Consider the following 144,179-nt stretch of genomic DNA (forward strand, 5'->3'; position numbering starts at 1 on the left):
TTTGCTTTTTTTGGAAACATACATAATCTCTCTTCGATATGGCAGTCCCCACCATAGCTGCCAAGTTTTCCCTTTTCTCGCGAGGAAGCCTATTCAGCATAAGGGAAAATCCCTTAAAAAAGGGGATAACTTGGCAGCTATGGTCCCCACTGTTCCTTTAAACACTGGTTTCCTTGATAATGTTTCAAACTTCTCAGATATGCTTTGAACTATTGCCGAATAACTCAATCAAATTTAACGCTGAACTGTTACTTTGTGAAGTGCACACCCTGTGGAGATAACTTCCAGCGGGTCATCTCAGATGTCATAATAGACGTGCATGAATGCCGCCTTTATTGAACAAGAGAGATAACTCATCCTTTAAAGCATGATGTACAATCTAGCAGGCACATGGCCCCAACTGCAGCTAGAATTCTAAACGCTACTGAGGGTCACACAAGGGACTAGTGCAAAGCGATCCCCTCCTTTGGATGGTTGATCTCCATACTGTATCCTTTAGTGCTTTTGAAAGTCTCATTAGATTCAGAGGCAGTTTTCCACACAGCTGTTAACAACACCAATGAAAGCCCAAACTTTCATTGTATTCATGGAACTGGTTTCATGTCCCTTTGGATCCTGGCTTATATCTGCGATCCTTTCTTTATTGTTCAATAATCCAAGTCCAGATTTTAATAATGGGCGAACCAGCACGTCTTTACTTACGTCAGACACATCAAATAGGAGTTCAGATGAATGCAGGTGGGATGAATTTAAGGAGACGTGCATTTAAACTAGTAATAAAAGACTTCCAAAATATTCTGGCCCAGTGTATCCCTATCAAATGCAAGAGGGCTTTGGAAAAAAATGCACAAAATATACTCTGGATTTATTACTCTGACATCTTGGGCTATGGGCCTCTTCATTCCATGTCTTCAGTGGCTGCCTCTATAAATCTTATTTTGAAAAGGAAAGAGGTCAGCAATTAGCCTCTGCAGAACAGAAGCTGCCCAACGAAAGAGTTTGGGGTGGCCCTATATATCAGAGTGACTTTTCCTTACTGATCAACTAAGAATCAATTATGGGTTGCAAAGGGAGGGGGGGAAACAGCTGACCTTTTGAAGTGTCGGTGTCACTGAATTGTTTGATGTGAAGAACGAGGTTTGAGCAAGAAGCCTCAGAACTTGATTTGTAACTCTGTGCATGCACACAGAAAGTAAAGGAAAATACATAAAGGTGTGAGAGAAATAACAATATGTAACTTTACCTAATTTTGGGGGCAGGGGTGGGGGAGTCCGCAAATATGAAAGGAAAGGGGGAAGTACAATGGCAAAAATATGTGTATGTACCAAGCCTCAAACAGTTTGCTGAGTTGTAACTGCCTGAAATATGTGGAGGAAAACTTTGGTGTTTCTTTCTTTTTACTAGAACTCTTAAGTCCATTAACTGGAGCCAAGTGCAAAATATGAGCTGGTGTGGTTAATTTTTGATGCAAGATACTGATAGAGAGGCTGGAGCCAATTACAGTACTCATTGTAGCGGAGAAGGCGCCTTACATGGATAACCTGCAAATACCACTCCGAAACAACGTCTGTCTTAGAACCAGCCAAGGATTCCAATATAGCATGATTTAGAGCAGAGGAAGAGATAATACTTTCAGGTTGCTGTTATGGGCATATAACGAACTATTTCTCTATCAGCTTCCAATTAACCAGCAGATTTATCTGTAGATCCTAAGCTAATGGAAGCCAACCGAAAATATTTGAAAAGAATATTCTGAAAGTCTGTGTGCTTTCCATTCTTAGCCACAAGATGGCTGTATAAAGCAACATTTTTCTCCTTGTATATTTTATTTGTATATTTACAAGCTTGCAGAGATGTTATAGCAGATCCCCCCTTTTTTAATGGAACAAAACAAAACAAAACAACAAAATGGTTTTTTTTACAGATGGGAGATCAAAAGTTACGAACCTTCCCTGTGCGAAAGGGTTGCTGAACTGGTGTCCTTCCAATGTTGGACTTCCAACTCTCATCAGCGCAAACCAGCCAAGCCAAATAGTCTCAAGGGTGATGGGAGATGCAGTCCAACAGCACCTGGAAGGCCCACTGGTTCTCCATCCTACCTTAGGATCAAGTACAAGAGGCCACTGACTGCTAGGTCTCTCCTTCTACCCATGTCTGCAAATATAAGGTGTTCCCTGCAGCCCCAGTGCAGTAATGCCAATGGTTGCTGATGCCGTGTAATGGACCTAGAAATGAGATCTTTTCTTACTCCAGCTCCATATCCAGGCTCCTGATCCTACTATGCTCCAAAGTAAAAAAAGGTAAAGGACCCCTGCACAGTTATGTCCAGTCAAAGGACTTAACTCTGGGGTTGTGGTGCTCATCTCGCTTTTAGGCTAAGGGAGCCGGCGTTTGTCCACAGACAGGTTTCTGGGTCATGTGGCCAGCATGACTAAACCGCTTCTCATGCAATGGAACACCGTGATGGAAACCAGAGCACACGGAAAGACCGTTTACCTTCCCGTGGCAGCGGTACCTATTTATCTACTAGCACTGGTGTGCTTTCGAACTGCTAGGTTGGCAGGAGCTGGGACAGAGCAACGGGAGCTCATTCTGTCACGGGGATTCGAACAGCTAACCGTATGATCGGCAAGCCCAAGAGTCTCAGTGGTTTAGACCACAGCGCCACCCGCTCCCATTATGCTCCATAGCCCTTAAACAATGGCGCATGTTTGGTAGACAAATCCTGTTTAGCCTTACTTAAACCAAGAAATTCTCTACCCTACCGGCTGCTTTCCAGGAAATCTTAGGCCACAGTAAGTCAGGCTTCAAGGCAGTAATTCTATTTACACTTACCTGGCAATAAGTCCCATTGAACTCAGTGGGATTTACTTTTGAGTAGACTATTCCATGAGTAGGCATATGGTCTCACTGTGTCAGTGATCTGCTAATGGTGGCGCAACATTGACATTGTGCAGACAGTGTTCTATGGTCTTATAAACTCAGGGGTGAAGTGGGTAGACTTCTGCCTCTACTAGAGCCCATTGATCTATCAACCAGACCCAGGTGCAAAAGACGCAGGTCTCAGCTACATTAGTCAAAATACAGCATTATAAATGTGTTGTAACAGTGTGGCACCAGATGGTGCTGTAGAGCTGAAATATCAACTCAATTATATTCAATTGTGAGCTTTACAATGGTTTTTTGCAGAGCATTTTCATAGCATTTTTTAAATAGCTCTGTAGATCTAGCCACAGTGTTAGAATTAGAGAACAAGGTGCTTATGAACACATATCTGAGCCAAGGAATTTATTTTCAGTAGCAAAACTGAACTGAGCACACAAAAGTCCATTCTTGGTTATAATAAATAAAAATAAATTTTATTTATACCCTGCCCTTCCTGATTTGAAAACCGGGCTCAGGGTGGCTAACAGCAAATATGAAAACATTAATTAAAAGCGACTTTAAAAACAGCATAAAATACAACATAAGTATAGCATCCATGTCAATAAAATTAAAAAAATTCAGGGTCATTTTTTTTGGGGGGAAACTCAGTTTAGTAAACATCAAGTGATCGTCAGGGCTAACTAGCCAAGTTTGGTCCTGCTAGGGCCAGCAAGGAGACCAGGGAAGAGTTTAAATGCGGGGTCCCAAAAGGGTTTATTCATAGAAAAAGGAAAGGGAAAGGGGAATGGAGGATCAGGCTAATACAAAAGGAAGGCCAGGTGGAATAGCTCTATCTTTCAGGCCCTGCGGAAGGGGATCAAGTTCTGCAGGGCCCTGGTCTTGTGGGATAGAGCATTCCACCAGGTCGGAGCCATCACTGAAAAAGCCCTCCTGGCCCTGGTGGAGGATAATCTGGCTTCTTTAGGGCCCAGGACCCTTAAGTTATTATTATTCATGGACTTTAGGGTCCTCTGCGGGACATACCAGGAGAGACGGTCCCGTAAGTACAAGGGTCCTAGGCCACATAGGGCTTTAAAGGTTAGTGTTCTTCATTTCAGTAGCTTGATTTAAGTTGGTGAAAACCCTCTTTGTTGTTTGCTATTGCGAGTCTGAAAACCTTGCTGATCTACGGTACTAGAAAACACTGGGAGATCTGGCAGGAGATCCAAACCTCTATTTTGCGAACCCCTGCTGTAGCTGCCACAGGTGCTTCATAATATTCTGCTATAATACTGCTAGCCTTCTGGAATTTGTCTTTATGATGCATATCAGTCAGAATTTCTGGGGTAATAACTTACTATATTTGCGACTTGACTATGATCTCCCAGAAGCTCTTTATAGGGTGGTGGTTTTTTACATTATTCTATTCAGATTTATTGGCCAACAGAGGTCTTCTTAAGCAGACAGAAAACTGCACTTCATTGTAAAAGAGCAGCACTCATTGCTCTCTTTGGGGTATTGTAAAAGCCTACAGCAGCTGGGACTTTGTATTCCTACCACATCTACGACTGCCAAACGACACCACAGTTTGCTCACAATTAATGTTCAGACCGAGACTTTTCAAAACATAGCAGTTATTTACCAAAAAATTATGTCAAAGGAATGTAACACAGATTGCTATCCAATTCTGCTGCTAAACAATTTGCTGTTTTTGCTGCTATTTCATATTTAGCTATGATCCTTGCCAGGTTATATATTGCCCAGAGATTCCATTTTGGTTTTATGTTTTCTGGTTTGAACCATTTGGTTACATTTGACTAAAGTCATCTTGAGGGGTCTTAACAGGCACTTAGCTTCTCCTGAGCTAGAATTTTGTGCTTAAAATTCCCAGGCTTCACACCTAGAATTGAGTGCTCTGATTTGCATAATGTGTGCATGCAAATTTAAATTTTCAAATAATTAAATGTGCCTGCTTTTAAGAAAAATAAAACGTAAGGGAGGAACTTCCCCTACCCTTGAAGGAAGGCAGGAGGCGAGTGTTTGAAATATGCAGTTTTTTGAGGATCTGCCAAAAGGCAAGTTTCAAATTGCCCCCGTCATTCTTTCAGTTTACCTAAAGCAAAAGAGATATCTATAAAAAGCATTCCCTTTTTCTCTTTTGAAAGCTTTACCCCATTTCTGTGGGATATATCGGCCTCAAATAACCAGCATACTTAGATCTAGTTAATGCATGAAGGGGTTAAGATCATAGATTACTTGCCCTCTGCTCTGGATCTGGGCATCCTGGCAAGTACAAACAGAGGCACCAGCTTGCGAGTGCAATTTGGGGGGGATGACAATGTAGCACGTGTGATGTCATGTGTGTGATGTCAGGACATTGGGAGGAGCTGGGGGCACAGCCGAACACGGTGGTGGCGCAGCTTAAATGGCTGGTGGCTCTTGCTCTACCTCCCCCTGGCAACACCAGTGGCGCCACCACTGGCGGGAGACTGCTTCAACACTCCTTCCCCTCTGTGGCAGGAGGAAGAGTTGAAGGAGCTGGTCACCGGAGCTGTAGCTCCACACTTGGCCTCCATACTTTATTACGTAAAAAAGCCAGTGCAATTCTGGGCTGCATCAATAGGAGTATAGCATCTAGATCAAGGGAAGTAATAGTACCACTGTATTCTGCTCTGGTCAGACTTCACCTGGAATACTGTGTCCAGTTCTGGGCACACAGTTCAAGAAGGATACTGACAAGCTGGAACGTGTCCAGAGGAGGGCAACCAAAATGGTCAAAGACCTGGAAACAATGCCTTATGAGGAATGGCTTAGGGAACTGGGTATGTTTAGCCTGGAGAAGAGAAGGTTAAGGGGTGATATGATAGCCATGTTCAAATATATTAAAGGATGTCATATAGAGGAGGGAGAAAGGTTGTTTTCTGCTGCTCCAGAGAAGCGGACACGGAGCAATGGATTCAAACTACAAGAAAGAAGATTCCACCTAAACATTAGGAAGAACTTCCTGACAGTAAGAGCTGTTTGGTAGTGGAATATGCTGCCAAGGAGTGTGGTGGAGTCTCCGATGTGGGGATTACACGAGGAAAGTGTGCTGTCATGTGTGGGAATGACTGAGATCTGGTGCTGGCAAGCCACACCGATCTTTGAGAGTGTGGGCATTAGCACGGCAAACCGGCTAATGTCAGAATGGGAGACACGTGAAGAAGGACAGGTCAGAGGCTCAGGTCAGCAGGGCAACAGGTCACAACAGAGCTAGAAGGATCAAGGAGGATCTGGATGGAACTGGATGAATCAGGACAAACCAGATGGGTCAAGCCAAGGAGGGTAACACAATGGGAACTAGGAGGGGGTGTTTACAGAGGGACATGTGCTTGGAGCATGGACAGAGGGCATGGCAAAACAACACGTGGGCTATGGAGGATGTCTTAGGGAGTGACCGGGTGTGACGTTACAGGAAACATCACCTTGTATGGGACTGCACTGCTGTAATTGGCTAGAAGTTACACTGTCATTGTAATGATTAACTGTCATCCTGAGCTTTCAATAAAAGGAAGCCCTCGAGCTCTGCTCTTGGTCGCCTTCCCATTGAGTTCAACCTGCCTCGAGTAGTGTGTCTTTGCCCCAGACAACACTCCTTCTTTGGAGGTCTTTAAGCAGAGGCTTGACAGCCATCTGTCAGGAATGCTTTGATGGTGTTTCCTGCTTGGCAGGGGGTTGGAATGGATGGCCCTCGTGGTCTCTTCCAACTCTATGATTCTATGTAGAAGTCATTATCTCTGCTTTACATGAATGTGAGGGCGGGGAAATCCAAAGATTATGTTTGTAGGAAATTTGGCAGTGATGTTCTAGGTATGAACGAGGGCCAGATGATATCTGGTTTTCAGCATTGTGATATATCCCCAGCTAAACATTGTGATATACCGATTTATCATGACGTCTGAAAGAAGGATGGAGCTACGGTATGTAGAGGCACTGGCTGGCTTCCTGGTCCCCCCCCCCCACATGGTGATTTTTGCCGGTGCCTGCTCTTGTGATTCGCTGTGCCCTGCAGGAGGCAGGGAATTGCTGAGCTGGCAGAGTTAACAGGAGCTGCAGGAATCGAGAGCAGCATTCACTAGCTTCAGTTTTCCCCACATTGTGACTTTTGCATAGCACACACCCACACCCCATGAGTCATAATATATTGCCGGGTCAAAAACTATGAAACTGATAACACGATATGAACCTCAAACCGGTTTGGGATGACCCAGCCCTAGTATGAACTAGCTCAAATGTTAGATTTAGAAAATGATTCACATGATAATTGCAATTATCACATTAAAATCAGGTAATGGGGGTGTTATGCCATATCAGGATATATGAGTAGCTATCAACAAGAAGAATTTTTGTTGTTGTTAAGCCGTTTAGTCTTGTCCGACTCTTCATGACCCCATGGACCAGAGCACGGCAGGCATTCCTGTCTTCCACTGCCTCCCACAGTTTGGTCAGACTCATGTTGGTAGCTTTGAGAACACTGTCCGAGAAGAATAGCTTATTACCCTGTCCATGAATTGTTAGCAGGGTGTCAGCATTTACAAGTTTGCTGCTCAGTATGCAAAAGTTAGAGTTTTGTTATTTTTAGGTAGGGCGTGAGATTTGTTTCGCAATGTGTATTAGGCATTGATATGCCCAACACCAATGACTTAATCTCAACACAAATATCAATTCAAAAGGTCTGTTTAAAGTAGCACACATGGTCTTGCAAAACTGTATCCCAAGGGGGCTTTTGAAATGACATACACAATATATGGAACTTATTAGGCAATGGAATTTGTGCTTCTGAGGATTTCTGCGCTCTCATCATGAACTCTGCAGTGGCAGCCCACCAAACCCCATTAAAGCCAGGAGGACTGCGGGGGTCTAGGTATAAAACATTTGAGGATCTGGGTTTTGGGGATGCTCTGGCAAAAGAAGACCAGAACGACAAGGCTAGAAGATCAATGGCAAGTCCGTGGGGACTTGTGTGCATTTGACATGGATGGGCTCTTCACATTATTTATTCCACTCAAAATGTTGAAGGGACGGGTATAAAATATGAATATATGCATGACAAAGAGTGCTTCCTTCCTGCTAATTGAAAAACATGCAACCCAATATTCTGTAGTGAAGTAACTGTGATCTACTGTAAGTAGCTGCTGGGAACAGAGGTTCCCGGACCTTAAATTGTCAACATGTAGTAGTACAACACATGCAGGCATTACAGTGGTACCTCTACTTACGAATTTAATGCGTTCTGAACGCACATTTGTAAGTCGAAAAAAATTGTAAGTCGAATCCCATAGGAATGCATTGGGAGAAAAAAATTGTAAGTAGAAGCAACCCTATCTAAAAATTCGTAAGTAGAAAAAATCCTATCTAAACCGCATCCAAGATGGCGGACGGAGCTCCATTCGTAAGTAGAAACATTCGTAAGTAGAGTTATTCGTAAGTAGAGGTACCACTGTATTTGGGGGTTTGATCCAAAGGGTCAGTAGCAACAAGTGGAAAGCACAATTGTACGTGCCGTGGGGAGAGGCATGATTACCCCTACTTCTCCCCTGTAGGGACATCACCCTGCACCACATCCGTCCCTGAGGGTCAACTTCCAACTTTTTTGGAAGTTACTTTTCTGGGCTGGAATTTTCAGTCAATGAAAGAAAGCACGGACGAGGCGTCTAGTTAAAACCAAAACCAAATAACCCCCCCTTCTCATCAAATTACAAGCCATCAGAGCCAGAATCAGTCACCTGCAGCATACATTTAATGCACTATCATACAACTTTAAATCATCACAACTTCCCTCAAAATAATCCAGGGAACTGCCGTTTGTTACTGGTGCTGAGAGAGTAGTTAGGAAACCCTCTATTCTAGACCCCCCCTCCAAGTGTCCCTATTTTCCAGGGACATCCCTGATTTAGAGAAGCCATCCTGGTTTCTGATTTGATCCCGGAATGTCCCGCTTTTCCTTAGGATGCCCCTATTTTCACTGGAGAAATGTTGGAGGGTATGGAATTATCCGACCCCCAAGCTGTCTGAAGGCAATCATGTATAGGAAAGGTTTTTAAAAAATGTTTAATGTTTTATTATGTTTTTATACATGTATACATGTTGGAAGCTGCCCGGAGTGGCTGGGGCAACCCAGTCAGATGTGTGGGGTATAAACAGTAAAATTATCATTATGGAATGGGACGTCCCTATTTTCACTGGACAAATGTTGGAGGGTATGCTATTCCCCTCACAGAGCTACATTTCTCAGTGGTTTAACAGGCAATCCCTCTTCCCAGAGAACTCTGGGAATTGTAGCTTTCTGGGGGTGGACAAGGGGCCTCCTAACAGCACTTAGCCCCCTTAAGAAACTACAATTCCCAGAATTCTTTGGGGGGGGGAGCCATGATTTTTTAAAGCGGTACAATCCTACTTTAAATGTATAGCACATACAGTAGATTAGAATAGAACAATGAAAAGCAATGGGACTTAAGCTGAAATGTTAGAAACATAGCTTTCTGAAGGTTTACACATCAGTTGTTGGAAGCTGTACAGCTTCCAGAACAACAGACACAACTCATTTCAGCAAAAATGCCAGCTCAGCTTGAATCAATTTCCTGTCCTTTGCCATGGGCTGCTTTAACATATAATCCTATCCCCCCCCCTCTGGTTACTATTTCCTGCCAGTGGCATAAATCAACCAAGAATACTGAGCCCAGTTAGGCTTTATTTTTTTACAGTCTTTTCCTTTTCCAGATAATTCAGTATGCCGATCACTGTTGCACCTGGATGAAGAGTTGGGTTTAAAGGGCAATAAAGTCAAAGCAGTATCCTATAAGATATTTCATTTTTTTTATCTTGCCCCTCTTCATAGCTAGATATCTATATAAAAATCAAAGCAGCTAACAGATACGAAAATCGAATATACATAAAATCCAACAATGAAACACATCCCAACAAAAGAACAACATGCAACAGCAGCAAGAACTCAGATGCAAAACCAGGAGAATTGGTTTTTTAAAAAAGGAATGAATGTAATATGTGATGAGGGGAACACAGAGCACAGCCTCATCTGGAGGCTGCAGAGACTCGGCAGGTTCATACCGTCAAGAAAAGGTGGTTCTTCAGATTTTCTGGACTGTCCTAATTAGGGCTTTAAAGGTGGAAACTGGGATCTATCTTATAAGCAGCCAGACAGGGCTTTTTCTTTCCTTAAAGGTAAAGGGACCCCTGACCATTAGGTCCAGTCGCGGACGACTCTGGGGTTGCAGCGCTCATCTCACTTCACTGGCCGAGGGAGCCGGCGTACAGCTTCCGGGTCATGTGGCCAGCATGACAAAGCCACTTCTGGTGAAACCAGAGCAGTGCACGGAAATGCCGTTTACCTTCCCACCAGAGCAGTACCTATTTATCTACTTGCATTTTGACGTGCTTTCGAACTGCTAGGTTGGCAGGAGCTGGGAGCTCACCCTGTCATGGGGATTCAAACTGCTGACCTTCTGATCGGCAAGCCCTAATATCTGTGGTTTAACCCACAGCGCCAACCGCACCCCTTAATCAGCAATAAATAAAAAGAAATAGGATACATACCCAGGGTGATAAGTTAGCTAGAGTGAGAGACTAGGGCTGGGTACATATCAAACATTTTAACCCCCCCCCCTCACACAAAGAATAATAAGAACTGTAGTTTACCCCCTATAGAGCTACATTTCTCAGTTCCCAAGATTAGATTTTTTTTTGGGGGGGATGTGTTTTAATGTATGGTGTGCACGCAGCTTAGAACTGGGGAAACCCAGGTAATTTTGGACTCTGGACTTAATGGTCTTATGACTCCCCCTACAGAGATATTGTGTAGATGGCTTTGGCCCTGTATATCTAAAGGAGCATCTTCACCCCCCCCCCCAAATCGTTCAGCCTGGACACTGAGGTCCAATTCCAAGGAACTTCTGGCAGTTCCCTCATTGTGAGAAGTGAGGTTACAGGGAACCATGTAGGGCCTTCTCAGTTGTGGTGCCCGCCCTGTGGAATGCCCTCCCATCAGATGTTGAAGAGATGACCCTTTATACGACCTTCTGTAGACATCTGAAGGCAGCAGCCCTGTATTGGGAAGCTTTGTTGTGGGTTTTTTAAATATTCTGTTGGAAGCCGTCCAGAGTGGCTGAGAGAACCCAATCATATGGGCAGGGTACAAGTAAATAACAAGGTAAGGTAAAAAAGGTAAAGGACCCCTGGATGGTTAAGTCCGGTCAAATTCGACTATGGGGTGTGGCACTCATCTCACTTTCAGGCTGAGGGAGCCAGTGTTTGTCCACAGACAGCTTTCCAGGTCATGTGGCCAGCAGGACTAAACCACTTCTGAGGCAATGGAACACCGTGATGGAAATCAGATTTGCACGGAAATGCCGTTTACCTTTCTGCTGCAGTGATACCTATTTATCTACAGTACTTGCACTGGTGTGTTTTTGAACTGCTAGGTTGGCAGAAGCTGTGACGGAGCAATGGGAGCTCACCACCGTTGAGTGGATTCCAACCGCCGACCTTCCGATCAGCAAGCTCAAAATGTGGTGAATGGATGCATTCGGGGACCCTTCAGCTCATTCTGCTGAGCAGGCTTTGTCCTCCTTCCCTAAAGTCCTACTCTGATGGTACCACCAGACCCACGTTCAAATCCCTGCTCTGTTTTTACTGAGTGGCCAGTTGCCACCAACAACCTAGCCTCCCTCACAGGGTTGTTTGGTGGATAAAATGAGAAGGGAAAGAACCACAAATACTTCTCTGGGATACCTGAAGGGAGGGCAAGAGAAATAAATAAGCAATAACTAGTTCATTCAGTAGTAAGTTAATCAATCAAGTTTTCCAAACATTTTGTCAGCTCTGAATTAACCCATCAGCAGCAATCCCAGGGCTGTTTTTCAGCCAGAACTCACCAGAACTCAGTTCCGGCACTTATCAGGTGGGCACCATTGCCATTACAGTATAAGAGAACAGGGGAGATATTCATGGTGAGTTCTGGTGCCTCTTTTTCGAGAAAAATAGCACTGAGAAGTCCACTCAGACGTAAGTCCCATTGAGCTAACTAAGGGTTTCTCTCAAGCAAGTGGGTGCAGGATTTCAGCCCACAACAGCATAGCCACTTCATGGAAGATCATAATCAATAATAAAATCTGAATGGAAATGTTAATCAAAACACATTTTAATTGACGATTCAGTTCCAATCCTGCCTTTTAAAAATAGCATTGAGAATTTTCATTTTGTCATAATCCAGAATTGGAGAGTTAGATGGCAGCCCCAAAGAGAAATAAAAATTGGCCAGAGCAGCTAAGCAACAGCCTCAAACAAATAAAACTCGAGAGCGACAGACATGAATATTTTTTACAGATAATTTTTATTTTCTGAGTTCACTGAATTAATAGTCCCCAGATGGAATAGCATTTATAGCCAAACATCTTCCTACCAATCATGATTTGACAGACCACCGTTGTTTCGGGGAGACAGTAACTACAACAGCATATTCTACAACTTGTTTTACAGCAGTGGGACAGGAGTTCCAAAATGGTAGTAAGGTGAATAACATAGATGTATTGCGACTCTGTTGAGTGGAAACATTATTTACTTACCTTTGCCAATTTAAAACGTCTAGCGTGAATTCTGCCTGGACTCAAGAGCTTGTGGGTTGGCCAACATGCTGCGAAAACCAGGCATTTGGACCTCAGATGGTCGTGGTGATAGAGAATGTAGCAGGGTGGCCTCCAGTGACGTTTGTCTCAGGTTGGATTTTATATCAACTCTGTGATTTGTGTGTTCACTCAGACCACTACAAGTACCAAAAGTTCAATTGTTATACACACGCTGAAGGACTCAAGTAATAGTTTCTGCAGATGCTGGGTCGTGAAGCTCAACAGCAGCAGCTGAGCCCCAGAAGGTGAACTGTTTCTCACCTTTCCAACGCCAGGTCATACCCTCTAGGTGTCCCAATTTTCCAGGGACAGTCCCGGAATTATGAAAGTCACCCCAACTTCTGATTTGATCTGAGAATGTCCCTATCTCCCCCACCAGTGCCACCGCACTTGGAGAGGAGGAAGAGGAGCCAGCACTTGCCCCGAGTTATGGTGGCAAGGGAGTATCTTATTACCTCTCCATGGTCACTGGTGCCGGCCTCTTCCCTCGGGCAGCTTGTAGAAGCTTCTGGAGAGCGGGTGAGGTTGCTGCCGCTGAGGCCCAGCCACACGGGATGTGCCAGCTCTGAGGGGCAGGCAGAGGGCAGAGCTGCCCTGAGCTGGAAGAAAGGGGGAGTGGGGCGGAGCACAAGGAGTCTAGATCAGGGGTCAGCAAGGTTTATCTTGCCTGGGCTGGATCAGTCCCATGGAGATCCCTCCGTGGGTGGGATTGTGTGTGTGTGTGAGCGCGCTCGCCCGTGATTTTAGGTGTCTGCGCATGCGCAGACGCGATCCCTGCACTGCGATGGTTTAGTGCGCGAGAGTGGGCGGCTCAGTTCGGGTGCGGCTTGTGGGCTGGTCAAACGACCTCCGTGGGCCGCTTCCCACCCATGGGCCTTAGGTTGGTGACCCCTGGTCTAGATTAAAATAAAAATAAATGATGTGGGTGTCCGTATCTAAACCTGCCCAAAAGCAGTTTGAAGAAACACCTTTGTTGGCAAGATCCACCCAAATGAAAGCATTTTTAAGTCCTGCTAATTTCAACGGAAGAGGTTTAAGCACATGCTTAATTTTGGCTGGGGTTATGCCCATGGTATTTTCTTTTGAATCTGGTTTTATTCAAAATCCGCAGGCCAGATTTTTATACTTGGTGTGTGTGTGTGTGTGTGTGTGTGTGTGTGTGTGTGTGTGTGTGTGTAAGAACAGTTGTGGGGACTGGGAAGATGACTAATAACTAGATAACCAGGTGCATGCATTAATTAACTTGCATATCTCTTTGGAAAACAGACAAGAATAGCATCTAGGATTAAAGATTTCCGGTAAGTATTCTTTTGAGCCATTAGATGTCACTATTCAATGCAAAATGCTTCAGCTTCAGAAATCATGTCTGTTCTCCACTGTACCAAACAGGGCGTAGGGGAACTTCCAGACTGTCACCAATTTTGCAGGTGGGCTTCAGTCTCACTATACTTTCATCAGTTTTTCTAAAACTATCACAGGAATCCAGTTAAGTTTGCAGATGGATGGGCAGTTCTGTTGTTTTACGGCTCTTTGAAATGTTAAAGGTAAAGGTAAAGGGGCCCCTGACCATCAGGTCCAGTCGTGTCCGATTCTGGGGTTGCAGCGCTCATTTCGCTCTATAGGCCGGCATTTGTCCGCAGACAGCTTCCGGGTCATGTGGCCAGCATGACAAAGCTGCTTCTGGCGAACCAGAGCAGCGCACGGAAACACCGTTTACCTTCCCGCCGGAGCAGTCCCTATTTAACTACTTGCACTTTGATGTGCTTTCGAACTGCTAGGTGGGCAGGAGCTGGGACCAAGCAACGGGAGCTCACCCCGTTGCAGGGATTCCAACCGCCAACCTTCTGATCAGCAAGCCCTAGACTCTGTGGTTTAACCCACAGCACCACCTGGGTCCCCTTGAAATGTTACTATAGCTAAACTGTTTTGTGTTGAGTTCCTTAGAAAAGAGAGTGGAGCAGTATAAATTGGGGGTGGGGGAAAATCAATAAATATATGTTTTGATGGAAAAGGATGTAAAATGAAAGGCACCGCAAGCACATTGTGGGTTTTTTATTAAAAAAAATACTGGGGAAAATAAAATGTAAAGGATTGGCAGAGACACGTGGAAAAAACACACACTTCAGGTCTCAAAAGAGGTGAGAAGCAAGATTAATAAGAAATTTTATAAGAATTTAAAAAACCACCCCAAGTTCCACTGCAAAAGTTACGTGAGGGTGGTGAGTGCACCTTTTTTGGGGGGGGGGGTTACATTCTAGAGAGGTGGCCAGAGTTGGTGGTGGGTGAAGCCATTCCCTGTCTTTTTCTCTCTTGCTAACCTGGGCCCTGCTCATGGGCCTAGCCAGGATTTTAGGGGGGACAGGCATTATGCTGGGGGGGGGGGCAGAACCTAGTTATCTGCAACACAATTGGTCAGTTAAGTATTTTTATCTACTTACTTGATGGGGGGGTCAGCTGCCCCCCCGCCTATTCCCATGGCCCTGGTACATCCAAGCAACCACTAACTTCAGCAAACATAAGAGCAACCACAATAAACCAGAAACAGATGATGATAAAGAAAAGTTCAACTTTGTGCAAGTCGCTTGGGAGTTTTACTGAATCGCAGTGATGGTACCTGAGACACTGGCCTCTAAGAACGCAGTGCTAAGGTTAAAGAAAACATCATCCCTAAGAAGATGCTAAAAAGAAGAATGGGGCATCTTAGCAAATGTGGAATCAAAACGTTACTGGTTATTTGGAAGAATATGATGGAATGTGCCAAAGTGACTTAAGTAAAGAACTACCAGACAGCAGGAGCCCTAGTTATGCTTTCTCCTAAAGCTACATCTTACATGGCTTTACTTTCGTAAATAATGAAATTGATAGAAAAGAGGAAAAATCTGGTCCAGTCCCTGATCAATTTAAAAAGATGTGCAGAGACCCTTTCACACCCTCCTATCTTAACACTTTCCCCACATGTACCTGCTGTTCATCTCACACAATCACTCCGGGTAACAATGAGTTTTATTCAAAAATGCCACGAAATTTCAATTTTTTTTTACAAACTAGGTAGGCTGGAGGACAGTGGAAAGACACCAATCCTTCCACTAGGGTAGGAAATGGCAACCTAGGATTCTCATGCTATTACTATGACTGTTTTGCACACAAATGCTCTATGCATCATAATTGCATTGGCAAAACAGTCATAGTAATGGCATGAGAATCCCAGGCCTACCATTTCCTACCCTAGCAAAAGAGTTGGTGTCTTTCCACTGCCTTGAAGAAAGATTGTTGTTGTTGTTGACTCTTCGTGACTCCCATGGACCATAGCACACCAGGCACTCCTGTCTTCCACTGCCTCCTGCAGTTTGGTCAAACTCATGTTCGTAGCTTCGAGAACACTGTCCAACCATCTCGTTATGTAGCTCTATCTTTCTTCAACGAGATGGTTGAAGATAGAGCAACATAAAAGAATATGTAATATGTAATATGGTACTTAAAATATCACATGCATTATCTTAATCCATATGATATTTTAAGCACCATATTACATTTTCTTTTATGTTGCTCTATCTTTCTTCAAGGCTCATTTTTAAAAATATTAGTCTCTGAATTAAGCATTGCGAATCACCCCACGGAATGATTCATTTTGGCTGCTAAAGTTCAAGTCTGAGACCAGCTTAGAGCACCAAATTAACCTTTCTCCCACCCACACTCATTAGTGACTAATGAAAATGGTGATAGTGGCTTCAGGTTTGAAGAATAAGACTTGCTTCTATTTTAAATTCAAATATTGTAAAGTCACTAAATGACCTGCAAAACCAGACCTGCTACTTCATGCCTAATGCACCTACAGTAATTCGTTGATCATTTCTGCATCCCCTGCAGGCGACTGGATCTGGATCAAGAGGTCAGCGTGCACAAAACAGGTTACAGAAGTAAATCTTCCCCTTACGTTTAGCAATATCCAAGTCCTGTGTGCTGGAAGCATACAAAGTTCCCCATACAGTATTTCTCAATCATCGTAACCCTGCAGAAGTTCACAAAAATGATGGGTCATCGTGACAATCTAACAGCTGCATATTTGTAATGTAATGGTTTCTAGCCCGGGGTTGCATACCAGTCTTCTCAGGGCCAGAAGTGAAAGATTACCACACCACATACAACCCAAGTTATTTTTTTTCCACTCATCTTCCTTGTCTGTTATAACAACCCCTCTAGAAAGTTCTCCTGCACAAGGCGCCAAGCCGAGGGGGTGCAAAATAACAACAAACTTATATTTATGTGGGTACCTACTTAAGAAGATCCATTAAAAAAGCAACTGCACCACAATAAATTGGGAAAACTAAGAGTTTGGGGGTTTTCTTTTGCCAAATTTTGTCTTTACTCAAGGGTGTCTTGCACAGGTTTTTTTGGCAGGAGCACAGTGGCCAAACAGTTGATGCTGAGGTAACTGACAGGTCAGTCACAAACCTCCATTAGGGATATTGTATGAAGGATAGTACATTTTCAAGATGATGCTGTCTCTATGGGAAGAGAAGCAAAACAGAGTGCTAATTTGAGATGGGGCTCAGGGTGTAGGGCTGCCATATGTCCAGGATTTAAAAGGAAAATCAATCGAAAAACCATTTTTTTGGTGTTTTCGTAAAAAACCTAAAACCACAACTTTGGGGTTTTCATAAAAAAGCTCAACAACATTTGGGGGGGTCCTGGTTTTTACTTCTTGAAATATGGCAACCCTAACAAATGCTTTGCACTTCCATAGTCTCCTTTTGGTGGCAAGATACCTACCTAAATGTTGGGGGTTTAAGTCAACATTGCTGGTCCCTGAATCCCCTCCCCCCCAAATAAGCAATGTATACTGAAGGAAATCAGCCCTGAGTGCTCACTGGAAGGACAGATCGTGAAGCTGAGGCTCCAATACTTTGGCCACCTCATGAGAAGAGAAGACTCCCTGGAAAAGACCCTGATGTTGGGAAAGATTGAGGGCACTAGGAGAAGGGGACGACAGAGGACGAAATGGTTGGACAGTGTTCTCGAAGCTACGCACATGAGTTTGACCAAACTGCGGGAGGCAGTGCAAGACAGGAGTGCCTGGCGTGCTATGGTCCATGGGGTCACGAAGAGTCGGACACGACTAAACGACTAAACAACAACAACAACAACATACTGTGTATTATCTCTGACCAGATTTTAAAAACTTTGGAATTTTGAAAGAACAGCTTGAAAATGGGCACTTAAACCGATTTCTCATTTTGAAGGTATCGTCTTAAAATATATAAATGGCTATGTAAAATGAAGTTTTGACTGTTTCAACTACATGACTATTAAAAACTGCACACCTTTGTCTATGGCAACAGAGGAAGTAGCCACATTCCAACTGCATGGGACACCTACTGTGTTTCATACATTGGCCACAACATAGTCCCTTCTGAAATTCTTTATTTGCTTTGTCTTGCTCTCATAAAATAAGTTCAAAGTACCCACACTGACAGCACATTGAGCTATTACAGAGTTTGGCCCTCCCTTGGAATTCTCTGTTAGGGGAGACTAATACTTTTCAGTAATATGCCTATTTAACTAAGTGCAGATGTAGCTGATAGTGTTGGATTGTTGAAAGGTTTGCAACTTACTTGCTATAATATGAACTGAACATTTGTTGTTCAATCATAGGACACTGAATGACAAAATACCTGATGGAACTAAGTATAAAACATGCAAATTGTAAAGCGAGTCTACATGGTTTGTGTAGCTAAACCAAAGCTTCAAGCGCAAACTCTCCTACATTATAAGTTAATACAGTGGTACCTTGGTTGTGGAACTTAATCCGTTTCAGGAGTCTGTTTGACTCCCGGAACCGTTCGAAAACCAAGGTGTGGCTTCCAATTGGCTGCAGGAGCTTCCTGCACTCAATCGGAAGCCGCGTTGGACATTCGGCTTCCGAAAAATGTTTGCAAACCAGAACACTCACTTTTGGGTTTGCGGTGTTTGGGAGCCGATTAGTTCGGGAGCAAAGCTGTTCAACAATCAAGATACCACTGTACTGGATATCAGAACCATAGTTGCTGCTTGGGTAAAGTAGAAACCAAATTTGGAGGGGGGGGGGTATTTGGATATTCATCTTAGACATCAGAGGAAAACAGTATGAAGAAGAAAGTTTAGGGAAGCTTTTAATCTTTAAGAAATTAGTGTATTTTAATATTTCTGTTGGAAGCCGCCCAGAGTGGCTGGGAAAACCCAGCCAGATGGGCGAGGTATAAATAATAAATTATTATTATTATATTATTAAAGAAGTCTTCATGAGCAAGACCCAAAGCTCAGTGGCAGAAGACGTTCTCTGCTGGCAAAAGGTCCCAGGCTCAATCCCCAAGTTTTCCAGGCAGGGCTGGAAAAGAGCCATTGCCAGTCAGTATGTACAATGCTGAGATAAGTGGATCAACGGTCTGATTTGGTGCAAGGAAGTTTCCCATGTTAACTCCTGTAATATTAGACTCCAGAAAACAGTGAAGGCAAAAATAAATAGTGGCAACCCAAACACATTTCTCTATGCCTTTGCCAAGTTTAAGGCTAAGCAAAAATTCAGTTACACAGGAATTCCTCCCATCAGGAGAAATTGGGAAGCAACTTGCAACTATACACAGAGAGACCATTCCCTCATCTACCTACCTTGCATCTTCATTTGTTGAAACCAGTGTGGCAACCACTGTTGACAGCCAACCACAGATGGCACTTCCTTTAGTGCCATTGAATTAAAAAGCTTTTGTACTTCCTGGGCTGTTTAAAATCCCATGTGTAAGAAAGAAGAGGACATGCCCTATTTGTGTTTGGGCTAGTTGAAAAGATAATTTTAAAAAATTGGCAGGAACTGTTTTGTGTTATCGTATTTTATCCCCATGACGTGTGGGGCAAAGATGACAATAATTTTTTTAAAAGTATATATATATATTTCTAAGCTGTCACTTGCATAGTGAAGATCTGTAAACTGCAGTAAATGTCGACTTTGCAGTGTTGCTAAATGTGAATTTCAAGTTTCCTTCATGCAGTGCTGATACTGACCCTACAGAAAAAGTTAGCATGGTGAAGCCAACTAGGATTGAGAAGGCCCTCGGTTTAAATCCCACACAGCTATGAAGCTCAGTGGACGACTGTGAGCCCAGCTGCTCTTTCTCTCAGGATTGCTGTGCAGATAAAATGGGGTGAGGAAAAACTTGTATGCTGGATATAAATAGTGTTTGGAAAATAGCTTTAAAATATATATGTATTTCCCTGAAATTTATGAATGGGCTCACTTGGTTAATCAGAAAAGGAACGTTCTGCAGGGACTTTTAGCTCCTTCCACCACATTAGCACTACTTCTCTGCTTCTGGCATCTTGTGGAAGTTAAATCTTTTGCCCTGGGGCATGACATTGGGTCTGACGGCTTTCAAGTCGGTTCCAACCTTACCAGTAAATTCTATTAGTTCTTACTGGGATTTCACAGGTTTTTTTTTATTACTATTACAAAAGTAAAATCAACACCATGATACAAAAACATTCTGTAGCAAAGTAAAATATAAATAAATCTCTTTCTTTTCTCATGAAGATGCGCAGCAGGCCTACATCCCACATTGACAGGCTCCTGAGCATTACCTGGTGATGGTGATAAGAAACAAGGCACAGTTAAACCTTGACTGGGACCCAAAGGACTATTTCAGGGGTGCTGAAGGGCATAAACATGCCAAAGGACGACTTGACTTCCCACTTCTCGGAACAGGAGATTCTCCCCTCTTCCTTATATTACACAACCCCTTCATTTTCAAATGTGGTTTTGTCATATGGTACAGGGGACTGTTCTTTGACAGACTCAAGTACAACGCTGCCTTAGGCATAAATTGAGGTTTGTTTTTTTATCCACAGAATTTGCAGCCAGGGCTAATGAGCTACTTGTGCATTGACAAGGGCATGATAGAATCCACCCATGGCCAGCAGCTGGCTGTGAGTTCCCTGTTCCACTACTTTGCCATTCTGGATGACTGCTATGATGTCAGAATTCTGGATCGTGGACAACCGATGAGCAATGACGATGCAGGTCCGGCCCTTTCTAGCTTCATCCAAGGCCTTCTGGACAATCTGCAGGCATGGGCAAAGAAAAGAAAATATTTAGAATGATAGCCTAGATCAGGCATCCCCAAACTTCGGCCATCCAGATGTTTTGGACTACAGTTCCCATCTTCTTCGACCACTGGTCCTGTTAGCTAGGGATCATGGGAGTTGTAGGCCAAAACATCTGGAGGGCTGCAGTTTGGGGATGCCTGACCTAGATTCATCGCTACCCTGCTGCAGTGCAGGAAGCAAGGCTGTAAGTTTACTAACCTTTTCACTTTCTGTGTCAAGAGCTGATGTGGCTTCATCCAGAAGAAGAACGGCTGGTTTTCGGACAAGGGCACGGGCAATGGCTATCCTTTGTTTCTGTCCTCCTGAAAGCTGTGCTCCTTTGTCACCTACTCGAGTATTATATTTCTGTAGGTTGTTGGGTTTTTTTTTTTAAAAAAGAAAAGATCACAGACATTGTGAGTTTTGTGAAGAGGAAGTTAGAACTTTCCGCATCCTACTGAAACTAATAGGCTGTGCATCTGTATCCTGTGCAGATGTTTCAACAGAAGCAAGACCCACTTGCTTGCAACAGGACTTACTCAAGGATAAGAGTGCATGAGAATGCAGCCTTAAATATGCATTTAAAAATTAATCCCTGACCATGCTTACTTTATAAGTCAACATGGATAAGGCTGTTGAATGATTGTGTAAAAGTGTCATTATTGTTTCACTGTACCTTTAAGAGTCAGGAAAGATTTAATGACTGGGGCTCTGCAGCTGTGGAGCAGCTCTACAGGTGTTGCTGTGAAGCTGATGATGCAGGGTATATCAGGGGTGTTGTGTGTTGCCTCTGTGTTGGGCGTTTTCCCAGTGTGCTCTTGGTGGGTGGTTTGGTTGTGTGGGTATTTTGTATAAGCCTGATTTAATTTTTGTTAAATTTACTTTCTCCATTAAACCAAGCATTTGTTTAAGTCTTGGTCTCTATGTGTAAGTTCCTCAACCAGTTTCTGCTGATTTTGCTTTTAACCCCAACATCTTGGTTATGGGCCCAGTGGTTGAGCGTGGAACTGCACATGTTAGTTTTTGGAGAAAGGTTTAGAAAGGTTTTTTCCTTCTTTTTGCTGCAACGGTTTTGTGGGCTGGTGGTTGAAAAGTTCCAGCATGGCAGACCGTGTTGCTGAGGCTGAGAAGGCTTTAACATTCCCGCAACTAACGGCCGAGAACTACAGTCTATGGTCCTTTCGCATGGAAGCACTTCTGACTTCCTGTGATGTGTGGAAGTACGTGACCGAGGACCCTCCTGCTCCTATGACCGATGCCTGGTCGAAAGGTGATGCTAAAGCAAGGGCATTAATTAACTTGTCTGCTAGTGATCAGCAAGTTGTGTATATAAGAAATAAGAAGACTGCCAAAGAAATGTGGGACAGTCTTGCGGCAGTGCACGTTAGAAAGGAGTCAGTGTCTGCCATAGCTAGCCAGATATCTGCTGTACCTCCAGCACAATTAACTGTGGAAGGGGTAACAGCAAGATTAATGGGCGAGCTGGACAGAAGGGAGGCTTGTGGGATTAGCACTCCTATTTCTAAAAATAATGAGGAACGCCGTATGCAAGTCTGTGGTGATTCATCTGCTTTCAAAACTTCCAAGCATTGCTGGTTTTGTAAAAAGCAGGGGCACCTGGCGAGGGACTGCAGATTTAAAAAGCAAAATGCTTCAGGGTCCGTTCCAGTTTGTAAATCACAGACAGCAACCCAGCAGTCGGCAGCACATCGTAAAGATGGACGTGAGCCGCGAGCGTTCCATGCTCGTGAATTAGGTCGTAAAGTAATTAAAGATGACACGTGGAAATCGTTTGTAGTAGATTCCGGGGCGTCAATTCATCTTTGTAACGACCGAAGTCTGTTTGTTTCTTTCGAAGAGGAAATTGGCACCATTCATCTGGCCAACTCCGACGTTCTACAGTCGCTTGGCAGAGGTACTGTGAAACTTGACTCCTTAAACATCACAATAGCAAATTGCACTTACTGCCCATCAGTGGACAATTTATTATCAGTAAGTTGCTTTGCACGCCAAGGAGTAACTGTGTGCTTCACAAAATCACTATGTGAGTTCTACAAAGGGGGAAAACGTGTATTGTATGCCAGAGAGTCTGAAGGTTTATATAGACTATATTTTAAAAAGCATTCACAGCCACCTGTGAACTGTAGAGTAACCCAGCCAAGTCAAGGGTTGAGAAAAAGTCAGGGGCTGAGAAATGTAAAGCCTCACTCCGGATGTATTCATGAGGCGCATAGACTTTTGGGACATTTAAATTTCACAGATGTGATAAAGACAAAGAAGATTGTTGATGGACTAAACTTAAAGCCATGTAAATACTATATGCAATGTGTATCTTGTTGTAAGAATAAGATAAAAGTTGCAAGAAAGGGTAAATGCTCAGGCAGGAAAGTAACAGAGCCATTTGAACGTGTGCATTGTGATTTAGTAGGGCCACTCCCTCCTTCTTTAGGAAATTCAAAATATTGGCTTACTCTTATTGATCAGTACAGCAGATATTGTTTTGTTTACACCATTGCTGAAAAGTCACAAGCACTTGAGAAGTACAAGATTTTTTGCAACTGGGTAAAAACCCACTTTAACAAACCTATAAAGCATTTGTTTTCTGACAGGGGGGGAGAGTTTGTTTCTGAGGAATTTTCACATTTCCTGGAAGCGCAGGGGACTGTTCACGAGTTGTCCTGCCCTAGAAGTCCTTGGCAGAATGGGATTGTAGAAGTAGTGCAACGTGATTTGCAGGCAGGTGTTAAAACTTACTTGCATGATGCTAATTTGGGGAAAGAATATTGGGCGGAATCTCTTCATGCCTATCTTTTTGTTAAAAACAGATCCTATCATTCTAGTTTAAATGTTACACCCTATGAAATGTTGTTTAAAAAACGCCCTAATTTAAAATACCTACGAATTTGGGGTTCAGACGTTATTATTCACTACCCTGCTAGACACAAGTTGGATGAGCGTAGTGTTCAAGGAAAGTTTATGGGCTACCAGCAGGGGGCGTACAGAGTTTATGTACCAGCAACTGGTAAATTTCATATTACCAGAAGCATGATTGAAACTGTAAATTGGAATAGAGTTGCTATTTTTCAAGATAGTGATGGTTTAGATAATGCTGATGAGGAGGAAGTAGAAGTAGAAGAGGAAGACGCTGGAGCAGGGGATACTAGTGAATCTGAAGACGAAAAGCCTGTTGTGTCTGGTGATTTGTTTGAAAATTTAAAGACACAGACACCTAAAGAAAGGTTAAGTTCTTCTGAGTTTTCTGAAAGTAAGAAAAGCCCACAAGAGTCTCATCAGTCTGATGATAGCAATTTACAGTCTGAAGCTAGAAGTCCAAATAGCTCTACTGATTCTGAAGGGCCTAGCTCTTCTTCAGGACTAAGACGTTCAGACAGAAAGAGACAGGAACCAAGACGGTTTTCAAAAGAGCAGTTATACACTGTGTATGCCAATAAAGTAGTTTTTGAGCCAAAATGCTACAACGATGTTCAAAAATTACCTTTGCATGAAGCTGTAAATTGGTACAAAGCTATGGATGCTGAAATAGCTTCTTTAAAAGAGCATAACACTTGGTCTCTTGTACCACAAACCCCAGACATGAGAGTTATTGATTCAAAATGGGTTTATAAAGTGAAAATGAATGATAAAAACGAAGTTGTAAGGTACAAGGCTAGGTTAGTAGCCAGAGGTTTCCAGCAAATCCCAGGTGAAGACTATGATTTGTGTTACTCACCGAGCGTAAAATATGAATCTGTTAAGCTTTTGTTAAAAGATGCATCCCAGCGTGGACATTCTGTCTATCATGTAGATATAAAAACTGCCTATTTGTTTGCAGATTTAGAAGAACAAATTTTTATGCGTGTCCCTGATGGTGTAATCGCCACTAAAGGAGTAGTGTGCAAACTAAATAAATCTCTTTATGGTTTGCATCAGAGTGGTAAAAACTGGCATCAGACTTTAGTGAAGGAATTGCTGAATTTTGGCTTTACACAAGGCAAGGCAGATAACTGTGTATTTACAAAAGAAAATGGAAATTCTGTGACCAAATTATGTGTGTTTGTAGATGATATATTAATTTCTACAAAAACTAAACATGAATATACACAGATAGTGTCACTGTTACAAGAAAAATTTGATGTGGTAGAATTAGGCAAAGCTAAAAACTATATATCCATGCAAATTGAAGAAGGCAAAAATGGTTCTTATCTGATTCATCAAAATGCAAAAATAGATGATCTTGTTGAAATGTTATGTTTAAAGAATGCAAATGGGAAAGAAACGCCTATGGTATGTGGTTTCACTTTTACAGATGGCAATAACACGTTCTCTGACAAAACTTTGTATCGCTCTGCCATAGGCAAGCTCAATTTTATTCAAAGAGTTTCAAGGCCAGATGTAACTTATGCTTTTCATTTTCTGGCAAAATTTGTAGAAAAACCCACTACCCAATGCTTCAAAGCTCTTAAGAGAGTGGTGATGTACCTCAAACACACAAAACATTATAGGTTGGAATTTACACCATCTATTGACAAAGGTTTTGAAATATATTGTGATGCATCTCATGCTGTAGAGCAAAATAATTACAAAGGTACATCTGGTATGGTTTATTTTTATAATGGGTGTCCTTTTGAATGGAAAGCACAGAATCAAAGGATTAATTGTCTTTCTTCTACTGAAAGTGAGTTATATGCCTGTACTCAGGCCATCCGTGATATAGAGTGGTATTTACAAATATTTGAAGACTTAAAGATGCCAGTATCACTCCCAGTAAAAGTTTATCTCGATTCCCAGAGTGGACTTGCTATCCTGTGCTCAGAAACCAACACACAGCGCACTAGAGTGTTGAGATTACGTTTACAATTTGTAAAGAATTTGATTGCTGACAAAACAATTGTTTTTGAATATGTCCCCGGTGACAGACAAGTTGCAGACATCTTTACTAAAGCACTTCCAAAAGTTGCGCATGAAAGACATGTACAAAGTTTGTCTCTGTTTCACAATAATGAACTGCAGGGGATATGTTGAATGATTGTGTAAAAGTGTCATTATTGTTTCACTGTACCTTTAAGAGTCAGGAAAGATTTAATGACTGGGGCTCTGCAGCTGTGGAGCAGCTCTACAGGTGTTGCTGTGAAGCTGATGATGCAGGGTATATCAGGGGTGTTGTGTGTTGCCTCTGTGTTGGGCGTTTTCCCAGTGTGCTCTTGGTGGGTGGTTTGGTTGTGTGGGTATTTTGTATAAGCCTGATTTAATTTTTGTTAAATTTACTTTCTCCATTAAACCAAGCATTTGTTTAAGTCTTGGTCTCTATGTGTAAGTTCCTCAACCAGTTTCTGCTGATTTTGCTTTTAACCCCAACAAAGGCAACATGTAGCCCTTGGCCTAATTTCATCTATGTGGCAGGGAGAGAGAAAGACCAGAGTGCGGGGAGACGTGACAGAGAAAGAAAAGGATACACCACCCAATTTTGGCTGCATCCCTGCCCACCATTAGCACATGGCTCCCTCAGAGGGACCCTAGACAGGAAGGATGCCCCATCCCTCCTGCAAAGGATTCAGCTGTAGGTTTCTATGCAACTGGGATTCGTGCAAAATAGGATAGTTATTCATCTGGAGAAAGAGAATGCTGGAAAATGTAAGGACATCTTCATTTACCTCGGGGAGATTTTCTATGAAGTTGTGGATATTAGCTGCTTTAGCTGCTTCTTCAACTTCTTCCTGACTGACAACTCGGCTGTTGTCCCCATACTGGATGTTCTCTGTGATACTGCAATCAAAGAGAATAGGCTCCTGTTGCACAAGACCAAGTCTGGATCTTAGCCACTGAATATGTAGAGATTTGGTGTCCACGCCATCTGCAAGCTGTAGGTAGGAATGGAAGTACAGAATGTTTGAAATGAGCTTCTGCAGAGTTGAAAGACACCACAACAGGCAGCTGAATCTGCATAAAATTTAATGGACACACCAAGTCTATGGTCTATATTTATTGTTGGGGAAAATATATAGACATGTGCATATATAAATATGTATTTTTAGGAGAAAGTAAATACAAAAATAAGTACTATTTAAAAGCAATTTTTGTGGGTTTAAAAGAAATGGCAAACGACAGGATCGAATGGACTTATGATTTTGAACACATACAAAACTGACACAGAATGGAAATAGCTGGTTCTGTCCATCCCTACTCACCACTTGTCCTGATCCTGGGTCATAGAATCTCTCCAGAAGCTGGATGGAGGTGCTTTTGCCACAACCACTGCTCCCCACTAATGCCAGAGTTTGCCCCTTGTTAACCTTTAAACAGAGTCCTTGCAAAACTTGAACTTCCACTCTAGTTGGATATTCAAAATGGATGTCTCTGAATTCAATGTTGCCATCAAATTTCACCTACATTGCAGGGTGGGGGTGGAAAATGAACACAGATCTATGTTATGGGTTATGTATAAAGAAAGCCATATCTCAAATAAAAGAGATTCTTTCTGAAGCCACTTTTAAGCAACCAGAAACTGAGCTGATGCCAGGAGATAAAACAGCATTATAATTCTTTTATTTTATTCCAGTAGACACATAGCCCTATTAATAAAATAACCACAACAACTCTATTTCTAAAATCACTATCTGTATAGTCTTACCAATTTTTCACCTTCTTCACTATAGCTATCAATCACTGGCTTCCGATCCAAAAGTTGAAAAATTCTTTGTGCAGAAACCCTTGATTTGCCAAAATCTGGTGCAAGAGAACTGGACTGAGCAACGTTCATAGCAGCAAAAATCACAGAAGCGAAGACTCTGTAAAACACAAAACAAAGAAGCATAGAAAAGCAAATGTTTTGCATTGAAAAGCAGAAGCCATGGATTCAACTGCAAACTACTGTTTATCTTGCAGAACTTAGATTTATACAGTGAACTCCTGTTAACAGGCCTGTGATATTACTATGTACAGTGCATCTCTAACACACTTATCCTGTCACTAAAATAGTGTATCTGTACATATTGTGTACATACTATATATACATAAGAGCAAGCCTAAAAGAGCACCCATTGTCTGCAATTCAATTCATGATAAAAAAAATTTAGGACTATCCAAGCCTACTTAAGTTAAGAAAATATACTTGAGACTGCAAACGTATACACACTTTGGACTGCTTTTGAGTAGACACACATAGAATTGCAATGTGAATCTATACAAGTATAACTAAGCAAAAGACTATTGTACCAATGCTCAAGTTAAATCAGAGGTGTTTTATTCAACGAGTATACAGTGGAACCTCGGTTTATGAATTTTCGGTTTATGAACACCGCGGACACATCTGGAACGGATTAATTCATTTTCCATTACTTTCAATGGGAAAGTTCGCTTCAGTGTATGAACGCTTCAGTTTATGAACAGACTTCCGGAACCAATTACACCCATGCTTCGGGTTAAGTACACTTCAGGTTGAGTACTCAGTGGACCCATCTGGAATGGATTAATCCACTTTCCATTACTTTCAATGGGAAAGTTCGCTTCAGTTTATGAACGCTTCAGTTTATGAACAGACATCCGGAACCAATTGTGTTCATAAACCGAGGTACCACTGTATATAGATTTTCACAGTAGTATTTAAATTCAGTTGGAGTTTGGAGTTCATTGCCTAGCTCTTCCAAAATACAGAAAACACACTCACATAAAAAGTTGCTCGAAGTCCATTAAACAACGGGCAATAAGCCATGCTCCGAATCTGAAGACAGCAGCATTTATAAAAAAGTTGAAACACTGGGCTATTCCATATGTAACTCCATGAATGGGAGCCTTCTTCAGAGAGTCCCTGTTAAATGAGAAAGCCAATTAAAGAGTCACAATCCGCCATGAAATAAAAGGAACAGTAGAGCTTCTACTCCCAAAATATTTTTAAAAAGCAAGTCAGAGTCATTGACTAAGATGCTAGGAAGCTTTTAAAACCAAAAAGAAAGAAAGAAAAGAAACCACACTGAAGAAATGAATACTTAACAAATGGGGGTAGTGGAATCATACTACCTATTTTCTCAACACCCAGCCCATCTTGGGACATGATTCATCTATATATGTTGCGCATAACAAGCAAATAGCACAAATCCAATAGTTTGTCATTGTTATCTGGCAAGATAGGCCAAGAAAGGGTCTTCACCACTTACATACTGTGCCCAATCTGTGCAGGTGGGCTGAGTATGGCAGCAGAACAAGATGAACCCAGGCTGCACACTGAAATACATGGTATCAAAACCAAGACTTTTACTCCACTAATACTAAACCAGCTTGGATCAAGTGAACTCTCCTCAGTGTCTCTAGTGTCATCAGTAAAACTGTTCGCAAAATTAGCTGTAAATGAACTAGAAATTCTTCCCTTTCCATTACAATAAAAAAAGAGGATCATGGGAGACATATCATCACATCGCTATGGGAACCTGATCCCCCCCCCCATAGTCAGTAAAATTACCCCTTCTAAGCAGATTCTCAGAACTGCTGGGAACACAAATAAGACTGTTTGAATGGTGGTTTCTGCATGCACCAAAGTTTTGGCATGCCCCTATTATTAGCTGAAAAGACCGTCTAGCAGTTGTATGCTAAAATTCAACATATTCAAAGTTCTCCAGGAGCCATTGGACTTTACACATCACTCAACTGCACATTTTGGTACCAGCTATTTAAAGCCATTGCAAGCCCCATATATTTGGACCTTAAAGGGGTGATATCTATCTATCTATCTATCTATCTATCTATCTATCTATCTATCTATCATCTATCTAAATTGTGTATGGGGCAATGGTACAAGGTTGATTCAATCACACTTCCAGAAATTTAACATAATTATGCACGAGAATATTTTTAATTTGTGAAATAATGTAATTAAGAAATAAAACTCAAGAACTCACCTGTATGGACCATCTACGCTTGAAATATATCTCTCAAAAAATTTGTCTTCTCTTGTTAATGAAACCACAGTTCTTATATTTTCCACAGCTTCTGTTGAAATCTGATTTGGGAAACAAAGCAATTACAAGGCTTTAGAAAACCCTGATTTCACTAAAGGTTAGGTGTTCTTCATTAGATGTTTAATCTCATAGCCATACACAATATTGAACTAGGTGCAATTAAGGGTCCAGGCATTGAAACAATGTCAGAAGTCATGCACTTGCACCCTGATGCAGCAGCCTCCAACACAAGGAGTCTGCAACATTCCTGGTGGGGCCTTCAACTTCATAGAAACCTCACTTCATGGTACAGCTGTGTTTTCAGCAATTTCATCAGTTAGTATTTTGAAACGGGGAGGATTGCAGCGTGGCACGGTGACTGGATTGTTGGACTATGATCAGAAGATAAACATCCTTGTGAAAGCTCAGGGGGTGATTCTCAGCCTCAGAGTTACTGCCTGGGGGAAAGATTTCTTGGAGTGGGTAAGAGACCGTATGTGCCACCCTCTGCTCCTTAGATAAAGTGTGGGATAAAAATGTAACAACGGCAAAAAAAATTCAGTGCTCGTCCTTTTACAGTTTTTTTAAAATGTATTTTTATATTTTAAAATTTATTGGTTTATCAAAGTATGAGCAGTGTGTCCCCCCCCCCAGTAACATTTTTATAGATCGGTTTCATTTGTTGAGACATTAGTGTTACACTAGGAAGAAAAGGGGGAAAGAGGTGGAGGGGGGAAAGGCGAGGGGGGGTGGGATCAGGGGGCGATGTTTCTATTTTGCTTAATATATGTGTGGGGTTTTGTGTCAGTGTCGCTTGTGCAGGTTCTCTGCTATTCGCTTGTGTTCCTTTGGTGGTGAGAGAGGTTGGGGTTGGCCTAGGGTGTGGTTGTTTGTTTGTAATTGGCTGTGGTGAGCTTTGTTTTCATGTGTGAGTGGGGTAGGTGGGTGTTTTGGATCAGGTTAGCCATATTGATTCATATGCTGTTGGTGGATTCTTGTCATTGTCTTGTTGGGCTGCGATATGTGATAAAGGGGAGCCATACAGGGGTGAAGGCGTCTTCTTCTATTTGTCCCCGTGTCAGTTTCAGTTTATTGGTTAATTTTTCTAGTAGGGCTGTTTCCCATACTATTTGGTACCATTGGTCCATGCTTACTCCCGACAGGTCTCCACTGTTTGGTTATGATGTTTCTTGCTGTTGAACGTAGGTGGGTTATGAGTTCTTTTTGATGTAAATGGACATTATTTTCTTGGAAGATGTTTAGTAGGGCCAATTCTGGGGTGATTTCTAATACTTGCTTAGTTATTTTACATATTTCTTGTATGGCTGTTGTCCAAAATAGTTGGATTTTGGGGCATTCCCACCACATGTGGAGGTATGTGCCTGTGGCGGTGCACCCTCTCCAGCATTTAGGTGAAGTTCCTGGGCCTATTAGCACTAGTTTTCTTGGTGTTAGGTACCACCTGTAGGTGAGTTTCAGGGTGAGTTCTTTCCTTTTCGTTGATATGGATTTTAAAGGGGGGTTTAGACCATATTCTGATCCACTGGGAGGGATTAATCTCATAGCCTATGTCATCCTCCCATTGTTTTTTTAATTGCGTCTAGGGGGTTCATGGGATTCTGGAGTAGTATTTTGTATATTGCGGATACCACCCCTTTGCCATGGTCCTTTTACAGTGCTGAAAACTTGATGATATAGAAATATTTTGAATAAACCAATCAACAAACCAACGAAGGGCTTCTGAGATAGGCATCAGTGGACATGAATAAAAATTAAGAGCCGTGTTGGAAATTTCCCCTTCTATCACTGCCACAGATCTAATCAGAAGCAAGTGTTTTAACTACGGTATATAGAACTCACTCTTCCAGCTTCCTCGAGGGCTTTTTGATCCTTCGACGCATGGCCGGTCACTGATTTCAGTCGTATAATATGGGCAACCATAACGAAAGGAATGCAGGCCAGGATGAGCAATGTTAATTGCCAGCCATGCACAAAAGCAATAATAATAGCTGTCAAGAGTGTAAAGATCGTTGAGGTTAATAAGGCCAGCCGACTTCCAGTAGCCTAGAAATAACAAAAACAAAAGACAACACGTTTGAAGTTAATCTCATTAAAGAATTAATTGCAAACACACATGCAAGTTAATTATGTTCATTAGTGGGTCTAACTCTGAATATGACTAGCCATTGTCTTCCTAAAATAGCAAGTGAGGCACAATTATACTTGGTAGTTTAACTAAGAAGGCACAATGGAAATATTTAATCTCTCTTTAGCTTCAACCAATATAGCAGCCCTGCTCTTGCCAAGTCATGTTCCTAAAAGTTTTGAAAAGCCATTCAGTGGTCCTCACAAAATTCCTCTTTGTTAGTTAGAATGATTCATCAGGATTTTCGCAAAGGCAGCTTGGAATGAAAGTAAGAGTCTCCATGCCAACATGATGTCAGCATGAGATGCTACAAATCTAGTAGGCTAGCTGGCATAATTACACCTGCAACCCTATGTCATAGTGCTAAAATAAACCATCCAGAGACATCTCTGTCAAACAACATTTAAGCGACTGCAGGAGATCCTCTCTAGACTGACCTCTCTCACTCTTAACCAATCAAATGCATTACTGTATATTCAACAAGCTACATTTATAGAAGTCAAGCTTATAGCAAGCTGAATCATCGATAGCAGCCACAAATTAAAGACAATGAGTTGTGTCCTACTCAATTGCATTCAGAGCAGACTCTCTGAAATTTATGAACCCAAGTTAGTCATATCCATTAATTTCTGGTGGTTTACTCTGAGTATGACCAGTACTTGATACAACCCCACTGTAAGTGTGGTAACATTAAATGCCATGCAGTTTCAAAAGTAGATTTATTATGCTCTTTCCACAAAAGCTTCTTTTTGAAATCACTGCAATTTAAATATCAATTCTTTTTTATTAAAAAACAACAACACAACACCCCTAAATAAATGGAAAACATACTCCTTTGACTTGAGAAGCATCTGTTGCAAGTCGGGTTAGCAAAACTCCGATGCCGTTGTTATGGTCATCAAACCATCCAATTTCCTGAAAACAAAAGAGATGGCTCAAATAATTTTTGCCTTTGCAAATGGATATTGTCATGGCTCAAAGCAGTCTATGAAGCATTTGAAGTATGTGATAGTTTTTTTTATTTTTAAAGAAACCCTTAAGAAGTTGGGAGGGATTGTTGCTCTGCGACAGAGCACAAGTTTTGCCTCTGTCTGAATCCTTGCCATTTCCTCTCCCCCCCAAAAAAATCAATTTTTATTAAATTTTTCACTTACAACCAATTGTATCATACCAATTATTCCAAATTCTACAAATGCATATTCATTAATCCCAATATTATGCCAAATTATAAAATTTCTTGACTTCCATGCTTCAAATTCTGAGGAATTTTGAGGGTTCTGATCATCGATAATTACTGCCTTTCTAGTCAATGAAATCCAAATCCTTTCCAATTGTTGTAGTCCAAAAATAATCCAGATCTTTTCCAAGAATCCTTGCCATTTCCAAGCAAGAGCTGTGGCCAATCAGTGGACAACACTGAGCTAGATGGTCTGACTCAGCATGTCAACTTCCTAGGTTCCCGCATTCTTTTGTATAATGATTTGAGGCTTCCCTACTTGGCCTTCAGCATGGAGACTAGAGACTGCCCCTGAAGACAATGGACCACATACCAGACCCACTCATGAAATTGCCCCCCTTTTACTGTATCTGTTGGCGTTACCTGTTGAAGCAATGCTTTGAATGAAAGTGATCGCAACCGCATAGTCAGAGCTTCCCCAGACCTCCCAAACATGAATCCCTGAAAAATGTAAATGTAAAGTATTTTAGTTTTATTTACCTGTACATTGCCATAACATTTTTAAGACTGACGAGCTATAGACTAAAGCGCTGTAATAGCTGAAGCTATTTACTAATACAGAGCTCAATATAAATCCTACAGTATGTTTTGGTATTTTTTCCCATTTGTTAAGCTAAGTTGAGGAAAGGTTGCCAACATTTTTCTGTTAGTTGAACAAGAACCAGGCTGTCCTCATTACAACACACACTGTATTTCCATTCCAGGGCTTCTAGAATAGAAATAAAGTCAGTTTTCAGAACTAGTCATCCTTTTGCCTTTTGAAGCTTGCTCCTCTAAATTAAGAGACTGATAAAGTGTCTTATAAACATAACACCCATAAATTTTGAGTATTGATTATGAAGGTTACTGGTCTACCTTTCTAGTCCCAAGTTCCAGGGGGCAGAGGGGGACTAAATGTTGGTCTGAGAAATGAAGTAACAAGAAGGGGTCATGAGCAGGAGTGGCAAAACATGCGCAAAAATTAGTAGTCAGATAGGAGAAGAAACTAGCTTCCTGAAACTGCAACAATCAACTTCTTCCTTGGTGCTACTGGCTACCAGCCACATAGGTTGCTAAACCATTGGTCCTACCCTTTTACCCAACACCTCATCCCATTTTATTTATATTTGGTGTACCCGTATATTCCGGCGTATAAGACGACAGGGCGTATAAGACGACCCCCAACTTTTCCAGTTAAAATATAGAGTTTGGGATATACTCGCCGTATAAGAAATACGACCTGGCGTATAAGTAGTCTTATACGCAGGAATATACAGTACTTATCATACTGAATGCACGGCAGTGGTTGTATTTCTGAGCGACAGCAGCTCCTCCCTCCATTTATAAAGCTACAAACCAGTCCAGCTGTTGCCTTTGCAATGCCAGTTTTATGTCGCTGGGGCACAGAAGCTCATAGAAATAGGTGGTAGGATCCTACTCTCATCATCTTGCACCCCAGCAAGATGATATCTTAAATAAATGAAAGATATGTTAAATAAATGAAAACCATGGTGCCTCAACACCATTTTTATTTTTTTTGCTGGAGGGGACAGCGACTCCTTGTTTTGCTTGAATTTTCTGAGTAAATTGGTACATTATCATGGTCTCACAAATTTCAGCAATCCGCTCGCTGCACCATTCTGATATTATTATTATTATTATTATTATTATTATTATTATTATTATTAAGTAGGCCTTAGGATAGTCCTTACCTGGACAATATATGCTATTAAGCTGATCACTCCCAACAAAAGAAACATAAGAGAAAACAACACCGTTTTTTGGCTTTTCTTGTCAGGGTCTGTTTCTTGGAAAGCCTGGGTTACAAAGCACAGAGTTAGTCACCCGTTCCAGAAAATCATTTATTTGTTTTCTATACTGCCCGTCACCCAAAGATCACAGGGTGATTTATAATATAATAAAAAAACAATAATACATAACATAGTAACAAACAAAAACAATACACCCAGCCCTGCTAGTTTAAAAGGCCATAAATGGTTTAATTAGCCAAAGGCCTGGGAGAAGAGAGCCATCACTGAAGAGGCCCTGTCCTCCACTTCAAAAGGCAGAGACCCTGAGAGAAGAGACTCTCCGAGTGTTAGGAGACTGGAAAGATTAATATGGATGGAGTTGCCCTATTAAAGCTGCCTAGGGCTTTAAAATGTTATACGCATTTGGAATTCTGATTGGAAACAAACTGGAAGCCAGGCAGGATCTTTTATAACTGGCCAAATATGACCGAGTCAGAAAGCCAACTTATGTAATTTATAGTTGGCCCATAAAAAGGCAAGCAGTGGGGAAGACTCAAAGCTACCATCCTGACTTGACACCAGAGTTGCTGTAGCTTATGTGAATCAAACTGGGCTGCACTGGCAGAGCCTATCCAGTATTCTTGCAGCCCCAACCTCTCTACTGCTCCCAGACGAGTAAGCTGTAGCGATGCCAGTGGCAGGAGGGCAGCTCCATAGCCCCACACAGGCTGCCCCCACAGTTGCCCAATATTTAATGCATATTGGCATTAAATCTTTCAGGCTTTTAAATTATCTAGAATGTGTTTTTTAAAAAGTATGCACTGGTTGAGAGCAAAAGGTGCTGGCAAGTATCCTTATTATAAAGGCACTTGGACCAGATGTCATTATGGAAAACCAACCAATGACACACTGAACATCCTAAAGAGAATGGAAAGTGGAAGCAAAAGTTTTTTGCAGAGTCCGAAGTATAAGCTTCTAAACTTACACCAATTATTTTACCAAACAGAACAGCAAATGCAGGAGTGACGCCACCTCCAATGGCAGCAGCAATGATTCCAAACACTATAGAGCAGAATTCAGGCTTATTCAGGGCTAGAATTCTAGAATAAGGCACCTCAGGGAGCTTCTCTTCCTGTAAGAGACAAAATTCCAGTTGTCAACAGCGGGTGAGAACACGGAAGGGGGTAATGTAATTGCCTGGGCAATGAACCATGCTAGCAGAAGATTGCTGGGAAATTAGTATGAACTCAGATTGTACTAAATAAGGAAACTTACTGAGCTATGCACACCCATTGAGTGTCACCAAAGTTTTAATTGCTCAAAAATGTGGAGAAAACAAAGGAAAAAAATGGAACAAAAGGCCGACTCATGCCGAAATCTATCCAAAAGGGCACTGAAAAGTCAAACTGGATCAGTCATGATGAATGGCAACATTAATGCATGAATCTTTCTGATAAATGGTTTTTAAAAGAGCCTTTCTTTTAATTTAATCCTGATTTCTCATCATTTTCATGTTTTGATGTAAGCCGCTCAAGAGTGAATTCTTCAGAAAAATGGGATCAATGTTTAAAATTTTAAAAGTGATAATAGAGAACATGAGTCTAGCACAGCTACAGCCATCCTTGAAGTTTGTGGGTAGGAAGCAATATCACGAGTGTATCAAACCTCTTCCAAACTGCTTTGTCTATCAGTCAAGCCCAATTACCAAAACCACCAGAGAGATGTACAAAACTGCAATTTCAACCAACATATCTTTTTCTAAAGATATGGACATAACTGAATATGTCAGGTTATATGAAGACAGAATCAAGCAGTTTGTAGGAAATATTACATGAAGTCATGAGGCAATTTTTTCAGACAAGCAACTTTTCACAAGATCAATAGATACTGACAGAAGCATGACCATAATTCAGCATATTATTATTACTATTACAATGGATATATCAACTGCCTTTTAAACCATTGTCTCAGGGAGATTTACTCAAAAGATTATTTAAAACAGTTAAAAACACAAACCTTAACAACTGGGCACTCATGGTAAAGACCCATGTATCCACCTGGGAAAATCTATTCTAATGGGAGAGGAGGAGCAGGCAGAGCCGGAGCAGCAGCTGGCTGACACATTATCACTAAAAGCATTCCAGACCCACCATCTCCCAGAACCCAGCGAGCCTTAAAAGTAGGAGAGCAAAGAGCTTGAAGACAGATGGCACTAAGCGGCATGATGCTGATGACGAATGAGGAAGTGGGAGAGAAGGGTGTGTGTGGAGATTTACTTGGGACAACGCCATTATCCGAGAGGCTGCGTTCCAAAGCCTCTCTCTGTAAATACTGAATAAAAAGCAGATGGTAAGAAACCTTTCCTTGTCTTTGTACATTCCTGGCAACTGGCCGTAGGAGTTGCTTGCAGCTGCCTGACAGATAGAGACTTTGTATTTAAACCTCAGCCAACATACATGCACCAATAAAAAGCATATGGATTATGGAGTTCACGAAAGCTGAAACTGAACAGTGGTCACGTCTACCATGATGTATAGGAAACACAATGCATCTACCACTGGTATCCCCAAACTGTGGCCCTCCAGATGTTTTGGCCTACAACTCCCATGATCCCTAGCTAACAGGACCAGTGGTCGGGGAAGATGGGAATTGTAGTCCAAAACATCTGGAGGGCCGAAGTTTGGGGATGCCTGATCTACCATCTTAACAAAAATGGAATGTTCTGTTCTAAATTTTATGCTATTCTCTCAAGGCATGTTAAGAACTAATCTTAGCACCAACCATTTTCTTCTTCTTTGCTTTCTTCTTCCTCCTCCTCTTCCTCTTCTTCCTGTCAGAGTATCTTTTCGTAGAAGCCCTACTGAGGCTGCGTTTACTGATGCTTCCTCCCTGAGCTATTTCTGTGCCATCAACAGGATTTTCCAAGACACTGGCCTCCACCTCATTTAGATAATCATCCTCAGAGTCGTCGTCATCTTCCTCAGTCTCAAAATCTGTTTCTTCTACTGTTTCATCGCTTTGATCATCTCCACCATAGCACTAAGGTAAAAAGGAATTAGTCATTCCGAAGAAAGTTCAATACCCATGGAAAATATCAAGAGAAACGTATTTCATTACTATGTACAATGATTAAATCTCTGTACACAGAAAAGCATGTGGTGCATTCTGAAGTGGCGCAATTCCAGATTTTTGGGGTGGTGGTGTCATTTTTGGGTTCCATTCCAAAACTAGTTGCTTAAGAGATCTTCAGAAAAAGGATTCTAGCATAGTCTTTCTTTTGACACATGAAGGTTCCCCCCCCCTTTTAAACGTGCAATGAGTTTTTGACAAGAGTATTTAAACAGGCTCTCACACTTCTGCTCCGAAACCTGTGGAACTTGTATTATGTGCTTTTCCTGAACATGTAGAGCACCTCTAACTGAAAAGCACTTGCCTATTTCCATCAATGGAAGTGGAATTAAAATAAATAAAACTACCCAGTACAGTAGATCTCAGAAACAGACACAGACAGAAGAAAACAGTAGTTCAGTCTGTAACTTTGCTTGGGTGTTATCTGGGCAGATGGGTAGAACGGGTTGAGCGTTATGTGTAAACTGGGCCACGATGGCTTATTACCTGCTGCATTACAAGTGCATAGTAGACTCCCTTATGTGCCATGAGCTTGTCATGGGTCCCTTGTTCAACCACGACACCTTTCTCAAAGCCAGCAATAATGTCGGCTGTCCTGATGGTGGAGAGTCTGTGAGCAATCACGATCGTGGTTCGCCCAGTTCTGGCCTTGAGAAGAAAAGGAAAAGGGGTGGGAGAAGGCAAACATTTTTGTATACACAAACACAGAAACATATACACAAGAAACTTTGTTCATCTCACAACTGCACACAGGGCTGTTTTAAGCATATCAGGTGCCCTGGCGCTGTGGTGCGAAGACCCCTCCGGCACACACCCCCGCCCCGTTTCCCAGCGGTCGCTGTGTGGCTGTTTAGCAGCTGCCGCAGGCGCAGCCGCGCAGCGCCCCCTGGCGGCCCTGCGCCACCCAGCCTTGCCGTAGGGCCGGCCCTGTCTGCAAACAGATTGCCTAAAAGTAGGAGTCCCAGAGGTTATTTAATTACTACCAATAACATACATCCAACAATTCTATTAGGTAAAGGGTAAAGGGACCCCTGACCATTAGGTCCAGTCGTGACCAACTCTGGGGTTGCGCGCTCATCAGAGGGAGCTGGATAGCCTCCAGGTCATGTGGCCAGCATGACAAAGCCACTTCTGGTGAACCAGAGCAGCACACGGAAACGCCGTTTACCTTCCCGCTGTAGCGGTTCCTATTTATCTACTTGCATTTTGACGTGCTTTCGAACTGCTAGGTTGGCAGGAGCTGGGACCGAGCAACGGGAGCTCACCCCGTCACAGGGATTCGAACCGCCAACCTTCTGATCAGCAAGCCCTAGGCTCAGTGGTTTAACCCACAGCGCCACCTGGGTATTAATCGCCTCTTATATTTAACTGGATTTTATAGTTATAATTGATCTCTCCCATTTGCTGTTTCCTGAACCAATTTAGCATTTCCTTTACAGATTTCACATTATCAACTCAGTGTTGGCTAAATGAACATGGTGAACACTACAGTACACCAAGTCTCACTGCTTTGGGACCTTCCATTTTTGTTTGTTTTTATTTAAATATTTTTAAATCACGCATAAAGGGGGGGGGGTCCAAGATGGTATACAACCTAAAAACACAGTATAATAAAAGCACTAAACATATAAGTAAAAGCCCGTTGGCAAAAGAACCTCAGGTTTGGAAGCTCTGTCGAAATAATATTTTTCAAGGGTTATGGCATATATTCTTAAGGCCAAACTAGAATTGGCGTAGGAGATGCCTCAAGGAACTTCAGTTTTTAAACTATAGCTCAGTTGGTTAAAGTGTGGTGCTGATAGTACCAAGGTTGCAGGTTTGATCTCCGTATGACACAGCTGCATATTCCTGCATTGCAAGGGGTTGGACTAGATGATCCTCAGGGTCCCTTCCAACTCTACGGTTCTATGATAACAGACTATTCACCTTATCAAGTGCTGCTTGCACTATGGATTCGCTTTGATTATCCAGAGCAGAGGTAGCTTCATCCAGCAACAGGATCTTGGGGTTCCTGGCTAGGGCACGAGCAATTGCTATACGCTGTTTCTGCCCTCCACTCAGCTGAGCTCCCCTTTCCCCAACCATGGTGTCAAATTTCTGGGAAATTCAAAGCACAGAAATCAGAAGGAATCACATTAGAGTTTCCACTCTTAGATACAAACAAGAGAAGGCGATACAGCGTAGAAGTAACATTCTACAGCTAAACACAACACATTCAGTAATGTTCAGCAATATCTGCTCACCCCCTCCCAAGAGGTGGGCGGGGTTTTGCGACACCGCACGGGATTACCTGGCCAGGTGCCACCCACCTTGCTACAGGGTGGCTGTTGCCCTGCCCCCATCTCAGAAGGACAATGGGCTGTCGGCTGGGGGTGGGATGAGGGCCAGGAAAAAGGCTGATCCCCTTCGGACCAGTCTCACCTTCCAAGGCCTATGCCAAGGTTCCTACACCTGAATTTCATTAAAGTTGTGGCCTAATTGAAACCCATATATTGTTGTCATGTCTCATTTCTGGGGAGGGGAGGCTCCGGGGACAGGGTTTAGTGCGTGGACTTGCAAAGGAGCTTTCGTTTCTGTTTTCAGGGTAGCATACCTCATGAGCATAAGGATTTATTACTTGTAGCACAGATGGTGCTAATAACAGATTCATCTGTAAATGTATCAGGGACAGATTTAGCTAACAATTTCTGAAAATTTTCCCAATGGAGAGAAGAAGGGGAGAAAGAATGCTATGTTGGCACTCCAGTAATAAAATGGGTTTCTTCATTTGTGTGAACAGTCTAAATGATTTGGTTAGCTATTCACATTGGATTCATCAGTGTGTCCTGCAAGATTGAAAATGCCATTTGCTAAGAATAAGTTTTCTGTTATCAAAAGGAAACAAAGGATTGGTTGACTGGAGCCATCTCAACGATTAACCATGGTTACACAATGACTCATCTAAGCCACACATTTGAAAACATAGGAACAAAGAATTTGATTTAAGAAGCTTTCTGAAGCATATCTGTGATAATAATGAATATGCATGCAATCAGTAATTTAACAGTTTGCCAATAGAATCTGTGAGGGACAAGGGATACAGGGAAGTCCCTCCCATCTTAAGTTCCAGCCCATCCCCAAGCGCTGGAGAGAGTAAGGAGAGCTCTGCCTCCAGCGGAGAGTCAGGAAGTGGTGTCCGAGGCTCAGGCAAGGTTGTGGAGCCCATGCCTCAGGTGGGACAGGAAGTTGGACGCACGGGGGGGAGGCCAATCCCCCCAACTCCCAAATTGCGACGCAAACGTAGGGGGAAGAGGTTGGGTCTGCCAAAGCTTTGGTGCTGGAAGAAAACGCGCCAATCGCCATTCGGAGGTTCTGACACCTCACCTTAAGGATGCATTTTTACTGCTCTGAACACTGTAAATAATCAGCACTTCATAAAAGCCTTAAAAGACCATGCTGGAGTCGTTACTCTAGAGTAGCCATATCAGGCCCTCTGACAGCAACCTCCGAATCTTTTTTTGGCTACTTTGGAGTGCAGCGATGAGCGCTCAAGAGGCTGAGCAGTGGAGGCTGGAGGCCGAAGCAGCGAAGCAGGAGCTACGGAACCTCACAGCGCAGGCACAGCAGCAATTGCATGCCGCTCAGGAGGAAGCGCGAGGGGCGCAGGAGGAGCTGAACAAGCTGGTGGACCAGGTGAGGACAAAAGAGGAGACTGAGAAACAGCTAAGGGTGATGGTATTGGACCTGCAGAAAAAGTTGGAAGAGGAGAAAGCCGCTAGAGGTGGGGGGGCGCCCCAGCCGCAGCTAGTCCAAGTGAGAAGGGGACAGAGCCTAGTCACCAAGTTTAGCGGCGACCCTAGGGAGTACCTAGGATTCGAGACAGAAATAAATTATGCGCTGGAATTGCATGCAGCAGAATTCCCAGATGACGCGCACAGAGTCTCCTTTATCATAGAGCATTTGACGGGGGCCGCCCGGGAATGGGTAAGACCGCTCATCGCGCAAAAAAATCCTTGCATGAAGAACGCAAAATTATTTCTAGAAGCTTTAAAAATAATGTACGCTAGTGACAGTGAAATGGAGGCCACTAAACAGGAGCTTCATAACTTAACACAAGGAAAATCGACAGTGAGGGACTACTGGGCGAGATTCACCATGCTGGTGCACAAACTGGGGTGGGATCTGCAAAGTGAGCCAGTGAAATCAGCCTTCTACCTGGGTTTGCATGCAGATGTTAAGGATGAGCTGGCAAGAGGTCCTAGACCGCGGACTATGGATGAGTTAAGCAAAGCGGCGCTAGCGGTGGGGGTGAGACAGGAATCCAGATGGTATGACAAACAAGCGACGCGCGCAGCAAAACCTTGGTTCCCACGCTCCCAGGACAGACCACATCACCAAACCCCACCCCAGGGACCACCCCCAGACCCGCCCAGACCAAGCCCAGAGCCAGAACCGATGGAGAACGGTGGAGCGCGCGCGCGGGCTTTTCAAACCCCGGCGGCGCCAAGACGCAAGGAGGGAAGGGGCGGGAATTGCTTTCTCTGCAACTCCCCCCGGCATCGCGTCAGAGACTGCCCTCATCGCAGAGAGTGGCAAGGAAAGGCGGGAACGGTTGTACCTTCCCCCACTGAAGCAGCACCACAGCAGGGAAACGAGACAGCCTGGCTGCAGGAGACAAGGGGCAGCAGCCAGGCACAGTCAGCAGACAACAGCGCCAGCCCGCCCACCCGCACAGAGAGGAGCAGAGCCAGCCTACCCCTCCCAGAGCAGGAGTGGTTCTAGAAGTCACGCTAACGCTCCCAAATGGCTATCCCCTGACTGTCCTCGCCTTAATTGACAGTGGTGCCTCAGCCAACTTCTTCTCGAGAAACTTTGCAGAAGAGCACCAGATCCAGCTTCTGCAGCTGGATTTTCCCCTGCACGTAGCCACCATTGACGGCAGAGAGTTGCTGGGAGGGGCCATCACTCATCAAACCCGCCCCCCATGAGAATGACGGTGGGAAGGCACTCAGAGACACTGGCTTTCAACGTCACAACCATCTCAGACCCCCCCATCGTTTTGGGAATGAGCTGGCTGGCGCGCCACGACCCCTCCATAAGTTGGCACCAGAGATGCATCACGTTTGGGTCGGACTTTTGTCTGGAACATTGCATGCAGCACCAACCAGGGGAGGGGCCTCCAATAGCCACGGTGGCCACCATGCATGTCAAAGGGGGTGAGGCGATACCCAAGCAGTACTGGGACCTGCAGGAGGTATTCAGCGAAGCGGAGTCCGACCACCTACCCCCACACAGGTCTTTCGACTGCCAGATCAACCTGGTACCAGGGGCAACGATACCCCCAGCCAAGCTGTACGCCATGTCAGATCAGGAACTCGAGGATTTGCGTGCGTTCATGGACAAGAACCTCAAACGGGGGTTCATCAGAGAAAGCAAGGCAGCAGGAGGCAGCCCGGTCTTCTGGGTGGACAAGAAAGACACGCAACAGCGCCGTCTTGTGGTGGATTTCAGACGGCTCAACTCAGTGACAGAGCCAGTGGCTTTCCCCATGCCCAGAGTGGACGATCTCCTGACAGCGGCACGCAGGGGCAAGATTTTCACCAAGCTAGACCTGAGGGGGGCGTACAACTTGATCAGGATCCGGGAAGGCGATGAGTGGAAAACCACGATGTTCACGCCTCTGGGCTCTTTTGAATATCTGGTGATGCCCTTCGGGTTGCAAGGGGGCTCAGCATGCTTCCAGGCCTTCATGCACCACGTCCTGGGGTCCCTTCTCTTCAAGAACTGCCTGGTCTTCCTGGATGACATCCTTATCTATTCCGCTGACCCAGTGCAACATGTGAAGGATGTCAGGGAGGTGTTGCAACGCCTGAAGGAGAACCACCTGTATGTGAAGCTGGAGAAGTGCAAGTTCCACACCAGGGAAGTGGACTTCCTGGGCTACAAGCTGTCAGACAAGGGGCTGGCGATGGACAAGGACAAGGTGCAGGCCATCCTGGACTGGCACAGCCCCAGGACGCGCAAAGATGCCCAACGCCTCCTAGGATTCGCCAACTTCTACAGGAAATTCATCAAGAACTTCTCGCGGGTTACGGCTCCCATCACGGACTGCCTGAGAGGCAAGCAGAAGTTCAGGTGGACGCCAGAGGCGCAAGCAGCGTTCGAAAGCCTCAAAAGGGTGTTCGCGTCCAACCAGAACCTGTTCCACGTAGTGCAGGATGCGCCCCTACGCATTGAGACCGATGCTTCGGACCGGGCTTTGGGAGCGATCCTGTTGCAACTGGACGCCAACCGAGAGTGGAGACCTTGTGCCTTCTTCTCCAGGAAGCTGACACAGCCTGAACGCAACTACACGGTGTTTGATAGGGAACTTCTTGCGATCCACGCTGCTTTCCAGCACTGGCGACACTTCCTGGTGGGCGCCAAGCACCCCATCCAGGTGTGCACAGACCACAAGAACCTGGAGTTCTGGAGAACGGCCAGGGTGCTCAACCAGCGACAGATACGGTGGGCAGAGTTCTTCTCGAACTTCAACTTCTCCATCCACTACATCCCGGGGGAGCAGAATGTCAGGGCGGATGCCCTCTCCCGCAAACCAGAGTACATGGAGCAGGAGTTGCCACCAGCGCCCAGGCACATTTTCCCCCCATCAGCATGGTCCTGCGGAGCAGCAGTGGTCAGCGAGGCAGAACTCACCGCACTGACGGCAGCAGATGAGTTTGCCTCCCGCATCTTCAGAGAGCTGCGAGGGGGGAGGGAGCAGGCTAAAGACTTTGAGGAAAGGAGGGGTTTGCTTTTTTACAGGGGAGCCCTGTACCTGCCCACCAAACAGCTGAGAGGTAAGGTCCTCAAGCAGATGCACGACAACCCAACGGCGGGTCATTTCGGAAGGGACAAAACCACTCACCTAGTTATGAGACACTTCTGGTGGCCAGGGGTGCAGGAGGATGTGAGGGATTATGTAAGGGGCTGTGACACCTGCCAGCGAGCAAAGGTGGTCAGAGCGCCACCAGCAGGTTTGCTGGAGCCCTTAGCCACACCGCACAGGCCGTGGGAAGTAGTGTCCATGGACTTCATCACAGACCTGCCGTCGTCCAGGGGCAAGACCGCAGTGTTGGTGGTGGTGGACCTCATGTCCAAAATGTGCCACTTTATACCGTGTGCCAGGGCGGTCTCGGCAGAAGAGACGGCCAAACTGTTTGTTGACCACGTATTCAGACTGCATGGATTGCCTTTAAGAGTTATTTCGGATCGTGGCCGCCAATTTGTTTCCAGGTTCTGGCGGCGGCTAATGAACCTCCTGCAGGTGGAGGTCAGTTTGTCTACGGCTCGGCACCCGCAGACCAATGGACAGGCGGAGCGGGTCAACGCCATTCTGCAGCAGTACCTGAGATGTTACATCAGCCAGAGGCAAACGGACTGTGTGGATCGCCTGCCACTGGCAGAATTTGCCTACAACAATGCGGTGCACGTCTCCACAGGGGTGTCGCCCTTTAAGGCCAACTACGGGCGCGACCTCAGATCTTTCCCGGAGAGGGAGGGGGAGGAGGAGGAAGAGGGCCCACAGGCAGAGGATTGGGCAGAGGACCTGGAGACGGTGCACCAGCAGCTCAGAGAACACTTGGAGAGGGCCAAGGAAGCGTACAAGAAGGGGGCAGATCGCCACAGGCGACCGGGAGAGGTCATCAGGGTGGGGGACAAGGTTTGGTTATCCTCGGAAGGTCTTCCCACCAGGGGGCGATGCAAGAAGTTAGCACCCAGGAGGCTGGGCCCCTTCACGGTCACGCAACAGGTCAACCCGGTAGCCTTCAGGCTAGCACTGCCTGAGGACATGAGAGTGCACCCAGTGTTTCATAGATCGCTGCTGTCGCCGTACAGGGAAAGTACTAGGTTCAGGGACAGCGATCAGCCTCCAGAGGGAGGGGGGGAGACGGGAAACGCCCGTCAGCTCAATGAGGCAACTGAGATTTTAGACTCAAGGAGAGGGGTGAGAGGGCTGGAGTACCTGATAGCATGGGAGGACACTCCGCCGTCCCACAATGAGTGGATACCAGCCACGGAAGTACCTGAGGAATTTTTAGTAGAAGAGTTCCACGCCCTGTTCCCCCACAGGCCCAAGCCCTGGCACATGGAAAGGGAGGAAGAGGGGGAGGGGCGGGAGGAAGGGATCGCAGGCAGCAGCTCTCCGTGGAGATGGGAAGCGGAATTTGAGGATACGGAAGAAGAGGTGTGGGTTTCACCGAGGTCGACGACGTCAGAGGCAGGAGAGGACTGGCAGAACATTTTTACTCCCACCAGCTCTGACGCCACTGACTTCTTGGGATTCCCGTCTTCTCAGGGGGAGGGGGAAAGATCGCCGGATTGGGGGGAAATTTTTACACCCACAGGCTCGGATGCCACAGACTTCTTGGGGTTTCACTCGTCCCCAGCAAGCAGAGAGCCCCTAGGGAGGGGGGGGAGGAGCCTGGGAGGGGGGTGGATGTGAGGGACAAGGGATACAGGGAAGTCCCTCCCATCTTAAGTTCCAGCCCATCCCCAAGCGCTGGAGAGAGTAAGGAGAGCTCTGCCTCCAGCGGAGAGTCAGGAAGTGGTGTCCGAGGCTCAGGCAAGGTTGTGGAGCCCATGCCTCAGGTGGGACAGGAAGTTGGACGCACGGGGGGGAGGCCAATCCCCCCAACTCCCGAATTGCGACGCAAACGTAGGGGGAAGAGGTTGGGTCTGCCAAAGCTTTGGTGCTGGAAGAAAACGCGCCAATCGCCATTCGGAGGTTCTGACACCTCACCTTAAGGATGCATTTTTACTGCTCTGAACACTGTAAATAATCAGCACTTCATAAAAGCCTTAAAAGACCATGCTGGAGTCGTTACTCTAGAGTAGCCATATCAGGCCCTCTGACAGAATCTGTGTAAGCCAAAGGTTGTTCCAGCAAAGAAAAAGAGAGAAAATGGTGGTCATTATTAAATAAACACTTTAAGTATGCATTGTTTCATGAGGAATGAATCTAAGAGAAGTGACTCAGAATCTGGAAAGGGAACAGGAAGTGTGGGAGAGGGTGTTCTTCCTTATCTCAGCTTGCTGAGATCAGACTACTGAAACCGGTATAGTACTTTTGATGCTTTGGTTGTTGTTTACATGCAAAAGCTCCACCGGTGAGGTTTTGCAGAGCAGTAGGGCACTGCCCCATCTTCAGCTCCAGGTGGTTGTGGCCGAGGGTGGTGGTGAGAAAACAGCTGCTTACCGAGCTCTAGGTGGGCAGTGCTTGCGGCCCCTCGCCAGCTACCCTCCATTTCCAGAGTAGTGAGGAGTCACAGCCCCCAGCAGCCATCCATTGTAAATTCCCCGGCCAACCACACTGCAGGGCGGGATAGCCCGTCAAGACTAAAAATCAAACTGCCAATGGTTGTGTTCGATCACGCGATGGCAGCAAGAGTGGTTCCTGGACTGACTTGGTTTCTCCCCCAAAATGCCCTGTTTTGGACCGGTGACAGGAGGCCAGCAGCTTCAGAGCTGAGCAGAGGGGCTCACTCCAGTGCCCGGCTCACTCCAGTGCCCCTCCCACAGCCAGATGTACAGCTATGTTGTTTAAAAAAAGAAAAATTCTTTGTGCATCTACTGGAGTGAAAAACAATTAGCAATACAGTCGCACCTTAGTTCTCAAACAGAATGTGTTCCGGGAGTCCGCTGAACTCCCGAAACCATTCGAAAATCAAGGCGCATCCTGCAGCCCATCGGAAGCCATGGCAGATGTTTGGCTTCTGAAAACCATTCGAAAACCAGAACACTCACTTCTGGGTTTTGATCGTTCGGGAGTCAAGGCGTTTGAGATCCAAGGTACGACTGTAGTTTAAAAGCTGGCACGTGTAAATCCTTGCAAATGTAGGAACGAAGTTCTCCAGATCGTAACAGAGAATATGACAGTTCAGGTACTCACATCAGGAAGTTTGGATATGAAATCATAAGCATTAGCTTCTTTCGCTGCTTGCTCAATCTCAGCATCCGTAACATCCTCTCTGCCGTAGCGGATGTTGCCTGCTATTGTAGTAGCAAACAATACTGGTTCCTGGCTTACAATGCCAATATTTTCTCTCATCCACTTGAGATTAAGCGTCCGGATATCATGTCCATCTATGGTTATCTATGGGATAAAGATGTAGCAATTTGTAAGAGGTCACAAAAGCAGATTTTAAAACGGGCATAGTTAATAGCTACATTCAGATAAACTTTCTTAGATAACTTGTAACTTTACAGATGATGCAGGGATAAATATACTTCAGTAAGCTATAGTTTTCCATTACATCTGAACCACAAAACTGTGGTGATTTGCTTTTAAAGAAGTCTGGATATGAAAGTATGATTTAAAGTTGGCTTCAGATCCAGACTTGTTTGGAAACCACTGACCACAGTTTCCTGGTTCGAGCATAACAGATGACTTCTCGGTTAGTTTACTCAATTGCAAAGGGAGGATGAAGAGGGGAAATGATGTTTGTTCATATCTTATTATAATTGCTTGAATGCAGCCTATTTCATTAAGGGAAAAGCAAGCTAAAATGTTGACACATACGAAAATACATACTTGCCCTGGCCAAATTTTATCAACTTTTAAAACATGAACTTTTTGTATTTAGACAATTAGTTGAAATAAGAGTTACATGCTGCTTTATCTTGAGACTAGAGTAGGTCATGAAGGTAAAAAAGTAAAAAGGGCAACAACATCAAAAAGAGTACAAGACATTGCTAAGAAAAGCAAAAACTACAAATTGGGAGTTGGAAGTGGGATTAGATAAAGCCAGAGACAATTTAGAATAACTTCAGCAAGAAATATGCAAGAGAAATTCAAAACTTAGAAGGGTCCTGGTAGGCTTGCAGAGAAGGAGCCTTCCTTGTTAAATGAACATTTAGCTTTGTTAAATGAACATTTAGCACAATATATATAATTAGATCAGCTCTGATCCAATAATATAAAGGTAGCATTCAGGCTGGGTGCTAGCCAAATATGGAGAATATTTCCAAGTGATATAGAGAGTTTAAATTTCTAAGATTCCAATTAAGGAACAAAAAAATTAAATAAAGATGGGGCATTCTGTTTAGACTTTCAATAAGGACAATGGCTGACCGTTAAAACTATTGAAGAGCTACATGAGATGGAAGGGAATCTTAAATTTTTACCTTTTCAAAGGTGGAAAAGAATCCAAATTCATGGCCCAAAACTAAAGATGGAGATCAGACAGCAGAAAGAGTAAATGTCAAGGATTGGGGGAAGGAAATAACTTCAGATAAGGGCACCGCAGATTTGGGCAAAGAAGAACTTCAAGTAAAGGAAGGCCAAATAATCAAATAATACAGAGAATTTATAAGATTAATTTTAACAAAAGTATTATCTGTGTAGAGTATAATATCAAAAATATAGTCATGTATGTATATATGTATAATCTATATATATAGAAAGTAAACTGGGTATGTTCCTTTGTCTCCAATGTTCAACAAAACTGCTTGACCGATAGCGTTGAAATTTGGACACAAAGTCAAATGTGACTACCCGAGTGACCCCATTCCGTTTTCAAAGACAGATGTGTCACCTACACCAGGTAAAACCACCAAAACCCCGTGTTTCAGAACTCACAAATCATACGAAAGTGCATGCTGGGAGCACAGGAGAGATTGCAACACAGCGCCCTCTAGCAATGGCTACACTGGTACTGCACCTAGGAAAGCTTCCCTCTCCACAGTATCTCGGCTCAGCTTTGCAGACTAGGCTGCTTTCCAGACTAGGCTGAGTGGAGGTGGGGGCTTGCCTGGGTGGGGGATGGGGGGATGGGGCGGGATAGGTCATGGGTCGGAACAGGGTGGGCACAATCACAGGGATAAGCCGGGGGTGGGGGGAGGAGGGGGCAGGATAGGTAATGGGTCGGGACAGGGTGGGCCCAATCACAGGGAGGAGGGGCCGGGATAGGTAATAGGTCGGAACAGGGTAGGAGGAGTCACAGGGATGCGCCTGTGTAAACATAACACGCGTAAAACAGGGGGACTCTGAAGGTGAGGGGAGTCTGAAGGGGGGACTCTGAGGCTCCATTTAACAGACTGAGCCACAGCAACGCGCGGCAGAGCCAGCTATATGTATATATACCGTAAATGAAAATGTTAATAGTATTTTTTTTGGGGGGGGGAGGGAATCATTCGTGACCATTTTTATTCTGCTGAAATAATAAGTAAACTAAATGACCAGAAGCAGGAAGCACAGGCTAAGAATTGCTCTTAAATTTAGTGAAAGTATTTAAAATGGGATTACTTAACACAGTGGCAAAAGCACAGAAGAATCTCTTACAGCAAAGATTTCCAACCAAATATTTCAGTGCTTTTTCATATAGCAAATTGCAACTTGTGACACTGAAAATTGAACAGCTATGGTTCCGTCAAAACATACCTCTCCTTCAGCGGGATCGTAGAATCTCTGCAATAGTTGAATTGTAGTACTTTTCCCACAACCACTGGAACCAACAAGAGCAATAGTTTTCCCAGGCTGGATTTTTAAGCTCAGACCTTTGAGAATCTGGAATTATTCACAAATATTTAAACATGTAAAACACAATGAAATAAAACAGCAACAACCCAGAGATCACAGAGACCTTCAGGGTGATTTGATCGATGAACGACACCCTAAAAATGAAATATGTTAAAGAAACATGGTTGCTGTATCTGAAAAACACATGTTGTGTTCTGAATGCAAACACTTGATTTAGTTGCTGATATTTTTATTTTATTAAACAACAGCAATCCTGGAGATATATTTTAACAAAACCTATCAGCACTTATTTGGACACACAGTAAATTTTAATGCACATTTCCTTAAATACCCTAAACTACCAAAAAGGGGGGGGGGAGAAAAAAGAGAAAAGCTTACTTGAGTATCAGGCCTTGAGGGATAGCTGAAACTGATGTTTTTGAATTCAATCTCTCCTCGCAGTTTGTCTGGCTTGAACCCCTCACTGGAACTGCTATCTATGGGGCGGGGCTGGAGAAGGAAATTGGAAGTACTGTAATATACATTTCTGTAACTGTGGCTTAACACAGGCATGTTCTTTTTTTTAATAATGATTTTTATTAATTTTATATATATCCATCGTGTATTTTTACATAATATAACTTCACATTTCCAAAATAAGGAAAGAGAAAACAGAAAAAAGATACTAGAAAAAAAATTACAAAGAAAAATAAAAACAATAATAATATATAACTCATTCATATTCCTACTTAACTATGTGACTTCCCCAGATTCTCTTCTAGCGGTTCATATTAAATCATTTTTGACAAGTTCTGTATCTTATTTTCCAAATCTTTTTAACTATCCTAGCCTTACTTATAAATCTTATTATACATTCTAATCTAATTCCAATAATATATTTCTTATCTCCTTAACCTGCAACTTCTCAATTGCTTACAATTCTTCTCATATCTCAATTTTACAATATTTCTTATAGTATACTCTAAATTTCTTCCATTCTTCTTCCATCTTCTCCTCCCCCCGGTCTCGCAGTCTTCCAGTCAGGTCAGCCAGTTCCATAAAGTCCAACAATTTCATTTGCCATTCTTCCACTGTTGGTAACTCCTGTGTCTTCCAGTACTTCGCTATTAATATTCTCGCTGCAGTCGTGGCATATAGGCACAAGTTTAGATCTTTCACCGGCAATTCTTTTCCAACTATGCCCAGTAGAAAGGATTCTGGTTTCTTAATAAAGGTATTCTTAAACATTTTTTTTTCAGTTCATTATAAATCTTCTCCCAGAAATCCTTAACTAGTGGGCATGTCCACCACATATGATAGAATGTACCTTCCACCTTTTTACATTTCCAGCATTTATTATCTTGGTTATGGTAGATCTTAGCTAACACAGGCATGTTCTTCATTTGATGTCTAATGATAAACAAACAGGCCATTTCACTCTTTAAAATACTGCACGACTCTCTTCTCTTCCAGAAGGGTTGTATTTCTGGACACCAGAATTGCCATTTCAGATGGCGGGGAGCAGGATTCACAAGGATCACAAGGATAGCAACTTGTATAATATACTTACATAGCTGCCAAGTTATCCCTTTTTTAAAGGGATTTTCCCTTATGCTGAATAGGCTTCCTCGCGAGAAAAGGGAAAACTTGGCAGCTATGTACTTATGAAAAACAAAGAGGCGAAGAAGCCAGTTTGCTGCAGCTACTTCATGTTATTTTAACACCGCATAAATAAATATATGAGTGCTCCTGAGGAATGATTATCTGTGGGCTAAAACACAAGGCTGAGGTGACCCCTTTCTTGTTAGCATGGTGTAGTGGTTAGAGTTCTGGATTAAGACTGGGGAGGCCCATGTTCAAATCATTTGGCCACGAAGCTCACTGGGTGACCTTGGGCCAGTCATTTTCTCTCAGCCTAGCCTACCCCAAAGAGTTGTTGTGAAGATAAAAGCCGTATTTTGTGAGAATTGTGTAATAAGGCGGTTCTTAAAAACTATTTTTTAAAAAATACCTGCTCCAAAGGTCTTATCTTACTACACTAGGGATTATATAGCTATATCTGAAATTTCATGCGTATCAGTTAATATATTGACCCTGTTCCACTGAATTGAAATTTCAGCCTTCACGACATAGGAAAATGGCCAAGTAAACAGCTATTTTCAGTAATTAGTTAATTGGACGATTAGAGATATTATACATCCCAGCCAATAGATACCTTCCTGATAATTCTGAAGACTTCATAGGCTGCTCCTCGAGCATTGGCCACACTTTCCAAATTTGGGGCAGCTTGTCCAATGGAAAATGCACCAACAATCACAGAAAAGAACACCTATAGTGAGGAAATCGTTGAAATAATTAACATTTGAAAACTAGTGATTTGCCATCAGTTAATGCAGCACCACAGCAATTACAACTGCAATTCTATGCCTGGAAGTAAACCTCACTGAACACATGCAACTTACCACCAAGTTAACATGACTTTTTAAAATTTTGTTTACAGCAAAAACACATTTACAAACATCTCTCTCCTCTTTCAAGTTTTTTCAGCTATTGTGTCCATGTAGTCTAGCTATTGTGTCCAATGGAAAGAGCAGTTAAATTGCTCAGTCTCTAGAGCACGAGACTTGAACTCAGGGCGGTGGGTTCAAAACCCACGCTGGGCAAAAGGATTCCTGCATTGCAAGGGGGTTGGACTAGATGACCCTCACATTGCCTTCCAACTCTACAATTCTATGATTCTAAGAGTGCGTAGTATGGTTATTTCTGCAAACAGGTGGAGCAGTTGATTGACTTAGCTCCATAGCTGCCAAGTTATCCCTTTTTAAAGGGATTTTCCCTTATGCTGAATAGGCTTCCTCGCGAGAAAAGGGAAAACTTGGCAGCTATGCTTAGCTCTGATAGAGACACCTCTATCTTGATTATTTTATCAAGAGGTGCCACTTCAGGGAGGAAATTTGTGCAGAGTAGGATTTTGTGCACAGATTGCCTTGCTGGATGTTATGTGCATCAACAAGAAAACAGGTCAAATTATGCATATTGTGATCAGGTTCATACACAGAGAGATTTAGTTAGGTAATGTTAGGTTCTGGGCTTAATGGTATTCCCTCTTTAGGCTGCAATGGATTTACTGGGTTATTGCGTTTGGTTTGATTTTATGTGTTGTGGTCTTGTTGTGAACCGCTCTGAGACCTCTGGCTACAGGACGGTGTATAAGTTGAAATAAAATAATAATAATAATAATAATAATAAATACAGTGGTACCTCACAAGACGAATGCCTTGCACAACGAAAAACTCACAAGATGAAAGAGTTTTGCGTTGCGCGAGGTATTCACAAGATGACGAGGTTTTCTATGACCACCACTTCGTCTTGTGAAGTGCGGCCATAGAATGTAGCACGGGAAGGCGGCCTGTGCGCGGCGGTGTGGTGGCTGCCCCCGCCTGTCTTCCCTGAGCCAAGGGGAAGACAGGTGGGGGCAGCCACCACACCGCCGCGCACAGGCCGGCATGGGCCGGGGCTTCGGAGACCTTCTCCAAAGCCCTGTCCCGTGCCGGGGAAGGCAGGCGGGAGGCGACGGCAGGGAGAAGCGCTTCTCCCCCCCCCCCCGCCGCCTCGCACACAGCCGGCATCGGACAGGGCTTCGGAGAAGCGTTGCGCCTTCTCCGAAGCCCTGTTCCATGCCACTGCCAGTCCCCCGGAGCCCATAGGAACGCATTGATTAAGTTTCAATGCATTCCTATGGGAAAACGCAACTCGCAAGACGATTTTTTCGTAGGACGAATTGAGTTCTGGAATGAATTAAATTTGTCTTGTGAGGCACCACTGTAATAACGATAATAATTTACTTGGCTTAGTTCAAGGTAAATGCTTGAACTAAGCAACGAGAGTGGTACTGGACTCCCCCAATGGCACATACATATACGCTTTCACAAACTTTGGTCACTGTGCATGTTCAACTGTCGGAAATTACTGCTTCCAGTATCCACACAACACCAGTTTGATAAGAAGAAGTCCATTACTGCGCACACTGATTTGCAGATCAAGATAATATGTGCAGAACCGGTAGCAATGCTTCTGCGGGTTGGGCTCAAATCGCCAATGCAACCTCTTCTTTTAAGTTCAGAGATCATTTTTTTAAAAGTCTGCACTCAGCAGGACAACTAGACTTACAATTAATACTTTCCCGATGTCGTAGTTTTCTTTCTCATCCACTGTGAGCTTCGTTCCATACCAAAAGGCAAGTGCGTAGCATCCATATATTAAAAACTGGGAGACACCCATTGACATATTGGTGGTGATGGTCTTTTTCATTCCAACAACCTGAGCGTCCTCTAGGTTTGCATCATACCTGAAAACAAACCAACAAATGTGATTATTTAAGGTATTTCCTACTCAGTTCTACTTCCATACAGGCAAGTACTCATTGCCATTTATCTCTACAAAAAAAATCCACACCGCTTAAATCTTCTGAAGCTGCTAGAACCACAGTGGATTTTTCCTATTTGAAGGTGTAACCCACTGTTTTAACAAGAGATGTGCGTGAGAAAAGCAGGCATGTTTCATCTTGTGATGCCCCTTGGTTGGAGGCAGATGTTTGAAGAGCACAGTTCACAATGGCTTACAAACTTGTTTCCATCAGCCATGTTGGATGGGCAGAATTACAGCTTGATCTCCACCTGAACATGGGCAACAATACACACATTGGGTTCTACAGTCGTGCCTCGCAAGACGAATTTAATTCGTTCCAGGAGTCAATTCGTCCTACGAAAAATTCGTCTTGTGAGTCGTGTTTTCCCATAGGAATGCATTGAAACTTAATCAATGCGTTCCTATGGGCTCTGGGGGACTGGCAGCGGCGCTTGCTCGCTTGCCTCGGGGAAGGCAGGCAGGTGCTGGGCTCGGGGAAGGGCACTTGGCTCGGGGAAGGCAGGCAGCCTAACTGCCTTCCCCGAGCCAAGAGAGCAAGTGGTGCCGCCGTCGCCAGTCCCCCGAGCCCAGTGCTAAGGGAAGGCAAGTGCCGCTGCAGACGCTGGGCAGGCAGGCAAGAGAGCAAGCACCGACAGCAAGCCCCGAGCCCCAAGAGATTGAGCGCTGACAGCTGTAGCGTGGCAAGAAGGCAAAGGAGATCAGCTGTCAGCCTTCTTGTCGCGCTACAGCTGGTTCCCCTTTTGTTGCAGCTCGCCCGCTTCCTATTTCTATGGCCGCGCTTCACAAGATGAGGTCATAGAAAACCTCGTCGTCTTGCGAATGCCTTGCGCAATGCAAAACTCTTTCGTCTTGCGAGTTTTTCATTGTGCGAGGCATTCATCTTGCGAGGTACCACTGTATACTAATTACGCTGATTGTTAGAAGCGGCCTTACCTGGCTCTAGCTTTCGCCTGCCCATTAAAAGCAACAACAGTCCTGATGGCCGACAAGATTTCTTCTGCCACAGCACCTGCCTTAGCATAGGCTGACAGTTCTTTAGTAGTCAACATTGACAGGAGCTGGAATATGTAAAAGAAGGAAATGAAAAATGAAGTTGTTTTACAGAACAACCCAATAAACTCATAGAACTCTTTATGTGACAGGAAACGGGGACGGGTCTTTTATTCATAGGCAGTATTTTGATTCTAGCTCTGAATGACCCCTGTTTTACACCAGAGTAAGGAATGTGTTTTAGCCCATGGACTGCATTGTCTTATGGGCAACCATCAGCAGGGCTGCATGCCAGCAATGGGCAAAAGTGAGCAACAGATCCTGCAAAACTCTCTTCACCCAGGAAAGCAAGATGAATAAGTATAGTTCAAGGGCACTTTCCAGGCATGCAGAAACACTCGAGGGGGTCAAGGAGCAGAGTGGTGAGGCAAGGAGCCTGAGCAGTGTCCCAAGGTCCAGAGAAAGCCCTGGAGGGCTGTATTTGGCCCTAGGCGTTAGGTTCCTCACCTGTTTTGCACCAACAAAATGGGTCACTTGTGCAGACAATTCTCTTGCATGGGAGACTTCTCTTGATTATATAATAAAGCTGATTATACGGATTTTAGAAAATGACTAAAATACTACTTTAAAAATGTACGTGCTGAAAGACTGGAAACTCCTTATAGACTTTTTGAGTGAAAAAGAATACGAACTTACGATATCTGGGTTTGAGGATTGAAGAAAATGTTGCTCTTATAGAAAGCTGAATTGTTGGGTATTATCTTGGAGTGGATGTTTTGAAAAAAAAATTCTATGTGAGGCTGACAGACGAAGAATAAGAAGTTCTCTTTTCCCTATCCTTTTCTTTCTTTCCCTTCCCACCTCCTGGTTTATGTTTTTAGATTATTTTATCTTTGATTAAACAGTATTGGATATTAACCTTTGTACATTTCCTTTCAAACATTAATAAAATTTATTTTAAAAAATGTTTGTGCTAAAAAGGTTGCTGCTTTTCGTTAAAACAATGAATTCAGCTAGTCTTTGTGTGGGGATACAGAGAAATGAGGCTGTATCTGTCCAGTTCCTTTCCATAGCTATTTACTTATAGTCATTGGAATCTCCAATTATAAGGCATATGTGCCTTATCAATTAGCACTAATTACAGGAGGCTCAGATGTGGGTTGGGTAGATTTATTATTCACTACGGTATTATGTACTTATCCCACCCCTTCCTCTCAGGACCCCAGAATGGTATACATAGACCCTGCTATAGGTCAGGGTGAGAGAAAATGATTTGCCCAAACTTCCCCAGTAAGATTTATGGTCATGCAGCAACTTAAGCCCAATCTCTCCAGTCTATGTCCAACTTTCTAACCACACTATCTCTCTCCTACAAATGGTCAATAAGAATTCTTAACTGGAACAGTTTCTTGGCACCAAGTTATGGCAGATTAATGGGGCACAGTCTTCAAAGAGTGTTTTAGTTCATGAACACCACGCCATTCCCACCTCCGCCCCAATGCAGGTTTTCATTTTATCCTTCTTTCCTTCAATTCTTCACCCTCCTTTGTTGTGCACATATGGAGAATTTTCATTTGTAGCAGCTCAAGCAACTTACGTATGACCACAAACCCCCAGATACAACGAGAAGCGGGCTAACAGACAAGATAACCAGGGTCAGCTTCCATCCATGCACAAATCCTATGATAATGCCCGTCACAAACGTGCTTAAATTCTGCATTAATATGCTGAGCTTGTCTCCAATTCCTTCGTGAATGGTGTTAATATCGCTGCAATTAAGGATGAAAAATGTGAATGTCAGTTGCTGCTTCTATTCAATAGTTAAGTCTTCAACGCCTTTGTGAATGGGGTTGAAATCACTGCCATTAAATACAAACTTTTCTCAATATGGCATCCTACAGTATGTGCCTTCCCATCCATTTGGTTATGGAGGAGGAATGCACATGCAAACACATTTAGGAACTAGCCATGTAGGGATTTACACCTGACCCAAAGCACGGCACTCCTTTCCCCCAGATTATAACATAAAACAGAAACATCTTACTCTGTTAATCTCGTGTTCAGTGTGCCAATCTGGTTGGTATCAAACCAGGCCATTTCTTGGTGAAGTACAGCAAAAAAGAACTTCTCGCGTATCCTTGCTGTTTGTCTTGCAGAACTGGTCACAAAGGTCCACACCTGAATCAGGCTGCAGAGCAATACCCCAAAGCCAATACCAACAAAGTAGTAAGCATGCCTGTTGAAGAAACGACAGGTCAATGGGGTATTGTGTTGCAATCCAACGTTTCCCATATCCAGGGCCCGTCTTTAGCATGTCCTACTCTTCGTGACCCCATGGACCAGAGCACACCAGAGCAGATGCGGTGCCAGGGTGCAAATATCCACCCAGCGCCCCCCTGTGTTCATAGTACCTGTGTTCAAGCATTTGAAGAGTACTCCTTGGAAGAAAGACCCATATGTCCTTCACGTCACTCTCATTATCAGAAGAAAATTCTTAACTAATGTTTTAATATAATTTTTCAAGGTAATTGGGGGGGGGGAAAGCAATGGGTTGTCTCCAATGCTGGTCATATTCCTTGGAATAGACCCACTGAAATTAAGTTTATGTTGTGACCACCCTGATACCTGTGGGTATAGGGTGATACTGTATACAAATTCAATTCATCATCATCTGAATAGCTGTCACTGGGGAACAGCTGTGGGAAGAGGGATGTGACTTCCCAACAGGCATCTGGTGAGCCACTCAATGAAACAGGGTATTGCTAAACAGGTCTTTAGTTTTCTTATGTTTTTAAAGTCAGTCACAGCTCAGTTAAAAAAGAAATTGGATAGGTCCTTACGTGGCCATTTGGTTTTCTATATTTGAAGGTGGACATCCTGAGATATTAGCTAGTGCAGCTTCTGCAAAATAGAAGGCAGTAGTTATAATTATCAGAAGAGGTGCTGCGAGATTGTCTGGCAATGTGGTCTTGGCATTTTTACATGGCATTGCATGGCACTGTTAATTATTACTTGACTTAACAACGAAAAGTCTCAAGTAAGGAAAGATTAAGAGTCAGAGGCGTTAAGCAGCTATCCAGTTTCTAACCTTCAGGCCTGATCTCTTCATGATGTAGGCAACTTTCCTGGGCATTTTTGAAAATATCCTGGATAGCTCACTTGGAAGAGCAGGAGACTCTTAATTCCAAGGTCACAAGTTCAATCCCCAAGTCGGGCAAAAGATTCCTGCATTGCAGGGGGTTGGACTAGATGACCCTTCCAATTCTACAATTCTATGATCTATGTCAGTGTCAATAAAACATGCATTCAGTCCATGAGGGACCAAGCACTGCACATTAGTTCCATGTAATGTTTCCCAACATAATGTAACTGGATTTAACAGAAGCATATGACTGCATAGCTGCCAAGTTATCCCTTTTTTACAGGGATTTTCCCTTATGCTGAATAGGCTTCCTCGCGAGAAAAGGGAAAACTTGGCAGCTATGTATGACTGTCACACAGCCACTAAGTAATACTAAACCCACAACCCCTCCATGTTGAAGTCGCTCATGAAAAAAGGAAAAATAAAATTGAAGTTGTTTTTTTAAAGCACATAGCATTTGGAACCTGTTTTGACACGTGTGGATTTTACATCCCCCACCCCCCATCATATGTATCCTTACATCTCTGCTAATGCATTCTTTTAGTATGTAGGCATCTAAGTATGAAACATGCAATTACCCAAATATATGAGATTCATTTTCAAGCCACATTGTCCACACTGTTGAAATTGATGCCCAAGTGGACCCTGATCTGTAGGCCAGATCCAGTTGCCATGGCTGCCAAACAGCAGCCATTTGCTTCTCCCAAGCTAAACTTCCTATAAAGCAGCAATGGGGAATCTCTGGCCCTTCAGAAGTTCTTGGACCCCAATTCCCATCAGCCCCAGTCAGTGTCAATGATCAGAGGTGATGGGGTTTGTAGTTCAAGAATACCCGGAGGGCTACAAGTTTCCCATTCATGCTGTCAAGTTTTAACAACTTCAGCAAAGGTTCATTTATTTTATTTTATACTGAGTGCTTGGAGTAGCCTTTGCTTGATTACAGTTCATCAAGATTATGAATGTAAATTGGGGGGGGGGAGGAGGTGAATACTGATCTCGAGCATTTTAAAGCTCTGTGTTCTCCTCTCCGTGTCTAGAAACTCAAGAAGCCCATAATATTCATATAGTCTCTCTCTCACACACTGCTCCCCACCCTAAAACAATGTCTAGGAGTAGTCTCATTTTCCTACTCATACTGAAATATTGCCCCTCAATGACGCCAAACTTAGATTCACAAAACGTTTAGGGGTATGTGTACCCCAGAGCAGAAAAAAGCACTCTCTTTCTCTCTCTTATATTAGTTATTTTTCTTTCTTCTTATCCTGTGCATGACTGTAACACAGAATGCATTGATGATGATATGATAAAACAGAAAAGCAAATTAAAAATATATTACAGTCATACCTCAGTTTAAGTACACCTCGGTTTGAGTATTTTCGGTTTAAGTACTCCGCGGACCCTCCTGGAACGGATTAATCCACTTTCCATTACTTTCAATGGGAAAGTAGAAAAATTCCTTCAGTAGCACCTTAAAGACCAACTAAGTTTTTATTTTGGTATGAGCTTTCGTGTGCATGCACACTTCTTCAGATATTCTTCAGGTATCTGAAGAAGTGTGCATGCACACGAAAGCTCATACCAAAATAAAAACTTAGTTGGTCTTTAAGGTGCTACTGAAGGAATTTTTCTATTTTGCTTCGACTCAGACCAACACGGCTACCTACCTGTAACTTTCAATGGGAAAGTTCGCTTCAGGTTAAGTACGCTTCAGGTTAAATACGGACTTCCGGAACCAATTACACTCATACTTCGGGTTAAGTACGCTTCAGGTTGAGTACTCTGCGGACCCGTCTGGAACAGATTAATCCACTTCCCATTACTTTCAATGGGAAAGTTCGCTTCAGGTTAAGTACGCTTCAGGTTAAGCACAGACTTCCGGAACCAATTGTGTTTGTAAACCGAGGTACCACTGTAATAATTATAAAAAAGAAACTCAATAATCCTTTTTAAAAAAAGCACAGATGGGGCAAACTTGGCTATTTTTACCTGAAACATTATTGTGGCTGGTCATCACAAAGCTGTTTGTCATCTGGCCGAAGACGATGATTAAAATTGGCTGTCCGGTTCCAGCTGCAGCAGCTGCGATTAACCCCACTATCATTAAAATAATATCTAGCCCATCTGCAAAATGAAACTAAATTGAGAAAGAAAAAACAGCAGGAATCAGGTGAAATTATGGCAGAATGTGTGTATACATGTGTGTCTCTGTGTATATGCCTGTATGTATGCACACATACACCATACTTAGTCAGCTGCTGGGCTTTCTTTCTGTTCTTCCTACCCTACTGGTGTTCTTCGTCCATTTATGCAGAACATACCTTCACACCATCCAACATTTCTCTGATGAAAATGGGGACATTCTATATTATTATTATTATTATTATTAGTAGTAGTAGTAGTAGTAGTAGTATCATTTTCCCCCCCATCTGGGCAGCTTCCAACATATACAAAAACGTAATAAAACATGAAACATTTAAAAACTTCCCTAAACAGCGCTGCCTTCAGATGTCTTCTAAAGGTTATATAGTTATTTAGCTCCTTGGCTCAGGGTGGTGGTGGTCACATAACTCCATACCCTCCAACATTTCTCTGATGAAAATAGGGATGTCCTAAGGAAAAGCAGGACATTCTAGGATCAAATCAGAAACCAAGATGGCTTCTGTAAATCCTGGACTGTCCCTGGAAAACAGGGACACTTGGGAGGGTTTGGACCTTACGTCAGAAAGGCCTCTCTCCAGCTGAGAGTTTTCAGTCATCATTTTAACCTCCTCTCTCATGGCTTCTTTATTCCCATTGATCTCTCCATCTCTGAGCAACTGGGAGTTGATCGACAGCCTACCTTTCACTTTTAGTTGACTAAGTTCCTCACACTAGGTATTCCAAATCTCATTTTGAAGAAAAAGAGACATGGCTGATCGTCTTCCCCATGTTTTGTATTGTAGGATCATAGAGCAGGGCTTGGGCTCATATATTTCCTCATCACTCTTCCCCTAAACAGAGCTTTTCATCATTTTGGGAGTCCCATCAGTCCCAGCCAGAATGGTCAATGGTCAAGGATGAAGGGAGTCCAACAACATCTGGAGGCCACCAGGTTCCTGTGTGTTATGTTGTATGTGCTATGGAGGAAATAGGGAAGGCGTGCATGACTCTGAGTGACGCTCCTGGTGTCACCACATTTGTAGATGCGAGGAAGGTACACATCTGAGCCAACCAAAGAAAATGACAAAGGCAAAGAAGCATACTGACCAGCTCGAAAAAGCCAACTGCCTCCCCTTTCTTCTCTGGCTTCTCATTTTTCTTTCTGAAAAGTTTTCAACAGAAAAGCAAGTCAGCTGAGGTCATTTGTGGGAAATGAAAGGCATCAAAGCGCGTAAGGAAAAACCTACTCTTTCTTCTTCTTCTTCTTCTTTAAATGGCCATTTGTTGCAGGTTCTTCATCCAAATGGAAAGTAGGGTTGTCATAGGCATTACCTGGAGGTTCTGTTGATGGGAAAGTCAGTTGGATTTCATAGAAATAGTTGGGTTTGGAATCCAAAGAATTTGCTTGAAACTTTATTCACCAAATTCTCCAGGAACACGCTTACATTTGGCAGGTGCCAGCCCTATGCCCTAAACACATCTACAAACTATATAAACCTACTTAACTACTGACTCAGGCTGAAATTCTAAATAAATAAGCAGGACCCGTAGAAATCAGTGATACCTGCCTCTCAGTGAATGTGGAGACTGGACTTGCAATAGGATTGCAAATTTTAGAAGCAAGTCCCTGAAATGCTCAATGAGCAAAAGAAATACTATACATATTAAATAAAAAATGCAAAGCAATTGTTTCTATTACTGATGCAATAATTGATCTGCATTGTGCCTGAAAATGCAGACAATTCTTTCTGTTGTACATTAATGAAGGTTAATGGTTGCACTGTGAAAATGTTCCCATTTACCAACAAGTCTGAATAACACAATAGATTTGAATAGAGATACCTTATGTGTAAAACAACTGAAATAAGGAAGGCTTCCCTTGCAGTATACATCATGTGCCAATGAGTTGGTTTAAAACATATGGGTTTTTTTCCCACTAAACATTTTAAAAATAATGTTTTAATCTGCTAATGAGTTCACAGGTCTTCATCAATAATATCGCAAGAATATTTCAGTAGACTTACACCCCAACCCCCAAATGTATTATTTCCTCATAAAAAATATTTTATTATTTGGAAGAAAGATTGCAGGAACAGGTCTTTGGAAACTCTCACACCCAACAAGTCACATACAGCTGCATTATGACATAGGTGCCAAGTTCCGGATTGAAAAAACCAGGATCAGTAGCACTGTGGCACCGGAGGTCGCTTCTACGCACTTCCAGACATGTGTAGAAGCGACTTCCGACGCCGCTGTGCCCATTCCAAAATGTCTGCAGTGCCAGAAGTCGTTTCTACACACTTCTGGTGCTGCGGATATTTTGGAAATGGGCACAGCGGCATTGGAAGTCGCTTCTATGCATGTCCGGAAGTGCGTAGAAGGGACTTCCAGTGCCGGCGCGGCACCAGAAGAACATGGCCGCCGGCAGGAGCTCCGTAATCTGGGGGAATACGGGGTATTTTGCCATTCAGGGCACCTGCAGGAAACGGTAAGAAAATACGGGGGTTTCCCGGGGAAAACGGGGTACTTGGCAGCTATGCATTATGAAGAGAAGGTCAGATGGGTGGATAGGTGAGGAAGAAGCACAGTAGCTTGAAAAATGTCCATTTTAAGTTATTAGATGCAGATTGGAAATCTACACAAGTATTATGGCAAAGTTAAAACACATGTACTTCCACAATATTGTGAAAAACTGGCACAAGGGGTAAATAAAAACAATTTTTTTTGTAATTACTATGAGCCACTTAATTTTTTTAAAAAAATAAGACTCAGAAATAAATATTTGGAGGGGAAAACAACAAAGTAGTTATAGCTGTTGAATGCAATTTCATGGCTATCAATCCGAATTCACAACACCTTGCCCTGTTTTTATAACCATTCCCAAACAAAGGGATCCAAATATTAAGGAGTAACTAAATATATTACAATTTACCAGTTTTGGACACTTGATTCACTGTGTAACTTCTCATGGTTTTGTTCTATGGTCCCGTTCTATGGTAGAGAGGGAAATGGTCTTCACCCAAAATCTGTGTAAAAAGAGCACACTGATATAATATACTCATTTTTAAAACTGACGTTAAACATTTTCTTTAGATCACCTTCATTTTTTCCTTATTTCATTCTTTTTACATATTTGTATCATTAATACCCTCTGGACAGGATCAATATTGTATAATATAATTTATTCTGATCCTCATTAAACACCGAGATGTAATTTTCATGGTTTATTTGTGGAAATATCTGCTTATTCAAATTCTGACACGCTTTTTCCATACAAAAAGTGGCAATAACATACCATCAGCACTTGAAGTGTTTAAAGCTAAACCCCTAGTACAGTTATTATATGGGGCTCAGATCTGGACAGGTGCTCACCCTGGATCTATAGAAGCTGTTCGGTCTAAATCCCTAAGGCCATTTTTTCCTGTTCCATCCTGTGTTCCAAATGCTTCATTGTGTTTAGAGGCTAACCTCCCCTCTGTTGAATTACAAACCCCACTGTTCTACTACCCTTAATATTGCAAGATTGTAATGAGAGTGCTTGGACTAAAATTGTCAACGAAAAACTTTATTTTTCTGGTTTAACACCACAACAGTTATTAACCCTGGGCTTCAACAAAAACGCCCCTCCCCCCAAAAAAACCCTGGGCTTCAGTAAAGCAAATAATTTAATTAGTCAGGGCCTATATGATACTGAGAAACAGAATAATTTGGTCACGATAAGGAAATTTTGTCCAAGGTATGATTATTTTCCGCCTAGTCACTTTGATACATTGGCACCCTATTTGCAAAGTTTAACAATTCCAAAATACAGACACGTTTTCACTTATGCAAGATTAAATATACTGTATTCAGCTATACTCAAGGGTTGATTTCAATATTTTTTGCTGGAAAAACGCTTACGTCCCTGTGGAGATGGCAGTATTGAATCAGTGGCTCGTGTGCTTCCAGCTTGCACTCTTTATAAAGATTCGAGGAGTGAGGTTATTACCCCTCTGCTACTGTCCATGCCGGGTTGCTCACCCCAGTGGCGGAGCTAGCCGCTCCTGCACCTCGAGCGGCATGGTGAGGCGATCCTCGGGGGAGGGGGTGTCCAATCGCGGCGAGGCGGCGCAATCCTCGCAGCAGGGAGCTGATTATGGCACGGCAGCGCAATCCACCCAGGAGGGATTTTGTCACCCCCCTCTAGAATGGCACCGTCCCCACCGCATTCCCCTTCATATGCCCCTGGCTCAACCATTGCTACGGTGTCCTTTCTTCCAACAGATTAAGCAGGGCCGTCTTAAACGCCCCTGCCTCTGTGGTGCGCCGGATCTCTCCGGCGCCCTCCCGCCCCGTTTCCCAGCGCGGTGGGCGGGTGGGCGCAGCGGCGGGCGGTCAGGCACAACGCGATCTCTCTAGTGCCCTCCCGCCCCGTTTCCCAGCACGGTGGGCGGGTGGGCGGGTGCTGCGCGCAGCGCGGCTCCCACAGGCGCAGCTGCGCGGCGGACCGGTGGACCGGCCGGCCAGCGGGCGGGCGCAGCTCGCGGCGCCTTTCTGTCGGGCCGGCGCCATGGTGCCCTGCGCCACCGGGGGTCTACCTAGAGCCGGGCCTGAGATTAAGTTAATCATGTGACAGCAGAAAATGCAAACTTTTTAGCAATTAGAAAAAGATCTATTGTTTGGTTATGGATGTTAAACCTCCAGAATGTATGTTGTATAGTTAAGTTTTTACCTCTATCAGTACATTATATTTTATTTTATTGCTATGGCTAGTAGCATCTTAAAAAAGCAGAGACATCACCTTGCCAACAAAGGTCCGTATAGTTAAAGCTATGGTTTTCCCAGTAGTGATGTATGGAAGTGAAGGCTGGACCATAAAGAAGGCTGATCGCCGAAGAATGGATGCTTTTGAATTATGGTGCTGGAGGAGACTCTTGAGAGCCCCATGAACTGCAAGAAGATCAAACCTATCCATTCTGAAGGAAATCAGCCCTGAGTGCTCACTAGAAGGACAGATCGTGAAGCTGAGGCTCCAATACTTTGGCCACCTCATGAGAAGAGAAGACTCCCTGAAAAAACCCTGATGTTGGGAAAGATTGAGGGCACAAGGAGAAGGGGACGACAGAGGACGAGATGGTTGGACAGTGTTTTCGAAGCTACGCACATGAGTTTGACCAAACTGCGGGAGGCAGTGGAAGACAGGAGTGCCTGGCGTGCTCTGGTCCATGGGGTCACGAAGAGTCAGACATGACCAAACGACTAAACAACAGCAACAAGTGGCTGATGCAAATAAAGATTCTTCTGATTCTGATTCTTTGTTTAGACCATATTGTTGCCCACCACCCCAATCTCTGAGTGGTTCGGGATTGGAGGCCTTTCAGGCGCTTACCCAAGGTTCGTGTTTCCTTTTAGAAATGAGGCACAGTGGAGACTGTGGTGTCTTTATGATATTTGGTTTATTTACTCTTATCTACCACCTCAGACTATGATGGAGGGGTTCGCAGAATTAGCATCCCCAAAAGGTCTTGTTTCTCTCATAGGCACAGCGTTGGATTCCAACAAAAATCAAACACTGTTTTCCGACTCCCTCTCCAGCTTGTTGCTTTTTCTCTAGTTCACATCGCAGTCCCAAAACTCTACTTCAAACTCTGCCTTTGTTTGTCTAGGTAGGGCCTCCCCTAATCATTTGCCATCTCACACCACCTGTGTTCTCTTAATGGACCATCACACAGGCAATCACCTTATCAGGAAGCTAGGCTGGTTGGTATTTCAACACTTGCTGGTTCCATAGGCTAAAAAGGTCTCAACTTCCCCAAAGGATAAATGGACACAAATCTGACATCAGGAATCACAAGACAGAGAAACCAGTAGGAGAACACTTCAATCTCCCAGGACATTCTATACAAGATCTCAAAGTAGCTGTCTTATTACAAAATAATTTCAGAAATAGACTGGAAAGAGAAGTTGCTGAACTGCAACTTATTACCAAGCTTAAAACCGTGGAGAGACCTGGTCTGAATAAAGACATTGGATTCTTATCTCATTATACACGATAAAGCTATCTTTAGCCATCTCACCCCTTGCTTTTCCCTGTAAGACCAATTGCAGTCATTAACAGCATAGCTGCCAAGTTTTCCCTTTTCTCGCGAGGAAGCCTATTCAGCATAAGGGAAAATCCCTTAAAAAAGGGATAACTTGGCAGCTATGATTAACAGTCGTCAACAGCTATCAGTCAATCACCCATTCCCACCACCCTTCTGAGTAATACCCCTCCCCACCCTCTCACTATATATAAGGGTCTGGTGACTTCTGTTTCAGTGTATCTGAAGAAGTGTGCATGCACACGAAAGCTCATACCAATGACAAACTTAGCTGGTCTCTAAAGTGCTGCTGGAAGGATTTTTTAAATTTTTGTTTCAACTTCCCCCGCAACTCATAATACTATAACTACATCACAATTTTGACAACAGCTGTTAGACAAGGTAAAGGCCTATAAAAACACAACAATACGCTCTCCACATATTTGTGCTGAACAGACAAGTTTGCACTGTTATCTTTATTAGCACCAATTCATTTTGTTGTTTATTTGTTTTTTAAAGACTTTAAGATTGCCTTTGTGGTTCTGAACTAGCACATAGAATCCGACCTGAAAACAAACTGGAGGCTATTGACGGGAAAGTGAGTGCTTGCTTTCCCTCTGGAGAGCTCAACAGCTGCTCCTGGGCAGGAAGTGCCTTGAAATCTATTTAAAGACAGAGAAAGGGGAGGAGAACAAAGTGAGGATGGAGAGAAGGAGAAGGACAAGCCAGGGCCTTGGAGGGAGTGAGGAGGCAACGATGGTGCAGCCATGAGATCTCACATCTGTACACACTCCAATTGACGGCAAAGAGGGATAATATTTGCAGACCTTCCCCAAGAAGGAAGGGGCTGGAGGAGGCCATCTAACTAAGAGGCATTTCCTCGCGATTCCAAAAACAAAACAAGAATCAGCCCATGAAAAAGGGAGCGGAACTCAGCAAGCGATTTACACAGCATCATGTCCTGAACAGCTTCAATTGGATCTCTTTCTGTGGCACTTACTTCCAAGTAAGAGTGTCAGAACATATCCCAATCCTAAGCACAGTATTTGGGACTTAGTTCTTTGAGAAAGAGCAAGTTTCTGTGATTAAACATCTAGGTGCAAAAGGCAAATCAGGACACTTCTGTTACTTCGACCTAAGTGATTTGTGGATCACTAATCATCATGTAAACAATACAGTACTATAGAAATGGATTAACGGTCTAATAGACCACCTGCAATAACAACAACAACCACAACCCCTTTTGGAGGGAAGCCTTAATCTGATGCTGACAAATGAGATGTGCAGTCTCATCTTGGCTAGTATTACGACCCGAGACCCAGAACTTTCCCTTCCCGCCTCCAGGAGGGCTGTAAATTTCGATTTAATTTTCTTACAGATAAAATCTTGGCCAATGTGCTCTCTTGCAGAGGGTTCCTAACTGAGGGTTTGTCCTGAGTGTGGCCTAAACAGTGGTTTCAATAGGGCAAGGAAAGACGGGGGACAGGGGGCTTGTTCACACAGAATCAAGGGCAGAGCCGTGTGTGCCCTGGTTGACACGCAACAGAAAGCCTGCTTTACAAACACCTAATTGTTGCCACATGCACACCTTTCCATGCCAAAGGCTGGGATCCCAAACACACTTATGTGGGATATGAAACATGTGCCTGGAGGGTAAGGCGTTCAGTACTGGACTGGTGAGAGGGACTCAATGTTAACAGTCCACAGGTTAGGGGGAGCAATACTTGCCTTGCCCTGGGTGCTGGCAACCCATGCTATGCCCACTGCCCTGCGATGCCCTATTGCATAAATGACATGGATTAAAGCAAAGGTTCTCAATGCTCTGGTTATCTCCCGCTTGGACTACTGCAATGCGCTCTACATGGGGCTACCTTTGAAGGTGACCCAGAAACTGCAATTAATCCAGAATGCGGCAGCTAGACTGGTGACTGGGAGTGGCCGCCGGCACCACATAACACTGGTCCTGAGAGATCTACACTGGCTCCCAGTACGTTTCCGAGCACAATTCAAAGTGTTGGTACTGACCTTAAAAGCCCTAAACGGCCTCGGTCCTGTATACCTGAAGGAGTCTCCACCCCCATCGTTCAACCCGGACACTGCAATCCAGTGCCGAGGGCCTACTGGCAGTTCCCTCATTGTGAGAAGTGAGGTTACAGGGAACCAGATAGAGGGCCTTCTCGGTAGTGGCACCCGCCCTGTGGAACGCCCTCCCAGCAGATGTCAAGGCAATAAGCAACTATTTTACTTTAAATGACAACTGAAGACGGCCCTGTTTAGGGAGGTTTTTAATGTTTGATGCTGTATTGTTTATAATATTCGGTTGGAAGCCGCCCAGAGTGGCTGGGGAAACCCAGCCAGATGGGCGGGGTATAAATAATAAATTATTATTATTATATAATCCAGCACCACCTTCTGGAATCGATCTGACAGATAGGAGGAGCAGAATCACAAATTCTGTCCTCAAATCTGGTACACAGTATCATGGGTTCATGGTATCAAACGTTCCTGGAGAATGAAGAGGATTACATTTCCCTTGTCCTTCTCAAAGTAAATGCAGTCCACCAGGGCCATCGAAGCAGTTTCACTACCAAACCCAGGCAAGAAACTCATCAGTGTCATCCAAGAATGTCTAGTGTTGGAAAGGCCACCACTTTGGATGAGCAATTTGCTCAAGAATAGGGCCAGAAATTTGACCACGGGCAATAGGGACTAGTGGGAGATGGGTTGGGGGGTCAATGTGTTTTGCAGGAAACAATTGTTCTTAGCATACTCCCTTTAATAAGCAATTGCAAACAAATGCAAAAGCTTTCAACACATTATTGGGTACATCAGTGGGAAAAGTTAAGAAGTTGGGGGGGGCACCTGTGTAAGTGCAGGCATCCAAGATAAACAGATTCATATACATGGAAATATGTTTTAAGATAGCTTTTTCTTGGCTGAATCTTTTTAGTATTTGCACAGTTTTGTTTCAAAAGTGTATTTTGTATTTTATTATTGTAAATAATATACAGTACTAACTAACTGTAAAGGAATTCTGTCTTTTTCCTGTTTGCAGTTCTCTATTGTGTAAAATCATTCTTCCATTCACCGATTCGGTTTGACATTTAGAATCCTGTTATTGCTGCGTAATATATCAGAACAAGTAGAAATTTTCAAGATTACTCATTCTTTGGCTTTATTCATAGTATAATTTAAACAGAAAGGAGAACCCCTTGATGAACACATATCAGAGGCAGAAAAGGTGGTATGCGGCACCTTAAAGACTAAAATTTATCGCAGCACACACTTTAATTAGGCTTGAATTTATTTCTACCAGATGAAATTGTTTCATCTTTTAAGGTGACACAACACACACACACACACACTTTTCTGTTTAATTACTAATAAAGCTACTGTTCTAGATTCTAGAATACAACACAGAATCTCCAAAACTCAAATGGATTAAATGACTTTGGATTGTTAGATGCTACAAGAATAAGCTTCATGTTAAGGTTTAGACTTATTATATAAGTTATTGTAAGTTTACGTTAAGTCTGCTGCAACTGGTTTCTTATGGACCGTGCCAATCCTGAATGTATATTGGATTTGTGACCATTATGTTCATTTGCCTTCAGTAGCAGTAAAGCCCTGCTGGATGAAATACAATTGCCTCCAGTCTATTTTTTGGGAATCCTGCAACGTGTTTAAGTTTTTACTCTGCTAACTATACGTCGGAGTTCTGCTGTGGATCAATATTGAGTAGAATTTCATGACATGGATAACCAAATTCTGTTTGATAATGGGCTATTGTATATTAAGGGAAGGCGGTTTGGGGGAGGTAATCCCAGTTGGGAGGTAACTGGGATTACCCTTTGATTACCCTTTGATTACCCTGACCCAAAGTAAGGACCTCGGAAGAGGGGAGGGGAAGTTGGAGAGATAGTTTGGAGGCAAATGCCATTGCCTCGCTCTTCCACCGCAGCGGAAAGAATCCAAAGGCAGCAGGTTGTGCAAACACGCGCCAATCCATCCCGCGTGAGGTGGGGCTTCTGCCCCAAAGGCAGAGAGGGGGAGTCGCACACATTCTTAACTTAAATCGCGCGCGGCGCACAGACACACAACCTCATGAACGTCTCTCTCTTACTAGTAAAGCCTTATTACTTTATTCTTTACAACGCGTCGCTAAAATCTGGCTTAAGACCCGAAGCATCCTTAAGACGGCAGCCCTGTAAATCCACTTACCCGCGAGTAAGCCCTATTGATCTCACGGCAACTTACTTCACAGTAGACACGCGCAGGTTTGCACTTGCCAAGCAGCCAGAAATCTCGAGGCTCCACTAGTCCTAGTATAGGCACTTGCCTGGGAGTTAAATGTCACTGAGCCCAGTGGGACTTACTTCAGAGTAGACTCCTAGATCAGTGGGTGCGTTTGAAAGGCAGAAACTGCGTTCCAAAAACTTTCTGGTCGGCGGAAGGAGTCTGCCGTCGGATGCAATGAGAGAAGCCTTCCAAGTGTGACCGCTATCCCACCCCCGACACCCCCCCCCACAACATTTCAATCCTGCAGCAACTCACCTGGGACCCGATGGGGACCACCTGAGACGACGCCGCTCGCGCGCGGCAAGCCCAGGCGCTCCGGACCTGAATGCCTTCGCCGGAGAGATGCAGCGCGGCTCTCGTCGAACAAGCCTCGCCTGCGAGCTGCGCCGCGTGAACGCCCCTTTGCAGCTATAAAGGAGGCACGCCCAGGCGGCTCTTTCGCCTCAAGGAAGGTGGCGTGACCTGCAGAATTCCCCTTAGCAACCCTGAAGCTAGAAAAACGGATGAAAAAAAGAAAAAAACTAATCCGGAAGCAGATGTATTTATGCCTCTGTCTGGGTCTGTTGGGCTCTGTTCAGTGGCAAGCTCCGAGACGACTTTTAAAATGAAAATGCCTTGTAAAATACTTGATATAGCCGCAGGCTTCCCCAAACTGCGGCCCTCCAGATGTTTTGGCCTACAACTCCCATGATCCCTAGCTAAGAGGACCAGTGGTCAGGGATGATGGGAATTGTAGTCCAAAACATCTGGAGGGCCGCAGTTTGGGGATGCCTGATATAGCCTATATAGGAGCAACTGACCCTCCTCCTGGTATTTTGAGAATGCCTACAAAGTCAACAATAATTAACTTGGGTGCTGCAGAGACTTTCTATTTTTGTCCAGCGCAACTCAAACGTTGGTCTGGATTTCTCCCATGATCATCACAGGCTTCGCCAATCTGGTGCCCTCCAGATGAGTGGGACTGCTACAACAACACAGTTTTCTATGTTGTTAAGTCCTGAATCTGTACTGGAAGATCCTTTAAACATGGCTCATGTTGACTAGAAGTTGCTCTTCTGCAAGCAGCTGAATCCTAGCTTGCGTAATATTTCAATGGCCAAACCACATGAATGGGGATAGTTCTGATCAATTGTCAGAGTGCCAATTAGGTATTTGGGGCCTGGGATATCAGGCCCCACTGATCATTGTACAGTATTTGGATAATTTACATCATGGGTCGCCCACTAAAGCTTTCACTGGCAACCTTGGCAACCTATTTTCTGATGGGTTTCCCCAGCGCTCTCCCAAAATTTGAGTCATGCACACCGGTCCAGAAAGGTGGATAACCCCTGATTTACATGTTATGATGACAGCATGGGAGCTGCTGCTTCTCCCAGACAAGTGGTTTCCTTGTAGCTCAGGCAACTTTAAAATGCCCCTATCAGTGGTCATATATGGTTGTAAATAGCTCAAGAACCAGCTTAAATGTAGAAAACAGCTCAGGAATGTCGTTCTTAAGTACAGCTGATACTGCACGAACCAAAATCGAATAAACAATACTCTTCTATATTTTCTTATCACAATATCAAATCGTTATCTTGCACATAAACAACATATAAAGTGCAATAATATAGACGGAAGTCTCAATAGATAAGTTCATTCATGAAGACCAAATATTTGCTAGTTTCTGTTCCACATATGTTCATAAAGTCCATGTTGGAGCCTACTACAGTTCCACAGAGTTGACAAGGATTTTCGGAATAATGCCTTGTTTTGCTCTCGTGGGCTTCATCAGCGGTACATGTTTATACGTACCTAGTATATCAAAGTCATGCAACTCGCCCTGCTGGGCTTTATCAGTTGTACATATTCATATATGAAGTATCAAGGTAATAGAATTTATAATATAGTGGTTTCTGCAGTACCACAAATATAGACATAATGCCATACATCCTTGCAAGGTCCATTCCAGGAATTCTTATTTTCAATTGGAAAGGCAGTTTAGAGCCCTGCACTCTTTGGGCTGCTACTCTGATGAGGAAATGATCAACACATAACACCTTTCCAAGCAACCTTGGTTGTTGCTACATAAGTGAAGCTTGACATTTAGCTCTTCCAACTCTGACCATCACCGTTTTTTCTTTGAGAATGACAGCATTCACTTCCTCTTTCTGCATAGCTCGGGGTATGATTTGCATCATTTTAGAATTTTTGAATAATATTTTTTGTCCCAAAAGATAACAATACATAATTGTAGTGTACTTTGATGGCTTTGGTACAGCCAGCAGCTTCTATAAAAAGCAGAGCAAAATTACCTTGGGTCTAGCTTGAGAAGACACTTGGCATGCTGTGAAAGGGAATGCCTCTCATATCAAAATCTGTTACTTTGCTGCTTAAAAATGTAAAGGGACCCCTGACTATTAGGTCCAGTCGCGGACGACTCTGGGGTTGAGGCGCTCATCTCGCTTTATTGGCCGAGGGAGCCGGTGTACAGCTTCCGGGTCATGTGGCCAGCATGACTAAGCTGCTTCTGGAGAACCAGAGCAGCGCACGGAAATGCCGTTTACCTTCCCGCCGGAGCAGTACCTATTTATCTACTTGCACTTTGAGGTGCTTTCGAACTGCTAGGTTGGCAGGAGCAGGGACCGAGCAACGGGAGCTCACCCTGTTGTGGGGATTCGAACCGCCGACCTTCTGATCGGCAAGCCCTAGGCTCTGTGGTTTAACCCACAGCGCCACCCATGTCCTACTTTGCTGCTTATTATGCAGATATTACTTTGCGGGGGCGGGGCGGGGGCAGGACAAAAAACCAGAAGTGAGAAGCACAATCCAACTTCTGCTATCAGGGCCCTGGGAGGGTTGCGGAAATGGTGTGGTTTGGTTGCAATATCTTGCAGTTTTTAAACTTGATATTACCACTGCCACTGAGGGAGGGAGGAGAAGAGGGTAAGATACGACATTGCTGTTTTTATTTCCCTACTCCTCTATCAGCAAATTATTCAGCTGTAGTTACAGGTAGGTAGCCGTGTTGGTCCGCCGTAGTCGAAACAAAATAAAAAAATTCCTTCCAGTAGCACCTTAGAGACCAACTAAGTTTGTTATTGGTATGAGCTTTCGTGTGCATGCACACTTCTTCAGATACAGATATTCTGCTGTATTTGTTGTACTTTTATCGCACTACACTAGTTAAATCGAGGTGGGCTTTATTAAATACTACACTTTGAAATCTCACCTGTTTGCTGGGGACAATATGTGCCTGCGCAGTGGGAGATGGCGGGGAGGAGGTATTCTCTCCCCGCCCCCCCGGTCATATACAGTGTATAGCTTTATACTGTCCAGGAGTTTGTGTAAGGGGGTAAACCATTTCCAGGTGTGACTTTACTGATACTATTTGGCACTGAATTGCTGCTGCTATATGCCCAGGAACCTCACCAAAATGCTGGAGAGGGTGCACCTCCACAGGTACATACCTCCACATGTGGTGGGAATGCCCCCAAACCCAACTCTTCTGGACATCCATCATAAAAGAAATATGCAAAATAACTAAGCAAGTATTAAGAAGTCACCCCAGAACTGGCCCTACTAAACATCTTCCAAGATAATAATGCCCACTCACATCATAAAGAGCTCATAACCCACCTACTCTCAGAAGCCAGAAGCATCGTAACCAGACACTGGCGAGACCTGTCAGGAGTAAGCATGGACCAATGGTATCCAATAGTATGGGAAACAGGCTTATTAGAAAAAACTCACCAATAAACTGAAACTGGGACAAATAGAAGACGCCTTCACCCTAATATGGCTCTCCTTTATTGTCCAACAAGGTGACAACAAAAATCCGCCGACAGCATACAAATCAGTCTAGCTAACCTGATCCAAAAACACCCACCTACCCCACTCACACAAGGAAACAAAGTTCACCACAGCCAATCAGAAACAACCAACCACACCCTAGGCCACCCCCAACCTCTCTCACCATCAAGGAATGGTGGGCGTTAGTGAATAGTAAGAGAACCAACACAAGTGACGCTGAAACAAAACCCCACACATGCACTAAGGAGAAGAATAGGGGCATGGCCACCCGACCCCACCCCACTCACCACCCCCTCCCCCTCTTCCCCCCTCTTTTCTTCCTAACCTAACACTGTATGTAACACTAATGTCTCACAATAATGGCCGTTCCCCACATCAAAGGGGAGGCGCATTTTGCACGGTCGTGTGCAGCGCCATGGGATCCCTGGGGCAGCCCTGGAAGTTCGGAGGCCAGCACTGCCTTCCCGGGCTGGATACTGGTGATCTCCGCCGATGCAGTTACCTGTCCAATCCAGCTCGGGGAGGCGTTGCTGAGGGGGGTTGGCCAGGTAGGAGGAGGTAACTTTACCTTGAACATGGCTGAACCAGAGTCATTCCTGGGAAGCAGTTGATGGCTCCAGAAGCTTTCCCACCCTCCACTCCCAAAATAATAAATTAATTAATGATTGCATTACAGGTTATCTTCTTCCACAGGGCTACACGCACACAGGCGCTGCTACGACAAGGCTGCTGTTGAAGGGCCGGAAAGGAATTTCCCTGCATTGGCAGGTTTCGCCTTTCCTGTAGCAATTCGTCACAACTTTGGCGGATGCAGGCCTTGGGCAGAATCCTTTAGTCATCTACATAAATAGGGGGGCATGGGGTGGTGACCCCTTGCCCCCATTGCGGTGGCAATAACAGGGTTCCTGTAAATGGGGCTAAGGGGGAGGCATTGACCATACACAATAGGCTGTCATCGCCCTCCCTCTCCAGCGGCTGCGATCAAAGGGGGGGGGGGCTATCTGCTTGAACATATGTTCTCCAGAGCTAGCCCAACCCCCACACATGCTGGATAACCCTGAAAAATACCCAGATCCATGGCTGGGGGCTGGGAAGGATAGACGCCCAATGCCTGAGCCAAGGTCTCCCTACATCCGAAATCTTAATAAAGTTGTGGCCAATTTTCATCCAATAGAACGTGGTCTTGTGTCATCATTCCGCTCGGGGGCTGCCTGGGGGCTTGACCCGCCTTGACCCGCCTGACCGCGCAAATGAAACTGATCTGTAGAAAACGCTACTTGAAAAAGAGAGAGACAATGGACCTCTTTTTGTAAACTAAGAAATCTTTAATCAAAATATATTAAAACAAAAATTGTTGCTGCTGTGACTGCAATGTCAATTAAATGATGACTTATTTTGTGCAGTTTTATTAGTTCTTAGCTGCCTTGAGCTCCAGATCGCAGGAAAGGTGGGATGTAAAATTTTTTGAATGGATGACTGACCATAGCTGCCAAGTTGTCCCTTTTCTCGCGAGGAAGCCTATTCAGCATAAGGGAAAATCCCTGTAAAAAAGGGATAACTTGGCAGCTATGTGACTGACTAAATAAATAAATAAATAAATAAGCAAAACAGGACAGCAAGGCTGAGGCCAGCATGACCTTAGTCATTAGCCAGAGCCTCAGCAGCTGAGGGGAGCTTGCTTCCCCTTTCCTTACCAGAAACAACTCTGTCCCAATGGCCAGCTGACAGAAGTGACGAGAGAGAGCTGCACTCTTGTTACAGTCACCAGCAAGAAGACCCAAGGGCACTGTCTCATTGCACAACGTTTAACAAAATCACAGGTAAGGAAAGGTCAGCCTTTCCTCAGCTGGATCTGAATGCTGGTTTGCAGGTCACAAATTTATTGTCTCTGTGATCTCTGTTATCTGAATATGGAAATAGGCAGGGCCAGATTTAGGTTTGATGAGGCCCTAAGGTACTGAAGGTAATGGGGCCCTTTATATGTCCAGCTGTCCTTTGTCAACAACAAATTGTCACTGTTTTTGTGTGTTGAATATGTATATGGTAATCCCTAGGAGCCTACACAACACAAAAGACTGTTGCTGTATGTTGGTTTTATTTTATTTGTTTTTTATCTTATATTTTGGAAATGTACACCCAGGTTTTCTTTTCCTTTAATTTTTTGCCCCCCCCCCCCGAGAGTGGGGCCCTAAGCTATAGCCTGTTTTGCTTATATGTAAATCCGGCACTGGGCAAGAGTCATGTATGTACCAAAGAGCAGATGCGAGAGCCACAGCTATTTCTACTTTTTAAAGAGTAGCTTGTTACTTGGCCTATAAAGAATGCCTCTGTTTGAAGATCTGCTTAGGGGGTCTTTCAAACTACCCGTCAACAGCGCCTACAGTAGAAGCAGGGATGCAGGTCATTATGGTAGATGCATGGTATTTCAATTTCATTTGTAGCAATATTTCTAAAATTGAATCTATGCACATAAATAAGGATACACAATTTTTATGGAAACCATTATTTTAGCGGTGTTGGAAGCAGAGTGATGTGTAAGCAGTCAAACAAAAAAATGAACCCACGCTCTTTCTGCAGTCGGATGATTTGTATTACATAGATTCCGTTCAGATCTGTCTCACCCATTCTTGTTGAAGGGGGTGGAGCTGTGCCATTGGACATGGCTGCATGAAGGTGCCCCGTGTCCTCTAGTGTTCTGCTGCCAGAAGGCATCTCATGCACCTTTGGGCAGAGACAACCAACCAGGGGCGGAGGAAGGGAGGTACGGTGGGTGCGGTCCGCCCTGGTTGTCACCACTGAGGGGGGTGACAAAATGCCAGGAAGGACTCACCGCGGGGTTTGCAGTGTTCCCAAGCCACGCATCTCTCCTGAGAGAGACACGGTGACTTGGGCGCATGCAGGTTCAGTGTTGCCCAAACGGTCTGCCCGCTGCCTCCCCCCCCCAGCTATAGGGCGGCTGAGTGGGAGGAGGCAGGCAGACTCCCTATGGGCAGCTCACCCTGCCCTCACCCCACCCCTATGGGCGGCTCGCCCTGCCCCTGGGTGCACCGCCCCAGGCGCCTGAGCGGCTTCCTCTGCTGCTGCAACCAACATTCCCACCTGCTTTTCTAGAGCATGGAAGGCTAATCTTGTCCTGCATGGTCAAGGCATCTTCGAGACTATATAGGCCATGTGGCTGCCAATCAATCCCCTGCTTTGGAGATAAGGGTTAATATGGATTGTTGGTCCATGACCTGCACTCTCCTCTGCAGCTTCAGGAGTCAGGAGGAAGGCTGGCTGCTTGTCATGCTTGACAGGGGGTGATGCCATGCTCGCCATGGCAAACAGATTTGTTGAAACCTGCACATACTTGTATTAATTGTTCACAGATCTTTCTAACTCATGATTGACTAGAAATTTAGGAGTATAACTCAGCCGCTTTCCTTTTTCCTAGAGCAAACAGTGTATTAAACCCAAGCAATGTACTTCTACGTGGTAACAGTGTTTGTTTGTTTACTAAAAATAGGAAGTCTTCTACACCAAATGCCTTCTGTCCTGACATTAGTCACATTTGGTTCAGCATGAGTTTCTCAACCTTCTCTACTACAATAGGTGAGAGGTACAACCTTAGCCATACATTCTTCGAATCTGCGTCAAACATCAGCAGATCTTAACTGATGAAAGAAAAAAACAGTAAGGCTATCATAAATTTAAAAGATTAGGGCAGCCTTCAGGACAATGTAGGCTTCTAAAATCAGTCTTGCCAAGTTCCTATAAATGTTCAGTTAACCCTAAATGCCTTCTCTTTGGATGATGTTATAAAAGCACCCAGCACACAAAAGCCCCACATAATTCTCATGTTTGTTATGGGGGAGGAAGGGAAAGGAGAATGTTAGCAGCTTTGAGACTCCTTTGGGTAGTGATAAAGCGGGATATCAAATCCAAACTCTTCTTCTTCTTCTTCTCCTTCTTCTCCTTCTTCTCCTTCTTCTCCTTCTCCTTCTCCTTCTCCTTCTCCTTTTACCCAAGACAAAACATCCAGGGCTTTCACAAATGGTTAGAATAATCTTCCTTTCTTGCTTTTCACCAGCAACCCTGATGTACAGAAATTAAATGGCAACACTTTCCCCATGCCAAGGAAAAGAACATCATGAAAAGCACAGGATGAAGCTTGATTATTATTATTATTTTAAAAAGCCAAATAAATGGTTTCAGCTTTCCTATTCCTTCATCCATATTCACGAGACGATCCTTTTGAGCTCGGCATTAATTAATCCAGATTGTATGTACAAGCACTTAGAATTCCTACATCTATATGTGTTCACTGAAAGGGCTATGTATATATGACACATATACTCTTCCTTCCAACAATAAACCAGAGTATTAATTGCAGGAAGAGAAAACCAGTCCATATTTATTGAGCCCTGTTCATGAGATTTGATGGGTCCATATATGTCTATCTGTGAGGGTCAGAGCAGAGCCTAGTTATATAGAATCATAAAATTGTGGAGTTAGAATGCACACCCAGGGCCATCTAGTCCAACCTTCTGCAGTACAGGAATCTAAATTAAATCATCTGTGACAGACGGCCGTCCAAACTCTGCTTAAAAACCTCCAAAGAAGGTGTTTTGCCATGGAATTGCAAGTGACTCCTAATTGCAGGGAAAGAACCTCTGCACACACAACTTGTACAAACATAGGAGCTTCATACCACCATTTCATGAACACAGACAGGTTGGGGAGCAGGAGAAGGGGTGATCCTAATTCCTACTCCATAGCAGCCTTAAGTATATGCCCGCTGTACTTTTGGAAATGATACTACAAACTCCCTCTCAACCTAACCTACCTCACAGGGTTGCTGTGAGGACAAAATGGGAAGGAGCAGAATTAGGGTTGCCATGTGCCCCCTTTTTCCAGGACACGTCCTCTTTTTGCAGGGGTAAAATTTGAGACAAGTTGCATTTATTTGCTTTGAACGGCCTTCATAGCGCCCAGTTCTTTTGTTCTTCAAAATATGGCAGCACTAGCTGCCACATTTTGTATATTGTTGTATATTGTCTCCCTGCTTATTTGTTGTATATTGTCTCCCTGCTTAAGGTTGTATATTGCTTAAGGTTGTTGTATATTGTCTCCCTGCTTAAGGTTGTATATTGTCTCCCTGCTTATTTAACTTATATGCAGAATTCATCATGCGAAAGGCTGGACTAGATGAATCCCAAGCCGGAATTAAGATTGCCGGAAGAAATATCAACCTCAGATATGCAGATGACACAACCTTGATGGCAGAAAGTGAGGAGGAATTAAAGAACCTTTTAATGAGGGTGAAAGAGGAGAGTGCAAAATATGGTCTGAAGCTCAACATCAAAAAAACCAAGATCATGGCCACTGGTCCCATCACCTCCTAGCAAATAGAAGGGGAAGAAATGGAGGCAGTGAGAGATTTTACTTTCTTTTACTCCTTGATCACTGCAGATGGTGACAGCAGTCACGAAATTAAAAGACGCCTGCTTCTTGGGAGAAAAGCAATGACAAACCTAGACAGCATCTTAAAAAGCAGAGACATCACCTTGCCGACAAAGGTCCGTATAGTTAAAGCTATGGTTTTCTCAGTAGTGATGTATGGAAGTGAGAGCTGGACCATAAAGAAGGCTGATCGCCGAAGAATTGATGCTTTTGAATTTTGGTGCTGGAGGAGACTCTTGAGAGTCCCATGGACTGCAAGAAGATCAAACCTATCCATTCTGAAGGAAATCAGCCCTGAGTGCTCACTGGAAGGACAGATTGTGAAGCTGAGGCTCCAATACTTTTATCCACCTCATGAGAAGAGAAGACTCCCTGGAAAAGACCCTGATGTTGGGAAAGATTGAGGGAACAAGGAGAAGGGGACGACAGAGGACGAGATGGTTGGACAGTGTTCTCGAAGCAACGAACATGAGTTTGACCAAACTGCAGGAGGCAGTGGAAGACAGGAGTGCCTGTCATGCTATGGTCCATGGGGTCATGAAGAGTCGGACACAACTAAATGACTAAACAAGAAAGCCTTGAGCTCCTTGGATGAAAGGGTGGATATAAATGCAGCAAACAAGCAAATAAAAACAATGTCTACTGCCCTCCAACCTTCCCTTCCCGATCCTCCGCTCCAAAGAAAGAGTGCAGAAAGAGAAGGAAAGCATCAGAAATGGTCTTCTTTAAATGGGAAGTCAGAAAGTTTAGAAGGTTTAGAAGTATGCAGGAAGGCAAGTTTGAGAGGGTCAGCTATTGGGGGAGGGGTTTGTTACATCTGAGTTAGCAAATAGTTCATGATCTGATGTAAGCTAAGGGTGCTTTCAGCTTATATTTCTTGAATAGCAACTCCTTCTCCTGCCCCATAGCGCTGAACCAGAGAAGAGTTTCAAAGGAAACTTCTAATATCTCACCAGGAAATCTACTGTTCAACATGGGGAAAGTTAGAAAGCACACTGTCTGAAGTATGTATATATTCTGTGTAGAATAAAAAGTTTAGATTCCGGCCACAACCCCTGTACTAGAAACAAGGAAGCCATGGGAGTCTTTGACCCCCCCCCCAGTTTTACCTTTTTGGGAAGACTCCTTGGCGAGGGTTCAGTTTGCTCCTCAGAGTAAACAGAAGCGAAATCTTACAGAGGTGGGGTAAGCAGCCTGACATTCCACACACAGGAAATCCTGAAGCACATTTTGAACTCTAAATACTGTGTACCACTTTATAGGACCATTGTGTTTTTATAGTATACTTTGGCCCAGAGAACAAATGCATCTCATCTTTTAAATCAACAAACATGGCGTGATGTTTCAGTGTCAATGACCTTCGGGAGCTAGCTAGAACTTTCACACACTGCGGCACCCAGCTACCAGATTCAGAGGCACCAAGATTACTCTAAGATGCCAGGCCAGAATAAACACAATGCTTTATCAAGGAGGTTATAAACATAAGCATAAGCATACAAACCCAGGAAAAAGGCTAACAGTGGAAAGATATATTTAGGAATCTGAGTCCAGAATAGAAAATAACAAAACTAGCTTGCCTCACCTTTATATTAAGCATTAGAGTAATTTGTTGTTGTTGTTTAGTCGTTCAGTCATGTCCGACTCTTCGTGATCCCATGGACCAGAGCACGCCAGGCACTCCTGTCTTCCACTGCCTCCCGCAGTTTGGTCAGACTCATGTTCATAGCTTTGAGAAGACTGTCCAACCATCTCATCCTCTGTCGTCCCCTTCTTCTTGTGCCCTCCATCTTTCCCAGCATCAGGGTCTTTTCCAGGGAGTCTTCTCATGAGGTAGCCAAAGTACTGGAGCCTCAGCTTCAGGATCCGTCCTTCCAGTGAGCACTCAGGGCTGATTTCCTTCAGGATGGATAGGTTTGATATTTTTAGAGATCAAACCTTAGGTCATGGATTCCACTAAACCAGTAATTGGCATCCAGGCACACATAGGTGCTGAAATCCACAATCCTCATCCAATTGGGGGCCACCAGGCCAATGTCAAAGACCACCACCACAACAAAAGTCTGGATACAGGAGGGTAAGTTTTACTTAGCTGATCAGGGCATGGGAGCATACTTCCCAGCCCCAGAAGGTGTACATATTGGTTGACCATGCAGCCAATTTCTGCAGTCTTGGTGATCTTGATGCCATCTTGCATTAGGCACTCACAAGTGGAAACGTGAACTAATTAATGAAACTCCTCCTCAGTGAACATGGTACCCAGACATGGGAGAAACGGGACTTTCCTGGAGTGTAATGCTGGAATCCCATCCATCGTGGGCTCAGGTTGTACAGGCATGTCCAACAGGTAGATCGTGATCTACCGGTAGATCACCGGACGCCTGCGGTAGATCACTGGTAAATCATTAAAAGGTAAAGGGACCCCTGGCCATTAGGTCCAGTTGTGGACGACTCTGGGGTTGCGGTGCTCATCCCGCGCTATTGGCCGAGGGAGACGGCGTACAGCTTCCGGGTCATGTGGCCAGCATGACAAAGCCGCTTTGGCGAACCAGAGCAGCTCACGGAAACGCCGTTTTACCTTCCCGCCAGAGCGGTGCCTATTTATCTACTTGCACTTTGATGTGCTTTCGAACTGCTAGGTTGGCAGGAGTAGGGACCGAGCAACAGGAGCTCACTCCGTCGCGGGGATTCACACCGCTGACCTTCTGATCAGCAAGCCTAGGCTGTGGCTCCCCTAAAAAAAGCTCAACATTTTACCTCCTCCCAGAAAAAAACTCAAGAACTTTGACTCGAACCCCCCCCCCCAAGGGGGTAGTTCACTGCCAGTTTTTAACTGTGAGTAGATCGCAGTCTCTTGGGAATTGGCCACCCTTGGTATATAGTATGTATGTCAATAAACCACATATCCTAAAGACACCACAGTTTCCGCCGTGCCTCATTTCCAAAGGAAACATGAACCCTGCATTTGTTTTGACCCCTGGAATCTCACACCACTCAGGGATTGGGGTGGCATGCAACCATTTGCCCAACTGAAGGTCTGTGGATATGGTAGACAGCAACTGGGAGATGTTTGATAGTTAAAAGTGCAGTTCTGTTGTAAATTTCCATGAATATTTTGCAAACAATTACAGCCGTGTTCTTATTTTAGAAAAATGAAACAATTAGTCGAGACATTTGCTAATATTTACGTTCACAATATGAGAAGTGCCAAGGTGTGTTAGCAGCCGCTCCAGTTTCTATCCACAGGTATTAATGCCAACATAGCAGGAGCTCAGTTATTGGGGCCAAGGGCAGCTTCCCAGTTATGCACTTGCATTAGTCTGATTCCATCAACGATGTGGTTGTGCACTGACAACTCAGGTTATTGTTTTTTATTTAAAAAAACCCCAAGGTAGCAGCAGCTGACCGAACCTATGGCTTCACAGCCAACCTTCTAAATGCTCTGCATTTTTCTCATGTGGCTGCTTGCTGGTTTATTGTTTTCAGTTCAGTTTTTATTACAGCAAAAGCCAGCAATACAGAATGACATAATTCCAAACGAAAGAAAATCAGCAATAACATCACCAGAAATAAAACAATTACACAAAAGGGATTTGCAATAGAAGGGATTTGCGTTTCTTGATAGCTAAAGTGCAGAATTTGGCCACGTCATATGACACTGGGCTTGAGGAATCTTCCAGAAGGAATTTTCGTAAGAGTTCGGGGGGAAATTCCAAATAATACTGCAAGGGTGTAAATTTTGATAAAAGGGGTAAAATAAGTCGAGCTCGTTCTTCACTATAAAATTCACAAAATAAAAGAATGTGAGTCACAGATTCTACCTTGTTAGACATGCAAGGGCAAAGGCGCTCATGAATTGGTACCCGCATAAATTTACTGTACAGCACCGCTGAGGGCATTGCCTCAAAGCGGGCTCTAGAGAAGGCCCATCTATAAGCTTCGTTAGTGATGTTAGATAAGTAAGGGGCAGCTGTAAAATTAGGCCACGATTTTAGACATCTATAATTCTATAATATAAGTAAGGCATCTTCTTGTTGTAATTCAACATCGTGAAGTCTCTGAGTAATAATTATTTTTGCCTTGTTCAGAGTTCCATTAAAAAGAACTTCAGGATTTAGGCCAATTTGTTTGATCTTGTTAGTTATTTGCATAAGCCAGGGTGGGTAGGGAACTGCGGCCAGGAAATGAGGTAGCATTCCCTTTGGATTGTAATGGATTTTCAACCAGAGGGATATTGCTTGCTCCCAGACTTTTAGTTCCACTCTGGGAAGTCCTGCCTCTTGCCTTAACACTGCATTAGGTGTGCTCTTTGGGGTACCGAATAGTGATCTTAAAAAATTTGATTGTACTGTTTCAAGGGTCTTAAGATTGGCAGAAGGTCCGATTTGAGAGCCATACAGGAGATGGGCTAAAGATTTTGCCTGAAAGGCTTTTAGGGCCATAGGAAGGAAGCCGGCGCCTTTCCTTCTGAATAATCTAAGTATGGCATTTGCACTTCTTCCTGCTGAAGTAGCTGATGCGGTCAAGTGTGTTGACAATTTGGCATTGTAGGAGAAGGTTATGCCTAAATATTGGAAGATCTTAGTTTGTTCTATGTCGTTTCCCTTTATATTCCAATTGTCTTTCTTAAAGGAACGGTCAAAACGTACAATTTTAGCTTTGGCAAAATTAATTGTTAACAATTCTGTGTTGCACTGGTCGCTAAACTTCCCTAAGGCACGTTTCAAACCAACTTTAGTTTGAGAGAGAAGAACAGCGTCATCCGCATACATTAGAATTGGTACTTTTCTACCACTAGAGAACACGGGAGGGTGGGCATCAATTTCATGACAGCATGTGATCAGAGAATTAACATAGATGTTGAATAAAAAAGGAGCTAGTAAATATCCTTGTCTAACCCCTCTTTGAACTGGGATTTCTCTAGAAAGTCTGCCGTCCTGTGCAAATCTTATCTGAAGGGTATTATTTTCATGAAGCTTAATCATCAGAAGTAATAGCCTTCTGTTAATACCCATGTTGGCCAATTTAGCCCAAAGCCTACCCCTAGACACAGAATCAAATGCTGCCTTTAGGTCCACAAAGGCTGCATACAATGACTTTCTCCAATGTTTCACGTATTTACCCTGTTTCTCATATTTTAAGACATACCCATAAAATAAGCCATAGCAGGATTTTTAAGCATTCAAGGAATATAAGCCATACCCTGAAAATAAGACATAGTGATAGGCGCAGCAGCAATGCCGGCCGCGGCAGGAGGAGGAGGAAAAAAATAAGACATCCCTTGAAAATAAGTCATAGTGTGTTTTTTGGAGGAAAAAATAAATATAAGACGTGTCTTATAATATGAGAAACACGGGTATAGATAAAATAATCTAACACTAAGCAGTGATCAATAGTGGAACATCCAGATGTAAAGCCTGCTTGTTCAATTTCTAGTAAATCATTATGGTCCAACCATTCACACAATTTTAGGCACAGATGTTTTGTATATAGTTTGCAGATCACATTCAGAAGACTAATTGGTCTATAGTTAGATGGATCAGAGGGATTGCCCTTTGAAAACAGTGATTGAAGATTTCTGGTTAATAAGTTGTATTGATCAATTGGGGAAGTCTCTTTGACGTTGTTGGAGGTCAAATTATCCCAGAAGAGCTGACCTTCTGCTGATTGTGTCCAGAGGCTAAACCTGTTATTGACATGAGGGGACCATTTGATTCTGGTTCTGCCTCTTTGTTGTAAATCATTAAATACAAGTGCATGTGGGGCAAGCCCACATCTGGTGGGTCCCCAAAATTCAGTCCTTTTGAGATTTAGGGGTAAATGGTCACTTTCGGTCCTTGTATCTACCATAAATTTGATATGTTCATCAAAAAGATCTTGAGAGATAAGAATATAGTCGATAACAGATTGCCTTAAGCCTGACCAATAAGAAAATTGACCTGAGCAATCACCCGAAGAGCGGCCATTTAAAATAACAAGGTTTAACCTAAATGCCATTTGGAAAAGGCATGCACCAGCAAGGTTAGCAACTGGGTCAAGTGATCGGCGCCTGAAGAGGGGCCAAGATTCATCATTTGGATTTAAGACACCTATTCCACTTTCATTGATCAACTGTTCATCTGAATGGCCTAACCTTGCATTAAGGTCCCCACCAATAATTAAAGAGGCTGAAGGGAACTTGTCTGTGACAAAGAGGATACAATCTTCCAGCTCGTTGCAAACATTTTTAAGATCAGATTGTTTCATAAGAGGGTGAATATATACATTGATGCATATGATCTTAAAGCGGGCAGAGAATATCTTGACAGCCAAAATCCATTTTTTATCGATTTTCAATTGACTTGGGTAAGTTCCTAAGTCTGTTGACATGAAGGTGCTCAAGCCTCCAGCAGGTCTTCCCCCTTTTGGGCCGATTGAAGCACAGGAGTGGGAAGCAAAATAATTATGAAGTTCAAACGGATTTTGCATCCAGGTTTCTTGGAGCAGGACAATCTTAAATTGTGACACATAGTTAAAAAAATCTTTGTCCATAGTTTTCGATTGCCATCCAGCAACATTCCAGGACAGTAAAAGAGGTGGGAGTCATTTCATCTCCTCAATAGTATCCAAAGCCTTCCTGGGGTCATGGAAGATGCATCCATTAGATGATGAGTTCTCTGGTAACAGGATGAGGGGGGCCGCAGGGTTTTCAGCATGGACTTCAGTTGGGCAAGATAGGGGTCATAGCTGCCAAGTCTCCTGTTTTCCCCGGGAAAACCCCTTTTTTACTTACCTTTTCCCGGTGGTCCCCCGTATCACTTTGTCTCCCGTTTTTCTCCATTATTTTCTCCTGCCGGCGGCCATTTTTTTTCTTTTCGATTTGCCCTTCTATGGGCACCCAAAATGGCCGCCGCCAGCTTCAAAAGTCGCATTTACGCATGTCCGGAAGTGCTTAGACGTAACTTCCGGTGTTGGCGGCGGCCATTTTGGTGCCCATAGATGGGCGAAGCGACACCGGAAGTTGTGTCGGCACACTTCCTGACATGCGTACAAGTGAGTTTTGAAGCCGGCGGCGGCCATTTTGGGTGCCCATAGAAGGGCAAAGCAACACCGGAAATTACATCGACGCAACTTCCGGTGGAAAATGGCTGCCGGTCCCGGATTCTGCAGTCCGGAACTTGGAAGGTAAGATAGGGGTATATATTCAGGTGCCACCAGAGGAATTTCATGTCCCGTTTTCCAATCCGGGTTAGATGGAGTATTCGTCTTATTTGTGAGCGTAAAATCTTCTCAATTACGAAGACAGAGTAATAGCTCATCCAGTCTGTCCGTTATCTCTGTTTGTTCAATTTTTGGCAAATGAGAGAAGGATACAAGTAATTCCTGCTCCATGGCGTTCTCTAGGTGGGTAGCCTTTGTTAGGAGGGGAATGGGGGTCTCTGTCCAATTAATTAAATCTGAGGTCGGAGATGTAGAGCTCATAATAGATGGGGCCCCCTCATTTTTAGCTGCTTTCCTTTTAAATGAGGAGTAAGGTAGGAGAGGGCAAATCTTAGTGTTGATAAAGACTCTTGTGATAAAAAATTCCATAATTAATCAGAGTACTTCGTAGAGACATCAAAGAGGTTGGAAACTTTTTGGATTCAAAGGAAAGCAGTTCTCTCTGCGTTTGTGGCCTGCTGTAGATATGGGCAATGGATTTCAAATCGATGGAGTGGGGGTTTACTCCCAACAGTACAGCTAGGTGCCTTCTTGCATCGTGCGTGGAAGACCAATTAACCACTTGGCCTCTGAAGGGGTGGACAATTAGACAGAGTTTAGTGGCTTGCAGCGAGAGATTATAGGAAGATATGGAATGTAGTTCTTCCTGAATTTGTTCATTTTCGTATTTGCAGCCAATTTGTGAAATTGAGTGTGGTAAAATTGATGCTCCGGGCGTTTGTTCGGCCCTGTCCTCTGGTAAAGCATCTAAGGGTCTGTCTTTACCTTTTGGAGATACGAGAGAGACAATCTTCTCTAGGGAACCATTGATGTCTCTTATGCATTTAAAGATATAGTCCACAGTTTTAGCAACTAGGTGTAATGTGGTAGAATGTTCAAATAATATTTCAGAGAGGTAGCTTTCTTGCTCTCTGATGCAGTCTTTTGCCTGAGTAACCGTAGTTGGATCCTTTTTAGGACCTTTTGGTCTAGTGGCGTTGTTGCTTGAAGGAATAATGGATTGTTTGTCAGGTAGTTCCTTCAGCGTGGTTTCTTTATCAATCATCTCTGCTAGAGGAGAGAAGCTATTTGAAGTTGGTATTTTAAAAAATATCCTTTGTTTTTCCAGAGAAAAATTCATTAATTTTTGTTTGCTTGGTGAGGGGCAAACACGCCATTTCCTCTATATCCTCAGCTTCTCTGCAGCGTTTCCCCATTCCTCTCCTCTTATCAGCGGAGCTGCCGAGATGCTGAGTCATCTCACTCTTCGCTCTCTCTCTTCCCCTGGCTATTTCAGAAGTACAAAGTCAGAGAGGTGCCTCCCAGTTAAAAGCTACTATAAAATACAGTGAGGTGCTTAATTTTATCTAATCTCAATGCTCATTAAAACAGTCTTAAAACAAGTCTTTAAAAGATTAAATTAGAGAGCTCACGCTGACTAGGTGCTGTTCGCCTTCTTGCCGGAAGTCAAGATTGTTTTATTGCTAGTTACAGGTAGGTAGCTGTGTTGGTCTGAGTCGAAGCAAAATAAAAAAATCCTTCAGTAGCACCTTAAAGACCAACTAAGTTTTTATTTTGGTATGAGCTTTCGTGTGTATGCACACTTCATCAGATACACTTGAAACAGAAGAGTCAGACCCTTATGTATATACAGAGGGTGGGGGAATGGGTGATGGGCTGATGGGAGTGGTAAATTTGTAGATGGCTGTTAACGACGGCTGATGACTGCAATTAGTCCTGCAGGGAAAAAGCAAGGGCTGAGGCGCTAAAGAAAGCTTGATCATACATAATGAGATAAGAATCCAATGTCTTTGTTCATCCCAGGTGGCTCCATGGTTTTAAGCTTGGTAATGAGTTCCAATTCAGCAACTTCTCTTTCCAGTCTGTTCCTGAAATTTTTCTGTAATAAAACAGCTGCTTTGAGATCTTGTATAGAATGTCCTGGGAGATTGAAGTGTTCTCCTACTGGTTTCTCTGCCTTGTGGTTCCTGATGTCAGATTTATGTCCATTTATCCTTTGGCGTAGGGTTTGGCCTGTTTGTCCAATATAGAGAGCTGAAGGGCACTGTTGGCATTTGATGGCATACACAATGTTAGAAGATGAGCAATTAAATAGTCCTGAGATGGTATGTTGGATGTTGTTGGGGCCAGTAATGATGTTGTCCGGGTGTATGTGGCAGCAAAATTGGCATCTGGGTTTATTGCAGGAGCAGTTTTATTGCTGCTCCTGTAAACTTGTCATCAAGTGCTCCTATACTTTATCACCATCATATTTTATATACTCCTTTCTAGAGGTGAATTCCACCAAATATAGCTTCTACCATCGTTCCAAAACTGCGCCTAGAATAGCTCCACCAGTCCCTTACAAAACAGTTAAGGAAACTGGTGCATATATACAAGAATATGGCGGAAGGGAGAAATAGATACTGTATCTTATATTTCTCCCTTCTGCCATATTCACCTATTTATAATATACTGTTGATTTCTATTTGCTGCTATTATGCTTATGGTGTGTGTGTGTGTGTGTGTGTGTGTGTGTGTGTGTGTGTGTGTTTAGGGGAGAATTAAACAAAAGCTACAAAAGCTCAATTTGCTCAAAATTGTTCCATTTCAGCCGCTGATTCAGAGAGAAAGGACCACAAACCGGGACAAGCAACGAGTGAACCAGCAACTTTAGAGCTTTTTAAAAATCAAGAAAGAAAAAAGAACAAGGATTGAGCTCAGGCACTGAGTGCAATCTCCTTTTGATCACTGGTTCACTCCCCACCTTTTCTCGTTAAAATTCAGTTCTCTTCTTGGTAAATGTCAAATAGGGCAATAAAAGACATTTCATTGTACTTTTATTTAAAGATTTTTGGGGAATGACATATTCCCAAGCCGGAGAAAAAGGGCTTTTTTCCAGCCAGAACTCACTGGAACTCAGTTCTGACACCTCTCAGGTGGGCACCATTGCCATTCTAAGAGAACAAGGGAAGTGTTCATGGTGAGTTCCGGCACTTCTTTTCTAGAAAAATAGCACTGCTTACAAGGAGTCTCATGAAGGTCACTCAGAGCCGCTAAACCAGTCTCTTACCTTTACCCTGGTACCTGATTTCAGCCTTGCCAAGCCTTCTGTTCTCATGCTCCAGACATGCCAGCTCAGATACAGTCATACCTTGGTTTACGTACGCCTCAGTTTGAGTATTTTCAGTTTAAGTACTCCACGGACCTGTCTGGAATGGATTAATCCACTTAAGTATGCTTCAGGTTAAGTACGGACTTCCAGAACTAATTACACTCATACCTCGGGTTAAGTATGCTTCAGGTTAATAATAATAATAATAATAATAATAATAATAATAATAATAATAATATATTATTTATACCCCGCCCATCTGGCTGGGTTTCCCCAGCCACTCTGGGCGGCTTACTACAGAAAAATGAAATAAAATAATTAAACATTAAAAGCCTCCCTAAACAGGGCTGCCTTCAGATGTCTTCTAAAAATCTGGTAGCTGTTTTTCTCTTTGACATCTGATGGGAGGGCATTCCACACGGCAGGCGCCACCACCGAGAAGGCCCTCTGCCTGCTTCCCTGCAATTTGGCTTCTCACAACGAGGGAACCGTCAGAAGGCCCTCGGTACTGGACCTCAGTGTCCGGGCAGAACGATGAGGGTGGAGACGATCCTTCAGGTATACTGGACCGAGGCCATTTAGGGCTTTAAAGGTCAGCACCAACACTTTGAACTGTGCTTGGAAATGTACTGGGAGCCAATGTAGATCTTTCAAGACCGGTGTTATGTGGTCTCGGTGGCCGCTCCCAGTCACCAGTCTGGCTGCCGCATTCTGGATTAATTGTAGTTTTCGGGTCACCTTCAAAGGTAGCCCCATGTAGAGCGCATTGCAGTAGTCCATGTGGGAGATAACCAGAGCATGCACCACTCTGGCAAGACAGTCTGCAGGCAGGTAGGGTCTCAGCCTGCGTACCAGATGGTTGAGTACTCCGCAGACCCGTCTGGAACAGATTAATGCACTTTCCATTACTTTCAATGGGAAAGTTCGCTTCAGGTTAAGTACACTTCAGTTTAAGTACTCCATGGACCGTCTGGAACAGATTAATCCACTTTCCATTACTTTCAATGGGAAGGTTCGCTTCAGGTTAAGTACGTTTCAGGTTAAGTACAGACTTCTGGAACCAATTGTGTTTGTAAACCGAGGCACCTCTCTATTCAGGACTGCTTACCAGGCATGGCCAAACTTGGCCCTCCAGTTGTTTTGGGACTACAATTCCCATAATCCCTGACCAATGGTCCTGCTAGCTAGGGATGATGGGAGTTGTAGTCCCAAAACAGCTGGAGGGCCAAGTTTGGCCATGCCTGTCTTAAACAATCAAAGTTTGCTTCCATTCCACTCCACAGTTTAAGCATTGAGACTTTAACAGTGCATGCAGATTTCCCCCAGAAATTGAGCTGAGTAACAGACCCTATCTTCTTTCGTGTTTATACTTATTCTCTGTGTTGCATGTATATTGCACCTTTCTTACTTCACAAAATTCAGGTTCTGTTATGGCTGGGCTCTCATCTGGCCACTGACTATATCCAGCCCTAATTAGTTTCAGCATAATAGCACCATGCTAGATTTTGTTCTTGTACAGAATTGTCCTTGCAGGACATGATCATTCCCCTTTGCTCAGAAAAAGAATTTTTTAAAAAAATTGTCTTCAGGGAAATGTATACAATACATACACTGTAGGGGAGATTTAACTAGCAAAATAAAAGAACCTGGCTGCTCTTAGAAGGTCATTGAAGTTCACACTTCAGGGCAGGGCATGAGTTGCAACTTTTCCTAGGTCAATGTAGTTTACTTCTTACCATAAAAGGAGAGGAGCGGAAAGACCTTGTACCTACAGAGAACAGAGAGTGCTAATTCAGCAAACACATGAAGAACATTGCCCATCTTGTATTTCCACCAGGCTCTATCAATCATGTTTGCCCAGGGCTTCTGAGACATCAAGGTCATCATCATAGTGAAGACTTTACATATAATCTTAGCTGACTGAGATACAATCATGCAATACTAGATGCAAGAGATAATCATGACGACAACAACACAGCTGGGCTACATCTTACACAGGAGTTTGGCTCCAAGGGTAATGCATATAGCAAAAATTGCATATGGCATAAATCATGTTAACCTTGGAGCCACCCTGTGGCTAGCTAGCCTGCCTTCTATAAAGTACCTGGTGAGGGGAAAGAGAGAGAGAACAATGCTATCTGTCCCAGAGCTGGTTTGTTGACCAGACCTTGCCTGGAAACAAGACTAAGAGCTTAAAAGTTATTTTCATGCCAGGTGTGCTTGGGCCTAGTGCACAAAAAGAGCATTTAAGTTCTCGGCCTTGTTTCTTGGGCAAGGCCTACTCAGTGCGCCAAGCCTGGGAGTGTTAGGGATGCCTTTGGGCTGACTTCCCCCAAAATCTTGAGCGAGCACCCCCACGTATACTCAAAATCACGCAAGCTAAGTGCGTGTAAGATCCGAGCATAATGTAATCATAATAATAGAACACCATCAGTGTGCATGGAGCGCATAATCTCCACTAGGGCTGTACAAAATCCAATGAAGGCCAAATAGCTTATATCGTAGTGATTGTAAGTGGCTCATTGCTATGGTGATAGAAGCGCAGGATTCTTTGAGGGGTGGTGTTCTGATAGTGGCGACTGGTGTGGCTAACTGCAGTGTTTTGTTCTTCTGTAATTCCCACAAGAGAATAACCGAGGGCAAATTGAAATGTGCATAAGTGAGATAAGAGCAGTCCTTTTACAGGGACATCGCCTTCAGTTTTATGTGGGGGGTGGCTTGACCACATCTGGTTCCCTCATCTGAAGGAAAAAAGTGGTTGTCTCTATCTCATGAGGTACCTTCTTAGCACAGGAAAAACATTCTTATGCTCTCATACAAATGCCATCGTATGCTGTTCACATCATGGCACACCTCCATCACAAAGACACTAGGAAGGCTAGACAGTTCCATATGCATGGTGGGGAGTGTTATGTTGGCTCCCCTTCCTCTCCCAGCCCACACAGTGGCCATTCCCCCATCTTCAACTTTTGACAGCGTGTGAAAGGACTCTATATGTGTATGGATATAGGCACACAAAGTTCCTCCACTCAAGAGGGGTGGGAGGGAAATGCATGGAGCTTTAGGCACATACATTGCTACGCACAGAGCCTGAACCCAGGGAAACGTGAATGAGGGAATATCCCCATACAGGACCTCTTGTTTCAATGTGTGTGGGCAGAAGCACCTGAACATGGCTTCTGTCACCTCAGTTATACGTAGAGTGTATGAATTTTAGAGGCACGTGTTCAATTCTGAGGAGATACGGTGGTCGTGGAAGGATTGTGTCTCTTCAGAATGATATGTATGGATAAGCCACAGATTACCCTTTGGGAAGGGAGGGACAGCATTAAGTGGCCCCATAAAGATTATGTATTGTGGCATGAACTTATTCAGTCTATTATGTCCCTCTAATTATTTTTATTTTCTATCCATTTCAGAAAGGTAAAAGTGTAGAGAGGGGCAACAGTGTAAGTCTATCGCTGGGGGGAAAAAACAGCAGAGAGTATTGAGATACCTTAAAGACTAGCAGACGTATTACGACATATGCTTTTCATAGCTGCCAAGTTTTCCCTTTTCTCGCGAGGAAGCCTATTCAGCATAAGGGAAAATCCCTTAAAAAAAGGGATAACTTGGCAGCTATGATGCTTTTGTGGACTGTAACGCCAGAATAAATTGATTAGCTTCCAAGATTCTGTTGCTTTTACTGAAACAGACTAACAAAACTATAATACTTGAAGTCATTCCCTTCCTGAAATGTGTGTGTGGTAATAATAATAATTAGGAAGGAAGACTATTACTCCTCTGATATACTTCCAGTACCTGGAAATCTCTCATCAACCATATTCACTGACAGTCAAAATAAACAGCAAAAATATGTTGAGTGACTGGGATCTGGGGGCATCATCACACCAGTTCCATGGCAGGCTAAAGATGTTTTTAGACAGTGCAAAGCCTGACTCAAACTGTCAATTCACAAGGGGAGATTTGGAGCCCTGAAATCAGATCTTTTACCTTTGAAATACTCAGCGGGTGAGAAATGTCTATAAAAATGTCTGTAAAAAATGACTACTGTAATCTTAATGCAAGGAAGTTCATTCTCTTCAGTGACCTCTTGTATTCTAAACTTGTAAAGCAGAAGAGAAACCTGACACACCTGATTCTTGGGGCTGCATCTTGGGGCTATTTCACTCATGAAAATTTCTTAACTCTCTAATCACTAATTGCTTTCTCCATTTGGAAAAAAAAAGAGAGTTGTGCTGGTCATGTTAAAAATCAGCAGAGGTGCTTTCTGTGACTTTATAGCTGTGTGAAGCAGCATCTGAATGCATGCAAGTTTGCCGAGATGAGAAAAAGATAATTTTTCCATTGATAGAAAAAGTGTCATATACAGTGGTACCTCGGTTTACGATGATCCGTTCCGGGGAGCTGGTCACTCCCTGAGTCCGTCGCTCACAGAAGGCATGCTTCTGCATGTGCGCGAAGCACCGATAGAGCGCTTCTGCGCATGCGCGAGCTGTGCGGATCGCTTCTGCACATCCACGCGCACGGAACCCGGATGTAAATACTTTCAGGTCCGCAGCGGTCACGCTCCGAGTTCATCGTAAACGGACGCGGTCGCAAACTGAGGTTCCACTGTATAAAGGCAGCCTTCTGTTTACATTTTAAGGACAAGGACACTGTCTTGTGAGCGCGATTTCTGTGCAAATCTAATGGGAAAATGACAGTACATATAAATTAACTGGGGCGAGCGGAATCCACAAGCGGAGAGATTGTGCATATTTGAGTTTCCAGAATATTTTATAATATTGTTAAGATACCTTGCACACACATATATGTAATGTTTAACTTAGAAATCACCAGCAGCCATCTGGGTTACCGATGGCTGATGGAAATGTTCCCTCAGTATTTTCCCTGGTGGTGCATACTGGGAAGGAAAGACTAATGAGTCAAATTATTGCGTTAATAACCTGACAGGAACAATATGGAAGCTATCTAAGCAATCAGCATGGATCATGTGATCAATAACCAAAAGAGCCCATCAGGAATTATATCAGCTTAGTCATTTGGGAGCAGCACTAATAAGTAATACATTTGTTCTAATGTAGAAAAAAAACACATAATGACATTTTTTGCTCCCTTACCTGTACGGTTCCTTAGAAACACGTTTCATTGATTTTGAAGGCCAACCCAGCAAATTAGCCTCGTGCAACTATATTACAGCTACCAAGGTCACAGGTGCTTAAAAAAGATTTGAGGTTTACGATATATTATAACATATACTCCAACAACAGAAGAAAAATAAACTCTAACCAGGTCGTTGCAAAGAGCCTAGGATAACCCAACCTCTTACAAATTAGCCATGACCTTGTCTGAACCAAATATTATTATGCAAGGACAGAGAGGAGGGAAAACGCCATGAGCCTAACAAGGCTTCCAAATGTTTCATGTTAGAGTGAACTGCTTTAATAGTGGGCGTTTCTACCACTAGCAAAGCTACATTTTATTAAAGCATCACAGTAGAAGAAGAAAAGAGGAACCTGCCAACCCTCTTTGTTGTGTATTGAGTCAAAGGATTTTATATCTGTATTACTATTGTCTGTATTTGCATTAGGGTAAAGTAACTGCCTTTTGGTTCCAGAAGGTACAGCTACTATTGGTTCATTTAAACTGCTGTATTTGGATCCTCTGTCTTATTGGTTTCCTCCAAAAGGCAGCACTGTGATTGCCTGATATTGCTCCCTCCAAAATGTATCCCTTTCTAGATAGTCCCCCGTCCCTATAAATGTAGCTTTCCTCTCCTAAGAGCTTAGTCTTGTTTGCTTTAATAAAGAAGTGTTACTAGAGAACTGTCTCCAGCATATTATGTCAAGAGAGCTGAAATCACGAATCCCACGTCACAACACTCTTTATTTATTCATTTTAAACACACATTACTGTTTCTTTAGATGATTCAAAACCTCTCCATGGAAATCCCTTGGTTGTAGTAACCAATATGTTCATTTGATTTAGTCCACAGCCTATGGTTGTGACATCTCCAACCACATTCACACTATACATGTAAAGCACTTTGACACTACTCCATGACAGACAGGAAGGGGAGTGGAGCCCCTCCTGTAGCCATCTGTTAGTGGGTGCAAAAAGGGTTTGTGAAAAGTTTAGGATTTCCATTTGGCCTGATGTACATAGCTGCCAAGTCCGGATCGTAAAGATCCGGGATCGGCAGTGCGCGCACGACCGGAAGTTGTGCGACGCAACTTCCGGTGGCGCTTCGCCCTTCTATGGGCACCAGAAAATGGCGGCGCCAGCGCCGGAAGTCACTTCCGCGCATGACTGGAAACACGTAAAAGCGACTTCCGGCGCCGGCGCCGCCATTTTCTGATGCCCATAGAAGGGCAAAGCGGCACCAGAAAAATGGCCGCCAGGAAGAATCGAATTTAAGGGACAATGCCGGGATTCTCTGCCAAACGGGAGACCGCCGGGAAACGGTGAGAAAAAAGGGGTTTTCCCGGCGGATACGGGATACTTGGCAGCTATGCTGATGTAAGCAAGGAGGAAGTTTAGTTTGGAGCTGGCAAGCTGCAGAGAAAGTGGGGGTCAAAGCACCATGGGGGCTCACAGGCCATTATAAGGACAGAGAGCATGGCTTTTTGCTGTTTTGGATCCAAGACTGCTGCACCTATGGGAGAAGCAGGAGATGTGAACACACTGAACTCTTTCTGTCTAGGGCTCAGGTTTCATATACCGTATGTGTAAATAAATGGTATATCATGATAATACCATAGTCTCTGCTGTGCCTCATTGTCCAAATAGAAACATAGACCCTGATAAGTGTGCCTGGTACTCCTGGAATCTTATAATGCTCAGAGATAGGGGTGACATGAAACACACACACACGATTTGGAAGGTCAGCAGCAGAGTCCTACATAATTCTCCACAATGATCTGTCACAAAACTGAAAGAACTTGTATAGAGTTACATAGCATTTCCTACTATATCTAGCTCAGTTTCAGACAACATGATAAGATAAAAGACATACAGATAAACTATACGTTGGTGATTTGACAATTTTTTTTGTTCAATATTAATAATTATGGGAAAGAACTGAAAAAAGCACTATTGACATTTGGGAAGTCTAGCTGGTTACTAGATTATATTTCTATATCCAAATGATATATCTATTGATGAATTCAGTGAACAGGGCTATGTTTTAGCACAGTTTTGCATATCGATTCATTTGTATGATAGAGTTTCAAGCGCTTGTCACAAGCAAAGTTATTCACCTCCTATCACTATTATAAATTTCCTTGCGGGAATAATTCTTTTATTTTTTAGAGAAAAGATTAGAGGAATAGAAGAGCAAACTTGCAGATCTCACAGAACTGTTTTATAAATGCAAAGCCATACATCGAAGCTCAGGAAAGTTGCTTAATGTATAGTAACTATATTCCTTCCCACCTACTCGCGTGCAAATTTCAAATGTTTGTGTGGTGAATCTGAAAGATGCCCAGGAAAAAGGTAAAGGATTAACTGGCAGCATTGTATCCTTCAACTTTAAGAGCATAGCTTCCTGATGTTTCATTAAGCTCGGCCCTAGAATCACCTCACCTACGCTGTGGATGACTTCCTCATTCCGATTCTCTCCCACGTCAAATGGACTATCCCAAGTGACTTCATCTCAGGACAGTCACAGCCTTACCTGAAAATACACAGGTTTATTCATCGGTGAAGAATAAAGGTCATGGTACCTGGAAATATAGAACATGATAATCATAAAGAATCACAATATTTTTCAAAATAAAAACAACAGTATAATGCTGCCTTGCCATAAGCAATTATGACCACGGATGGGGAGCCTGTGGCCCCCCAAGATGTTGCTAGACTACATCCCCCATCACCTTGGAACAGTGGCTATGCTGGTAAGGCTGATGGGAGCTGATGTCCAACACGTTCCCTATCACTGAATAAAATGGTAACATCTCCACCTGCACTAGGCTTGTAATGTTTCGGAAACCTGAGCTCTTGGATTTATGGTAGCAGCAGTAACATTCCGGTGTCTGTTTAATAAACATGTGGTTATGCACACCCAGTGCCAGATTTACGTATAAGCTAAACAAGCTATAGCTTTGGGCCCCTCTCTTGGCCCCCCCTCCAGAAAATTTTAAAAAACAACAACTGGATGTACATTTCCAAAATATAAGATAAAAAACAAATAAAATAAAACCTACATACAGCAACAGTGTTTTGTGTTGTGTATGGACCTATTAGGTCCATAAATTACCATATAGCATATATTCATCACAAATTTTGTTAAATAAAAAAATTCCTTCAGTAGCACCTTAAAGACCAACTAAGTCTTTATTTTGGTATGAGCTTTCGTGTGCATGCACACTTCTTCAGATACACTTGAAACAGAAGAGCCAGACCCTTATACAGAGGGTGGTGGGGGTGGGTGGGAATGGGTGATGGGCTGATAGGAGTGGTAAACCTGTTGATGGCTGTTAATGACTGCTGATGACTGCAATTGGTCCTGCGGGGGAAAAGCAAGGGCTGAGGCGCTAAAGAAAGCTTGATCATGCATAATGAGATAAGAATCCTATGTCTTTGTTCATCCTAGGTGGCTCCATGGTTTTAAGCTTGGTAATGAGTTCCAATTCAGCAATTTCTCTTTCCTTTGTTGTTGACAAAGGACAGCTGGATATATAAAGGGCCCCATTACCTTCAGTAGCTTAAGGCCTCATCAAACCTAAATCTGGCCCTGCTCGAGTCTTGCAATAGATAATAGTCTCCTCCCTCAGGTTTCCAGGCAGGCTCCTTAATGCCCTAGCACTGGATCCTCACAGAGAGCAAAACCAGGCCCCTATTGTGTTTGCAAGTCCAGCTCCAAGATAAGACCGAATATTCTTCTTTCACACTCACTTCCAGAGTCCCAGCCAGTGGGGGAATGGGGGGGAAAGCTGAACTCTGATTCCTAAATGGCTCTCTCCTTTCAGAATCACTTAAGGTTATTGGCTGCTTTGCTAGAACCATCAAAGTAACCTCCAGCATTTCTGCTTGTTCCTATTGGAGCAATCCTAAATGTAGGAAGCCGGCGAAATTTACAACTGCTCAAATTAAGCTGGTGTAAATTACTCCTGTTCCAAATTCTGTTCAGGGGTGTGGCTGCTGCCACCTGAGCCAGGTCTAAGCCTGGCAGAGGAAAAACAAGCTTTTACAATAGAGTCTGACTCACACCATCCTTTTTCTTCTTCTTTTTTGGCGATCACTCGTACCCGAATAAGATTGTCTTCCATAAACACAGTTTTAACAGCGAGTCCGTAAGTGACTGTGGAGGCCAATTCTGGATCCACACGTCCTTCCACAGTGGGGACATAGGTTTCCAATGTGGGAGTTGTTGATCACGGTGAGAGTTTGCCAAGCATGCCTTCCTCTTAGCGCTTTTCTCCCTTTCGTCCTGCGTTCGAGCCTTCAAAGTCCACGACACCTTTGGTAAAGGCTGTTCTCCAACTGGAGCGCTCGCAGGCCAGTGTTTCCCAGTTGTCAGTGTTTATACTACATTTTTTTAAAAATTGCCTTGAGAGAGTCTTTAAACCTCTTTTGTTGACCACCAACTTTATGCTTTCCATTTTTAAGTTTGGAATAGAGTAGTTGCTTTGGAATACAATAAACAGGCATCCGCACAACATGATCAGTCCAACGAAGTTGATGTTGAAGAATCATTGCTTTGACACTGGTGATCTTTGCTTCTTCCAGTACACTGACATTAGTTCGCCCGTCCTCCCAAGTGATGTGTAAAATTTTCCGGAGACACCATTGATGGAATCTTTCAAGGAGTTGGAGATGGTGTTTATAAGTGGTCCACGTTTCACAAGCATACAGTAAGGTTGGTAATTCCATAGCTTTGTAAACAAGCATTTTGGTTTCCCTGCGAATGTCCCAGACCTCAAACACTCTGCACTTCAATTGAGAGAAATCTGCACTCGCAGAGCTCAGGCAATGCTGGATTTCGGCATCAATGTTAGGCATGCCAGGTCACATGACTGAGCTGAACAGAGTTAGGGCAGCGGTCCTAACCCTGCCACTCCCCCAGAACAGAACACCTGTTGTGTATTGAGTCAAAGGATTTTATATCTGTATTATTATTGTCTGTATTGCATTAGGATAAAGTAACTGCCTTTTGGTTCCAGAGGGTACAGCTACTATTGGTTCATTAAAGCTGCTGTATTTGGATCCTCTATCTTATTGGTTTCCTCCCAAAGGCAGCACTGTGATTGCCTGATATTGGTCCCTCCAAAATGTATCCCTTTCTAGCTAGTTCCCTGTCCCTATAAATGTAGCCTTCCTGCCCTCAGAGTCAGTCTTGTTCACTTTAATAAAGAGCTGTTACTAGAGAACTGTCTCCAGCATGTTATGTCAAGAGAGCTTAAATCACAAACCCCACGTCACAACAACACCCATGATTGTAATCATGCCATAATGCCTGAAAAGGTTAAAAATTATTTATTGGATATTTTTAGACCTCATGCTTCCTCCAATCTGGAGTCTTTGCATAAGAAAACATTAAATAACAAATTCTGCTAATACCGATAGGAGTGGAATAGGAGTGTGCCTCCCTTTCTCTTCTCACTGAGTCAAAATAGTGAAAACCTATGCCAGCTACCAATACCTAATTTTTACAATGGGTGAATCTGTTTCAAAAAATGCATTTTGTTAAAATGCCCAGCTAACATATCCTGTGTGTTGACTGTCAATATTCAACAGCTCTGCACTTCCGTTTTTGTCTTAGCTCTCCGACACTGTAAAATATTAAACAAGGGCAGAGCATAACCTTTTGCACAATCCAGAACCAGTCCAAGCCAGAATTATTTCAGAAAGCACATCATCTGTGTCTCAGTGCATAGTTTATACAGTCTGCCCACAATGTTCAGCGCATTACAGGCTTCGCAGGAAGCAAAAGAAACTCTCTTTTTTACAGCTTTATTCAGACTTTTCAGAATACAACAATACAGAGGATGTTATAGATAAAAATAAAGGTATAAAGAGAGAAAGAAAGATAAAACAGAAAGAAATAGGTAAAAAGGACTTTCAACATATACAATGATTCTTCAAAATAAATGTTCCATCTAGATTAATATCAGCAGTTCCTCCCTCTGTAAAGTGATAATTTTTTTTTCTGGTCTTCAATCCAGGACTCTCCAGTTTATTCATTTCTTTCAATACAAGAAGTCCAAAGGAGATTCTCCAATAGTTTTTATATATAATAGTCAACAACAGTTGTCTAGTTACAGGTAGGTAGCCGTGATGGTTAACAGTTGTCAACAGGTTTACCACACCTATCAGCCAATCAACCATTCCCACCACCCTTCTGAGTAATACCCCTCCCCACCCTCTCACTATATACAAGGGTCTGGTGACTTCTGTTTCAGTGTATCTGAAGAAGTGTGCATGCACACAAAAGCTCATACCAATGACAAACTTAGTTGGTCACTTAGTGCTACTGGAAGGAATGTTTTTTATTTTGTTTCAACAGTTGTCTAGTCCAGCATCACATTACCTCCAATACTGTATTAAGAAGCATTCAATCCAAATTTCTTCACTGTGTCTATGTATTAGGATATCAATCCATAATTATTTATTATACAATCCTTAATTCACACCTAAGTCAACTTCCAATCTCATTTCCTGTCAACCATGTTTATCAATACTTTTTTTAAAAAAATTCAAATTTCCACCTCCCCCTTTTCCAATCTTTTCCCAGAAAAGTTGCAAGAAACTCTCATGTGCTGTCAGGAAGGGTGTTACTGAGTAGTTCAGTAAGTGAGGCACTTGTCTCATGAGCTCATTCTTCACAATTTCCATATATTGTTGCCTTTGCCATTATCCGCAGTTCAATTCAATAAATAAACAAACCAGGGGAGACCATTAGCTTCAAAAGGCCTGCCAGCCAGATGAATGGCATCAATCCCTTCCCCCACATAAAATGATGAAACTGATGGAGAATTCTGGAGAACTCAAAACTTGCATACTATTTTGTGATTTTTGATTGGTTTAATATATTGCCTTAATATGGGTTTTCACATTAGTGGTCAGAATACTCATTGGTAAAATATGCTTTTGCACTGCATTTTTTTTTTAATCCAACAAGAAAATGGTTCATTCATGAAACCTGCTGGTTGGCCCTGGGAACGTTATCATCCCTCATAGGAACATAGGAATCTTATACCAAGTCAAACCATTGGTCCATCTTCCTCAGTACTATTTATATGGACTGGCTGCAGCTCTCCAAGGTTTCAGTCTGGAGACATTCCCAGTCCTGCCTGGAGTTGCCAGCAATTCAACCTGGAGTTTCCCCCCTGCAAGCAGAAGTTCTGTCATTGAGCTGTGGTGGCCCTTCGCCACATCTAATCTTATCTTATCTCAAAGGGGCATTGTGAAGATAAACTGAATCTCATATGCATTGCGTTGAGCTTGCTGGAAGTAATCTCTATGGCCACTAGATGGCACAGCTGTTGGGAAATAACTGGGGAATGCCAATTAATCCGGAAGTCGCCCATATGTGGGGAAACTACGAAATAAAATATGGTTGACTGCCTGAATTCAAAAAGTACTGGACTTGACTCACTCTGTAGCCAAAAGAGCCCCCAAGCAGAGTTTAAAGCTGAAATATGTGCAGTGTTTGCAAAGTGGGAAAATACCGGTTGTTAGATCTGTCAATATCCCAGTATTAAGCATTCACAATGTGCTCCACCACCTCTACCCCTCTCACAGTGAATAGACCACAAACTGAAGTAAGTTCAAATGCTTTATTTACAGTAATCAGAGGTCTTACTGATGCATCATTCAACGCCACATCAGAAACAGGTAAAACGTTTTTTGAGCACAAACTACAAAAAATATCTTCAAACATGGAGTCTGGGCACAAAACGCCAGCCTCATGTGTCTGGTCAGTTACATGGTTCAAAGTGTAGAGGGAGAGAAAGGAACAGGAAACAAGGCTTACTTCCTCCCTCCCTGAAGGTGAGGTGGCGTGACCTAGCCGAGCCTTCTCTAGCAATTCACAGCTTTGTGGGCCTTAACCCCTTCATTTACTAACTAACTAACATAGACACACATCGTTAGGTCTGACTGCAAAATCTCCCGCAATGGTTGCTTCATTAAACTTTCACTAGTTCTGTTTGCTACTTAGGAATGAGCGAGCCCAAGGCTTCCAATATCAGGCTGCTAAGGCCATTGTGAGATGACCTCCACTGTGACGTCACCCCCTGCTAACTCACTGGACAGGCAAGCCTTAGAGCATTGCTGGACCTGCTTCCTGGAAGCTAGCCAGCCACCTGCTCATATTTAATGAAATTGCTCAAAAAGGAAGAATAATATCAACGAACATGTAAGTAGGACTTTTCTCCCACAGCTTCTACATTGTGCTTGTCTCATCGTTTGTGATGGTTTATGCCAGCCCCTCACAGGAGGTAGGGGGCTCTTTCTTCCCTAGCTAAGATTGGCTTTCTCAGTCAGGACCATTTTAAACACAGCAGCTGCCTGCCCCTTTTAGCCCCTGCCTCTGGGTGTGAGGAAAACACTCCCTTCCGTGTAAATGAGATCTATCCTTCCCAGATAAGATCAAGAAGATGCAAATAGCTACCAGTGACAAGTGGGAATTCATGTCTCATCTTGAACCTTGAAGTGGCTCAGGGGCACTGCAGGCATGTAACAGGCGAGGAGTCTGCGAGTCCCATTTCTCACCTACTTCCTCATTTTGCTCTAGGCTCCAACGACTGCAATCCTTATTGAAAAAGAACAGCAAAGTCACCCCACAGACTCCAGTGGAAGGGGGACCAATTCCTTCCCTGGAAATATGGGAAGACCGTGGCGAAAGGGTACAGTCATCCCCACCTGGCTGCCAACACAGTGAAACAAATTCCCCGTACGAATCCGGAGCTTCCTACTAGGTGCTAATGGGCGTGGAGGGTGCCATTTATGTTGGCTTCCATCTCCAGTGTGAGGAGGCACCTGGGCTGTTTCAGGCAAGCCTTCAAAGATCTCTTCCCATCACTTTAATGGCTCCTTGCCTTTTATAATTTCCAGGGGATCGGCATGGTCATCAATTTCTTAGCAGCAATAGACGCAGAAAGGAAGCCCATCATGGCAAAGGAGGAACTTGCTAAGAAGATAGTGGTGAGTGAGGTAGTACTTTGAGAAGTACTTTGAGAAGGTATCCCCCACAGGGTGGATGGGAGAGATCTTAGCAGTGGATTTTCTGCAAGATATTCTGGTGGTAGGTAAGGCTTGTACACGGCAGAGAAATGGAAATGGAAATGGAGGACCTGCATGTCTAGAACCTCTCTCTGTGGAGAGGTCTACATGGGATATGTGGCCTCTTCTGCACATGGAAACACCTTCACATTGATACTGAACAGACATGGGTTTTGTGGAGTTGCATTTCTTGCTTGCAGGTCCAATATCAAGAAAACAGCTCAAAGTCAGTTGGTGGTGAAGTTATGAGTAAACTACTCTAGGGAGCTGAGAGGAATCACATGCAGCTGATTTCCACTTTTTCTGCCCCCCCCCAAATCTCTTCAAGGGCCTGATGGAGCGATACAAAGACCATCCCCTCGCCTTTTTCCTGTTTACCAGCTGCATGAATGCAATCACAAATCTGAGGTAAGTTGTGGTAGGAGACTGGTGGAACAGGAGATATTTTCCCCCACGCCACAGAGCAGTCAGAAGCAAAGGAAAAGGACTGGAGTGAGCAAATGCACCACAAAGAAAGAGATTGTGCTTCACTAGACACAAACCCTGGCAAATCAATAAGTGGGTGAGCAAGGAACGGAGGATTATTGGCTCCGAGGAGGTTCTGGGAAGAGCTTTTGACTCTCCTAACAACCCTCCACAGGTCTTTTAGAGAAGCTGGCCTCAGGCAGGCTTGGGGGAATTGCCCTGTTTCGAAGTAGACATGTGCTTCAAATAGACTGTGCTATAAATGTGCTTGCCTTGCAGCCTAGGAAAATGATATTCGGATGACCCCATTCTCTTCTCCTTTCATCATCAATGGGGAAGCCTTTGCCATTAGAGCAACTATGCTTGCAAGTTTCCATCCCCTTGGCAGAGTTTGGATCCAGCAAGCCTCTTCCCAAGAGCAACTTTCCTATAGGTTCCTACATTATGGGTGCATCAGTTGTTTTGACAAACGGTGTGGCAAAAAAATCGGTCACATTTTTGCAGATTCATCATCCCGCATGCATGTGGGGTGAGATTTTTCTGCTACTTCTTTTTAAAAGGGTGGGTAAGGATCCTTCCCCCTGAACTTACAAGGATTGTTGACTGCCCTTACTTAACTTAAATGATAGCAGAGATGTTTCCCCCCTTTATTATCCACTTCAAATAAAGTCCTGCCTCCGAGGCTGACTAGACAAAACTCCTAGAAGCTTCCCAGTCCACCTGAGCTTTCTCAAATACCACAGATGCAAGGAAGTCTGGCTGGGCTGGGAGGCTGTGGGCCGACTCCTCCTGCCATGGGAACTGCAACCTTGTTTTTTATAGTTATAAACAGGTACAGAAACCAACAAACACCTTGAGGTTTTCTTTTTCCTTTTGGGAGTAAATTGTACCAATTCCTCTGAAATGTCACCCAAATGTAGATACCGTATCTTTCCCCCTCTGGTTCTCAGGGATACCTTCTTTTGGGCTGGATGATAGAGCCAGCTCCAGACTCAACTTCAGCTACGGTAAATCTGACGAATATTCCCTCTATCACGTAATAGAATCCTGGTTTTTCCTCCTCCATCACAGCAGAAGCAGCCCTCCACTCCCAGAGAAACTAGAGGCGAAGCTGCTTCAAGTCACTCTGTCACGCCTCATTATAAAGAGCACAGAAAGTGAAGCGGTTTGCGACAAGGTAAATTCTTACTGAACTTCAACAGTCTTAAAAAAAAAAAACACCTGCTGTGTCTGTGGTCACCAATCCCTTGTTTCTGAGCTGAACCACTAAGGCACATTTCATCTTGAGCAATGCACAGACTTCTGCATTTCAGATAAAGCAGGGGGAGGGGAGGCATCATGACAACAAATCCACCTTTGCACTCTCTGCGCATGGATCCCCTTCCCGAAGGAGGAACTGCCTTAGACAGTCTAAGCCAGGCATCCCCAAACTGCGGCCCTCCAGATGTTTTGGCCTACAACTCCCATGATCCTTAGCTAACAGGACCAGTGGTCAGGGAAGATGGGAATTGTAGTCCAAAACATCTGGAGGGCCGAAGTTTGGGGGTGCCTGGTCTAAGCGAAAGGGCTCTGCATAGCTCCCTTTTCTACCTGCTCTGTTGGGGGATGGAGAGTGGCTACATAGCAATGACGTTGGTTGCTTTCTGTTCCTTGCAGGCCCTTTGCAGAGGAGCCTCTGAAGCCCTGGGTGCAATGCTCAAGGGGCTACTTTCAGAGGCCCCCACAATGCACCACCTTTTGAAGATCTTGGAGGTGAGTGTTGAATGTGAGTCTCTATTTCTTTCAAGTGTTGTTTGCTGATGGACACGACAGCATACCCTCCAACATTTCCCCAATGAAAACAGGGACTTCCTAAGGAAAAGCAGGACATCCCAGGATCAAATCAGAAACTGCGACAGCTTATGTAAACCCGAGAATGTCCCTGGACTGGCAGGGAGCTCTTACCACTGGGGGCATATTTCATTAGTGGGATTGTTCCCTATGGGGCTGTGTCTCTCTGGCTGGATGACTAGACCCAAAGCTAAACAGGGTACTCTCTCTCTCTCCTCTTTATATATATATTTATTGGTTTTATAAAACAAAACATACAACACAGAAAAACACACAAATGATACACAACCAAACACTACAATAAAAAATAACAAATCAATCTTCTATCATGACTTCCTCCATTCCTTCCCCACTATGTTTCATTATATTACTTCCTTAGTACTTTCCCTATCTTAATTCCAGTCTTTTTAATAATTATGTAAACCTGTTAATACTCTTAATGGCTTATCAATATTGAAAATCTCTTATACTCATCTCAAAATACAATTCTATTCTAGTTTAATTTTAAAACACAATACAATGGCAACACTTAACTAAATCTTAGTATATGATAATAACTCAACTAATACACTTCTGCAACCTATTTATACTTCCAAATCTTTTAATAAAAACTACTAATCTTGCAATTCTTTTCTAAATAAACTTTAACTTTCTTCCAATCTTCTTCCACCGATTCTTCCCCCTGGTCCCGGAGTCTCCCAATCAGCTCGGACAGTTCCATAAATTCTATCAGCTTCAACTGCCAGTTGTCCACCGTTGGTACATCTTCAGATTTCCAATTCTTTGCTAGTACTAATCTTGCTGCTGCTGTGGCATACAGAAAAACCGTAATATCTTTCTTGGGCAATTCCTCTCTAATTATCCCAAGTAAAAAAGCTTCTGATTTCTTAACAAACGTGTTTTTCAACACTTTCTTTAGTTAATTATAAATCTTGTCCCAGAAGCTCTTTACTTGGAGGCATGTCCACCACATATGGTAAAAGGTTCCTTCCACATTCTTACATTTCCAACATTTATTATCTTGTTTATGATAAATCTTAGCTAACTTTACTGGTGTAAGATACCACCTATACACCATCTTCATCATATTCTCTTTCAATGCATTACATGCGGTAAATTCCATATTCTTCTTCCACAACCTTTCCCAATCTTCTATCATCATATTGTGCCCTACATCTTTTGCCCAATCAATCATCACATCTCATTTTCTCCTACTCATATTGAAATACTGCCCCTCAATGAGGTCAAACTTAGATTCACAAAATGTTTAGGGGTATGTGTACCCCTGTGTATCCCCAGAAAAAAAGCACTGACTAGACCTCTTACAAAATACATTCAGCATGCTCAGTATGTTTTGAGCCAGTTTAACTGTTCCCCAGAATGTCCGCAGAATTGCTGCCTTTTCTGGAAAACAAAGCCCATGTAGAGTTCTTTAAAATCAGACCCAGGGGCACAGCTCCCAAGAAGCGCGATAATGGACTTGTGAGATTTCTTTGGCCTGCGCAATGATTCTGAGCTGCTTTTTCCTTCCTCAGCACTTCCAACAGTACATGAGGTCTTCAGACCGGCTAGAGAAGGCCCAGGCCATCAAAGCCACCAATTATATTTGCTTGGAAGCCTATTACAGTCTCGGCCTGCATTACGATGTGAGTATTCAACATGTGAGCGGAGCTTGGCGTTAGAAGTCCGCAGAACCCTGGGATGGGAGGCAAGGAGGAGGACCAGAGAACATTTCCTCCCGATCTCCACTGGAGCTTCTCCTTCCTGAAGATGGCCTTGTGGGGCTTTAAGAATAAAGGGGGCAAGAAGTTGAATTCCTTAGTGGATCTGGGAGGTGAGAAGTAATGAAAGAAGCTCATTTTGATGGCTCTGACTGTGGGATTTTATCCATCTCTCCAGCTTCATGAATTGCGGGAGCATCTGTGCCGATTATGGAGGAGCAGCAAGATCAAGCAGAAATAGGCTCTTCATGTTGTCTCTTCCTTTCTTGATCCCACATAGAGGAGCCAACTGGATTTCCTGGGCCCAGCGCTGTGTAGGCAGATCAAGTCCATTTCCACCTCTGCAAACTGTATACATATATGCTTTTATGTACAGATAGTGATGTACAAATATGGACAATTATTTAGAGCCTATATTGGGGATTGAAGATGGTTTGTTTTAAGATTGTTTTAGCCTGCCTTTCAGGCAAAGCATACAAAATATATAGGTTTCAAAGCCATGGGCGTACCCAGGATCAAAACTAGGGGGGGGCAAGGGGAGGGGCCAAGGCACGGAAGGGGAGGGGCCACAAAGTGGGCGGGAACAGCGAACTCGCGCTCCGCCGGGCTGTGCCCCTCCCTAGAAGCAGGGCTGGTGGGCGGAGGCGGAGCCCAGCCCAGCGGAGCGCGAGTTCAGCGTTCCCGCCCGCCGCGCCGCGCTCTCTGGTTCCCCGCCGCGCTTGGCCTTGCCAGAGGGCGCGGCGGGGAGCTGGAGGGAGGGCGCAGCGCGGCGGGCGGGAACGGCGAACTCGCGCTCCGCCGGGCTGTGCCCCTCCCTAGCAGCAGGGCTGGTGGGCGGAGGCGGAGCCCAGCCCAGCGGAGCGCGAGTTCGGCGTTCCCGCCCACCGCGCCGCGCTCCCTGGTTCCCCGCCGCGCTTGGCCTTGCCTGAGGGCGCGCCGGGGAGCTGGAGGGAGGGTGCGGCGCGGTGCGGCGAACTCGCGCTCCGCCGGGCTGTGCTCCGCCTCTGCCCACCAGCCCTGCTTCTAGAGTAGGGCAGCTGCCCTAACTTGCCGCATGGTGGGTACGCCCTTGTTCAAAGCTCTTTCTTATGTTCTTCTTAGAATTTGTGCAGATCCAATGAAGCAGTTTAAGCAGCCTCTTGAATTCTTAAATTAGTTCAACATGAACTTGGCTGGTTTAACCAACTTCCAGTTGGTTAAAAGTCCACCTTACTTTATGTATCAAATAAGCAGTGCTACTGATGGCTCAAGATGCCAACTGGTCATTTTGTGTGTGTGTGCAATTTGTATACATTTCCCCACCACTAGATGTCATTATTGCTGCAATTTTATGTCTGCTGTTTAGTTTTCACTCTGAGACTGCATCCGCACTCTCGTTTGCAGCCCACTTACTGCATTCCCGGTACAGGGTTTTTAATCTGTGTTCACACGGACATTATCCAGAATGCATATGTATTCTGTTGTTTGTCGTAAAATACTACTGCTTGGGAGACATTGTTTCTCAATAAAGCTTCCCACTGATTGGAGCTTTTGAACCATTCCTAATCTGTCGCTAGCCAAGACACAAGCAGCTTTGCATAGGATAAAGACATCGCCGCCTCGTCAGTGCCCACTGATACACAAACGGAAACGAATCTGACACTAACGAATCCATGCTGATGTGAACAGCTTTTGAGGAGGAGGCAGAAGAGCTGTCAAGCACCCTGACCCGCCCCGCCCCCAAACAAACTTCACTGCGCTCTAAGGAGGTAACATGAAGACACCCTATGAGCAAATGATTTGGAGTTTTATTTCTGAATTCATTTTGTGTGTGCTTGTGTGCTTAGCATAGACCTGCTAATCACAGTTGTATGTTATCTCTACTATGAGAGGCAATGTGCCTCTGAATGCCAGTTGCTGGGGAGTAACACAGAGGGAAGGCTATTGTCCCCCTGCCCTGCTTTTAGGCTTCCAGAGTTATCTAGTTGGCCATCGTAGAAAGAGACTGCCAGGCAGATCCAGCAGGAGACACTTCTTAATATTACTGCCCAGCCAGATATCAGTAATGCATAATCAAAACAACCCCAGGATTTTTTTCCAGGCTAATCTGGGATATCTGATGAATCAGTGCAGATGCAAATCTATACCATGCTAGTATAGTTCTGCTTCTCGGCCCTTTTAGTTGGCCTTTAAAACACAGGAGCGAATGAAAGGATAAATGCACCCAGGGAGCAATGAAGAGGACAAAGCAGCTATGGAAACTGAGAGTACCGCTGACAAAGGTTTAGTGTGGAAACCAGGGCAAAGGGCCAATTCAGAATTTCAGGGCCGGCTGAAATAAATCAGATTCTGAACAGACATAATCCAGCTACAGATGAATAAACAGCACTTGAATGAAAAAAAACGGACTCCTTCAAGAGTGGAGGAGGAGAGATCCCATGATGAGATTCCCGAGAGAGATGGCAGTAAAAAAAAGAGAGCTGTGTAAAATATAAGCAAATACTCCTACACAGACCTACAGGAAAACGGGATAGTTTAGCAACTTAGATCCAACTCGGAGTGAAGGACCCATTTTAATTAAAACAGAGTAGCAGGGCACAAAAAATATTTCTCACCATATTAGACACAGAAGAGAGGTTGGTGATAGCTCATCATAGGAGCCAACTCCTAGGGGCTGAGGGAGCTTTGCCCCCCGTAAAATATTTGAGGGGGCCGCCCCCCAAGTTGATGGGCATTGCCATTCAAATGGTGTGCATGCACCATGTCATATGATCAATTATGTGGGGTGGGGCTTACCTCCCCCCCCCAATTAGCAGACAAAGGACAGTATCCAACACTAAGCCTACTCAGAGTAAACCCATTGAAATTAATGGGCATAGCTAATTTGGGTTTATTCATTTGAGTAGGTCTACGCTGAGTGAAACTTAGCTGGCTGCAAGCCAAAAGAGCAACAAAGATTTGTGGAACTCCCAATTAGTTTCCTAAGTTTAGCTGCTGCCTGTCTGCCTGTCTTTATGCCCCAGAAACCTTCGCTTTGTGTCCCTGGCTAGGGGAAACCCTGCTGTGGCCTGAAAATGTCTGATCTCCTCCTTGCTTTGGGGGCTTAATCTATCGCTGAAGGTTTCATCTCCTCTCATTTGTTTCAACTGAGTAAGTAAGGCTATGTAACAAGCCTCCCACTGTCTCTTGTCCTCCCATTTCCTGCCTTATGCTTTATATTTCTCCTTCTCTGTCCAGCCTTGTAACAAAGTGTTCATCAACGGATGTGTCTTTTGCCTTTCTCAAAATAAATACACTCCCATTTTTGGATCAAATTCTGAAGTCCCATCTTGGTCTTTCGTTTGTAGCGGCTCCACGGTGAGACACCACTTTCTAAACCAAGGAACCTATGTTATGCACTCTAGATCCTTTTAATCTGGTGGCTAGGGTAGTTTCTCAGCCATCTCTATGCTATGGATGGTGGTCTGGCAAGAAAAAAAACCCAGATCTGCAGAGGGAAGACGTTTGCCTCATACTACCTCATTCCCCAGTGATTATTTCTAAAGCAGTGGCGCAGTTAGGGGAGCTTTGGACTCTAGACAATTAAGACAATTGTCTTAAGGTGGCTCCAGAGGCGTAGCTAGCTGCTCGGGTGCCCGGGGCAGGGCAAGCCATCCACGGTGCGGGGCAAGCCGGGGCAGAGCACACTGCATAGAACCTCCCGGGAGTCTGCAAGCACCACGTTGCCATTTTGGGAGGAGCCTGCAGGTGCCCAAGCAACCAGGTCACTCCCCAGCAGAGACATGTGGCTTGGGCGTGCTGTGGGCCAGGCCCTGCGGTCACCCCGCTCAGTGATGACACCTGGGGCAGTCCGCAGCCACCGCAATCCCTTCCTACACCACCGAGTGGCTCCCCCTTTTTATATAATATGTATTGCTTTATGTATTTTAAAAGTATTATCACCGCCACCATTATTAGTCAGTGTCCAGATGTACAAATAAGACAGCACAAAACATCTGTGGAATCCACATCCCTTTCAAACCTAAGGTATACCAACTGGGACTTGCAACGAAACACTGAGGTTTGATGTTCCTGTTCAAGGTTCAATCCTCCATTTCCTCCTTTTGGTTTTCTACCTCCCTCCTTATTTTTGAATGGTGACATAGATAGCATCTCTCAAAGAATATTGGTAATGGATAGATTCTCTCTCTCTCTCTCTCTCTCTCTCTCTCTCTCTCTCTCTCTCTCTCACACACACACACACACACACACACACAGAGGGAGAGAGAGAGAGAGCGACTCAGACAAAATATTGTTGTCTTGATTGTCCTAGGGGTCAAGCTGCAAATTCAATATATCTGAAAGTTCTTGGGAGCATGCAGAGATTATGCTCAGCAAACAACTGGAACCACTAAATGAAAGAAAATAAGAACAAGAATGGTAACAGTGAAATGGTAAGCTTTGTAGAGATTTAGCTGTTCCCACTGCAATCCCATTCTTCATTTGCAATAAAACCCCAAAGCAGCAGGATAAAGTCCTACGGATTTGTTTTCATTCTTGTGGACAATAGAAACCAATATTAGTTTTTGTGTGCTTTAGTTTAGGTGGGGAGGCCTGCATAAGTAAAACTGCCTCTCAAGATCCGAGTACAAAGGTCCTGCCATGGAAGCTGCCGAGCATGGAGAATGGCGCTAGAAAAACCAAACAAAGCCCCAGAGGAGGAAGATGGTTGTCGACTTCCTTGTTGCCTCTTTGCTGAGTAGAAAGAGCACCAAGACTCATGAAGTCACTTTGGAAGTTGCACCCAGGAAAGAGCTATGGTGCCTGGCGGCATAGCCAGGGAGATATTTCCACCAAGGCTCACCATCAAAGGGGTAATGCAAAAGAGAAAGCACTCTTTTGGGTTGTCCTTTGACAACTAAGGGACGCGGGTGGCGCTGTGGGTTAAACCACAGAGCCTAGGGCTTTCCGATCAGAAGGTCGGCAGTTCGAATCCCCGCGACGGGGTGAGCTCCCATTGCTCAGTCCTTGCTCCTGCCCACCTAGCAATTCGAAAGCACTCAAAGTGCAAGTAGATAAATAGGTACCACTACAGCGGGAAGGTAAACAGCGTTTCCGTGTGCTGCTCTGGTTCGCCAGAAGCGGCTTTGTCATGCTGGCCACATGACCTGGAAGCTGTATGCCAGCTCCCTCGGCCAATAATGCGAGATGAGCGCCGCAACCCCAGAGTCGGTCACGACTGGACCTAATGGTCAGGGGTCCCTTTGCCTTTACCTTGACAACTAAAGAGAACAATGCAAAGGAACGCAAGAGCCCTGCTGGATCACATGAAATACCTATCTAGTTCAGTATCCTGTTTTCAACAGTGGCCAATCAGATGCTTCTGGGAAGCCCCAAAACAAGGCACGTGGGCGACAGCCCCCCCCCCACTGCTCTTCTCTAGCAACTGGTATTGAAAGGTTTGAGTCTGTTCCTGGAAGTCCATTGTGTCTTGCGACTTGACAGGTCCCCAACCTGGCCTTTTGGAGCTTTGCATTTTCTCGTCCCCATTTTTGTTCTTTGGTCCTATTGTGAGAGGGTGGCATATTGATTGTATTTCTCTGTCGTATACCGAGTGGGTATTTTCTGACCTTTCATTTTGCTTTCATAAGGAGGGAGGAGTGTTGCTGTGAGATAATGGCTATGTGTTTTGAGTCTGAGAGGCTGAAAGCCTGGCCACCAGATGTGAGGAAGGAGATGTGGTGGCAGAATACCACCACGTATTTCTTTGACCCTTGCCCTTCCTGATTGATTAAAGCAGGGGGGAGGGGGGGAATGAGCCCGGCTAATTGGGCGAAAGACATGCATTTTGGAGACACTTTGAAAAGATGATTTATATAACTGCTCACAACTCATGCCCTTTGGCTCGTATGTTTCCACAGGATTCCATCTTGTGTATAGCAGGGGCGAGGAAATGGTTTGAACTTTGGTAGATGAGTGGGGACCATCCTTCAGTCAATTATCTGACGCCATATTGACCAGCTGGTCTTCAGGTGATAGGCAGGGAGTTAAAAGGTTTTTTTGCAGGTATTTATTGCTAGTGCGACTCAAGTCACACAGTGGATGCAGCTGCCTCTCGACATGCCGCACACTTGACAGCGCATATGGCATCAAGTGTGGGCAGGTGGGCATATATTGTTCAAATTCATACCCATACGACTTACACATGAATGATAATGTGTAGGATTTTAGCAATGGGGCTGAATAACTCTTTGGCAAAACTTCATAGGAAAATAAATTAAGAGGGAAGACGTTTACAGGTTTTTTGTTTAAATATTATTGCAAAATAACAGAATGTCAACCATGGATTAGAGACAATATTTCTTTAACGTTAGAGACCAAGTACAATAATTTTGCATTAAATTAATGCTAAGCCATAGTTATTGCAGCTCTCATAGAAAAATAAACTATTTCACAATGTACTAAAGTGACACATAAATAAATAAAACTGAAATAAAAAAGTTAGTCATGAACACTACAAAAATACATTTTAAATAAAAACATGTATTAAGCTTCAACAGAAGTTATGACAGTGATTTCAAAGTGTTTAATCTTATATTGAACAACGGGAAATTATTTTTACTCTGAACTCCTCTTTCCTAGAAAGAGCCTACACATTTTAAGCACTGAATCTATAAAAACAGGACTCATCCATGTTTGCTTTTACAAAAAATATATAAAAAATACAGTACACATTAAAACTTGACGGAAGCAAAAGGTATCAAAAACCACTGCAAAATATACATTGCAAATTAGATGTGTTCGAATTGTATAGCGATACTGAAGTATGAAACAGATTGTGGCATGACAAACAGAAGGAAAACCTGGCATATCTGTAGGCAGGAATCGTGGATAGCATGATGTTCCTTTTGACATACTTAAGTATATTGGCACTAATTGCGTACCTTTTTTAAGGAGTGTGCAAAGTATCGGGGAGACTGAATAAAAACACAAAGAGATTTGGTTGTTTCAGCAAGAGGAGTTGCATTTTTTTTTCAAAGAACAGGATACATTCTAATTCTAAAAGTGCTATGATTGTGCAGTTTTTGAGCGCTGTGGCCTCAACCGAGCACAACTCCACTGTCTCCAAAAATAAATAATTTTTCATTCAAAAATCCACAGGGTCATAATGCCCAGCTCCAGATGTCCCTCCAACACTATGGGAATCCTTCTTGTATGCAATGGGATGGATGCAAAGAGCTTCCAATAGCATTAGGAAAGGAGTTCCATGCATGCATGGAACAGGGGCAGAGCTTTAAAACACTAAAATATACCAGCTTTAATTTTTGGTTGACAAGAGACCTGCAGGAGTGGGGACTGACTCAGCCTGCTCTATTCCTCTACTGCCATCTTCTCATGTGCTTACCACCTCACACTTTCCTGCACTAACACTATATTTTCCATTATATATAATGGAAAATATAGTGTGTGTGTGTGTGTGTGTGTGTGTGTGTGTGTGTGTGTGTGTGTAATACACGTACACACACAAACACACCCTGGTCAAATTGAGTCAAAAGCTTTAGTGTGTCTTCTTGATGTAGTTATTATTCGTAAGTAACAATGAGCCATTATAAAAAATTATCTTAAAAAATCCAGTAGTGATTAACCCCTTTGATTATTCCAGTCTTCTACACAAAACAATTCTATCCAATTTTAGAAAGACTCAAAGCAAACAAAGGCAGAATAGTTAGTACGCACAGAAAAGAGATTCATAAAGTGTGCTCTGTATACAAACGTACTTATACCTTTATCTAGTGTTCTCTGAAATGCAACACAGAACGATCACCATATTCGTTCCTTCACACAAAGCAGTGGTTCTCAGGACATGAGTCGAGTCGCCTTACTGAGGTGCCAGAAGGAACACAACCCCCCACCCGTGGCCCCCCGCTAGGACCCTTACCATTTTGAGCCCATGCTGGCATGGGGACTATGACCCAGGGACAGAAACAGAGCTAGCCTTAGGCAAAGCATGCTGTAGGATGGTAGCCTTAAGAGTCAGTTCCACTTGTGCCAGCCAGGGCAGAAGGTAGAGGTGGGAGCAGGAGACACTTGTTGGCTGTGCTACCTCCCAGGCTGGTGCAGAGAAGAGTGCCTGTGACCATCACACGGCAGCAGATAGGGATCAGCACAGGATTCTCCACCATCTCCTGTGTTTCAGGAGTTTCCACCAACCATTTTGGAAGGTGCATTAGGGTGCTTCTTGCTGGTAGGGCTATCTTGCTGAAGATGGAGCTCTCCTGGTGGTGGAGGCCAGTGGAGTCAGGCTGGAGAAATATCTGCGTCTCATCCAAGTACCATCCACAATGACTGGGTAGGGGGGGATTAGATTGCTCTGTTTAGTGTTTTTGCTTTTTAGTAGGCTGGATGCAAGCCTACTTAGCCTCTCTCCTCCAGATTAGTGCAATGTAGGACATCAAGGCTTGCGATTATCGGGGCCAGAGTGATAGTGGCAAGGAATTGTTTCAATCTTTTTTGTTTTGTTTTGCAGGCAATTCTCTCTGTGGGTATTCTGTCCCACGTTTTTTTCTCTTTCTGATCTGCTTTCTCCCCAGTGCTCAGAACAGGAGTTAAGTGCCAACGGTTGACCTGTCACTGATTTTGTGCCAGCTACATTTTGCTTTACATAGTTTGGGAAATGTAGACCAAACCTTTCCTTAACTAAAGTGAGATCAGTGCGTTTGCAACACCAGTTCAGATCAGCATTACGTGGCAATGCTAAATACTAAATAAGTTACGTTACGTTAAAGTGCTACAATGCAGAGTGGTGTTGTGAACAGGTAGGAAGCCTGCTTATGCCAGAACAGTCAAATTTAAGCCAATTTGATCCTGTTGATCCTAAATGGGACTGAATTGGCTCCAATCCAAATTATCTGTGCTTTAATTGGTTTAATCATGTTAATCAGTAGTTAATGCACATTTGTTTTCCCCCAAAATGGAGCAGCTCTGTTTGAAATCTAGCCATGTTGTGTAACTAGGCTTTCAGGTCAGTTTCTCATTACAGTATTCAAACCACAAACCCCCAAAGTATCTTTCAAATAAACTTCTTGGCTGAGAAAACAAAGCTTTGAAGAAAGCAGCCTGTCTTCAGGAGTTACATTTGAAAGTTTCATTTACTTGTAACTTGCTGATGTTGATTTCTTCGGGCTTATCACGTCTGTAGGTTACCGTTTTTGTACAAACAGTGGGCAAGAACATTTTATCCTTAAAGGAGGAGAGAATATAAATGGTCAGAAAGTCCCACACACCTAGCATTCCTTTAAAAAAAAATGCATTATGGATCAGCGACATCAATTACCTTTTTAGTTGCAGATATTCTATAATCAGATGAAGTTTTCATTTTGTTATTGCTCCACTGCAGAATTATTTGTCGGATTATAAGCACGTTAAGCAACCCAATCAGAAACGTAACTATAAAAATTATGAAAAAGATTCTGAAGTGGCTTGGATCATCGGCTGTGCATTCTGCAAAAAGAAGAAGTAGTAAAATTCACACTGTCCCCTCAAAAGGTCCATGCAATCAACCTAAAAGATAAAGCCAAACCCTAATACGAGAAAGTAATTCATAATTGTACTTTTGTTGAATAATATAATAAATGACATCTTTATTGCCATATATACAAAAAGGCACCTTATTCTTAAAAAGCATTATCCAAAAAAGAATGTACATGTTAGGCAGATCTATAGTTACACCACTGATCTCAGCTAGCAAAAAGCATCAAGTCATGATTTATTTATCTAGATTTCATTCTCCAAGCAGTGTACAAATAACTGAAGGTAGGAACGCAGCTGAAAACCACCATTCACTCAAGCCACCATCATTATCTCTCTCTGAAGTTGAAAGTTTGTATCTTCAAAATGTGTAGCCAGTTGGTCACACCAGGTCTTCAAAGGTTCTAGAGGTCCTTTCACCTCAGTGGGAGTCCAGAAATTCTGGACAACTTAAAAGAGCTCTCCTGGTCAATTTGCTGGAGGATGCAGTGCAGTTTTCTCTGCCTGCACTGCCTCATGGAGCCACCACCAAGCTGCCTCTGTTTCTCTAGGGATCAGAGCCCCACCTTTGGTAGTGTCTGTACTGTTAAGAGATCGGGGACATGATCTTAATTCTGGGGGAGTTTATTTGGAAGAAGAGGGTTTCTTAAGTTTATAGAGTTAGACTGCATACATGCGATATATTTCAAGCCCCCTGCTTGCCAGGGGGGCAAGAATCCAGGAAACAAGTTTGTTACATGTGCAGGGTAGTGTAACTCAGTGAGGGGTAAACTACCGTTCCCAAGATAATAGGAGGGGTGGGATATGCTTTAAAAGCCTTAGACTCAACTGCACATTTTGTTTCAACTGTTCATGCCTCATAATGTGGAATAAGAGTAGCTGTATATGGAGAAGCAGAGTGTGAAATAATAGGCTTATAGAAATATTCGTTCCTGTATTACTGTGTCTGCTTTTGTCATTAGCAGAATTAATTTCTCAAAGGCCTAGAAATGCCTGACCTTGACATTTAGCCAATGCCAGCCAACCACATTTTCTGTAATTTAGGTTTTACTTTCTCAAGAGAAAAGAGATTTTGCCTTAATTATTGTGTGAAATTATTAATACTAGCTCGAACAAGGAATGCCTTCTATAGTAAAAAAAAAAAAACCAACAACCTCCATATCAGTAGTGTTCTTTTGAGCTACAATCCACAAAAACCAGTCTCTTCGCTGTGTCACCAAGGCAACTGTAGGCAATCTGATACTGATGATTTTGTTTTTCACTTACCTGAAGATTTTTCAGTATAATGCAACCTGTAAGCACACGAAGTTTTGCACTGGTCCAGGGCAATTTGAGACGAGTTGGAGTGAAGACAGGGCACACAATTCCTGTAAACCAGAACACAACTGAATATCTATCTTTCTTTCTGGATTACCCATGACTATGAAGTAAAATCAGGGATCAATAAACTCAGCATTTTGTTTCATGTAGTTACTAGCAACAGCAACAGTACAGCTTGCCCCCATTCAAGATTGCTTAAGAGAGAAGATGGCCAGGTATCAAAAATGATACACAAACGGCCATCTAGCTAGTCTTTCTTTCAAAATACTTACATACTGCTTTTCTGGGCAAAGCCTTCTAAAGCAGCTTACAACAAATAAAAACAGCAATCTTGAAAATCAGTTATTATCAAAGCAAAAATAATTTAGATTTGCGCGCACACAAAAACCAGATATAAGAAAACCTCAGAATTTCAACCACATAATAAAATTCCAGCCTCCGGTACGTGTAGTTGAATGACTGGGATTTAAAATAATATTTATCAGCATCCTTAGGAACTGAGCTAGCGATGAGCTTTTCAGAGCGTGAAAAAGTCCCAGGAGGTACATTTTAACCAGTCTTTTACTACTTCTCAGACCGATAATGCAGGACAGAGATTGGTAAATTAAAGCTGATTGACCACATCCTGCCCACCCAGACTTTGCCCTGAGAAGCAACAACAACTTGTATCCCAACAATTGCCTTTCCAACCGTATTCTTTGCCTCTGGGGAATTCTGGGATCTGTAGCTTAAGAACAATTGCAGTTGCTAAATGGAGGTGCAGGAAGAGACAGAAAGGCCACTCTTCTCTGTGTCAGCACCAGCATTCAAGTGTTGCTTTCTAGTCATGAATAGCCTGAGTCAACAGGGAGTCACAGAATGGGAGTCAGCTTGTCAACTTCATGGTGAGTGCAGCCTAGCACATTGTACAAACCCTTCTGGCCCAAAGCAAGAGGGTTCGGGATTCTCAGGCAATAACAAAGAAGCACAAAATACACTCCGCGAGGGGCCATGACATTAACTTAACCCTCACTGGAAGGTTGGGATGTGAGGGGTGGGCAGGATGAAGAGCAATTAATGTACTCAGCTTCCACAAGATTGCACTGATTAGCAAAAAGTGTGGGCAACCTTAATCTCCATTGCAAGCCAAACAAGAGGGGAAGTCCTTAGCCCTTAAAAAGCCTCGATTAAGGGCTATTGTATGGGACATAATGTGTGTCAGTAACTCATGAGGGTCAGCCCAAAGTGATCGACCTATCGAGTATCCTGGAAATGATAAGACCATCACTTTGTAGAAGATGGATCAATGCTGTGGATTTTATTCCTTGGAATCACCAGCCCCTTGGTAAGATGCCACAAGGCAGCCGTAAAAGAAGTGCCAGTAGGAATGTGCAGTATATATTGCCCATACCTGCAATTAAGGAGACTGCAATAAAAAAAAAAGACAAGTAATAATTTGATCTGAGGAAACATACCGTTTGTCACTGCAAGCAATTCTACAAGTAGGGCAGAATTCACACAAATGGCCCAAACTGCTGGGATCGGTGCATTTGCATCTTCCACACACACAAGTTCCTCTTCCACTGCAGACCTGGCCATTTGAATTCATGCAGTGCTTCCGTAACGATGAGGAGCACTGGCAACGATCACCCTCCCAGCCACTAGAACATTTGCATTTGCCTGCTTCGCATTCGCCGTTGCCTACAAGGGCAGAGGAGGAATGGGTGAGGCCCTGGGTACATGACTCACTAGAGAGGGGCTTCCAAGGTCTCCTGTGCCGACCCTTATTGATCACAGCTTCTGAAAACTAATTACACCTTTAAGTGATTATTGGTTTAAAGAAGATGGTAACATATTTTGCTTCTTAGTGGAAATGTGGTTAATAGGTTAATGACCTTTTCATTCCCCCCCCTCAAAAATTATTTCCTGTAGCACAAATGGATGAACCTTTGCCTATTAATGACTAAAATGAGGTAGGTATATTCCATTGAAATATTTAAAAAGGTTACGCACAAACCGTTTTTAATTTTTTTTGTATGCCATTTTACCATTTCATAAAATTGTATTAACAATTCTATATATATTTCGTATCACATTTGGGCACAACACCACATTCTACAATGGGGAGTGTTCCTAGCTACATAGGGTATAAAAATGTCACACCTGCACAAGGTAAAAGCCCCCTTTTGGGACCTCAAAACTCAGCCAGCAGACCCTGCCGGGCATGCTGGGAAAAGAACCTACAGGAGAGGTAGCAAAACATCGTCCTCTAGCAGCGTCTATACTGTTACTGCAGTAAAAAAAGCTTCCTTGTGTGTTTGATGGCCCTTTATAATGTTGTATATATGTGACTCTAAAGCTTGGGTTCAATTTTATATCTGCTTACAGTGACTTTAAAAATGGTCAAAAAACTGATAAATAAATTTTTTAAAATCATTTTGTCCGTGAGATCTTATCAAATCTCTTTGAAAGTAAGATTTTATCTAATCTTTAATGAAAGCTCATCAAATTATGATACAGGGAAATGAGGTTGTAAAAAAGACATCACCCTAGTGGTTAAGCATTACTCAAGATGCTTAAGAGATGGAAAATAGGTAATTGATCTGCCTGAGAATATCAGGGTGGGAAGATGAGGTGTACAATTAATGTGTTCCCCCCCTTTTTTAAAAAAAAGTTTAAGAAAGGTATGTGGGTTGAAATTGAGAGCTCTTTAAAAATATTTATCGGTTTGGTTGTTTTTCAGTAGAGTTTTGGTGCCATGAATACACCGAAACTGTGAAGAAGGGATAGTTGTTAAACCACAAGCTACATATGCCAGCAGATGTCATTAGATGCTGACTCCCACCTTTCTCAACCAACATGACTCATAGTCATGGATAAGAGGAGCTGTAATCCAGCAACATTTGGTTCTCCACTCCTGACATATGCAGTACAAAACCGACTATTTCTTAGGTATTGCGGTTAACATTTGTGCGGGGTTCTACACCACAAGGGGAACCTACACATGTAGAGAAGGATCACCACACTTCCACACAATGCATGGAGGGTGTGGGTGAGTGTGCTGTAGCAAGGACACAATGGTTGGGCCAGCAAGCATGGCCGTTCTTCATGTGATGGACATAGCTGATGCAAAGAACATCTGACAGTAGACCAGAACTGAAGAAAAACCTAGCCATGAGATTCCCTAGGTGGCCCGGGGCAAGTTAACAACTCCCAGCTTCACTTACTAACCTACTTCACAAGCTGTTGGGGAAATTAATAAGGTTGCTTACTTGAAACTATTGCCCTTGGGAAGGAATCCACATGCAAACGAGAGTTCGCATGGCAGGAAAGTCATCAACAGACATATATTCAAGTTGGAGGGAACTTTCCTAACACTTGGTTGTTTTGTTTTGTTTTTGTTTTTTTCAATTTTTTTAAAATTCATTTTAAAATAAAACATAATACAGTAAAAAACAAAAGCAAATACCTCACAACACATATACACAAACTAAAAAATAACAAAGAGAAAAACATAACAAAATACAAACAAATAAATCAATATTTTTAACCCTCATTTTACTTAACATTGTCTTGTGGACTTCTCACCCTTCTGAGTTTCATTTTTTTAAAAACAAATTTATTTTGTCCTTAGCAGTTTCCATACACTAAAATTTTCCCCATTATCTTAAAAACACAAGAAAGCCCCGGGGGCAGACAGTCGTGAGGTGGTCTTTATTATAGTTAAGCTTCTCCCAACCTCCCCCCTCTCTCCTCCCCCCAAAGCCTCTCCCTGCCACCAAGAGGCTCCAAGATAGAGAAGAAGAACAGAGGCGGTAAGCCGCTCAACTGTCTGAGTCCACTTACATTTACTATTTTACTATCCTAAACATATTCTTCAATTCACACCTACATACCACAATTTTACCCTCCCTAGCCTAAAAGCCTCTCCAAGAAAAATTCATATAGCTATTCATTTCTTTAATTTCTCAAGTATCATCTACATCTTCATCTGTTCCTGCCTCATCCTCCCCCCGGTCTCTTTTTCCCTGTCGATACAGGAAATTCCATAATACGGCCCGTGTTCAAATCCATATTTTTTCAATCCTATAACCACTACAATTTCATTTCTCATCTCACTCCCATTCTCACATAATTCACCACCCAGATTTTTGTTCTCCCCTCCCTCTGCCCTCCTAACTCTATAAGATGTCTCTCTTGCCATTCCCAAAACAACACATTTTCCCTCCCTCTTTGTAAATTCAGTCCCAAAATAAATTCTTGTTCTTCCATCCCTGCAGTATTAAAGTTCCCTGATGCACCTTGATGAGTTTTCTCTCCTTCTTTTTCCTCTTTAAAGTCTATCGCCTTATCTTCAGGGACCGATTCTTCATATTTTCTTCCCTCCACTGTAATTTCTTGAATTGCCAATCCATCTTCCTTTCCCTCAACTAATTTCTTAGTCCTTTCCAATTGCAAACTGAACCAATGCTGCCCATTTGTAAGTTCCCACAGCAGATTTAGTACTCTCTGTTGAAAACCAGGTGCAGCTCCGGATGTTGACATTCTTTCCAACTTTAAGGGCAGAACCGAGATTAGAGAACTAGAAATAATCGAGTCTATACTTGAAACACATAATGCAGAAATTGTATCCAAATTGGCTAAAAAAGTTTCCATAGAGATTTCTTTTCAAAGCTTTAGATTCTTGTAGCCATTCAGTAAAAGAACAGTTGCAATTTTTAATGTCAAAAGTATCTATTCACTCCATTGCAACAGTTCACACTTTAGGCAATAAACACATTCCATTCCTTTGTGACATCATAATAGGGTCTAGCTGATTCTCCTGTGGTGCCGATTCCAGGGCAAAGGAGAGGCTTTTCCCAGACCCAATTGCTGCTTTTTGCAGGGATTTTCCTTAAAAAAGACTCTTCCCCCCTTCACCCTGCCTAAGAGAGGAATTTATGTTCATTCCTTGGAGGTTTAAAGCACTCCAAATTCCTTTCCGGCTTCGGGACACGTTACTGCTTCCCAGTCAATCAGTGGGTAGAGATGGACCTCCATTTTTTTAAATCTCTCACCCATGGCCAGATTTTCCTAATTTTGATCCAATAAATCAATGTACTCACAGTCTGTTGCTTTTGACAATTTTCCTTGGAAGAATCAACCGCTGCTCTCTCCCAGTCACGCAGCTTCGCGCTGTCAGAGTTAGCAATCTTAGTCTGATGTGCTGCAGCTCTACCCCCTCGCACTCGGGGGCTCAAAACAGAGCCTTACCGGGGAGGGGGGAGCCTGCTTTTGGCGCCCGCCAGACGCCGGGTCCCCAAAACGCTTGATTTGGGGCTCTTCTGGGGATTCTGCTGTGCTGGAGCAGCCCCCCCTGAAGCGCTGAGGTCAACTCCGCTGAACGGACCTCTGACTGAGAAGATGGCGCGGTTGACCGGAAGTGAACACTTGGTTGTTTTGGGCACACCCGAGGCGACATTATTTCCCTCCTTAAGATCCCCACTGCCATATTTTAACCTGGGAGTGGATTCCCAAAAGGTGGGACTGGGTGTGGATAAATTACTGAAAAACAATAGCTACAAGTGAGCAACCTTGTTTTCTGAGTGGAGCTGCACACTGGTGCTGCATATTTGGGCGACTAGCAAGCTCTCCTGAAAATGGAAGCAAAAAGAAGCTGAGTCGCCTTAGTGTCAGTCATTTGCATCAAATGTATGTAAATAAATAAATAAATAATCTGGTGTGCATGCTCTTTTGGGGGGATTCCCCAGCAGATAGAGAAAGCTCTTGTGTCAAGGGCACTGTGCAGCATAAGACTATTTGGCATCATCTCAGAGGAGCAAGTTAGCCAGCTCATTCCAGACTCATCATACCCTTAACCAATCCAAAGTTTTCCTGGATTCTTAAAATGAGTCCATCCATTCACGGTCACCGTCCCTGATGTGTGGAGCTCTCTCCAGACTGGATGAACAAACACCCTTTCCTCTAGATCTCTCCTTCTTCAGGTGTGGTTTTTGACTTATCTGCTTCAATCCCACTGGCAACCAAGTTTTAAGTATGTATATCTGAACTTGCCCACAGCTGCTCTTCTGCCACCTCTTTCCCTTTCCTTGCTGGTCCCCCCTCCCCTCACATCACCCCTTGTGTATTTTATATCATAAGCTTCTTGAGGCCATACATTAGTCTATTTCTGCAGATGTAACTTAGTGAGGAACTATATTGATGCTGCTGTAGGTACATGGTGTTATCTAGCAATAGTGTGACTTAGTTTGGGCCTTAGGGTTAAGGAAAGCTACAAATCTAGTTAACAGCAAACTCCTGTGCATGTTTATTTAGAGACCCTGCTAGGTTTGATGGAGCTTGCTCTCTGGAAAATGGGTTTAGCTGAAAAAGACTGAAAGCTGAATTGGTAAAATAGAGTGAAATTCTGGAGCTTACCAGCACATAAGTTTCCCAAGTGATGAGGGCAGGAAAAGTCATCTTTTTCACAGTATTTACCATATATTGTGCCAAGTTTGGTTTTGTGGCAAATGCATTTCCCATCTACACAGTCTCCTTGACCATTGCAGACTAGATGGCCCTTGGGCATTTTGCACTGCTCAGAAGAGAATTTGTCGCTGGAGCTCGAAGTCTCTGCATCCTGAGATGTTTCATCGACACATATCCTTTTGTGCTTTATGCTGCCCTCACACTGACAAGCACATATTTTGTGTATATTAACTCTGGTTGATTCATTGAAACCAAGCGGTTTGAGCATCATGTATTTTCTTCCTTCAGTTGTACTACATCCTTTCATGGCAATGGAAATATTGAAGAGCACCTGCAATATAAAAAATGAGAAGCACTCTTTTACTGTATCGTTGAAAAGCAGCCCTATAATTGTACTGGGGCATTTATAGAAGCTGTTGAAAAATGCAAGTTATTTATAAGCATATATTCTTTTTAAAGCATTGACTTCTTGGCGGGGTGGGGGAGAGAACACCTTTCACCATTCTCTCCCTCCCTCCCTCTCCCTCTCTGTGTGGATTGTTTTCGGGTATCATCCTGAATAAGACAGGGTGGCCTATTAGAATTAACCATAATTTAAAACCAACAAGCATTAGCTCAGGCATCCCCAAACTGCGGCCCTCCAGATGTTTTGGCCTACAACTCCCATGATCCCTAGCTAACAGGACCAGTGGTCGGGGAAGATGGGAATTGTAGTCCAAAACATCTGGAGGCCCGAAGTTTAGGGATGCCTGCACTAGCTGAATCTCTTTCCTCTCTTAGGACCACCTTCAATGTGATATTTGGACGCAATTTGTATGCTGTCATAGATGGTCCCATATAAATGATTGTTATTAAAGCACAGCAATGAAAAAGCTTAATCCTCAAGCAGTTATATGTGACCTTCATGCATTGGTGTTCCCTGAATTGGCATGCTGCAGCTGCATTCTGAGGCCACCAACAAAAAGTAATTTACATGCAAGCAGAACTATATGTGCCACTAGTACTGGTTTCTCTCTGTAGCAGCTGCCACAAACTAGCGGCTTGCCTCTGTGAAAAAGCGGCTTGCCTCTGTGAGAATGGAAGCTGTAAGGGCTAAAGGGGGGAAAAAACCACTGCACAGTGGGTCTCCTTAACTGTGGGCAAGCTATTGCTTTTGGTGATGGTTTGCGAATACATTGTAATGCCCCAGTCTACTCATCCATTGCAGACGTGAAATGTGGCTTACACGTCAGCTTCCCAAACTGAAAATGCTTATTTGTTTTACCCGAGGAGCCTCACATACACAGAGGAGCATATAAATGAAGAAGCTAGGGGTACAACACACAACACCCTAGAACATTAGCCATGGACAAAGATGTGTGCTGGAATAATAAAGATGACTCTGATGACCATCCTTCAGGAACTCTGAACGGTTTAGGAAATGAAGCAAAAACCTCAGGGCACATCTTTAAAATAAGTGCATGCCTTCACCATAGCTGCCAAGTCTCCCGTTTTTCACGGGAAACCCCCATATTTTAAACCGTTTCCTGCTGGCAGCCCGGATTGGAAAAAATCCCGTAAATCCCCTGGATTTCCTACTTGCCAGGGAGGTTCCATTTTGGGTCCTGGCGCCGCCCAATTTCTGGTGCCCATACATGGGTAGCACAGCACCGGAAGTCACTTCTACGCATGTCCGGACATGCGTAGAAGCGACTTCTGGTGCCGCGCCATTGCTGATCCCGTATTTTTCAGCGGGAGACATGGCAGCTATGGCCTTCACACCAGTTATTTAAAATGTACTTTAATTGATTAGCTCTAGGATCAAAACTTTCAAGCAGGCACAATGTCTCGTTCCTGGAAGCCCGGGGAAATTTGAAACGGCAGCTGCTTACTGCTAACCATGGAGCAGAAATGTTTATTCATGGATTTAACTGGAAAACAAAGCTCCACAGAAATAAACTCCATGAACAATCTGGAGGGCCTAAGACTACGACCCACAGATATTTACTTTAAAACCCATACCAAATCTTTCTTCCACTGAAAAAGCTATTATAAAAACATTGACCAAATATTTTGCCTCCTTTGTGAATAAAGGAATGCCCATACTTCAGCTGTGGATTTCACGTTTTTGCATCCCTCCACGCCGGTTTTTCTGCTTCCATCAGGGCAGATTGCAGTGACCTTGACACTTATATCTTGGATGGGGTTTTCCACCTGAATTTTCACTTCAGAGACCAGATTCTGCAGTGGGGGGGGGGGGGACAAAACAAAACAAAAACCGAGAGAGCTCCATCACATTGCATGGCAATATGTGCTACAGTGGCAGCATGCCTGACTCAGTGGATTTAACTGAAACAAAAGAGCCTGTCTGTCTCTGGATAAAGGAATAAATTGTTTTCTGTATAAAGACTCCATTTATATATATCACATAGCCATGCCAGGGGAACTTGTAATCCTGAAGAGGAGGACAGCAATGTTGGGGTTTCCAGCTAATCTTACAATGTCAGTGACAAATCCAGCATTCCGTTCTACCACTATAGGGCAAGTTCACACAATAACATCTTTATTCTGCTCTATGTCTACTGAGTGGACACTGGTTTTAAAAATACTGCTGCTGTTAGCACCTAGAATACCTACTTCCGGATGTCCCTCTCCCCATCCATCCATCATGGAGAATGATGTCCCTTGCTTTTGTGGCACCGACCTTTCTTATCCTTGCTAGATTGAGCACGAGACTCCGTGCAAGCTGCTTTCTTTGTTGGCAATGCTAATCACAGAGAAAAACGAGACAGAGACAAGCAAATCCCTTGTTTGCTATGGCAAGAAGGCTGCCATGGCAGTGTGTAGCTGCTAGCATCTCTACACTTGCTGGGAGCGTGGAGTGATTTGGCTTAAAGACAATGTTTGAAGCTTCTCTCCCTGCATGATGTGATACTTTTTTAAGTCCAGGGATTATATTCTAAGTTTACGGAGTATCTATTCATGTACACACACACAAAATCAAATAAGCAATCCCTCCATGCAGTCTTAATTGGTACAGGGCTGCACCAAATGATTTTTCTGAATGTGCTCACTGCCTCTCAGAGCACTAAGTATGTTAATAGCTCAGTTGGTAGAGCATGAGACTCTTAATCTCAGGGTTGTGGGTTCAACCCACGTTGGGCAAAAGATTCTTGCATCCCAGGGGGTTGGACTAGATGACCCTCACGGTCCCTTTCAACTCTACAATTCTATGAAAAATTAGAATACAGATAAAAACCCATCAGATTTAATGAAAATGAGATTCCTTTCTGGGCAAGCTCACAGTGCCGTCTTATCACAAGCAAATGTGCATCATGTAAGTTCCATCCTGATGTTGGAACCCAAGATGTATTGGGGAAAAGGTGAGATATGGGTTTCTTTACGCTAAAATGTTGGAACTGTGAATTGTGATGAAGCCATTAACTGTTTTCTGTCTTGAAACTGAGAGCAAAAGAAGCTGTTCTCATCATTTGACATAGATGCAAAGTTGCCCAGATTTCTGTTGATTGTGTGCTTAGCAGAGGAAGACCAATTAAACTGGTAACTGTTAAAAACAACAACCCCAAAATCTATAGAAATGCCATGAGCTCATAACTTTTTTATGGCACCTGTTTGGTAAACTCCCAATTAAAAATTGAAACTACAGAGAAATTCAGAGGTATCTTGGACGCATCATTAATCAAATATAGGCAGCTGATATTTTTTAATTACAACAGTTCAGTTCAGGTGAACTGCAATGGAAGAAATTTCACACACATAACAAAAAGTTTCTCTTTTGGTTCATCACTTTCTCTTTTATATACCATTTGCCTGTTTTTTTTAAGTAGGGAAGTAGAATTTTAGATGCTGAGACCTTAAACAGATCTTTAATTTGGGATGTTTAGACGCAGCTCTAATTGGTGTCATTTTTGCTGGGTCTTCTCATTATCTATTTGTAAATTATGGCTTTGGAGAGATGACATATCCTTCCGAGAATGCATCTCCTTGCCATTTGCCCCAATTAAAAATGGAACATCAAAGCAAGGTTAGTTACGAAGCAGATATAAATCAATTTGATTGCTACAACTAATTTCAGTGAGAAACAGTGAAGATACATTGTGTAACCAATTGCTGCATAGGAACATTTCTAGTACAGAAAGTAATCAACATGGTACCCCTAGATGTTGTTGGACTACATCTCCCATCTACCCTGACCGTTGGCTATACTGGCTGGGATTGAAGGAAGCTGTAGTCCAGGCTTCCCCAAACTTTGGCCCTCCAGATGTTTTGGACTACAATTCCCATCATCCCTGACCACTGGACCTGTTAGCTAGGGATCATGGGAGTTGTAGGCTAAAACATCTGGAGGGCCGCAGTTTGGGGATGCCTGCTTTAGTCCAACAACATATTAAAGGCACCACACTGGCTACCCGCCCCCTATCTTTCTCACTCTGTCCTAGTGGCATATTTTCTTGATAACTGTACACTAGCTTGATTTTCCTCAGAAGTAAAGAGAAGGTATGTGCTTTTTTGCAGTTTGCCTTTAGTTTCCACTCTTAAGTGATTTTCTTGGGTAAAGCTATGTGCTGCTAGTAAAGGAAGCTTTTTATTTCCTTCTGACCCAAGCTTGATAGAGGCTCACTTTTTCTAGATTCTTTTCTTTTTGCTTCATTCTAATCTATGCGGACAGTTGTTTTCATTCAAGAACCCTCCTGGAACCAACCACAGACCTCACCACAGCAAATTTGGTTGAATGGGACTTTGGGACATTTTGTAGATTAGATAGTTATTATTAGCCTAAAGGAAGGAGTTTAGAACACAGGAAGCTGCCTCAAACCATTGGGCTATCTAGCTCAGTTCTCCCTAAGGTGCCTGGCAACAGCAGCTCTCCCTGGCTAGAGGCAGAAGACCCTACCTGAGGATGCCAGATACTGAACCTAGAACCTTCTGCATGCAAAGCAGATGTTCTACCACCAAACTACAGCCCTTCCCTACGGGCCTTTAGCTTTGAATTCTGGTGACCGGCTGCTTTGCTATTGACCTCCAGTGTTCTTATCGACTGCTTTTTCTTTGCATCTCTGTATTATTATCATAATCATCAATATTTCCCAGCAATTTATTCCTTCTTATTCCTCAAAACTGAAGACTGAAGATTAGGAGAGTGTTTATCCTAGAAAAGTTTAACCTTAGGCCATAATTATTTTACACTGTGGTATTGGTTTTAACAGATCTAATAGTTTTCTCCATAATATTTTACTGTTCTATATAATATTATATGAGAACAGTGTTTTATATATTTATAGGTATGCAGACACTCCTTGACTATCTTGCTATATTGCACCTGTACCTGGAGCTCACAGAATATTTATTTTAACAGCTGCTTCCCCCAAACCAACATTAATGAAAAATGCATTCATCACAAAGCATATACCTTGTAGGCTTCTACCACCAAGTCACTGAGATTCACTGCTTGAGATTCTATCTGTCTTGCAGTAGTTCCCGGCAGAAGAGGCAAAAGGTCCTACAGAAAAAACAGTGTTACAGTTAAAAGGCCACTGTGATTATTATCTTAAAACTTGTGAAATTCTGACGTTTAAAAATACCTTATACCAGTGAAATTGGCTCCCTTGGACTGCAAAAATTACATTAATGTTGTTGTCTATGAGTTTTTCAGAAAGCTGGCCAAGTGATGGATGCTCCTGAAAACAAAAAAAGGAGATACATAGTGTGGCATTTGTAGTTTAATATGATCTAAAGGAATGCTATGATTGTGAAATTAATAAGAAACCTTACATATATAATAATAATAATAATAATAATAATAATAATAATAATAAATTTTTATTTATACCCCGCCCTCCCCAGTCAAAAACCGGGCTCAGGGCGGCTGACACCAACAGAACCACAATAAAACATAAAAACAATTAATTAAAATACAGATTAAAATACAGTATTAAAATTTAAAGTGCAGCCTCATTTCAAGTAGGCCATAAATCCAAGCCATGAGGGAGAAAAACACAGGGGTCAGGCTGAGTCTAACCCAAAGGCCAGGCGGAACAGCTCTGTCTTGCAGGCCCTGCGGAAAGATGACAAATCCCGCAGGGCCCTGGTCTCCTGGGAAAGAGCGTTCCACCAGGTTGGGGCCAGTACTGAAAAGGCCCTGGCTCTAGTAGAGGCCAATCTAGCCATCTTATGACTCGGGATCTCCAGAATATTATTATTTGTGGACCTTAAGGTCCTCCGCGGGGCATACCAGGAGAGGCGGTCCCGTAGGTACGAGGGTCCCAAGTCGCATAGGGCTTTAAAGGTCAAAACCAGCACCTTAAACCTGATCCTGTACTCCACCGGGAGCCAGTGCAGCTGGTAAAGCACTGGATGAATGTGATCCTGCGGCCGGGACCCTGTAAGGAGCCTCGCCGCGGCATTCTGCACCCGCTGGAGTTTCTGGGTCAGCTTTAAGGGCAACCCTGCGTAGAGCGAGTTACAATAGTCAAGCCTGGAGGTGATCGTCGCATGGATCACTGTCGCCAGATCGGGGCGAGAGAGGTAAGGGACCAACTGCTTGATGCGGCGGAGATGGAAAAATGCCACCTTTGCTGTGGATGCAACCTGCGCCTCCATGGAAAGGGAGGCGTCAAAGGTTACACCCAAACTCTTGACTGTTCTTCTACCATAAATCCCTGAATGCTTGTAGTGAAACAATCCTTAGGACAATATTACATTCATCAGATGGCAACAGCAGTTATCACTTGATACTCTTAACTAAATGAAACTGTCGGCATGTATGCAAGCTAGGTCAGTAGTCTTCAGTCGTTTGATTATCAGAATCCACCTTTAGCCTGAATGTGTTTTTAAACTATGCATCCATTTTAATTTTTGCCCTGTCTCCTACTCTTCCTAAAAAATACCCTAAACAAAAAACAGTGCTAGCAGGGCTGCTGCAACCCACTTAAGGTCAGGTGGTGACTGCTGTGGGTCCTGACTCATCATATGAATACGAGTGACTGAAACACCACATTTTCTCTCTTACTATATCTGCAGAGCAAACCACCCCACTCCCAAATAAAAGGGGGAAGAAGAAAGAGAAAGAAGCTGAAAGATGACCAAGTACCGTAAATGAGTCAGGCGCAGTCTGGATGAATGGACTTATGATTGAAAAGTACAGAGCAGCAAGCGAACAAAAGGAGCTGCACTTCTCTGTGTTGAGGCACGGCACTGTGCATTTGCAGGTGTGTTAAATGGAAAACACACACACACACACACACACACACACACACACACACACACACACTTTGATGTTCACAACTTTCCTCTTTCCTTCATCCTGCATGTGAGCCTGGTCTCAGTATGGGTTTGTATCTCACACCATTTATTGGGCACCCACAAATATTAACCAAAATTCAACTCTACCCACAGGCTGATCAGATGCTATAATAGATGGGAGCTTTCGGCATGCAGAAGAAAAGGCGCTGCACCCTTTAGTTTTGTGTTGCTCAAGTAACTCATCCTGAGCATAAACTTGCCACTTTCTCTAGACTCGGTTTACAATAGAAAATACATAGCTTACTCCAGTCTCCCCCAGGTGATCCCAGGCTTTCACAACGAACATAGTGTTTAATTCTTGCGACAAAATGTGTCAGCATACCTTGAGCAGGAGACATCCTCTACCACTCCTGGCTATCTGGAACAGCATATAAGGTAAGCAGGGAAGAACAGACCTCAATAAGAGGTGGGGTGATGAAGGAAAAAAAAAGCTACTCACACTGCACTGACCGGGAGGCTGAAACCATTTGAGTGAGCTGGTTCTAGCTGAAGTTCATACCTCTCCAGAAGGAGTATCTCATTACAGAGAACCTTCTAATGCTTGGGGAAACCACTGTTCAAAGCCAATGCTGTATACGACATATACCTTACCATACTGGTCGCTTTGACGTACACATTATCTTTCAAATGGCAGTTTCCATCATTAGGGATTACTATCCCCGCTAATTTACTGTCAAGCGCCAGGTGAGAGGTCTGATCTGTCATCATGAGAAGCAGGCGCTTGGCTTCTTTGCGCCAACCAATTTGGCTCTAAGGAAAGGAAGGGGAAAAAAAATAACCAAGCTAACAACGGGGGTAAAGCAAATGAAGAAGAGACACTGCATTAGTTAAAAGATACTGCACTGGTTTGTAGGCTCTATTTGATTTAAAGTGCCTGAGACACAACAGGTACCCAAAGGTTCACTTTTTAATCTACTGCAGGGGTGGCCAATGTTGTGCCCTTGAGATGTTATAGCACTACAACTCCCAGCATGCCTTGCCATGGCCGTGCTGGCTGCAGCTGATGGGAACTGCAGTTCCGGACCACATCTGGAGGGCACCACTTTGGCTACCCCTGGTTTAATATTTTAAGAATTGCTTTAATACTGAAAATGAAATACAGTGGAACCTCGGTTTAGGAACACCTCGGTTTACGAATTTTCGGTTTACGAACGCCGCAGACCCCTCTGGAACGGATTAATTCACTTTCCATTACTTTCAATGGGAAAGTTCGCTTCAGTTTATGAACGCTTCAGTTTATGAACAGACCTCCGGAACCAATTACACCCATGCTTCGGGTTAAGTACGCTTCAGGTTGAGTACTCCGCGGACCCGTCTGGAATGGATTAATCCACTTTCCATTACTTTCAATGGGAAATTTCGCTTCAGTTTATGAACGCTTCAGTTTATGAACAGACATCTGGAACCAATTGTGTTCATAAACTGAGGTACTACTGTAAAGCATTTGTTGTTTTTAAGCAAATGTAAGCATAGTTGCTCAATTGCTCTAGATTTGGCTGTGACTCTTCAAGAACAGCAATAACTACCCTCATACCAACACACATATATGGTACCTGCTGGGAACTGGCCTGGCTTTTTCAAACCAGAACTTGAAGCCCTAAAAATATCCACTAAAGCACTTTTGAGCAGGGATGATGATGGACATGGAGAGAAAAGGTCAAGATGAGCACCACAAGCAATGGAGTCTCCACAACTTCCTTTGGTTCTGAGAAAAGCTACAATATGCAGACAGCACTGGAGAACTATGGGATTAGATCAGGCATCCCCAAACTGCGGCCCTCCAGATGTTTTGACCTACATCTCCCATGATCCCTAGCTAACAGGACCAGTGGTCAGGGATGATGGGAATTGTAGTCCAAAACATCTGGAGGGCCGAAGTTTGGGGATGCCTGGATTAGATCAACTATCAAACACTAGGATAAAAGGTAGATCCTTTGCTGGTTTATTGGCTGCCTCTTACCTGGCACACAGCTGCTTGAAGCATAGCATCAAAGCCTCCTTCAGGTGTGTCAATATTCCCAGAGATTTTCTGCTTGCTAATTGCACTTCTGAATTCTGCTATTTTGTCAGTCAATGATAAAACATGGATATAGCCATGAGGAGGCATACAGTCGAGATCATAATCGCTGTTTGGCAAAAAGAAGAAAAGTGAAATTCTATTAAAATTCTGCTTAGAAATTATAGTTGGCTATAGCGACACAAGGCTCACACTACATTTCTGGCTGTCTATAAATATATACACACTAAACACAAATTCATGTTATTACAAAAAGGGAGTAAGTGCTGATGAACTAAGTCAGGCATCCCCAAACTTGACCCTCCAGATGTTTTGGGATTCCCATAATCCCTAGCCAACAGGACCAGTGGTCAGAGACGATGGGAATTGTAGTCCCAAAACACCTGGAGGGCCAAGTTTGGGGATGCCTGAACTAAGTCAAGTGTGGGGGATGTGTGGCCCTCCAGATGCTATGGGTCTCCAGCTCTCACCATTCCTGACCATTGGCCATACTGGCTGGAGCTGATGGGAGTGGAGCCCAACATCTGGAGGGTTATAGGTTTTACCATCCTTAAACTATGTAGTATGACCCTGACCCCTATATAATGTATGGAAAGAAAGGGTGGAGGTTGAAAGACTGGAATAAAAAGCCTTTCTCCTTTCCCCACCACAAAGAATAATAAACAAGACAGAGAAATGACAGATCTAACCAACCTGAAGCTTAGATCCACTTAAATTAAAGGAGCTTAAGATAGTCATGTCCAGTAAATTCAATTACTTTTCTCCAAGGATGGCTAACATTGGATCCAACCCATAGGGAACGGTGCCAAATGTGAAGAACGCCATGAGAAGCAGGGAAGAGGGAAAACATCTGCAACCTCCCCCGGCAGGTGCAACTCACTTCATCTCCTTTCTCCCCACCCCACAAGCAAACCCCAGTCAAGTCATCAGCAACAAAAAGCTGCAATACATTTTAGGATAAGTTTATAGAAAAGGACACAAATTAAGCTCCTATGCCCTCTGCTCCCAGCTATAACAACACAGAAAAGCAAACTCATGTCACGTACACAAGATGTGCTTGTAGAATCTTGATTGTTTAGTGCATACTATTTATTTTAGTTACAGGTGCCCTTCAGCTCTCTATATTGGACAAACAGGCCAAACCCTACGCCAAAGGATAAATGGACATAAATCTGACATCAGGAACCACAAGACAGAGAAACCAGTAGGAGAACACTTCTATCTCCCAGGACATTCTATACAAGATCTCAAAACAGCTGTTTTATTACAGAAAAATTTCAGGAACAGAATGGAAAGAGAAGTTGCTGAATTGGAACTCATTACCAAGCTTAAAACCATGGAGCCACCTGGGATGAACAAAGACACAGGATTCTTATCTCGTTATGCATGATCAAGCTTTCTTTAGCGCCTCTGCCCTTGCTTCCCCCCCCCCCCCCCCGCAGGACCAATTGCAGTCATCAGCAGTCGTTAACAGCCATCTACAGGTTTACCACTCCCATCAGCCCATCACCCATTCCCACCCACCCCCACCACCCTCTGTATATACATGAGGGTCTGACTCTTCTGTTTCAAGTGTATCTGAAGAAGTGTGCATGCACACAAAAGCTCATACCAAAATAAAAACTTAGTTGGTCTTTAAGGTGCTACTGAAGGATTTTTTAAATTTATTTTAGAATACTTAATGTGGCTTATGGGAGCAACTTTTGTAAAAAGAGATAGCATTTCCCCACCTTGCCCTATAGGTCCTTGTGCCCTTGCCCTAATAAACATTAGGAAGCAGCGCAGCAGTTACATCAACACAGTTACGTAACAAAATATTATGCAGGCACTGCAGCCGTTTATAGCAGATAAACCAAAATGAAATAGAAATATTAGATCATTTGTTTCATACCTTGCCCTCCTCAAAGATTTAAATTCAGGATGCAATCCTAATTTCACTAACCTGGGAGAAAGTCCCATTGAATTCAGGAGGACTTACTTCTGAGTAAACATGGTTAGGATTACACCATAGGATGGTTTAGTTTAGGACACACGTGCGCTTCCAGTTAGATTTACAAATTACTTACCTGCATTGATTATGAATTCTTCCTGGGTGAATGCTAATATAAGGCGACACCGTCTTATCTACATAAGATCCATATCCAAGTCGCAAATCAAGGGAAATATTTTCCATCTTTTGAGATAAATCAGATCCAACAGAGTTTAATTTTTCTATATTTTTGTGCATAGATGCAGACACATCAACCAAATAATAAAGGTCGACAGGGTACTTTTCCAGTGGCTGTACTTTCAACATAAAACTTGCTTCAGATCCTGATAGTTAAAAAACAGAAGTGTAATAAGTATTTCTGAGTATCAATGTTGCATTAAAAAATTCTGCAAGCATATCTTATTTCTAAATCCCATTTATTTTGGCTTATTTACTTAACTCTCCCAGGTGGGTGCATGCATGCATGCATGTGTGTGTGCATTTTAGTGTTAATCTGCTGATAGATAAGTTTTTGTATGCAATTTCTGCTGTAGGTTTTTGCAAGCAATTTCCTCCAGTATAATACATTTTATACATTACTTTCACTAACACACACTTTCCCTTAATATACACATTTTTTAAAAAATTATTTAAACAATAAATGATATTTCAGAACACCACATCAATAATATTAAATATTAGAAACATAGGATTTCCCATTGGCAATAGTAATTAATAATTTCTCATGCACTCAGAAAGAAAGAAAAAAGTATTTGAGAGTCAAATTATGTGATGCATAATAATGTATGTGGGTTTACTTTGTTGTCCCAATACATTGCAAATAACTGAATTTTTCTACAATATAATTATGTGGTTGTCGTCTTCCTACTCTAGCTCTCATCGAATTCAGCAATTTAATCATATTTACAATCTTCCACATTTTGATTAACCAGATTGTTGTTGTTGTTGTTTAGTCGTTTAGTCGTGTCCGACTCTTCGTGACCCCATGGATTATACGTGTTTATAAATGCACTGGTCTATGTTTGTTCCTCCCCAGCCTCTTCCTTTCCTGTCTTGCTCTTGCCCATGGTCTGTTTTAGTTTTCAACTTCTGGGTGAACAGGGGCCTGCTTTTGCCTCTCAGTATGCCACCATGTGTTACTGCTAACGATGATTGTTTTGTTGTGTTTGTGTGTGTCACAATGAATGCAACCAGGGATTGGAGGAAGAAAGCGCAAGAGACCAAGGCGGGAAAAGCTGCCACCTACTTTGAGGATGCCCCAGTCCACAGAATTCTGATTTTCCTCCCCCCACCCAATCACCCAAATAATTCCCCATGTTTGCAGCCTGTGGATGAGGCTACATAAGCAGGCCGGGTGTTTTTGGCTCCAGATCTACTCATTCCCCATTCTACTGACGGCCCTGTTCTATTTCAATGGAGATTCTCTTTCCCCCTCTGTCTCATTATTTCTCCGAACTACTGCCAATGATGAGCAGAATAGGCTAGTTTCCTTTTGGTCCCTTGCATGCTAGCAATTGGATTTTCCCCATCAGCAAGAGTTGAGTGCTCCTCCTTCTGGTGATAAATAAGTAGCACACACGAGAAGCCTTGTGAAGCAGAATTCACCACTCTGAGGCTCCCGCTCTGAAGATGAAGATTGCACCAGAGCACATGATGAGTTAAGAGCCTCCAGCTATGCTCCGCTTGTTACTTTGCAGGATGCTACACATCACCTCAGGAGGTACAGGGGTCCTTCTAAAATCTCCAGAGAAGGGTTCCCTCCCTAAGCAGTTTATTTCAAAGCATGCCCTGTACATAGTCCAAGTTCACTCACTCTGAGTATACACTGAGGCTGGATCTAGACATATCAAAGAAGCGTTTCAGTTTAAAACGTAAATCTAAACAGGGAAAACAGGTAAGAGAAAAACAGGACTCCACATCACCATTTGGTGGGGCACAATGTCATATCACACATACAACGCATATACTGTACAGTAGTATCTCAGTTTTCGAACATAATCCATTCCAGAAGACCGTTCGAGTTCCAAAATGTTCGAAAACCGAGGTGCAAAGGGAGGACTGCAAATTTAATAGAGAAAATTGAGAAAAACTTAGCGGAAGCCGTTTGACTTCTGAGGGTTGTGTGAAAACGGAAGCATTTACTTCTGGGTTTACGGCGTTCGAGTTCCAAAATGTTCAATGGAGACGTTCGAAAACTGAGGTACCATTGTAAATATTTTTTTATTTACCAGTCTAGCTGAGTCACCAGAGCACACCTGATGGCTGAACAATGCAGTTGCTGGCACCTCTGAGATCAGTGGTTCAGAAAATGTTTTAAATCGTTTTGTTTTGTTTTTTAAAAAAGTTTTTTCATTGATGTGTTTGCCATGCTAGGTTCCTTTGAGAGGAAGGGCATGATATAAATCGAATAAATAAATGTATGTGTAATACATCTTTAATAAAGAAAAAAGATACCAGTAAATGCGGTTGGATCCACAGTACTAAGCCACAATGCTAGGATATGTTCTTGAAAGAAATTAGGCAGGAATGGGAAGAGGCTAAAGCAGGCATCCCCAAACTTCGGTCCTCCAGATGTTTTGGACTACAATTCCCATCTTCCCCGACCACTGGTCCTGTTAGCTAGGGATCATGGGAGTTGTAGGCCAAAACATCTGGAGGGCCGCAGTTTGGGGATGCCTGGGCTAAAGCATAAACAACACGACTTGACAGAGGTTCATTAAATAAAAGAAATTGTTTGGGGTGTGTGTTATAACAATGGAAATACCAGAGATGGAAACAACTTAGGAGGTGGGAGAGGTTTTAAGTACTTAATAAAATAAGGGTGCCGTTAGTTTATACTGGATTCACTACACAAAGAAATCACAATAGTTTTCTAATGTTATCTATCAAGACACAAGACAAGTTGCCAGGTATTCCAGGTCAGGCTTCAGTTTGCAATTAAAAGTTTTCAAGTAAACGATTAAATAAATCTTCAAAGGGCAAACATTAACAAAGTCCAGGTCTTTATTCACCTTGGTACCCACCTCTCTTCTCTCAGGGTGCGAAATCAGTCTTGCAGAATGCAAAGTAATAGAAAACTATGACTCAAAAACATGGATTGATTTGCATACAAATTGTAGCCATTAGTGCGGGGCTGGCAATTTCTGAATGGGCCCATTTGTTTTCTCTGTAAATGGGATATCCTTGCTCAGGAAGCGGAGCTACAACTTAGGTTCCGTTCCAGTTTAGGCTCATCAGCATTTCCCAACCCTCCAGTTCACAGCTTTCAGAACTCCAGCTGCTGGACAGGAGCCACAGTTCTGGTGGCAGCTCTTTACTTGGGTAGCCACATAATGAGACAAGCGAACTGCCAATCCCAGAAAGTCCCCCCACATTCTCTTCCGCAACGGAACATTTATCCTACATCCCAGGGGTCGCATTTTTATTAACTTTGTTAGCATGCACGGCACTCTGGAAAAGTCAAAGACTTCAGACCCACTTCCCAAACAAGGGCAGCCACTAAGATGAGTCCCTGGATGCCAGAATGGGGGCTGTCCTAGTTGTAGGAGGTATAGCTGGAAAGGGGTGCCATACCCAATCCAGAAGTATCTATGTGTCTTTCCTGTACAAATCATTATACAACAAACAAATGCCTCAGACTGAAACCTTGTTTAACTTGGCAGATAAGCAGCAGTACTAAGCTTCTCTAGTAATTAAAAAAAAAATAAGACAGAAGCCTTGCTTGTTGTTGCTGCTGGATACTCCCCCTTGAATGGAGAGAATGAAAAGCAAACAAAATTTCCCAGTAACTTGCTCTTTTCGTCCCAGCTATTCTCTTTCGGCCTGATTTAGCGTAAATCATTTCCATGAGCAGAATTGTTATTGTCTTTGATTGTAACACTATTCCACGGAAGGGATGGTCGTGTTTTCGTTCCACATTTGCCAACGCTAACAAGAAAATGGCAATGATACATAGAATTTGCAGAGCCAGTGTGGTGTAGTGGTTAAGTGCGGTGGACTCGTACTCTGGTGAACCGGGATCGCATCCCCGCTCCTCCACATGCAGCTGCTGGGTGACCTTGGGCTAGTCACACTTCTCTGAAGTCTCTCAGCCCCACCCACCTCACAGAGTGTTTGTTGTGGGGGAGGAAGGGAAAAGGAGATTGTTAGCTGCTTTGAGACTCCTTAGGGTACCGTGTTTCTCATATTATAAGACACGTCTTATATTTATTTTTTCCTCCAAATAACACACTATGGCTTATTTTCAAGGGATGTCTTATTTTTTTCCTCTTCCTCCTGCCACGGCCGGCATTGCTGCTGTGCCTATCACTATGTCTTATTTTCGGGGTATGGCTTATATTCCTTGAATGCTTAAAAATCCTGCTATGGCTTATTTTATGGGTATGTCTTAAAATATGAGAAACAGGTAGTGATAAAGCGGGATATCAAATCCAAACTCTTATTCTTCTTCCTTGAAGGATTAAGCGACTTTGGTTAAGTTACTATCTCCAGCACATAGTTATTGTGTGTGGGGAGGGGGATTAACCTCATACGCCAAGTTCCTTAGGGGAATTCCTTGGAAGGATGCAAATGTGAAATGGTGTTTGAAAACCTTTCATCAACTGGCCTCTGCTGTCTTTCAGAAGGGCAGTGGATGAAATCCAACAACATGTCACCAGTTTGGCTTGAGTGGTTTTGCTTGCCCACCTGGAGGGATACAGAATCAAGTGAAGACGCATTCACACATCACTCATGTGAAGGGGGCTTTACAAATATTGGTAGGGCTGCACTGCTGCCCCTGCCCCATCTCCAATGCCCACGTGTTGAATATGGACATCTACAAAAATGAGAAGACTATAGGAATAGACTTCCAAAAACCAGGAGCCATGCCTAGAAGCCAACGTACACAGGCTCCCTCTTGCAGATGTCCACACACAACTCCCACGGGTAGGCTGGCCACATGCCATTGGAGTGGGGCAAATACCATGATGTTGCATTGCTAGGACCATGGTCCCGCCTTCAAATGATTAACATTTGATGGGAGATTTGGACTGCAAAAATCTGGGACAACTAGTAGCAGCGGCACAGTTTCCTTATGTTTTTGCTAGCGAGGCCTTCACTGAGAATGCAAGAGGGAAGCACAGTCTTCCTCTGGAACAAAAAACTCCTGCTATAAATACCAGTATCAACGCCATTAGGCATGCTGCTAACATAATGTGACACTTTGCTCTCAAAGCCACAACTACTCTACTTTTTTCTCCATGCTTGTGACAACTGTGCAGCATGAAATATCTATTACAAATAGAAGCTGTAGCTTTCTCAACACTGTGAACTTTCAAGAGGGACAGCAAATCCTTATAGCTTTGCTATAGTTTGGACCACCTGCTTGCTACTAACAAGTGGGGTGGGGCGAAGGGACTGTTGCTCCATGGCACAGCTATGGGTACAAGGCTCTGTAGTTGAGCAAGTGCTAGTATCACAGTTCAGCATAAACCAGTTCAGCATAAACCTGACTTATCTTCCACAACACTGGACATCTGCATCAAAGAAACACGAAAAAGCTCTCCCAGTTGTGCTCATAAAGCTGACCTCATTAAGATTCCTGTTTTCAATCAAGGAAGTGGATAGCATTGTATATTACATTTTGCTAGCTTTCAAGAGCACGGAAGAGGAAAGATAGCAGAGATCAGTTGATCTATGAAGTCATATAATGACAGCTCACTCTGGAAACTTTCAACCCCTGCACCAGCAGATCTACTCTTAATGAAATCTTGCCTGCCACTCATTTCACCAGGGAGATCCGATGTCATGGTGATAACATACAAATACAGTGCAGGGTGATGAACTGAGGTGAGGCTGGGAAGAGCAAAATATGCATAGGAGACTGGAGGCAGAAGAAATAACAACCTGAAGTTCTTCCTCAGCTCTCAAAATGGTTTGGGCAGCTTCTCAGGTCAGGCAATAGCAAAGTCTGAATCAATACAATTATGCTATATCTGCACCATCTGCAAATAGCCAACTAAGAAATACCTGCACATATGCAGCTAATACAGCCATAGCCTCCTCTTAACTGGTTCTCAAATGAATAGAGTTCAATGCGCTAACACCACACTCAAAGTTATGTTATTACAAACAAAGTCCACACAGAGGTTCCAAACTTTCAGGCAACTCCCACAGCACAAAATACCTTTGTCTTGAATAAAGTTTTTGTTTCCTTTCATTTAAAGCATCCCTTTAAATCCCCAAGAGTCTGGAACACCAGCATTATGAATAAACAATGACTTCTACTCTATTGAGTATTAACATACCACAGCAACTGTTTGTGGTGGACCAGGCTTATACCTGTGCAACTCTAAAATGAATAAGGCCAGGATATGCTCAGTAAATACATCCTGCTCTAATTCTGAGAATTAGCAGCTGGCTCAGTCAAATCGTTGCAGGTGACTGGCAAATGTGTTAACTTCCAGTTAAGTTACTGTGATGCAGGCACATGCCCGTACAAGATCT

The 144,179-nt window shown here is 43.4% G+C and overlaps 2 protein-coding genes across 5 annotated transcripts in view; both read right to left on the reverse strand.

The window, feature by feature from the left end:
• Window positions 1–18,826: 18,826 nt before the first annotated feature.
• Window positions 18,827–71,854, reverse strand: ABCB5 (ATP binding cassette subfamily B member 5). Its single transcript, XM_035129682.2, has 29 exons — window positions 71,617–71,854; window positions 63,936–64,029; window positions 62,251–62,344; window positions 62,111–62,165; window positions 60,851–60,998; window positions 58,563–58,623; window positions 57,767–57,958; window positions 57,320–57,491; window positions 55,666–55,790; window positions 54,475–54,652; window positions 52,520–52,633; window positions 50,704–50,814; window positions 50,227–50,352; window positions 47,737–47,940; window positions 39,753–39,923; window positions 38,313–38,474; window positions 37,479–37,736; window positions 35,683–35,829; window positions 34,659–34,763; window positions 33,331–33,408; window positions 32,562–32,645; window positions 31,445–31,648; window positions 29,546–29,646; window positions 28,321–28,461; window positions 27,286–27,442; window positions 26,843–27,040; window positions 26,309–26,515; window positions 20,877–21,023; window positions 18,827–20,633 (listed from the first exon to the last, which is right to left on the reverse strand). The coding sequence occupies exons 2-29, from the start codon at window positions 63,970–63,972 to the stop codon at window positions 20,436–20,438; spliced, it is 3,975 nt and encodes a 1,324-aa protein (XP_034985573.1). The 5' UTR covers window positions 63,973–64,029; window positions 71,617–71,854; the 3' UTR covers window positions 18,827–20,435.
• A 41,541-nt stretch (window positions 71,855–113,395) lies between these two features.
• The window catches only part of ITGB8 (integrin subunit beta 8), a 57,037-nt gene continuing 26,253 nt past the window's right edge, over window positions 113,396–144,179 (reverse strand). For all 4 annotated transcript variants that reach the window (XM_060280731.1, XM_060280730.1, XM_060280733.1 and 1 more), the window contains exons 4-14: window positions 137,770–138,016; window positions 135,647–135,812; window positions 134,278–134,436; window positions 131,967–132,062; window positions 131,795–131,884; window positions 128,470–128,604; window positions 126,334–126,715; window positions 121,392–121,617; window positions 119,884–119,984; window positions 118,424–118,590; window positions 113,396–118,329 (exon numbers count right to left, since the gene is read on the reverse strand). In XM_060280731.1, coding sequence (XP_060136714.1) covers window positions 118,213–118,329; window positions 118,424–118,590; window positions 119,884–119,984; window positions 121,392–121,617; window positions 126,334–126,715; window positions 128,470–128,604; window positions 131,795–131,884; window positions 131,967–132,062; window positions 134,278–134,436; window positions 135,647–135,812; window positions 137,770–138,016 — 1,886 coding nt within the window. In that variant the 3' untranslated portion in view covers window positions 113,396–118,212. The remainder of the gene's footprint in view (window positions 118,330–118,423; window positions 118,591–119,883; window positions 119,985–121,391; window positions 121,618–126,333; window positions 126,716–128,469; window positions 128,605–131,794; window positions 131,885–131,966; window positions 132,063–134,277; window positions 134,437–135,646; window positions 135,813–137,769; window positions 138,017–144,179) is intronic.

The sequence above is a fragment of the Zootoca vivipara genome, chromosome 12 (genome assembly GCF_963506605.1).
Source record: "Zootoca vivipara chromosome 12, rZooViv1.1, whole genome shotgun sequence".
NCBI lineage: Eukaryota > Metazoa > Chordata > Lepidosauria > Squamata > Lacertidae > Zootoca > Zootoca vivipara.

Bases quoted from the DNA above. Each gene is read 5' to 3' on its own strand.
- ABCB5 (XM_035129682.2), bottom strand. From the start codon at position 63,972: ATGAGAAGTTACACAGTGAATCAAGTGTCCAAAACTG. The intron at 35,830-37,478 runs GTTGGTGCTAAG...TGTCTCTTACAG, and splicing joins AAGCAAAGAAGAAGAAAATG to GAAGAGAAGCTCCCTGAGGT. The intron at 20,634-20,876 runs GTTAGTAAACTT...CCATGCCTGCAG, and splicing joins TTGACACAGAAAGTGAAAAG to ATTGTCCAGAAGGCCTTGGA.